Raw genomic sequence first — 144,179 nt, 5'->3', positions numbered from 1 at the left:
AAACTAGTGCTTGGTCAAAATAGACTGTATTATTGCTTTAAATGTAGTATTACTTTATATGTTCTACAGTAGTATGCTTTATATGTATTAGTGGTATTGCAGTAGTATTGCTTTATACGCTCCACATCTTCATTGCAACAGAGCAGAAAAAAAGTAATAATATCTCTTTACTAATGGGTAGTTGCCTCTGCATAAATACTTGATTTTTGATGGTAAAATATAACTTTTATCAGCAGTATTTCTTGACTGAGGAAATTGTGAATGGTAGATGTGCAATGTATACATTGCTGTAACTTTATTAGAAGATCATTAAAGCAGTGCAAACAAACCAAGTAAATTATATATTCCACAAATATCTTTTTTTTCTTGCATGGGTTCAGGTGTCCATTTCTATTCATATCATTCAGTGTTTCTCTAGCTATACTTAGTAGAGGCAATTATCTGTTCTCTGCTAATGACTGACACCAGAAATACAGAATAAATGTACAATTTTATATACTTTAGGAAAGCTACTGCAACTGCCTCAAACATCTATCTCTGAAGTAACCAAGAACCCTACAGACAAGAAACAAAAATTTAACACGGTGTATACAGATTCAAAAAGACATTCAACAAGATTTTCAAAAATTACACTGACAAGGGCAAGCAGGAAAACGCCTTGTGATATTACAGTTGTTAAAAAAAAAATAGGAGCAAATGCCAACGGCCCAAACTGCATGGTGTTCTGATCCAAAGTGTTCATCATATCCGAAATGACCACAAAAAGGTGTGACTCAGAAAGAGACATGGTGTGCTGCTGATGTGGTTATTCAGCATCATGAGGCTGAAAAAGAACCACAGAAAAGCCTCAGGAGATTGAGTGACTAAGTTCAAAAATATCAGAGGAAATCACTTTTATGTAAACAAATGTAAAATGACACATGAAAACACAATCCTAACTTTGCAAACAAATCGAATTACAGCCCCAACTTGGCTATTACTACTGAAGAGTTTTATAGATATAATACATGGTTACATAAAAATATCAACCCAAACATCAGATACCACTGCTGAATAAAGATTTTTTTAATAAAAGCTCAGGAAAATGTTATGAATTATTAGGAAATGAATACTGAAAAAGACAAAGTCATAATGTCACTGGGTAAAATCGATTATGAGCATTATGAATACCAAGACCACGACTGAAAGGACATTGCAGAAATGAAAAGGTAGACAGAAACCTAGCAAGGGTAATTTTAAACCACAAAGTGGCCTTCCTATAAGGAAGAGGTAAAATAGATTAGGGTTAATAAATCTGGTGAGTAGACAGCTGAGAATATAAGAGGTCAAGAAATCAAGGGTGGCATGAAAACGGTGAATAGAGAATCTGTACTAAAACATCTGGGAAACATCAAATGGTACTAGCAACAAAATCCACTGTAGATACAAATGTGTAAATCATTATGGTTTCTTTTCATCAGAAGAACAGCTGCAAGCTCTTAAATAATCTTAAACACTAGATGAGCAGTTTTTATGGTACTTGAATTTACTAGCAACACTTCGATGTTTGCCACTGACTGAATCTTCTTTATGCCCAGTGAGACACCTGAGAAACCTCAATCTCTTATTTGACAAATACATAAAACATTTGACATTTTTATGTTGCGACAAATAATAAGTCAGATGTCTAATCATTGAAGTCTACAAACCTAAATTCTCTTCCCAAAAATGGGTTGCCCTCAGTGAATGATGCCTGGTCTGTACTGTCCTCAAAACCATGACCATGCACTATTTCGGGGAGGGCTGACTGACAAGGACAAAAACCACTAATAATGCCACAGCACAGATAAACATAGGAGAGTGGTCAGGATCTGATGCTGTTCTCTTTACTAATACAGATGACAGATCATGACGGATGAAGCTGAAAACCAAGGATATGATGAATCTTCTCACAATCCCAAGGGAGTCTGTGACTGATCACTTGTTTCTTGTGACTCATGGGCCACTTGCTGCAGAACCTTTTTTAAAACTCACAGTACAGAGATGCTCTCTATTCTTATGGAGCACACATCTGTGAATAACCTGGGATGAGGACTGCAGAGGCATCATAGATACTTCTGTTATAAATTTGTGCCATATAGACATATATCGACACCCAAAGAATGATAGCAGAGATTCTGTGTAACCATTGTACAATCCAGAGCTGTGTGAATGATGTCACTGTGTTTGGAATACATCCTAAATCACATGAAAAATACTCATGGGCTGTAGTAAGCACAGTTGAACTTTGCCAGCTTTCATTTCAGGCAGGCAGAAATTTCTTTTTCATAAGACTTAGCACAGAATCATAAGCACATAACTGGAATGTGTCTCTGGGGGTTTCTAACCCAACTTTCCATTCAGCACTACAGGGTCAACCTGTAGCCCCAATAGGGCTTTGTCTATTTGAAATCTAGAAAGAGATTTCTCCATCTCCCCGACCTCAATCTCTAGTGCTGCACTACTAATGCAATAAAGAAGTTTTCTCCAGTCTCCACCCTGAACATCCCAGGCCACATTATGCTATATATGCACATTTATACATATATATATATATATATATATATACACACACCAGAGTGTATGGCAAAATAGAATAACATCAGACATATTTAACACCTTTTTTCTATCCTAGTATTCCTGTAAGAATTTTAGGATAGTTAATCCAAAAATAAACATTACTATAATGTGTGTTATAAATCAATCAGAATTTACTTATGCATGGGATTCTTCTTTAAATTAAGAAAACAATACTTCAACCTCAACATTCATCTTTTAAATACATAACCTGTTTTGGAATGAGTTTCTGTGGTTTATGCATGAAAATTGGCCTAACAAATACTAGTTTTATGAAAAATACTTATGCCGATGGCATGAGGAAATAGGGTAATTCTAATTTTCAAAAAAGTTTATTTTTGCCAAGTACATTTTGGGAAGTTCATATCAAGGAAAAGCTTTTGATTCCATCAGCACTTCATTATTTTTTTTTTTGTAAAACTGACTGCATATCAGAGCCAACACATTGCAGGTGAGATCAAAGATTACTAGACAAAACAAAATTTCATTTCATGAAAAGGCTTCATATTTAACATGCAAATGCAATATTTCACTGCTGAAATTTATCTCTCAACTAAAACATGAATAATCTTGAGATACAATGAAACAAATGCAAATACCAAAAGTAGAAGAAAACTGCCATGACTGGAGTTCAAACCCACAACAGTAATTTAAGATATTTTAGATTGTGTACCTTCCTGCATAAGTGTCTGCATTACTTTTATTCAATACTACTTGCAGTTTCAAGGTGTAGTTCCCAAGTTTCTGAAGATTTTCCACAGAATATATTAATCCAGCTCTACTACTGTCTTTTTAAACAAAGAATGAAACTACCACATAACCTGTGTGAAGTGGGATATTCTCAAACTGTACAAATTGCTAGTGTCCTTATGAGATATCAGATAGTTGTTCCCTGGCATGACAATGTGTGCTTCACCTAATTCAGACAGACAAAAGCTATTCATTGATATTGTGAGTATATTTGATTATACTGTATGAGGCTTTGACTACATTATCACACCGATAATTGGTTCCAGAAAATACCAAGGAACACATATGATGAAAGCTAGACTTGCTCTTTGCAGACCAGTCAAAGACCAGCATATTGTTTTCAGCAGGGAAGAAAACAGAAGAAGTTAAATACATAATCCATTCACTAGGAACTGGAAACTTTTCTGAAGAAAAAATAGTGCACAAAAGATCAGCAACGTACTGAAGCCAGGAAAAAAATTGAATACATCCCTGCAATTCAGAAGCCAAGCTTACCGACCATAAATCCGCAGTGAAATGCCTGGAAAACCACACAGCAGACTTTCAGCCTTGACAGTGCTTTCCCCTGATTCTGATGTTTCAGCATCAGCAAGCATAGGACACTGCTCCAATATTCTGGGTGTAAAATGGAGTCTCTCCCTTATCATTCGTCCAGACAGTACAAGTTTTATTCAGACTTCTCTCCCTATCAATATAGTCATGTCTGTAACATGCCCATCTTGTTGTATTTAAGTTGTGAAATAAGCTCTTGAGCTCTGTATTCTTCACTTCTCTCTAATTACAAAACGACCAGAAGCAGAAATCATAACAACTGCAGTCAAAACTCTCCAGGTTCTTACTGGAAAACCAAGTGGTCTCTTGCCCTGTCCTATGGGCTAGAAAGCCCTCCTGGCTGAACTGAGTTTTTCACGTCTGACTGACCAGTGCATACAGGCTGAAAGGAGGGGATGCACTGTGCTCCCTCCAGTGCCTTTACCTGTGATAATCTCACCAGGTAGGCCTCAGCCAACCCTGTCAGGAAGGCTGGAATTTCTCATTTTCCACAAAGTTCAGTTCTGTTTCTTTTGTTCATTCCATCACCTTGTTTGTCTTGCTGTATTCAGCAATGGGCCAGCATGGAAGTTAACTTCCTTTTCATCCCACTCAAAACCATTTTCTCAAAACCTACACAGCATTGCCTTCTTCTCCTTCACCCTGTGACATACCGAAGCTCATCTCTGACACTCCTGATTCCTTTAAAACCTGGTGTTACCATAGGATATTTATAATAATTAATTGCTATTGATTGTATTGATACAGGTGGTAGAAAAAGTTTTCTGCTTAGATTATGTTGCACTGTGAATTTTGCACTGAAATCAGTGGCCAAATTTCTATACATTCTTTACTCATTCACGCTTTTCCATACCAACAGTGGAAAGAGCTGTAGAAAGTAAAAGAAATTAAGAAGTGCCTAAAAGGTATCTTCTGGTGATGGCATTCCATCTTCAAAAAAACAGGTCACTTCTTAGACAGATTTTTGCAAATGAAGTGGCAGAAAAGATTGAGAACTTGTATAAATCTCCCAGTCTTACTATCAGGCTATGCTTATACAAAGTTCTGCTGAAAGCATTACTGAAAGTGTGTTAGTTATTCATACTCCCTTGACTGCACAGCTATTTCCTGGACTGCTGAATTTGCTCACAAACAGTGGTACCTTAAAGCCTAAGAATAAATACTAAATTCGAGAAACAAAATTAATTTTAACAGAATTAGATAAGAGCAATGCCTTTTTACAAAGCCTAAGAAGCACTAGCATGCCAATTTTACTGCCACTTTCTTCCCAAAGCAACTTTGCCTTGCATTGCCATTAACAAATCCAGATACTAAGTTCATTATAATGAATAAGTTAAAAGGAATTACATAGGTATTTAATTTCATGGGTCATAATTTCTAATATCACATTTCAAGAGATATAAATTCACTTTTTCTAACATATCATCATAGATATCTTCTACTATTTGTTTTGAACAGAACTAATTTAAAGGAACAGAATTAATCGTTTTAATAATGGTCTTCTAGATTTCTTTATGACAACCTACTTTGATTTTACAAAAGAGAAGGATAAAGATAGATGATAGCTAGGACAGGAAAGAGAAAGAAAGATAGAGAGAAAGAGAGAAAGAGAGAGAGAGAGAGAGAGAGAGAGAAAGAAACCCAAGAAGTCATCCCATTGCAAGTTGTTTCTTTTTCTTAAACTTCGAGAAAAAAAAAATCAGAGCTTACAAAATATTGATGTTACGCATTTTTTCCTTTTTTGTTTGTTTGTTTGTTTGTTTTTGTTCTCGTGAGGTTTTTTTGATTGGTCTTCCTCTCCTCCCTCCGCTCCCCTCCCGTCCTTTTTTGGGGTTGGTTTGTTTGTTTAGTTTTGGTTTTAAGAGCAAGACAGTTTTCCTGTTCTGTTTTGGACTCCTGCCAACCGAATCTGCAGTTTTTCTACCATTTATTTTGCTAATTCAACAATACCCAGTAGGTGGCCTCAGTGTATAATCTATTTCTTTACTCTTCTTGCTGTGATTCTGCCTTACTTTTCTCATCGCAACAATTTTATCTTAGTTGGAATCTCCTGTGTTTATCCCTTATTTTCCTCAGGGCTTAGAGAAACATTTTCTTTAGAGAATATGATCCTGACAGATCCTGACAGACGTATGAGTTGAAAAATACAGCAATCCTTAGAGTCTTCAGATCTGGATCTTTCAAAGAACTTCTGCTGAGTTTTGTGGTTCTCCCACATCTCCTGGATCTCCCGCATCTCCAGAACATAATCGACTTCTGAGAATCAGTCAGTCCCCAACTATGAACAAGAGTATCACCTACATATGTCATTCTAGGGGATAAAGATAGGAAATAGATAACAGATAAAGAAACGGAAGTTCTTTTGATACAAAAAGTGTGAAATGAATTCTTGACCTAATCAAAAATCTTAATTATCTTATTTATTGCATTTAAAAATTTAAGACATATTGAAATTCATGTATCTACCCTTTATCACAAAATAGGAAATACTGAGCTCTGCCAGTGGGGTTACTTCTATAACATTTTGAAAAGTTTCTGTATTCAGTCTGCATTGTTAGACAGTTAGACATCATGTAATACATACTGCTGACAAGACCAGTTGACATTTTCACTGGGACTTCTTACACTGAAAGAAGTGCCCACGCCTTTGTGAAAAATATTTATCCATTAAGTATCTTTGTCTATGATGGAGTCCCCAAATTTTCTGACCTGATTATTGTAGATAATTGATGTGTAAACTCAGTCTTTGACAATTGCCAGTAAGCCAATAAGACAGACAGTCTTATAGTTTCCTTACCATAATGAGGCCTGAAACCAATTTGGCGGGGATCAAGGAAATACGAAGCCTCCAAATATTTCCAGAATTGCCTCACTATAAACGTTTTCAAAAATGCAGATTGAAATGTCCTATAATAGATGTGCCTGTCTGCATCAAGAAGGAGATATTTTTAGATTTGTGTTAAGAGCTTCCTAAGAAGTTGATGACTGGTCCTATCTCACCCTAACACCACCTTGAGCTAAGCTTGTGACCTTTGTTGCCCAAAAATGTGACTCCAGTACTGCCCACACTTAAGGCTTCATTCATATGGGGCACTAAGGAAAATGTCTAGTCAAGACAAATAACCAGACGATGTACGTAAGCAAGACTTTATTACATTTTCATTTAGTGCAACTTAGCATATGTGCAGTAATTTATTTAATTTTAACATTCCAAAGTGTCCTAGTGCAGGCAAGCCTTGAGAAAACAACATTTGACAAAATGAAGACTTGGGTTTGCATTTGTTCCTTCCATAGCATGCTCTGCTACCATGGAGACAGACAGCTCTGTCACATCTAGTAATCTCATCTTCAAAGAAACAAAAACATTCTTGGTGAAAGAGCCTGCAAAGCTGTATTATTGGTCCTAAATGTGATCTTGCACCCTTCACTGAAATCCCACTTCATCACAAAAGAAAACAGAACTATTCTCTGCCACTCTTGTTTTCTTCTCATCTCTTTCTCTCAAGCTGTAATCAGAGCTCCCAAATTATTCCATGGGCAGCACTACTAATGGGCTCTGCACAACACCCTACATGTCCCAGCATCACAGCACCCCTGGTCCACTCTCTCATATCCCTTCCTAATCCTTCCAATTCTTCCCCATGAAGGCAGGACCCTACCACACCTTCAGTCAACCCTTGCATGCCTAGCTATTTGGTTAGGCACTGTTTGGAGGCTATTTGGTTCACAGCCTTGATGTCTCCTCTCCACAGCTCAGTCTCCTCTCCATGGCTGCTGCCTGTTTGGCTGGGGACTGAGAGCACCCTGTTCAGACAGCATTGGAGGACTGGCCAAGCATTGGCTGCCTCTGAGCAGGCAATGACTCAATTCTTCCTACATTTCTCACAGTTCAACTCTCTTCTCTCCTACAACTCTTCACAAAAAGTATGGAAATGTAACTTCTATGCCATTCTGCCAAATGTTCCTGAGGATATCACTGGCAGAGACATCTTGGTTAGTAATGTGTCATTGTGGTCAGAAATCAGGATCATGAGATGAGGGTCCTGGGGTCTCAACACATACTAAAAAACAAGTTTAACTCTGCTCCCCATGAAGGAACTTGACCTCATTCCACATTTCTTTGTCTATTAACAGAAACATGAAAGAGCCTATTTAAACTAAAATTCAGAAAGGTATTGGGAGTTTAAGACAATGATTGTACATTGGCATAGTGCTGTTCATTGTACATTGTACACTGACATTGTACATTGACATACTGACCATACAGAGTAGGTCTTGTAGCTCTCAAGAACACACTGAAATAAAGAAATTAAAATTACATTCAAGTGCTTGGGAAAAACTGTAGTTTGGGGGTATATTTGGAATACCAAACATAATTTTGAAGGAACTCCAGCTATTTTTAAGGAGAAAAGTGACACATGGAAGTTATTTTCATGTTAGCTGGAGAGACATCGAAGGAAATGCAAATTTAACCCTCAGACTGGGAAGGGCAAAACTGCAGCACATTCCCCTTTCATGAGATTTAAATAAATCTCTTCGCTACAGACAAATAAAGCTCTTACAAGCAAATCGCAGATCTCAGCTCTGCTCCTTCCAGAAACTGCTGCCAGAAAATCTTGACCTCTTATTTCTTTTAATCATGTGGTTAAACACGATTTGGGTGACTATAGCAATCACAAGCTCTTTGTTAACATACCAGTGCTGTGCATAAACTACTGAGGAGTCGATGACCCGGGCTCATCTCCACCCAAGACACTGATCTATCCTGATCAGCATAGTGATTTAACTGCTGCAATGCATTCACTATTTCAAGCAGATCTTGGTGTAAATTCACTAGGCTGAACATAAGAAGAGTCTCACCCTTTTGTTTTCAAAGAAAAATAATGAAGCTAATCTCACCATTATAAAGAGGCAACTCCAGGCACATCAGATAGCTCAGGTAACCCAGAACTCCTGAATCTCAAACTAAACTTACATTTATGGTGTGTCCAGCAATAGAAAATGTGAGATGGAAAGCAACAGCTTTTTACATACTTGCATTGCCACCCACAAGACTTCAATGGGAATTAAGGAGGGTGAGCTTGGAATGCTGTCTGACATAAAGCTGGTGTCTTCGGGGGAAAAGTGAGCAGGTAAGTGGCAAGGAGAAGGATGCCCCCAATATGCTGCAGGGATTCAGCAGTTAAGCCAAATTTTTTGTTTCTCTCACTGACCCCAACATATTTTAGCTATTCTGAAGTATAAGCATTTAGCCCTCTTCTCCTAAAGAGTGGTGAACTAAAGGGGAAGGCTAAGAGTAGGATCATACAGCAACCATGCACCATGTTCATTGACACTCTGACTTTTGAAGATAAGCAATAATGCATTAATATACATGCCAAAATCACTTAAATTCTGCTCTCTTTTAGCATCTGTAGTTTAATTAACATTTGTATATTTTGCCTGTGAAGGTATTGTTCTAGAATTGAGGCTCTGATACTCTGATATTCCACCTCATTGCAAAAATCTAAGCACATATTTACATGAGACATATTAAACCAAGCATCCTGCACAGCTGTGCAAACTTTTAGTCTTATGCCCAGAATCGACCCTGTTAAATTTCATAAACTCTTTATTTTGTTCTCAGCCACACTAACCCTGACACAAAATTATCCTTTCATAGGCCTACCATGCAGCCCCTACAACAACACATATGGACCCCCGTACATAAGCAGCCCTGACAAGAACACAGGAATTCACCACTGATACATGGTATAAAACTTGGCTCTGGCCATTCTGGATCACTTAGGGAATCTTGGGATCTCTCTTGTCTTCTTTTGATCATATAAATGAGGTGGATCATGGAATCATAAAATAGTTTGGGTTGGAAAGGGCTTTTAAAAGTCACCTAGTCCAACTCCCCTGCAATGAGCAGGGACATCTTCAGCTCGGTCAGATTCTCAGACCCCCATCCTATCTGAATGTTTCGAGGGACTGGGCATCCACCACCTCTCTGGGCAACCTGTTTCAGTGCTTCACCAACCACATTGTAAAATTTTTCTTCCTTATATCTACTCTGAATGTACCCTCCTTAATTTTAAAATTTTTGCACCTCTTTCTATCATAACAGGTCCTGCTAAGAAGTTTGTCCCCATCTATTTTACAAGTAAAAAAACTATTTTAAGTATTCAAAGTCTGCAGTAAGGTCTCCCTGGAACCTTCTATTCTCCAGGTTGAACAACTCCAACTCTCTCAGCCTTTCCCCATAGGAGAGGTGTGCCCTCCTACTAAACAACTTTGTGATCATCTATTGGAGAGGGTCCAGAAGGGAGCCTTCATCTCCCATCCTGTACTGAAGGATGAATCATCTCATGTCTAATTAACAGCTTTCTCAAGCTGTTCCAGCTAATCCCCTAACCCTCAATTCAGCATCATCTAAAGATGGGGACAGCATCAGGCAACTCCAACTGATTATCACCTGTTCAATGAGGAAGAGCTAAGGTTACATGAGTAGGTGCCTTGATTCCATACTCTGGTTTTCACAGATCAGAATGTTATTGAGCGGCAATCCTAAAACAGCATGAGATATTACAAAATAATTTTGACAATGTGGTAATATCTTTCTCTGCGGTGAAACCTGCAGGACTATTGAGCTAATGGCCAAGCTTTTTAAATCACAGGGTCAGCTACTTCTTCCTCACCCTTCTGTATGCAATCCTCTCTTCTGTCATGAGACCATCAGGTTCAGAAAAATTAAGACATGTCTCATGAGTCTTTGATGCAGCTGGCCCTGTTTTTCTGTTTAAGAGCTTATGGATGATGTTATAGTGAGACGTAAACTTAGTCACAAGCCTAACAGGCTTGCATTTTACCCATGCAAATTATTCTGTAGAGTACAAACAATGTATATTTTCTTTCCATAAAAAGAAATACTATTATGATTATTTATGATTTTAAAAAAATTGAAACTGATGTGGAATAGTGGAAAATAACATCCTGCAAAGATGGTGTTCATTTTAGTTACGACCTGAAATTATGCTATTAAGTGTTGCAAAACAGACAAAGCAAAACCCAAAGAGACATAGACAAATTTGGTAAGTTCATGAGGTTCATACTGATGATACAAAATTATCTTATCTATATGAAGCAACATACTGACTGTTTAAAATGTAAGGTGCCCTTTTGACTTCTTCCTATAGTGAGCTCCAGTTCATATTCGACTTTTGAGCCTTCTTATCTCTGATATCCATTCAACTCCAAATCTTTCAGGCCTTGAGAGACGGTCATCAACAACTGGAACTGTAGTGAGGTTAGGTAAGACTAACACAGCAGGATGACAATCGTTCCTGCTCCATTCCACATGCATGTAATTGCTCAAATATGAAAGCCCAGAACTTCCTTATTACAGTTGTCCTATTTTCCTTGATAATAAATTAAGGTGTCATTTTATTATGTATCAAATACCTTGCTGTGTACCTTTTACTGTGGTTGCTACAGGTCCTAAACAAATGAAGGAATGCTTCATAATATCTTCACAGGAGCTGGCAGGAAATACAAGAAGTTGTTCACAGGATTCAGTGAAGAAACAGGAGACACAAAATGAAGGTAGAAATTTGCTTCAAGGACTTTCTACAAAGGGACACCAGCGAAAAGAAGATTAGAACATTGAGAAAAATAATGGCTCCACTGGAAGGACTGATTAGTGTGGGCATTAGATCTGAGAACTAGGCACCACTGGTTTGAACTCAGCTGTTCAGGACAGTCAACTGTTGGCTCAACTGTTCAAGGAGTTGCATGCCCTCCATTGCATACGTTTTTTGCTTAAGATTTCATGGTCATAGAGATTTAGCAGTAATATTAAAATTACACACAGAGGGAATTTCTCGACACTAGCATAAATATATCTTTTTTAAAATGAGAATTTTTTGTGAATCATATTAACCTATTAAACCTGAAACCTCTGTACTGGACCAACTATTGATGATTGAGGAGAGATGGGAAGACTGATTCGGTGTTCAGAATTTGATTTTACTCAGGTTTTCCTAAAGCTTTTACACCATTTCAGGAAGGTTAATAATTTTCACAACAATAATTAGATCATACAAACAACTTATGCATTTTACAACATCTTTCTTGAAGGTGGGTTGATTGAATCTCTCCTCTTCCCGCAAGCAGGTTTAATCCCATCTTCTGTAACCTCAGAGCTCTGTTTGTTCTTGCCATGACATCCTGGTTATCAAACCAATCATGCTAATTAAGTCTGTCTTACTCTCTGTCTTGTGTATTCCCACAGACCAACCTTTGTACATGCAGTAGTCCACTAATTTCCAGAAACATCTAATGGCCATCACCTCTTCAAACATCCACTGCGTCTGAATTATGACACTCTGGAGGTTTTGGGGTTTTTTTAATTATAAGGCCATCAGGAAATAATGTTGAGTATTTTAAAATTTTCTATGAAGCATGTTAAATAATTCAGAGGAAAAATTAAAAAGATAATCTAGTTTCAAAGTGGTTGCAGTTCAATTTTCCACATGCAAAGCAAGTCTGCCAAACATGAAGGAAGTTTATAGGAATGTATATGAAATAAGCCCCAGCAGCTTTCTATCACTTTCTTACCGCTGTGATGGCAGGATAAATATCTGGCAGACAAAGAAACACACCTCTCTTTCTGTAAAAGAAACAAAACCAACCAAACAAGCGCCCAAACAAAACCAACAAGCCACTGAGTGAATTGTTCTTGAGCACTTTGCTTCCAAACCAAATTTCATTCACAATTCATTACATGAAGAAACAATTCTGTGGTAGTTAGATACAGCAAAAACAGAACTGATGAAAAGGTGGGCAAACAAACATCAGCAAACTGTGGTGACACACCTAAATATTGGAACATTCAGCAAGATGTAGAAACTATTTAAGTCAAACATTATTTGTATGGGTTTGGAAAGAGTTGTGCCTGTGGCCAAGATACTACCATAATTTCTTGTGAAACTTTGGACTTTACAGTAATCTTCCAGTAAGTTACAATGGGGAACTTAGTTCATAGCTGGCATTATTCAGGCCAGCACCTTCCCAGGGCCAAGGAAAAGAAGTCAAGGAGCACAGGTGTCAGTATAACACTGCTGCTCCCCACTAGCTCCATTTCTGTCCCATGCAGCAGAAACACTGCAGTCCTAACCTGTGTAAGCCTGGCTGGCAAAGCATGTTCCCATGTGCTTCACCATCCTGGCTTTGACTACTGTTGTTTTACCTCAGAGATGAGGCTTCTCTGAGGGAACAGCTGGTGTGTGCACCAGAGCTTCTCCTGGCCCTGCTTTCCAGACCTAACATAGAACAAAGAAAGAAACAGACCTATGGGTCATTAACAATGCATTCTCCATTCTTATATCCCTGATGCTTAAGAAGTTGTCTGGTTTTGCAGTATGGGGAACTGATCTGCTAGCAGCCTCTCATAATCTTCTACACATTTCTGTGTCCTGATAGTCAAGTGTCTGGGCAACTTCCTCTGTGGAAAGCCTTTCCTTACATTTCTGAGGTCAATAAGGAATGACTGAAACATATACACTATTTTAATGTTGCAACTTGCAAGTAAAGGATTGATTTTTAAGAATTAAAGAGATGAAATAAAACAAAATTGAAGAGAGTAGTTAAGAGTGGAAAGAATAAAACAGTGGTCAGCTGGCTAAGTAGGAAGCACTGTAGAGTTTTAGGAGTGTTGAAGTTAGTAATGAACAAAAAGGGAGTGGTGAGAAGAACTAAGAATCTGGCCATAAAAAGGTGTCTATGGCATACATCCAAATGCTGAAGAGGTGATATTTGGGAGACTGATAGGATTGCAACAGCGTAGTAAATACGGGTTGGCAAAGGTCCTCCTTTAGTGGCATTAGATAGGATTCTCCATAATGAGATACTGTGACCTGTTTCTGATCGCAAAAGAGTTGAGGAGAGCACACCACCACCAAAGGAAAGGCTGCGGGATAGACAAGGCAAGCCAGTATTTGTGGATGAGTTGAGCTTTTAGCATCACAGACACGCAGAAAAGAGACTCCAGACCCGGTGACGTGGAGAAGCAGGTCTGGCTGAAACACGGCCTGTAACACTGAAACCTGGCACAGCCAAACACGAGCACAGGGCAGAAACCCGCTGGCATCCAAGTGCCCAGGTGTGCTTCCCACCCATGGAAACGTCATCACAGGGGCACACCTAAGCTCCAGGCACAGAGGAAACACTTCGGGACCCACGTTGTTGTATCAGGTGCCGAGCTGCTCTCTCAGCCCTCGTTGCCCAAGCGCCACCATTGCGGCAATGGGCCCATCGCCCTGAGGGACGGCGCCGTGCTCCCCGCCCGCCCCTCCGATGGCGCAGGTGCCATTTTGTGGCACCAGGGGCCCAAATCGCTCCCGCAGCCCCCCCTCCAGGGCTGCCCCCCGGCCCCAAGAGGCTGCGAGCAGGGCCAGGGCAGGGCAGGGCGGGGACCCGCGCTCCAGCCCCGCGGGCCGCCCCCTCCGGCCCCAGCCCCAGCCCGGCCCGCACTACATTTCCCGGCAGCGCGGGGCGGGCCCGGCCGGGGCTGTGGGAGGGCCGTGCCTCCCCGCCCGGCTTTCCGGAGCGCCCGGAAGACAAGCGGTGTTGGGGTTTTTAATGTAGGTGCGAGCCGAAAGGGGAAAGCCTAAAAAAACCCATCACCGCTTCCTCAGTTCCCAGAGGGAGCGGTAACGGCAGCGCCCGTCAGTGCCGGGGGAGGCGGGTCCGGCCGGCCCCCGGGTGGTTCCAGGGGGGAAGCGGTTCCTTCTGCAGGGCTGTGGCACTTCAGAGGTCGGGCTTTAAAATGATTTATTTAGGTTATGGTTTCTGTAATCGCTTCGCAGGCATCCTGGAGACTAGCAGCTGCCGGGGGATGGTGGTGGCTCTGGGCTCGGGTGTTTGTGTGTGTTCATTCCAAATGCAAAGCCAGGCCCTGTGGGGCTGTGGCTGTTCACCGCTGTGCTGCTCAGGAGGAAACACCAGGAATCCGAGGTTGGCATCTGGGCCGTCTCTTTGGCCGTACCTTCCTGACCAATGTTTTGTTTCCCAGTGTTACGCCAGTCTATGAAGTTACATAAACATGCAAAACAAAACTGTATCCGCCAGTATTTGGGAGTACGCACTATCAAATGCAGACTTTGTGAAAATAAGAACAGAGTTTTTAAAGCTCAAGTTTGGTTTTGGTTGCTTCTAACTGAAAACTGGTGCCTGAGCTGGCCTGTGCATTTTCTTTGCTCAGAAAGTTGATAGATCACTGTTTTTCTTCAAGAACTATACGCGACCTGTCAATTAAAAGAATTAAAAAAAAAAAAAAAAGAAGTCCATGTTGGGCATGATGGGAAGATTTTTCCCACCTTCCTTACTGCCCTTCTCTTCCTAATATATTTTTCAATCTCAGTTTTTAGATTCTAGAAATTTTCCAATAAAACTACATGTCCCCCTATGGCATATTAAGCCCAGTGAGAAGAGGTTCAGTTTTTTTAGTTACTGTTGTTATATGTTGGGCATGATCCACAGATAACACAGTCTGTGGATCAAAGCTTAAAATGCAACAGGTAGGCAGATGTACGTTGTATACCAATTCAGTGGTACCTTCAATAATTAATAGTTCCTCTAATTGCACAGTATCAATGTTATGTGCCTATTCTGTAATGCCTACAAGGGCAGGTGAGAGAAAACCCCAAGACTTTAATTATAGGTGCATGACATGCTAACATGGACAAACCAAAAAGATACACCTTACATACAAAAGATCTTTTTCCTAAGGGAAAGATGACAGACATTATCCAGGGATCAAAAGGCATAAAAGCAGCATTTCCATAATTATTCAGAAGCTGCTGTAATGCACTAGAATTTCAATTCTATTTTCTCCATTTATCCATTGGGAACATTAAACACAAAACTGTTTTCTGTGGCTTAGGAAGTCCCTGACTGAATGTGTCCATGTGCACTGAAAGAGCACTTGTTTGCTTTCCCTGTTCTTGCACTGGTTGCCTAAGTACGTGCTGCTGGCTTCATGAGGAGTAAAATACAAGGTTAAATAGATGTTTTGACTAACACAGTGTGGCTGTTCTGCAATGAACAATGTCACTGCCAATGCTGTATAGGTATCAGTTGTGTCAGATCAGCTGTGTAATTTAGCTTTCTGAAATGAAACACTTCTTCCTTTAAACTGCTGCTCTGAGCAATAAGATAATTCTGCAAAGTCACTCTGCAAAGTGTTCAGTACTTACTACATAAATATATAGAAGACTGTTGAGTCTCTGAAATGGGATTTCTAGTAGGCAATCACTAAAAACACTGGGTTTAATTACCCTTGTTCTTGTGTATGTATTCATTTTATAATCAACCTGCATAAAGTAATTGCAATTTTCACCATGAAAGTCAGTCTGATTTCCAGGACTAGGAGCATAGACGGAAAGCACAGTTTCTTTTCTTCCATTTACACCTTGAGGATGAGAGTCAGTTGTTGTCACCTACTTGTTTATTGTGAGAAACTCTATAATCATTCTGTTCATCCACACCATTTGAGATGTTGTTATATTCCTCTATCACACCTCTCCCCTCTGAGTTCTCCCAAGCTGTTGAAATGTCTCTTAGGCAAAAGCTATTGCAGTGTGACAGCCTGTTCACTCTTTGGCATACCATCCAAGTTGTTCTAGATCTTTTCTGAAATAGGAGCAGAAAGCAGAGGAACTAGTTCTCACTTAGCATGAAGATGTGGGTGCATGATGGATTCATCGTGGTGTGATTATTGCTTTGGATTTTCTTATCCTTTCTTCCCTGAAAAACTGTTATGTCACTTTGTGTGTTATTCTGATTTACTTCCCAGTGCTTTCCAATCTCTTTTCCTTCTTCAGAGGCCATTGATTTGAGTTTAAAAAGCAAGCAATTTTCAGCCTGACAGATTTTGAAACAAAATCCAATGTAAAACTACTTGGTCTTGTGGTCTTGCTTTCTCCAAGACTAATTTTCAGGGAACAGGAACGAGGCTGAGGAAGATAATGCTGGTGGAACTCTCCTTCGACCACAGGGAATTCAATGGGCAACAATGAAGCATTTTAAAAATTACTTTATTTGGCTTTCAGCAATGGAATTAACATGTTACAGATTTCAAGTCTAATACAGGAAAATATTGCAGAAATTAAGTGAGCAATAGCGAGAAATGCAGACCTTTCAGAAAATGTAAGGGACTTACTTTATATTCAGATATATGAGAAGTGACACTGTGAGTGCTTAGATAATATCCTGCATTCAAATGGAACAAAAATGGGGGAAAAAGTTCCATCTCTGTAATGCTGACATGATTTCATAGGATTTCTGTGGGTCAGGTTCCACACTTAGCAACTGATGTCTTGGGGGAAAAAAAAATCCCAAAATCAAAATCTCCCATAGATACTCAAAGTCAGCTGTGGGGGAAAAAAGTTCTAATTTCTCCACTTCTAGTATAAAATACAGTGAAAGATAAAGGACTACAAAAGCAGTGATCAGTTTTTTCCTTAGGGGTAGCTGAGAGTAAAGGTCTGCTGGACAGCTTTCCTCTCAAACTTCCTTGAGACTTTTTTGTCATACCACTTTGTGCTGCTGTGGCATCACATGCATCAGCCTTTTGCACCAACCAACAGGATGCTCATTTTAATCCATCAACAGCCAGCTACAGGCATTACAGTCAGAGAGTGACATTTAGGTTTGAATCAAACTTGGGAAAGCAGAGGTGATTTAAGCTCTGGTCCCTCAAAAATCAGCTGGATCAGTCTGAAGGTAGCAGGGTTGAGGCTTTTTTGAAATAACCAGGGGAACCACACAGTGAAACCTTGTCCAAGCCAGTGCACCTGCCCAATGGTCACAAATTTATATGTTCCCTGAGAAAACAGTCTCACCAAAATGTTTATGTGTGGATTTCCTCTGTAGCTGAAGACCCTAATAACTTAGAAATTGTAGAGAAAAGGGCAAGTTAAAATCTAAAAGCAGAAGAGTGCTGTGATTTTGCATGTAGCAGAGACTCAAGGGTTAATGTCATTGCAGCTGGCAGCTAAGTATGATATCATGGACATAAAGGTTAGCATAAAAATATCAGCAATTTTTCCTTTCCTAGCATTTTTTTCCAGTTTGCAGGCCAACAATGCGGAGGAATGTATCAGCCTTTATTTTCTTCACAGACATTAGCAGCATTATCTCAGCTTTTGAGAAATACACAGCAAGCCAAAATCAACCATCACAAGACATGCAAGTATATTCTGGCACTCACAAAGTTTTACTGAGGGACAGAGGGTACTTTCTATCTTATTGAGAGGCCCTTACATGAGAACAGGCAAAAATCCTGATCCTTAATAGTCAGACCAGCTGATACTCTAGAAGGTGTGGTGCAGAGCTGGAAACTCCCATCCTCTTTAGGCCTATAAAAAACAAAGTAACAGAGGAGCAAAGGAGCAATTTTTTTTTCATGGTAGCTTACAGTGATACAGACATGGAATGAAGCTGAACACTCAGAGAATTAGTGGCCACACGTTACAGAGTGTATTAGAATATACTAGAAACACTGCACCTCACTCTCCCCAGGCTATTTAACATCTAAAACAAGACAAAAAGCAACAGAATTGGAAAAGAAGGAAAAGCAGAGAAATGAAGATTAGGTCTGGCACAGAACCATTATTCATTTCCTTCTCCCCCTACCATTTATCTTTACTTCTAGCCCCGACCTGCATGTAAGGCTGCCCTGGCTTTCCATCAGGCCACAGATATGCAAGTCCAGATAAGATATTCAAGACTGCCACACTTGGAGTCTTCCCTCCAGCACACAGAGGTTTCAGTTAGTTCTTTGGTTATACCCTGCTGTTTCCAGTCTGTGTTCTCCTCCAATCCCTACTTATTCCTGTACTAGAACACTCTCTCCAACCCACTGCTTTCCTATATATTCAATTAATAAATTAACACCTTGCTAACTTTTCTTTCTGTTAACTGGATATCAGCCTTGCTGCCTCATTTCCCCAACCTCCAACCTTTTTTTGCTGGTTTTGCTTTCCTGCTGTGTCTCTAATTTTTCTGTGTCAGAAACCTTGCATTACTCTTGATTAGACTCTTGGTCCCAAATGGTAGGAAACTGCCCCACTCTCTTTACTATTCAGCAAAAAGTATTAATTATTTTTTTTGTCCAACTTCTCCCTTTAAATCCATCCTGACAGCCTGTAAATCACAGATGAGGTTTTAGCTCAGACTCCTTCAGTAACTATTCACAAACTTTTTTTTTTTTTAATGAAGAAAGGAGAAAAATCTCACGTGGGACACTTCCCCCTGCAGTACAGGCAGGAACTCTAGAAAGTAAACATGCTAATAAGAACATACCGTGGGCACATAGGGGAGCATGCAAAAGCTCTGAGCAAACAGCCACACAGCAGCAGTCTCTTTGCAGCTGATCGTGGCAGCCCACTGATCATCTGTGTTTATTGTGCATCGAAGTTACAGCTTATACATTGGCAAGTAGAATCCTGGTGCAGGATCAGGAAACACGCTGCTAAACAAAGCTGATTTATAACAGCTCTTGGGCACATGCTTAATATTGGAGCATCTGCCGTAACATTTCTGCATCACACTGGGATGCACCCTTTTTCTTCATTCATCTCACTGTTCTGAATAAAGTGGGTTAACTCTGGAGGCAGATGGAAGCCCAGCCAATGCTGCCTGATTACCAGACTGACATAAGAGGCATTCCTGTATGGGTAAAGACCAGAATTTCACACCCTGTGTATAATATTACCTGTTGCCATGGCTGGAGGCAGGAGCAGCCATACCACACTTTCTTATGGCATGGGAGCCCCAGTTAAGGCAGTCTTGTTTTGCAAGCTTTCACTCCTCTTGCCACACATTCCTCTGTGCTGTGTGAACATACAAAAGATTTCATCACAGAGCTGGCCCATATCAACACATTCTCTTGTTCTGATGAGATTCACTGCCAAAAATGCTTGGAGAATTAAAAACAATCCATCAGGTCCTAACATTGTAAACACATCTTAACAGGCAGTGAACTATGGCACCTGAGCATTCAGTGCTAGTCATGGTGATACTTAATGCTAGCATATTCCTCTTCCAATGAGAATTTGTGCCTCTCCTAATGTTTGAGGAACACCAAAGCTGCTGGTTATATTTGCTGTGTATCTCATAAATACTTTGAACAGATGTTAATGCAGCACATCTCAGCCCCTCAGTCTCACTAAAGAGGACTTGGCACTTTTCCCCAGAATGAAATGGGCACCAGTGGGTAATAATTTGTCACTTTTATAATTCCCGTTTTTTCAAATCTGCTAGTAGAGGGAACTAGAATTCCATAAACCTCTGTTAGGTGGTAAATATCACTCAAATGAAATGCATATTATAAATGAAAATTCAGAATGTCACTTAGTCTTCTGTGTTCAGGATGGTAATCCTTCGTCTTGACTGGAATCTCCTTTGCCTCAACTGTTTTTCTTCTGCAGGAATAAAAAAGGAAATGTCAATTTTGAGGAACTCTGGCAAAGTGGTGTTTGCCCTGTTTCCTTCAGAGGCAACACAAGAGACATCTGACTTCTATGAGCAAGACACTAGGGTTTCTATGAAGACTCACCCCTCTCTAAGAAGCTGCAATGTGTGACTAAGGACAAATTTGTGCAGGCTGCAATTGCCGTACCTACAATTACTAAAGCAGCTGATACTGCCAAAGGAAACTTACCACAAAATTATAGAACGCACTGTGTTGGAAGGGACCCATCAGGATCATCAGGTCCAACTCTTGGCCCTGCACAGGACACTTCAAGGTCACACCATGTGCCTGACAGCACCGTCCAAACGCTTCTTGAGCTTGGTGCTGGGACCACTTCCCTGGGGTACCTGTTCCAGTGTTCAGCCACCGTCTGAGTGGAAAATCTTTTCCTGAGATCCAACCTAAACCTCTCCTGACTCAGACTGATACTGCTTTCTTGACTTGTGATGACAGTGAAGAGATCAGTACCTGCCCCTCTGCCCCTGCACTGCCCCTCCTGAAGATGTTGAAGAGCACAATGAGGTCATTTTAGAATTCTACAGTCAGCATTCAAAGCAGCAGAAGATCAGACTGTTTACAAGCATTTACACTATTCCATTTCCACAGCTGGGGCAAATAAGGGATAACTGATGCTTTAATATCAAAATAATTCTTGTAATTTGAGTGTTCTGATAGAAAAAAAAGAAATAGCTTTTACAAGAATATGGCTCCAACAGCATGACAGAATATTCTTGTTTGTTTTTTTTATTCTAAAGCAAGGATGACTATGCTAATTACCACAGAATTGATTTATCCAGCTTAGACCAACCTTAACTATCTATTTGGTTTATCCATGCATCTTGTGACACATCTATAATTAAGTGGTGGTGAAGTCAAGTGAAGGTAATAAAACATCCAGCACAGATTCACATGAAGCATAAACAGCATTCTAGTGTGCTCCTGGGTACACTGTTCCAGCAGAGGTGCCAATATCTACACAACAACAGATGCCAAGTGTTTTCCTGAAGGGTAAGTTAGGCCAAAATACCATACAGCCCTCAGTAAAAAAGGCTCCAGACTGGGAGTACACTTACATGGCATAAGTACTACAGACAAGCAGAAGTGACAGCACTCACCAAGATCCTCAGGCATGTTCTTATGACTTCAGTGACCTTGGGTTCCTCTGAAGACATCCAGTGGGATGTTACACAAAACAAACAACACCAGTCCTAATTCTACACTCTGGAATTCTGACAGCACTCATAAATCAGCCCAAAAGTAACATGTGGCAAGACGGAGGCATCCTCATCTGATATAACAAATTACAGTAGTTCCATTTCTAGACTAGAATCAACAGTAAGGAATGATTCCACTTGTGTCTTCTCTGACACAAGACTGTGAAAGATGCTAATCTGGCATTCTTAAAAATGGCTTCTCTGAAAACTAGTTTTAGTCATTCATAACATAGACTAGTAAAGTGAAGCTGTCTGGTGAATTTTGTTTCAGCAGGTTTTATTCAGCAAATTTCTTACATGTCCAAAGTCTTCATACAGGGTGGGAAAAGGGGATGTGTATCCCACCTTCTGGCCTCCACCTCCAATCACAAGGTCACTCTCCATGTTAAATGCTCTTAATTTCCAAGTATTAGTGCAAAGCATATATTTTTACATTTTTAAAATTGAGTAAATGGGGGAGAGGGGGGAGTTTACACTTTCTTTTTTTAAGTGACCCACTTTAAACAATACAATGCCTTGGCCCAACAAACAGCTCCGTCCTTTGAGCCTTTGGCCCAACCCCGGCCCCAGCGAGGAGCCCCCGGGGCTGAGCGTCCTCAGGGCCGCCGGGCCGGGCTCTGCTTCTTCCCGGGGGATCCCGGGCCGGGCTCTGCTTCTTCCCGGGGGATCCCGGGCCGGGCTCTGCTTCTTCCCGGGGGATCCCGGGCCGGGCTCTGCTTCCCGGGGGATCCTGGGCCGGGCTCTGCTTCCCGGGGGATCCCGGGGCTCTCCTCCTTCCCGGGGGGGATCCCAGGCTCTCCTTCCCGGGCCTTCTCCCCGCCCATCCGGTCTTCCGCAGGTGCCCTCCCGTGCCGGGCCGTGCCCTCCCGTGCCGCCCCCGGGCCGGGCCGGGTGCCCGATAAAGGCCGGGCCGCCCCGCCCCGCCCCGCTCTCTCCCGCTCCCTCCGCGCCGCTCTCTCCCGCTCGTCCCGGGGCCGGGAGGCGGAGGAGCCCTGCCCGTCCTCCGCGCCGGGAGGCGAAGGTTCCCCGGGGCTGGGGCGTTGTTGTGCCGGGGGACGGCTCGGGCTGTGCAGGTACCGGGGGGTCCGGGGGGATCCGGGGGCAGCCGGGCCCCGCGGGGAGCCGAGGGGCCCTGGGCCGGTCCCCGCAGCCCAGCGCTGCCCGGGGCTCTCCTCTGGGGCCGGGTGGGTTGGGAGGCGCGCTGTGCCAAAGGGAGAGTTGGATTGTCCGGCATCCTTCGGGGGTCAGGAATTTACTGCTACACTTGGGCAGCCTTGGCTCCAGGACTGCTGTGTTTTTGTGGGATCGCAGCTCTCCCGCTGCAGTGGGAAAGATTCATCCTGGCCACACGCTGTCCAGCTGACTGCGGGATCAGCCTGCAGTCAGTCCCTGGAGCAGCAGAGGAGGTGTCTCTATCCTGCCCTGCGGCTCGGGATGGGCCTTGGGCCTGTCAGGGCTGCGGGAGCCCCTCGGTGCTGAGCCATGGCACACGGACCTGCCAGCCTTGGCTGGCCGAGTCACCTGCACTGAAAATCTGTCTGATAAAGCTTTGTAGAGCGTCTGAGAGTTCTCTCTGTAGCATAAAAGCCCTCCACGCTTGTGTCTGCCTGGACATGGGCCTGCTAGAAAAAAATAGGAGGCATTGAAACTAATCGGAGATCTTACATGTTCCAAAGCCCCCCTTGGTTAATTCACCTTTGTAAATTCATCCCTGCTCACTTCAGTTGACAAGCCAAAATCGGCTCAGTGAGTAGCAAATTTCGTTGGTTATGTGTGGGTATGCTTGGTTACATAGCTGGGGTAATTAGCAATATTAGTGCATTGAGTGGGAATGGGGGCCCAGTCAAATCTGGGTTAGAGCAGAGATGTGTCCATGGGAATGAAGCATCTCATTGAAGGATGCAGAGCCTCCTGTGGTCTGTATGCACAAACAACTCTACTTCATTAAGCAAAAGTCATACTTTTAGACAGAAAGATCTAATGCACCTCTGACCTATACAAGCCTAATATTACAAATATTTTGCTTAAAGAATTACTGTCATAAATTTTAAACTGAGTTTAGGTCAAATTGGTATTGCCTCTGAAGGCAATTGCCTCATTGGCCCCTTTTCCATAGGGATTAACTTTAACAACCTTTTCTAAGCCAGAGATACCAGTCCCTTTCATGAAAGTGGAGAAGTTTATGTTAAGTGCATTAAATTAGTGCAATCAGGTTAAATTCAGCAACTGCAATAATTTTAAAGACTTGTTGCTTCTCTTTTAGGCTCAACAAAGAACTTGTGCTTCCAAAACTTTCCACCTTTTTTATGTACATGAAATTTAATAACATTTTTCCTTTATAACTCTGTTTTTGCTTAGAACCTTAATAGCTCTATAGATAAGGGAGCCTATTACAGGAAATGCCAATATTGACTCCAGAAAACTGTTCCAGGGCTCTTTTGATGTTTGTTTTGTTTCTTACTGGTGCTGCTGCCTCTGCACAGGTTTTGTCACACTTCAGTGAGAATGAAGAATAGAAAGTGCTCAATTGAAGGAATTCACCCCATGACTTTGCCAGAAAGAACTTGTGTTTCTACCCACTATGTCTTTGGCAAATGTTTTTCTGTTATCAGTAGAGTTTTAAGATGTCCCAATGTTTCTACCAGAAAACCTGCTGAAATAACTGATTCTACTCCAGCAGGGCCAGTTTCTTTTCCAGAGCCGCCGTTTCCCGTGTAAAAACCCTGAGAGTCGTGGTAACGTGTGTGTTCACATGCTGAATTTACTGAACTTTGCTCAGAGTAGCAGAGACCTGAGTGACTTATCTCCTGGCACTTGTCAAACACTATTACCTGTACACATAGATAGCAAATTAACTAAGAGATGTAATCAGACTGGGAATGTAATGTTGACGGTTGAAGTGTAACTGCCAGTGTGCTCTACCTTTAGCTGAGAAATGTTGTTTTAGGACACGAAAGAAAAATGAGAGACTCCAAATATTTCAGAAGGTAAAGAGCATAGAAAAAAGGCTTTTATTGTCTAATGTTTACTGCCTTTTATAAGGTATTGCGATAAAGACTTAACATGATTGGTGAATAGGAAGAACACCTCTCTAATCCCATTGTTTAAACTAGAGAAACAGCCTGGAGAGAAATTGTTTTGAGAAAGAATAGTTATTTGCCACAATTGTTTTGAGAAGAAACTTTCTTGAGTAATTTTCCCTTGGGAAAAGGTTAGCAGCTGCTAGCAGGATAATCTGTCAGACCCAGAAATATCAGGCCCACATCTCACCCTTTTCTGTTTAAAAAAAAAAAAAGAGAAAAAAGAAAAGGAAGCAAAAGCAATATTTGTTCCCCTTTCTGCAGGGCCCTTGCAGAAAGCAGAACAAGTGCAGCCCAAGAGGTTCCTTCAGGAAGCCGTCAAACAGAACCTCTCAGTCGGCCACTGACTTAGTGTGGTTGAGAGGTTTTTTGCACAAGCCGGTGAGGTAGAACCCAAGAAGAGCAAAATGTTCAGTGTCTGCTTGTAGAGGGACCATCCGAGTGGTCACCTGCATCTTCTGCATCTGGGTCATCACTTTAGGTTTATCCACTTGATGACCTTTGTTCTGGTCACGGTTTGAAGGTTGCCTGTTGGCTCGATACTGCCTTTGCCCTTGCAGGTCAGGACAACACACCTTGGAAGTGCCCAGCATACCCCAGTATCTGTGGGTACACATGCATACCCACAACCCAAATCAATAAGCTCATATGGGGCTTCCCACTGCTTGGTGACTAAATTCTGCACCCGAGCTTTTGCTCGAGGCTGATGTGTCTTGCCTGAAGCCTGCAACGAAAGGTGATGGTTCAAAATTACAGGATTATTTGAATCCTATGGCGCTGTAAGGTGATTGATTGTATACAAAGCTTTTGCCAATCCACTGTGCAGGGTTTCACCCTGCATTCCCCACTTTGGTTTTTCAAGAACCTGCTTTAAAGTACCATGAGCGCGTTCAATGATAGCTTGACCAGCTGGAGAACATGGAATACCTAATTTGTGTGAAACACCCCACAACTGCATGAACTGCTGCACCTTCTGTGAGGTGTAAGCAGGACCATTGTCAGTCTTTGCAGTAGAAGGTATGCCTAAAACAGCAAAGGCCTGCCTCCAGTGGGAAATGACATCACGAGTTTTTTCTTCAATATGAGCAGAGGCCCACACAGCAGAAGAGAAAGTGTCAGTAGACAAACAGACATATTTGAGTTGGCCAAATTCAGCAATCTGGGTGACATCTGTCTGCCAAATCTGCAAGGTCTCGAGGCCTCTGGGGTCTACCCCTGCTGGTAAAGGTGCAGCAAGCGCATGACAGTCATCACAAGAATTGACAATGTCACAAGCCTCAGTTGGGGTCAGCTGAAATTGTTTTTTCAAAGTGTGTGCCTTCTGATGAAAGAATTCATGCAATGCCTTGGCTTGCCTGAGTTTATCAGGCTGAGGTGCTGCTCACGCAGGGTGAGCCAGCTTGTCAGCCCTGGCATTACCTTCTGCTGTGAAACCTGGCAGATTGGTGTGACTTCTAACATGCAGAATGTAGTATGGATGAACTTGGGCCTGAATGGCACACCACAAAGTTTTCAGCAAATGAAACAAAGCAGCATTACTGACGTTTTTCAAAAGTGAATAACCCAATGGTTGGGCTATGTCTGCCACATGGATAAAATCTGTGACCAAATTGAAAGGTTCCTGGGAAAATCACTCAAATGCCATGACAGCAGCCCTCAATTCAAATATTGGGCTGAGCCAGTCTCATGACCTTCCAGCTCCTGCCATTCAGTTCCATCCTGCCAAGTAACAAGGGCATTGTTACTGTTCCTCCTGAACCCTAAGTAAAGATGGTGGGTCCTTGCACAGTCACGACTATTTTTGGGCCGCAATGAAAAATAGGTAATTTCGCCAGCTGCAGTAGCTTGTGGCTGGGCAGATGATGAGTGATCTGCTCTGAAAAGTTTTCTAGAGCACTTTGCAGAGAAACACTGTTTGCAAAGCTCCAGTCAAAGCTCCTGCTCTACCAGGAGTATGATCTTTGCGGGATCCGCTCCCGTCAGTTGCAAACACCGTTGCTGGCATTTGATTATCACGCAAGCAATTAATTCGAATAATGTGGATGCTGTCTTTTGTGGCTGATGGGGCAAAAAGACCCATTCCAAAATGTGCAAGGAATCAGACCATTTGTCACTCCATTGGCCAATGATGCCTGTAGGATGTACTTCTGGAGTGGTAAAGAAAACAGTGACAGCAACGGAGGGGTCAATTTGATAAACTTGGCAAGGAGAAACAGCTTGCTGAACCTCCTCCAGCATTCATCAAGGGTCAGTGTGCGAGGTGACTTCAAATCAGAGTCCTCCTTTAATAGATCAAACAGTGCAGACAGTTGTGTCGTGGTCAGTCCCAAATACAGACGTAACCAAGTAATGACACCCACCAATTTCTGTGCATCATTCAGTGTCTTAACAGAATGCACAAATTTCACCTCTTGGTGTTGAATTGCTCGTTCCAAAATTTTGACTCCCAAATACTTCCAAGGAGGTTGCTGTTGAACCTTCTCTGGAGCCACCTGCAGCCCATAAGAATGCAAAGCATCGAGCAGCTGAGGCTGTATCCTCAGCAGCCCATCCTGAGTGGATGCTGCCCACCAGAATATCATCCATATAATAATAGAAATGGGCATCAGGAAATTGCTTACAAACTCCAGACAAGGCCAGGGCCACATAGCATTGGCAAATGGCCGGAGAATTTTGCATGCCTTGCAGCAAGGCTCTCCATTGGTATCTCTGTGCAGGTTCAGCATTGTTAATTGCTGGTACTGTGAAGGCAAATTTCAGTTTATCATCTGGATGCAAAGGAATTGTAAAGAAACAATCCTTCAGATCAATGATGAGAACTGGCCAAGGTTGCAGTGTCCCCATGCTTTCCATCATGGCATTGACTTTCCAGAGGTCCTATAACAACCTCCATTTCCCAGATTTCTTTTTGATGCAAAAGACAGGAGTGTTCCAGGGACTGGTAGAAAACTCAGGATGACCCTGGTCCAATTGCTCCTGAACCAATTCTCAAAGGGTGACTAGTTTTTCTTCAGAGAGGGGCCACTGGTTCTCCCAGATGGGTTTGTCCACCAGCCACCGTAAAGGAGCGTAGGACACTGTGCGCCCTTTGTCACAGTGGCCCCCATCAAAAATCCGCCCAATCCGTATCCCCCAAGCCTCCAGTACGTCCTGCCCCCAGAGGTTGGCAATAGCTGCAGTGACATAAGGCTGAACCACAGCTGACTGTCCCTCTGAGCTTGTGATTAGCACAGGCTGCTGGCTCGCAAAGCATCCTGCTGTACCACCCAGTCCTGTGACGGGCTGCTCCACAGGATCCAGAGGCCACTGTGGAGGCCTCGCAGAAAAGGAGAGATGGTTATATCCGTGCCCATGTCAATCAGGCCTCGAAAGTGAATTTTGACAAGGTGGCACTGGGGAGGCACAGAGTACACAGCATTTCAGGACGTCTGTCAGACAGGATTGCAGTCCAGTGAACTTGAGGTTGCTCAGTAGATCGGAAGCAGCTGTCCCCTCAACACTGGTCCTCTGTACTAGAAACAGAAGACTTAAAAGGCACAAGTTGAGCAATGCAAGTGTTTTTGGGAATAGTGACGGGGGGTGGGTGTGGAAACCATGGCACAAATTTGTCCCATAAAATCCGCATCAATAAGTCTTAGATGCACAATGATAACCCTGAAGGGTGGCACTAGACCTCCCTAAAGGAAGGCACTTTTGCCCTCACCCAGGGGTCCAAAGGCATCCAGGGGAACTTTGTGTACCTTACAAGAGTCTAAGATGACTGTCACTGCCATGCAGACATCGACTCTGGCTGAGCCACAGGTGCTGGCTGCAAGCTGGCTAAGCAGGCCTGCATTGGCATGGGCACCTGGGGAAGTGCTCATGTCTGCACACGTTTCCCCTGAGTGCACGGCGTCCCATTTCCCAAACTTGGCAAAGGCTGACCATTGGCATGGAGTTTTGCCATACAAGCCTCTGCATGATGGCTTGGCTTTCCACACAGACCGCACAAAAACGAGGGAGTTTTTCCTTTCTGTTTTTGTTTTCCCTGCTTTTTGCTGGCTTGTGCATTCACCTGTTTCTGCTGTCCACCCTTCAGCCCTTTCCGAGATGACTGTAAAGCAGTAGCCAAGGCAGCCATCTTATAATCTGTGGTGCCTACATTGGCACAAGCTTGGACAATGTCTGGTACAGAAGGATCCCCAGGGAGGGCTTCAATAAGCTTCCTGCAGTCTGTATTGGAGTTGCTTTTTGCAAGCTGTTTGAGCAAGAGTGCTCTCAAATTTTCATCTTCCAGCTGCTTCTCCAAAGATGCAGAACAGAAAATTGCAAAAAAGGCTTTTCAACAAATGGCAGAAAAGGCTCTTTTGACCTTTGGACTATAGTCACAAATCTCTGTTTTGCAGCTGCCAATTCTATGACATGCCTGTTTTCTGGCACTGGTCCAGCATATGAGGGCTCCAGGTAGCCTGATAATCAGGGTTAGCAAAATTGCCTACACCTGTCAACTCATCAGTTCCAACCCCATGCCTGGGGTCCTGCGGGAACAATTGACTATTCTGTGCTGATACCCTATAGCCAGCTGCCTCCATTTAGCTTCGAAAACTTCAAGCTGGACAGGTTGAAACAACACCTGAGCCAGGTGTCTGATGTCATATGGCGCTAACACATCAACACTGATGATTCTAATCATCTGCATTACCTCAGAAGAACCCAGACCATATTTAGCCACCTTATCTGGAAGGTCCATCGCAGCCTTCCACGATATGATGTGATAAATATCAGGCTGTCCTGAACTAGGATTACTCTTAACTACAGGAAAAGCCTGGATACTTCCTTGCAAGGTGACATTATCCCTTTGGTCCAGCTCCATAGATGTCACGGGAGCAGGGACAGACATCTGGCTGGGGTCCACGTCCATAGCACCAGATACCATGTCCCCTCTGGCACCTGTAAAGCCAGGAAGACCACCTCCAGACCTTACAAGGTGGTCTACTATGTCCCAGTCCCCCATTTGCAAAGCTTTGCATTTCACTTGATCCCAAAACCGCCTGGCGTCCCTGGGGTGAACTGTAACCTGGCACAAAGGAAGCATCCAATGACCGCTCGAAGAGTGACCACCAGTTCGGGGTCCTCTGCTCTGACTGAGCACCTGCCCCAGGAGGGCTGTGTGGCAGCCTCACGCAGAGGTGAATACCGCAGGGACTGCAGACGTGGCAGTCCCGGGACCACTGGGTTGTGGGGTCGCGGCAGCAGCCGCAGGGCTGGGTGTGACACAAGTCAGCACAGACCACGCCTGCCGGCGTTCCCGCCGAGGGCACAGGCATGGGGGGATCTACAAACCGCAGCAGGATCCAGCGGGGGCTCCTGCAGCCACGGTGGCTCGAGGGTCAGCATGGAAACAGGGACCAACCCCTCCCTGATCCACATGGGGGAACGCTTTCTGGGGAGAAGAGGAAACAGTGCAGAAGTCCCAGACTTTGGACAAATCACAGAAATTGTTCCCTGTGATTCCGGCTCCACCGCTGACGGAGACTGAACCGCCAGCTTTCCATCCTCCTCTACCACGAGAAAAGCATGGAGAATGGATTGCTTCCCACTACCCCACAGCCCCCTGAGTGCAGAGTGGAGCAGCGTCCGCGGAGCATGGTGGGGAAGACTCCCGAAGGTCCTGAGCCCCTCGCACTCCTGCCAGCTGCCTGCAACCCGCTGCACAGGAGTCAAATCTCACATCGTGGCTTGGACCCACAATGGGAAGGACAAGCCAAGTGCAGAGCGCTAGGCTGGGCGGGAGGGAAGACACTCAAAGTTCAGAGTCCATCCCAGTCTCTAATGTTCCAATGTCCACAAGAACACGGTCCAAATCAGTCTCTGCCCCCTCCCTGCGGGCATTCAGAGGTCTCTTCCTCTGTCAAAATTTCAGAGTTGAAGTTCTCTCTGAAATTTCAGAGCAGCATGATGAATTTCTTCCAAGACACAATCAAACTTACCGCTTCTATATTTCCAGAGCACTGAGAATCCAACAGGCTGTCCCCTACTGACTTCCATAATTGTTTCAATATTGCTTTTTCAGCACTAGAGAAAAAAACAAGGTCCTTTCCCGAGAGATACAATGCTCTGGGAATGAGAGATACATGGCGTCTGGGAAGTCCACTGTGTGGCACTGTAAAATATCTTGCCACATTTCTTTTATCAATTTGTCAGCTGGAGCTAACATAGAAACGATCATTTTGCGTCTTGCTGGGGAATGTGTCCCAGCAATCAGAATTCATCTCCTTAGCGAAGGAGGAAAGCGATCAGGCAGAAGCCCCTGTGACCAAAATAACCGAAACCCTCTTTCTAGGGTCGGGGTAAGTACGGTACTTGTCCCGCAGCTGCAGGTCAGTCGGGGTCACCAGATGTTGCTGTAGGACTCGAAAGAAAGATGAAAGACTCCAAATATTTCAGAAAGCAAAGAGCATAGAAGAAAAGCTTTATTGTCTAATTCTTACTTTTATAAGGTGTTTCGATACAGACTTAATGTGATTGGTGAATAAGAATGACACCTCTCTAATCCCAATGGTTTAATTAGAGAAACAGCAAAACACCACCTGGAGAAAGATTGTTTGAGAAAGGATAGAGTTTGCCACGATTGTTTTGAGAAGAAGCTTTCTTGAGAAATTTTTCCTTGGGAAAAGGTTAGCAGCTGCTAGCAGGCTGAAATCTGACAGACCCAGAAATAATCAGGCCCACATAAGTTCTTTGATCAAACTATAACTTTGGATTTGTAATTGTCATGCATTCCCATTTACAATGCACAGTGGGCAGATTTCTATTAGTAGTAGTATGTATTTGTTTATTTATTTTAGATTTTTGTCCACATTCTTTCAGAACAGCAGAGAATGAAACCCATGGCATGGTGGGTGGGAAATTTCTAAAGCAGATGAGTGCAGGTGTGTCCTACTGCTGCAGAATGGCAAATGAAATGGAAGCCACCTGAAGATGAGACAGAAACAGGACAAATTGACTAGATATGCAGGTGTAAGCCTAGATTTTTTTGGTTTGGGTTTTTTGTTGTCGTTGTTGTTGTTGTTGTTGTTTTGTTTTTTGTTGTTTTTTTTTTTTAACAAGACACAAAAGCAGGCTAGAGAAGATATTTAGAATGGATCTGAAAATGTTTGGGCAATGTTGATGTTTGCATTTTCTCTATGGTTTACCCTGTCTGCTAAATGTTTTGGGTTTTTTATCAGGTACCTGAAGAAATACCCTGAAGATGAACTTCTTCCTGGAAACATTAAAAGTCATTGCACTTTTTATTTACTACTCACTGGAGTCCCTGGTGTTCTTGGTTGTTCCCAGACGGAAGAAGAATGTTAGTGGTGAAATTGTATTAATAACAGGAGCGGGAAGTGGCATTGGAAGACTCTTAGCTATAAAGTTTGCCAGCCTTGGAGCCACGGTGGTCCTGTGGGATATTAATCAAGAGGGGCTGAACTGCACAGTTAGACTGGCCAGAGAAAATGGGGCAGGAAGAGTACACTCTTACATCTGTGACTGTAGCAAAAGACAGGATGTCTACAGAGTAGCTGACCAGGTAAAGTGTCCTATTTGTGGCTTTGACACTATTCTAAGGTGAGTGCAAGCATGGATGTGAGATGCATGATTAAGTTTTCTAGTGGATTCAAAGCAAGAGATTAAAGTTAATTCATTCTGAATGTATTGTGCTTCCTATCTCTATCAAGAATTCTGGTTTTAGAGTTGACTTGTGTATGTCTATTCCTTAAAATCTAAAAAGAGCCAGGTCTCTTTTCCAGTGGCTCATTTTAACTGGGCAGCTTCTCATTGATTCATTCATTCATTCAGTTACTGAGCAGGCCCTTAATCGTGAAGTGCAGAAAATCAATTTATTGAAGCTAAAGGGGTATTTCAAGTTCTGGCAGCCTTTTACGAAAAGACCATACATTGTAAAAAGGATGAACTGCATAGGCAATTTTCAAATCATTCCTATGCTGTGAAGTGATTTTTGTAGATTTCTGTCAGCAGTTCAGCCACTGTCAGAGTGACTAATAATCCTCAGGCTGATCTGCATAGAAGAAAACACCCACCTAGCATTATTTCATAAATGGCCAGTCCTGCTGATGAGGTAGAATCATCCAATCTTATCAGTTACAAAACGACTTTAGAATTAGGTGGTGCTCGGTGCCACTGTTGGCTTCATGTGCCGTAGTGGACTTTGGTTTTTAGTGTTCAGCATCAGCCTTTGCAGGATATGACAGCATGGTTCCAGCTCCTTTTTCCCCTTCTGGTGATTCAGCTTCATGCTGACTTGGAGTTTTGCAAGACTACGGTGAACAAAATTCATGATGGCAGGGTAGGATATGTTGGAAAACTTTGCTCCCAATGAAACAGTCCTAAAGCCAAACTGAAATGTATGTGAATCCTTATCATGTGTTTCATCAGCCACACAGGGACACCATGAAATAGTTACTTTGGTAGGAAGAAAAGCCAACGGCTCTGCATGTATCAGGTTGTTGTTTCTTTCCTGTACCAGCAGGATGAAGGACAGCCCTTTGGCTATTAAAACCTAGAGCTTAAAACTGATTTCTGATGTCCCTATTCCAGAAGTACCCAACTCCTAAGGCTTAGTTACAAAAAATAGACAAGATTGGAGGAAGCTTCAGGAAGATGAGGAAGTTGAACTAGAATAAAAGAGAGGTGGTAAATTACTCTTTAATTTTTCACTGTTACACCAATTTCATTTTTCCCAGATAGCTCAGATCAATGACCTGTCCTTCAAATTCTCTATTAAATGTTTTCATTCTCCTTTGGAGAGCTGACACAATCTCTTGCTATCAGCTGGTCTACAGTTGTTCTCTCAGATGAGACTGTTCATGAATGTTCTCAGTCTGGAGCTAAAATGGAAACTCTACTTCCTCTTACTGGATTAAATATACAGGTATCATTTTTTAGCCAACTTAGTTTCTGGGGTAGAGTGTACCAGTTTCTAGTCCAGAATTCTCTTTAGCTTTAAGATGTGTTTCCTGTAGAAAAATACTTGTATTAGTTAAGCTTTCTGCTTTAAAGACTTTCCTGGAAGATTTGTCCTCGGAAACAGAGGTGCTGAAAGCAGAAGCTTCTGTGGGGCCGTTGGGCTCCACAAATCTGAAGAAAATCCATTAGAGAGCTCACCTTTAAAAAGATGAGACAGTGCAAGAACTGAGGCGTTTGGAGCCATGAGAAGCCTAAGTTCAACTTATTTAAATGTGTAATATATGTGTTTGTAAAGTTTTGATGTTAAAGAATGAAAAAGAATGGTTTGTATTTATTGCCCACTCTCTTGATGCTTTTTGTTGTAGGTTAAGAAAGAAGTTGGTGATGTCAGCATTCTAATCAACAATGCTGGTATTGTAATTGGGAAGAGATTTCTTGATTCTCCAGATCCACTTCTAGAAAAAACCATGGACGTGAACACAGTGGCACACTTCTGGGTAATACCTGGATTTTGCATATACCTACTAAGACATCCTTTTAACATGCTGTCAATGTTAATTTTGCTGTTTGCAATTGAGGAAGACATGCAAGGATATGGAGCTCTTTGGAAGTTCAGTCAGAAATTATACAAGAAATTACTTGTTTTGCTCTGGAGTCTGTAAAAGGAAAAAAAAAAAAAAAACGCTCAGGAGACTGGATCTTTTGGGAATCTCTAGGTGGGAGGCAGGTGGAAGCACTTCACATTTAGAAATTCTCCTAAGAACTCAAGTCTGGACTATCTGCTCCCTTCTGAGGCTAGTCATATGTTACAGCATGAAGCAGGCCCATGCTAATAGTTGCTGCCTCTAGTAACAGAGAAGTGTTCTGTTCTACTTCAGTTCTTCTCTTCTGTTAGTGTTCTAGTTGTCCTGTGGTTGTGATAATTTCAGTAAGAAACACCACATGTTCTGGTAACCCTCCTAACAGCAAATGCAGCTTTTGTCCAGAATGAGTAACCTGGTGTGCATTTTCTTCCTTTCAGTGAAGGCAGTGAAGCCAATATGGTGCTTCAGTCATAAAGAGTTGGGAAGAAAATATTCAGTCATGTTTCCAGTTTTTTTATCCCAAAAAGATTTAATGAATTTGATAGAAGGAAAACATGAAATTAAAGTCTTTGCCGTTTCACAGAATTTGCAGTGAGCACTTAATTCTCATTTGCAAGAGACTTCATGACTAGATGAAGCTCTGTATTTAGCTTTCATCAAGTTGCCCTCTGTCTTGGTAGCTCTGGTGGGGTGGGAACTCCCTACTTAAGTTGTTGAAGGTTAGATTCAAACAACATGCTCCACATACATACAGACATCCTCTCCATAATGGAAGGGGAAAGCTTCTTGAAACTGTTGGGAGAATTTCTCTAAAACCAGCAAAGACCTTCAAGATACTATGGCATGTAGCTTACTTAGTGAAATGTTACATTGCAACTCTGATTTACCTTGCAGACTTACAAAGCCTTCCTCCCAGCAATGGTTGCTGCTAACCATGGGCACTTGGTTAGCATAGCAAGCTGTGCAGGACTGTGTGGAGGCAATCAGCTTTCAGGTAGTGTATTAATGCTAATATTAATTGAGGTAATCCGTTTGATTTTAAACTCTGCAATCAATATCCATGGGAGAAAAAGAAAACCAAAGTGATTGTGGACTTTTGGATCTTTCTATACAGTTAAAGCAAGTTGTGAGACTTTGAAAAGAGCTGACCTGAAACAGACCATTCCTTTAGAGAACATTTTCCAGAAGCTCAGCAGTGCTGTGAAACAGGTTTTTCTGCCAAGGCAGAAGGATCTAGAAGCCATTTAGAACTCTGGAAACTGAGAACATCAATGTTGTTAAAGTTTACTTGCAGGTTTCTGATAGGGAAAAGACCACTTTAGATTTAGAGGGAGCTCAGAAGGCGTTTCTGGAACATGTGTACAAAGAGGGAGGAATAGGAAATAAGGTGACAGAGCAGCAAAAAGAATCTCACTCCAAGGGAGAGATAATAAATACAAACTGAGTTTCGCTTTAAAACCACTTCAGAGAGTCTTGACAACCTGAGTTTGTGGTGTAATAAGTGAGTGCATGGACTTAAAGATAAAATGGTATGAAAAAATAATTCCATTTACCATTGTTCATTCGAGAGTGGAAAAGAGGTAGCAGAGATGTCATGAGAAACCCTCTGTCTGCCAGTCTAGAACAAGAGTTGATTTAGGAGGGGAAAGAAAAGGAATGAATCACATCAAAAATGAATTTTAACCTGATTGTGAATACCATTCCTATTCTGATGTGAAGTGGTTTAGTATTGGACAGTAAAGTTTTAGTTGTAAATTTCAATATTTAACTGCAATTAACGTTTTATTTTACAGATTACTGTGCAAGTAAATTTGCAGCAATTGGTTTTGCAGAGTCAATTGATATGGAGATGAGAGTTCTGAGAAAGACTGGTGTTAAAACCACAATTGTGTGTCCTTTCTTCATAAACACAGGAATGTTTGATGGTGTTAAATCCAAGTGAGTAAACACTTGTGAGGTTTTTATGAAAGTTGCCTGTTACAACCCCCTATTTCCTTTATGAAAATCATGAGCCAGGCTTCTTTCTGCTTGTATTATTTTTAGGGCTTCAGATGGGTGTTAACAGTGCTATCCAGTGACTGGGCAACTCAGAAGGCCCAGGTACTTGAGTATTCATTGAAGCTGAAATGTGAAACATAATTGGTGTCCTTTCCTCTGCAGAAGCCAAATTTGTCCATTGGTCCAAAGCTCCATTTGTCCTCTCTGGTTTCTAAACCCCCATTCTCCTCCTGAAATTGATGGCAGAGCTTTGCTCAGTATATGTGTATAATGACAAAGTTTAGGAGCCCAATAAAAGTCTGGTGTCACTTAATATGAGGTCTCTGGTTTTGTCTTGGGAGAGGTCATACAGGGGGAAAATAACAATGTCCACTCACTCTAACATAAAGAAGATTCTGTTGTTCATAGGACTTGTGGCATTTATTTCTTTTTTTCATTGAATAACTGTAAATTTGAGACTTTTGTGAATAAAATGTGAATCAGAACGAATTTGTATTATAGCAATAAATATTTTCTTTTTTTCAGGTGGCCACATGTGCTTCCTTTTCTGGATCCAGAGTATGTGGCTGAGAGGATAATCAGTGCTGTTCGGCAGAACCAAGAAATGTTGATTATGCCACGCATTGTTTATATTTTATATTTTTTGAAAAGGTAAGTTATGTTTATTTTCCCCTCTCTCTTTTCTCTCTGTGCATGCTTAAAGTGTAAGAGGCTTCTACCTATTGATGTGAATTGTCATTAAGTTATGCACATTTTGGATGGAGTTTTTTTGTTTATTTGTTTCTATGGGTTCAGTCCACGCTTGGGCCACAGAACAATGACAGAAATGTCTAACTGTGCCTTGCTGACTCCATTGGGGTGGAGTTTTACTGGCAGCTGTAGAGACTGGGCCTGTTTCTCCACAACTGCATGTCAGAGAATTATTGGTTGGAAAAGACCTCCAGGATCACTGAGTCCAACTGTAAATCCATCTGGTGTCTTGCTCCAGCATTTGGGCACTTTTGACTCTGTTGCAAGCCAGGTTGGAGTACTGATCTATCTAATAACTCAGGCTGCCAAATGAATGGAAAGAATATTTTGAGAGGACCAGTGAGTCTATATTCTAAAGAGTATACTGCCTTTGCCAGTATTAGCCAGGTTAAACTAAGTCTGTGATAAAACTGCACAACTCTTCTGATGTCTGATTGTTCCCCTTTTATTTTCTTCCATGTCTCTGCCTTACAGCTTCCTACCTGTGAAAGCAACTGTTCTCCTTTTAGACTACTTTGGATGCCTTGATGTCATGAGTACCTTCAAAGGTCGACCAAAGAAGGAGTGAAAAAGCACAAAATTCAGAGACCAACAGTTCTAAAGTGGATGTTGTTAAAGGTGGTGGTGGGAAAAGTTTGCTTCACTAGCAGCTCTGAACTTTGGGTGGCTCATTTCTCTGGAGTAACAAGATTTTTAAGAGTTGCTTTTTAACTGGCTTCCAATCAACAGCTCTCATCTGAACTTTTTTGTGTTTTTTTTTTTTTCAGTCCAGCAAATTGTTTTCTTTTCCCCTCATTATGAAAATACATTAATTGAATTTAGTTGCTTTGATTTATAATGCCTTCAATGTGATCCTGCATCACAAGCCAGTAATTGGCAACTTTGGGGGAAAGAAAAGACCAAAAAGCACATGTATTTAGCAGGTAGCCAGGAAAAGTGCTTGTAGTGGATCCCACTTCTTGCTGCCATTCAGTGAACTATGAGGATGGGCTGTACTGCTGGTGCCATTGGCATTCCCTGGTAAGCTGAGGAATTCAAGAATTTCCTCAAACAACAGATTCTAATTCTTACAAATTAACGTTTTGTGAGATAAAAATATGCACTGTGTGGGTGAAAAAAGCAATTACATTTATTAATTATGGAGGTGTGATCTCTCACCTCGCAGATGACAATGGGTGTTGGGGCAGGGATAAGGAAGGATATGCAAATTAAGCATTTGTGCCACTAATCTACTTTGTGCCTAATTTATTTAAGAAGCTAATACCATGACTGAAATTTTGTAACAAAAATCTTTGTATCTTTTAAGTACAGTATTTTAAGAACTATTTTAAATTGTCACTTCCTAAGAAGAATAAATTTGTATTTATAAAGCATGAGACTGCCAGTATTTTAGTAGTTCATTGTCACTCTTTGCCATACCTTCCAAGTTGCTCTAGATCTTTTCAGAGATTTTCCCTGGAATCTCCGAATCCCCGGCTAAGACTCCATACCAGGAGTGGGGAGCTGCCCAGGCATGGAATGGACCCAGGGCAGGACCTTTGGGGTTGACAAGCCCAAGGTAACAGAGTGAGTCACGTCCAGGATCAGGCGAAAGAGAAGGAGGAGGCTCTCAGCGTGAGATTCCAGCCACAGGTTTATTGTAGCTGAAGGGTCCAGGGGGAGAGAGAGAACACAGGGGAAAAGGGTCTTTTGAGCAAGAGTGGAACAAGGGATGGGTACAATACAGTATCCAATACCCATCCAGGAGGGGAGGACCACAGGGAATGGTTTACAGGGTTATGACCAATGAGGGAATACAAGTGGAGGGTACAAAGCTTGGAGGAACCAACAGGGTGTTGAGGAGAGGAGAACTTTTGAGAACAGGGGGAAGGAATCAATCACTGATCCACAGGTGAAGAAGGGAACAAACCCGGGACACAACCAATCTTGAGGAACTGACAGGGAGGTCAGGGACAAACCATTGGGGAAGGTAAGCACCACAACAGGAGTAGAAAGCAGGGGAATTAGTTCTCACTTAGCATGAAGATGTAGGTGCATGATGGATTCATTGTGGTGTGATTATTGCTTTGGATTTTCTTATCCTTTCTTCCCTGAAAAACTGTTATGTCACTTTGTGTGTTACTCCGATACACTTCCCAGTGCTTTCCAATCTCTTTTCCTTCTTCAGAAGCCATTGATTTGGGTTTAAAAAGCAAGCAATTTTCAGCCTGACAGATTTGAAACAAAATCCAATGTAAAACTAGTTGGTCTTGCGGTCTTGCCTTCTCCAAGTGTAATTTTCAGGAACAGGAAGGAGGCTGAGGAAGATAATGCTGGTGGAACTCTCCTTTGACCACAGGGAATTCAATGGGCAACAATGAAGCATTTTAAAAATTACTTTATTTGGATTTCAGCAATGGAATTAACATGTTACAGATTTCAGGTCTAATACAGGAAAATATTGCAGAAATTAAGTGAGCAATAGCGAGAAATACAGACCTTTCAGAAAATGTAAGGGACTTACTTTATATTCAGATATATGAGAAGTGACACTGTGAGTGCTCAGATAATATCCTGCATTCAAATGGAACAAAAATGGGGGAAAAGTTCCATCTCTGTAATGCTGAGATGATTTCACAGGATTTCTATGGGTCAGGTTCCACACTTAGCAACTGATGTCTTGGGTGAAAAAAAATCCCAAAATCAAAATCTCCTATTGATACTCAAAGTCAGCTGTGGGAAAAAGTTCTAATTTCTTCACTTCCAGTATAAAATGCAGTGAAAGATAAAGGACTACAAAAGCAGTGATCAGTTTTTTCCTTAGGGGTAGCTGAGTGTAAAGGTCTGCTGGACAGCTTTCCTTTCCTCCCAAACTTCCTTGAGACTTTTCTGTCATCCCACTTTGTGCTGCTGTGGCATCACATGCATCAGCCTTTTGCACCAACCAACAGGATGCTCATTTTAATCCATCAACAGCCAGCTACAGGCATTACAGTCAGAGATAAAATGGGACAACAGTGAATTTTAAAATAAGAATCTTACATTTAATACTCAAAGATACAACAGTTGATTGTAGGGAAAATGTATTAAAAAATGCATTGGATACATTTCAAATGCATAGGCAAATAGATGTAATAAAATCATCAAAGCATAAATATAGCAATAAAATACAACAAAATATAGTACAACTTCGAAAAGAGTTGAGAATTGTCACTAGAAGAGCTGGACAGGATTTTCCCACCTGCTTTAGGATTTGAAGTGTCTTTTTCCTTATTCTCTCTAACTTTCTCAGCTACAGAGCACTGCATAGATGAACAGACTCATTAGTGCTCAAGACCTGAAAGCCCTGAATACAAATCCTCTCCCTACTTTAGATCAGAATTTCACATGAAGAAAACAGCAGTTTGCATGGCATGTTGTGTCATGTGTACCAAGTTTTATTCAGCAAGTTTCTTCCATGCCCAGAATCTTCATACAGGGTGGGAAAAGGGGATGTGTATCCCACCTTCTGGCCTCCACCTCCGATCACAAGGTCACTCTCAATGTTGAATGCTCTTAATTTCCAAGTATTAGTGCAAAGCATATATTTTAACATTTTTAAAATTGAGTAAAGGGGGGGGGAGGGGGGAGTTTACACTTTCTTGTTTTAAGTGACCCACTTTAAACAATACAAAGCACAAAAAGAAACCACAGCCAGTGTCACTGTTTGACTATCATGAGCCTCCTGCATGTACTGCTTTAATACATTAACACTGGAAAGCCGGGATATTAACCATCGTGATAACTATTTGCCAAGCAAATGCCTTCAGTCGTGTTTTTTCTGGTGGTGCTAAGCATTCTCTCATTGTACAGACTTTCCTTGAAGTTGTGAATGTTCAGCAACCTACAGTTTCAGAGTTCTGCTGCTTAGGGATGAGCATGTGGTTAGAAAAACCCTCCAACACTGCTGCCCTGAGGGACTCGTGCGTATGTAGCAGTAAATGAAAGGCATTTCACAGGATTAGCAAACCCAAGACTCCACGCTGGGTGCAGCCAGAACACATTTTTAAGCTCCAGTGTCGTTCATTCCGCCCAGGGAACCCCAAGCGCCCTGCAGGGTGACTGAGGCTCCCTGCGGGTGAAGCCCCTTCCCTGCAGTTCGGCTCCCCTCGGGCCGGGTCCCCCTGTGCCCCAACCGGGCCCGCGGTGCGGGGCTGGGCCGGGCTGATCCCCCTCGGCTCGGGAAATGCCTGTTTGTAAACACAAACACACTAAAAACACCAAACCCCACCGCCCCAACAAACAACAGGCACCCGGGGAAAGTGCGGGGACGGCCGGGAGTTGTCCCGAGGCCTTGGGCAACAAACAGCTCCGTCCTTCGAGCCTTTGGCCCAACCCCGGCCCCAGCGAGGAGCCCCCGGGGCTGAGCGTCCTCAGGGCCGCCGGGCCGGGCTCTGCTTCTTCCCGGGGGATCCCGGGGCTCTCCTCCTTCCCGGGGGGGATCCCAGGCTCTCCTTCCCGGGCCTTCTCCCCGCCCATCCCGGTCTTCCGCAGGTGCCCTCCCGTGCCGGGCCGTGCCCTCCCGTGCCGCCCCCGGGCCGGGCCGGGCCCCGCTCAAGGCCGGGCCGGGTGCCCGATAAAGGCCGGGCCGGGTGCCCGATAAAGGCCGCGCCGCCCCGCCCCGCCCCGCTCTCTCCCGCTCCCTCCGCGCCGCTCTCTCCCGCTCGTCCCGGGGCCGGGAGGCGGAGGAGCCCTGCCCGTCCTCCGCGCCGGGAGGCGAAGGTTCCCCGGGGCTGGGGCGTTGTTGTGCCGGGAGACAGCTACCGGGGCTGTGCAGGTACCGGGGGATCCGGGGGCAGCCGGGCGCTTCCCCTTTTCCATTGGGATTGACTTTAACAGCCTTTTCAAAGCCAGAGATACCAGTCCCCTTTCGTGCAAGTGGAGAAGTTTATGTTAAGTGCTTTAATTTAATTCAATCAAGTTAAATTCGGCAACTGCAATAATTTTAAAGACTTGTTGCTTCTCTTTTAGGCTCAACAAAGAACTTGTGCTTCCAAAACTTTCCACCTTTTTTATGTACATGAAATTTAATAACATTTTTCCTTTATAACTCTGTTTTTGCTTAGAACCTTAATAGCTCTATAGATAAGGGAGCCTATTACAGGAAATGCCAATATTGACTCCAGAAAACTGTTCCAGGGCTCTTTTGATGTTTGTTTTGTTTCTTACTGGTGCTGCTGCCTCTGCACAGGTTTTGTCACACTTTAGTGAGAATGAAGAATAGAAAGTGCTCAATCGAAGGAATTCACCCCATGACTTTGCCAGAAAGAACTTGTGTTTCTACCCACTATGTCTTTGGCAAATGTTTTTCTGTTATCAGTAGAGTTTTAAGATGTCCCAATGTTTCTACCAGAAAACCTGCTGAAATAACTGATTCTACTCCAGCAGGGCCAGTTTCTTTTCCAGAGCCGCCGTTTCCCGTGTAAAAACCCTGAGAGTCGTGGTAACGTGTGTGTTCACATGCTGAATTTACTGAACTTTGCTCAGAGTAGCAGAGACCTGAGTGACTTATCTCCTGGCACTTGTCAAACGCTATTACCTGTACACATCGGTAGCAGAGTTGACTAAGAGTTGTAATCAGACTGCGCGTGTAATTCTAGAAGTTAAAGTGTTAATGCCTTACACTTACACACAGTGTGTTATTGCCTTACACCTAAACACAGTGTGATCTACTTTTAGCTGAGAAAGTAGGTGTTATTGCTTCATAATGTTATTAGTCAAGGATTAAAACCTGTTCTGACCAAGGATGGATTTTATTGCACAGCTTTTCTATACTGGGAAATAAAATAACATTCCTCCAAGGACTTAAAGGCTGTTGGTGTCAGCATTACTGGGATGTGCACAGGTTGTGAGGATAAACATGTACCTGAGGTGCTGTGAGTCAAGCCTATGACATTTGCTTAATGCAGAAACTCAACAGCTTTGCAGTGCATCCTTAAAGAGCTGTGTCCAACTGCAAAAGCAGGCTCTCCTCCATAAAGGTAGTGCAGGTAGCTGAAAAGTCAGTAGTGACAGGCAGGTATTTATTTACCTGGTGTGCTTTGGAGATTTATACGCATTTTGTCATCTGAAGCTCCTTATGCTCATGTTTTTTCAGCACTTGGGACTCAAAAGCAGGCTAGAGAAGATATTTAGAATGGATCTGAAAATGTTCGGGCAATGTTGATGTTTACATTTTCTCTATGGTTTATCCTATCTGGTAAATGTTTTGGGTTTTTTATCAGGTGTCTGAAGAAATACCCTGAAGATGAACTTCTTCCTGGAAACATTAAAAGTCATTGCCCTTTTTACTTACTACTCACTGGAGTCCCTGGTGTTCTTGGTTGTTCCCAGACGGAAGAAGAATGTTAGTGGTGAAATTGTATTAATAACAGGAGCGGGAAGTGGCATTGGAAGACTCTTAGCTATAAAGTTTGCCAGCCTTGGAGCCACGGTGGTCCTGTGGGATATTAATCAAGAGGGGCTGAACTGCACAGTTAGACTGGCCAGAGAAAATGGGGCAGGAAGAGTACACTCTTACATCTGTGACTGTAGCAAAAGACAGGATGTCTACAGAGTAGCTGACCAGGTAAAGTGTCCTATTTGTGGCTTTGACACTATTCTAAGGTGAGTGCAAGTGTGGATGTGAGATGCATGATTAAGTTTTCTAGTGGATTCAAAGCAAGAGATTAAAGTTAATTCATTCTGAATGTATTGTGCCTCCTATCTCTATCAAGAATTCTGGTTTTAGAGTTGACTTGTGTATGTCTATTCCTTAAAAACTAAAAAGAGCCAGGTCTCTTTTCCAGTGGCTCATTTTAACTGGGCAGCTTCTCATTCATTCATTCAGTTACTGAGCAGGCCCTTAATCATGATCTGTGGAAAATCAATTTATTGAAGCTAAAGGGGTATTTCAAGTTCTGGCAGCCTTTTACCAAAAGACCATACACTGTAAAAAGGATGAACTGCATAGGCAATTTTCAAATCATTCCTTTGCTGTGAAGTGATTTTTGCAGACTTGGTTTATCTGAATTAATAAATGTATTTGAATGTCTTAAATATTTCTTTCTTTCATTTCTGAAGAGCTTTGTAAAGATAGCATGTGGTTAGATCATTTGGGCAGACTAGCAGTACTGCCAAAACCTAAACTTGTTAAACAGTTTCAAGTGGAAGGCCCTGTTCTTATTTGCTTCAAATTTGCTAAACTTAACTATTGAACTAAAACGTTCCCACAGTGAGTGTTTCCTGGGGATGAATTAAAAAAAAAAAAAAAAAAAAAAAAAAAAATCAGCTGTCTTGAAGACCATCTGTTGGCTGAAATAATGTTTTGGTGCTCTTGAAGAAGCTCTGGCCTTCTGTCTTTTTCTGTCTGTGCAAAACTGACTATGACAGGCTTTCTGAAATGTGAAGCTTGTGCATGAATTGCAGCTTGTTAGAGGCTGGTGCTGCTGGTTTTGTATTCCAGTAATGCTGAACAGCCTTGGTCCCCCTTGCAGCTCTGTTACACCAGCTGAGCTGGACATCTGCTGTCCCTGCAGAGAAGTTGCACATCTCTGCACAGGCCTGTGGCTGTACTTCCTGCTCAACTGGGAGAACTGGAGGAGGAGTATTGTGAAGGATACTGGAATGGGGCAGATGAAAATTAACCTTTAGTTTTGAGGACTTGAATTGAGACCAGCTCTCTGGGCCCATGGAGAAAGACAGTGGCTGAGCCATGGTGGCCAAATGTGAGGAAGGGCTCAGGGTGTAGATCTGTGGGATGTGGGTTCAGGAGGATGCAAACAGAGCTGGGCAGGAACAAAGAAGTCATAGTAGGGTCCAGTGCACGGTCCCTCACTTAGAACCTTGTCTCAGCAGTTCAGCCACTGTCAGAGTGACTAATAATCCTCATGCTGATCTGCATAGGAGAAAACACCGTACTAGCATTATTTCAGAAATGGCATGTCCTGCTATGATGTAGAATCATCCAGTCTTATCCTTTGCAGGATATGACAGCAAGGTTCCAGGTGCTTTTTCTCCTTCTGGTGATTCAGCTTCATGTTGACTTGGAGTTTTGCAAGACTACAGTGAACAAAATTCATGATGGCAGGGCAGGATATGTTGGAAAACTTTGCTCCCAATGAAACAGTCCTAAAGCCAAACTGAAATGTATGTGAATCTTTATTATGTGTTTCATCAGCCACACAGAGACACCATGAAAAAGTTACTTTGGTAGGAAGAAAAGCCAACGGCTCTGCATGTATCAGCTTGTTGTTTCTTTCCTGTACCAGCAGGATGAAGGACAGCCCTTTGGCTATTAAAACCTAGAGCTTAAAACTGATTTCTGATGTCCCTGTTCCAGAAGTACCCAACTCCTAAGGCTTAGTTACAAAAAATAGACAAGATTGGAGGAAGTTTCAGGAAGATGAGGAAGTTGAACTAGAATAAAAGAGAGGCGATAAATTACTCTTTAATTTTTCACTGTTACATCAATTTCATTTTTCCCAGATAGCTCAGATCAATGACCTGTCCTTCAAATTCTCTATTAAATGTTTTCATTCTCCTTTGGAGAGCTGACACAATCTCTTGCTATCAGCTGGCCTACAGTTGTTCTCTCAGATGAGACTGTTCATGAATGTTCTCAGTCTGGAGCTAAAATGGAAACTCTACTTCCTCTTACTGGATTAAATATACAGGTATCATTTTTTAGCCAACTTAGTTTCTGGGGTAGAGTGTACCAGTTTCTAGTCCAGAATTCTCTTTAGCTTTAAGATGTGTTTCCTGTAGAAAAATACTTGTTGTATTAGTTAAGCTTTCTGCTTTAAAGACTTTCCTGGAAGATTTGTCCTCGGAAACAGAGGTGCTGAAAGCAGAAGCTTCTGTGGGGCCGTTGGGCTCCACAAATCTGAGGAAAATCCATTAAAGAGCTCACCTTTAAAAAGATGAGACAGTGCAAGAACTGAGGCATTTGGAGCCATGAGAAGCCTAAGTTCAACTTATTTAAATGTGTAATATATTTGTTTGTAAAGTTTTGATGTTAAAGAATGAAAAAGGATGGTTTGTATTTATTGCCCACTCTCTTGATGCTTTTTGTTGTAGGTTAAGAAAGAAGTTGGCGATGTCAGCATTCTAATCAACAATGCTGGTATTGTAATTGGGAAGAGATTTCTTGATTCTCCAGATTCACTCTTAGAAAAAACCATGGACGTGAACACAGTGGCACACTTCTGGGTAATACCTGGATTTTGCATATACCTACTAAGACATCCTTTTAACATGCTGTCAATGTTAATTTTTCTTTTTGCAATTGAGGGTGACATGCAAGGATATAGAGCTGTTTGGAAGTTCAGTCAGAAATTATACAAGAAATTACTTGTTTTGCTCTGGAGTCTGTAAAAGTAAAAAAAAAAAAAAAAAAAAAAAAGCTCAGAAGAGTGGATCCTTTGGGAATCTCTAGGTGGGAGGCAGGTGGAAGCACTTTACATTTAGAAGTTCTCCTAAGAACTGAAGTCTGGACTATCTGCTCCCTTCTGAGGCTAGTCATATGTAATAGTGTGAAGCAGGCCCATGCTAATAGTTGCTGCCTCTACTGACAGAGAAGTTGTTGTGGTTTGAAAGCAAAATGAATGAGAGGCTCCAAGTCAGAGATATAATTTAATAAGAAGAAAGGTAAAAAGGTTGAAGTAAAATAAAATAAATACAATAAGACAAAGGATCACTGACAGAGTCAGAATACAACCTGAGCAGGATGGTGGAAGCAGTCCAAGTGAGGTGCTCTTCCTGAAGCAGTGATCCTGTAGAAAGGTCTGGTAGCTCTGCTCCTCTGGGAATCCAGTGGATAAGTGCTACTTGCTCTGTCCCACATACCAGCTTATATCCAGGTGAGAATGCTTGGCTCCTCCCCCTGGGCAGAGCATCTCACAATACCATGAGAAGTGTGAAATGAGTCCTTGATGGCCCATTAACAGAGATAACCCCTGGAGGGAGTTACCTGTGACTCATGGGTCATTAGCAGAAGACACCCCAAAGGCGTTAATGGGCCATTAGCAGAAAAGGCAGGGGGCTTGGGAAAACACTAGCCCACGTGGTTTCAACAGTTCATAAAGATGGTGATAGAATAAATACTTTGTGTACATCCTACACTGCAACCCAGGACAGAGAAGTGTTCTATTCTGCTTCAGTTCTTCTCTTCTGTTAGTGTTCTAGTTGTCCTGTGGTTGTGATAATTTCAGTAAGAAACACCACATGTTCTGGTAACCCTCCTAACAGCAAGTGCAGCTTTTGTCCAGAATGAGTAACCTGGTGTGCATTTTCTTCCTTTCAGTGAAGGCAGTGAAGCCAATATGGTGCTTCAGTCATAAAGAGTTGGGAAGAAAATATTCAGTCATGTTTTCAGTTTATTTATCCCAAAAAGATTTAATGAATTTAATAGAAGGAAAACATGAAATTAAAGTCTTTGCCGTTTCACAGAATTTGCAGTGAGCACCTAATTCTCATTTGCAAGAAACTTCATGACTAGATGAAGCTCTATATTTAGCTTTCATCAAGTTACCCTCTGTTTTGGTAGCTCTGGTGGAGTGGGAACTCCCTACTTAAGTTGTTGAAGGTAAGATTCAAACAACATGCTCCACATACATACAGACATCCTCTCCATAATGGAAGGGGAAAGCTTCTTTAAACTGTTGGGAGAATTTCTCTAAAACCAACAAAGACCTTCAAAATGCTATGGCATGTAGCTTACTTAGTGAAATGTTACATTGCAACTCTGATTTACCTTGCAGACTTACAAAGCCTTCCTCCCAGCAATGGTTGCTGCTAACCATGGGCACTTGGTTAGCATAGCAAGCTGTGCAGGAATCTTTGGAGGCAGTCAGGCTGCAGGTATTGTATAAAAGCTAATATTAATTGAGGTAAATAGTTTGACTTTAAACTCTGCAATCAATATCCATGGGAGAAAAAGAAAACCAAAGTGATTTTGGACTTCTGGATCTTTCTATACAGTTAAAGCAAGTCATGAGACTTTGAAAAGAGCTGACCTGAAACAGACCATTCCTTTACAGAATATTTCTCAGATGCTCAGCAGTGCTGTGAGACAGGTTTTTCTGCCAAGGCAGAAGGATCTAGAAACCATCTAGAACTTTGGAAACTGAGAACATCAATGTTGTTAAAGTTTACTTGCAGGTTTCTGATAGGGAAAAGACCACTTTAGATTTAGAGGGAGCTCAGAAGGCATTTCTGGAACATGTGTACAAAGGGGGAGGAATAGGAAATAAGGTGACAGACCAGTAAAAGAAATCTCACTCCAAGGCAGAGATCATAAGTACAAACTGAGTTTCGCTTTAAAACCACTTCAGAGAGTCTTGACAATGTGAGTTTGTGGTGTAATAAGTGAGTGCATGGACTTAAAGATAAAATGGTATGAAAAAATAGTTTCATTTACCATTGTTCATTCGAGAGTGGAAAAGAGGTAGCAGAGATGTCATGAGAAACCCTCTGTCTGCCAGTCTAGAACAAGAGTTGATTTAGGAGAGGAAAGAAAAGGAATGAATCACATCAAAAGTGAATTTTAACCTGATTGTGAAAACCATTCCTATTCTGATGTGGAGTGGTTTAGTATTGGACAGTAAAGTTTTAGTTGTAAATATCAATATTTAACTGCAATTAACATTTTATTTTACAGACTACTGTGCAAGTAAATTTGCAGCAATTGGTTTTGCAGAGTCAATTGATATGGAGATGAGAGTTCTGAGAAAGACTGGTGTTAAAACCACAATTGTGTGTCCTTTCTTCATAAACACAGGAATGTTTGATGGTGTTAAATCCAAGTGAGTAAACACTTGTGAGGTTTTTATGAAAGTTGCCTGTTACAACCCCCTATTTCCTGTATGAAAATCATGAGCCAGGCTTCTTTCTGCTTGCATTATTTTTAGGGCTTCAGATGGGTGTTAACAGTGCTATCCAGTGACTGGGCAACTCAGAAGGCCCAGGTACTTGAGTATTCATTGAAGCTGAAATGTGAAACATAATTGGTGTCCTTTCCTCTGCAGAAGCCAAATTTGTCCATTGGTCCAAAGCTCCATTTGTCCTCTCTGGTTTCTAAACCCCCATTCTCCTCCTGAAATTGATGGCAGAGCTTTGCTCTGTATACGTGTATAATGACAAAGTTTAGGAGCCCAATGAAAGTCTGGTGTCTCTTAAAATGAGGTCTCTGGTTTTGTCTTGGGAGAGGTCATACAGGGGGAAAATAGCAATGTCCACTCTCTCTAACACAAAGAAGATTCTGTTGTTCATAGGACTTGTGGCATTTATTTCTTTTTTTCATTGAATAACTGTAAATTTGAGACTTTTGTGAATAAAATGTGAATCCAAAGCAATTTGTATTATAGCAATAAATATTTTCTTTTTTTTCAGGTGGCCACATGTGCTTCCTTTTCTGGATCCAGAGTATGTGGCTGAGAGGATAATCAGTGCTGTTCGTCAGAACCAAGAAATGTTGATGACACCACGCACCGCTTATTTTTTTGTCTTTTTGAAAAGGTAAGTTATGTTTCTTTTCCCATCTCTCTTTTCTCTCTGGGGATGCGTCAAGTACACAAGAGGCTTATACTTATTGATGTAATTGCTATCACAGAAATGTGGTGGGATGACTCACATAGTTGGATCACTGCACTGGATGGCTACAAGCTCTTCCAAAGAGACAGGAAAGGGAGAAGGGTTGGAGGGGTTGCCCTTTATATCAGGAAGGCTTTTGTTCCCATATATTTTATGACTAGTGATGATGAAGTTGAATGCCTATGGGTAAAAATTAAGGAGAAGGCCAGTAAGGCTGACATCCTGTTGGGAGTCTGTATCGTCCACCCAACCAGGAAGAAGAGGTGGACAACTTATTCTATAAGCAGCTGGAGAATGTTTCAGGAGCACCAGCTGCTGTTCTTGTTGGTGACTTTAACCCACCAGACATCTGCTGGGAACTTAATACAGCAGAAAGGAGGCAGTCCAAGAAGTTTTTAGAGTGTATTGAGGACAACTTCTTGTTGCTGTGAGTGAGCCCACTAGGGGAGGGACTATGTTAGACCTGTTTTTTACAAATTGAGATGGGCTGGTAGGACGTGTGGTAGTTGGCGGCCACTTGGGGCATAGTGATCATGAAATTGTAGAGTTCTCAATATTTGGTGAAATTAGGAGGAGCATCAACAAGACTTTTATACTGGACTTTCAGAGGGCAGACTTTGACCTATTCAGGAGGCTTTGCCAGAGAGTTCCTTGGGAAGTAGTTTTTAAAAACAAAGTAGTCCGGGAAAGTTAGGAATGCTTTAAAACAAAGGTCTTGAGGGCACAGGAGCAGACTGTCCCTGTGTGCAGAAAGATAAGTCAACAAGGCGAGTGTCCAGTCTGGATGGGTAACAAGATTTTGAAAGAACTTAGGAATAAAAAAAAGTTGGTATCATCTCTGGAAGGGGGGTCAGGTCTCTCAGGAAGCATTTAGGGCGGTTGCTAGGGCATGTAGAAAGAAAATCAGGGAGGCCAAAGCTCAATTCAAACTTAATTTGGCAACTTCTGTAAAGGATAATAAAAAACTTTTTTACAAATATGTTAATGGTAAAAGGAAGGATGAGAGCAACCTTTGTTATGTATTGAGTGCAGGAGGTAACTTAGTAACTGCAGATGATGAGAAGGCAGAAGTGCTTAACACCTTTTTTGTTTCAGTCTTTATTGGGAAGATGGCTTGTCCTCAGGATAATTGTCATACTGGGTTGGTGGATGGTGTCAGGGAGCAGAATGGTCCCTGTTATCCAGGAGGAGGCAGTCAGAGAAGTGTTGAGCTGCTTGAATGTCCATAAATCTATGGGCTCAGATGAGCTCCATCCCAGGGTGATGAGGGAGTTGGCAGATGAGCTTGTGAAGCTGCTCTTCATCATTTACCAACAAACTTGGCTCACTGGTGAAGTTCCAGATGATTGGAAACTGGCCAATGTGATTCCAATTCATAAAAAGGGTAGAAAGGAGGATCTGTATAGGCCAGTTAGCCTGACCTCAGTACCAGGTAAGATAATGGAGCAGTTTATACTGGGAGCTGTTATGCACCAGTTACAGGATGGCCAGGGTATCAGACCCAGCCAGCACGGGTTTAGAAGCAGCAGGTCATCTTTAAACAACCTGGTCTCCTTTTATGACCAGGTAACCTGCCTGGTGGATGCAGGAAAGGCTGTAGAAGTTGTCAATTTGGACTTCAACAAGGCCTTTGACACTGTCTCCCACAGCACACTCCTGGCAAAGCTGGCAGCCCGGGGCTTGGACAGGAGCACTCTTTGCTGGGTTAGGAACTGGCTGGGCCCAGAGAGTGATGGTGAACTGTGCTGTATCCAGCTGGGGACAGTCACCAGTGGTGTCCCTCAGGAGTCTGTGCTGGGGCCAGCTCTGTTCAATATTTTTATTGATGACATGGATGAGGGTATTGAATCTTTCCTTAGTAAATTTGCAGATAACACAAAGCTGGGAGCATGTGTTGGTCTGTTGGAAGGTGGGAGGGCTCTGAAGAGAGACCTGGAATAATTGGATGGATGGGTGGCATGCAGTAGGATGAAGTTTAACGAGTCCAAATATTGAGTCCTGCACTTTGGCCACAATAACCCCCTGCAATGTTATAGGCTGGGGCTGGTGTGGCTGGACAGTGCCCAGGCAGAAAGGGACCTGGGGGTGACAGCAGCTGAACAGGAGCCAGCTGTGTGCCCTGGTGGCCAAGAGGGCCAATGGTATCCTGGCCTGGATCAGGAATGGTGCGGCCAGCAGGAGCAGGGAGCTCATTCTTCCCCTGTCCTGGGCACTGGTGAGGGCACACCTGGAGTGCTGGGTCCAGTTCTGGGCCTCAGTTTAGGGAGGACGTTGAGACACTTGAGCACGTCCAGAGGAGGCAACGAGGCTGGTGAGGGGCTTGGGACACAAACCCTGTGAGGAACCACTGAGGGAGCTGGGGGTGTTTGGCCTGGAGAAAAGGAGACTCAGAGGTGACCTTATCACTCTACAACTCCCTGAAAGGTGGTTGCAGTCAGGTGAGGATTGGTCTCTTTCTTCAGGCAGCAACTGACAGAATGAGAGGACACAGACTTAAGCTGTGCCAAGGGAAATATAGGTTGGATATTAGGAAAAAGTTACAGAAAGGGTAATAAAGTATTGGAATTGTCTACCTGGGGAGGTGGTGGATTAACCATCTAGGGATGTGTTTAAGAAAAGACTGGATGTGTCACTTCGTGCCATGGTTTAGTTGAGGTTAGGTTAGACTTGTTGATCTTGGAGATCTCTTCCAACCAAGTGATTCTGTGATTCTGTGATGAGAATTTTCATTAAGTTATGAACATTTTGGATGGGTTTTTTTTGTTTGTTTCTTTCTACGGGTTCAGTCTGTGCTTGAGCCACAGAACAATGACAGAAATGTCTAACTGTGCCTTGCTGACTCCATTGGGGTGGAGTTTTACTGGCAGCTGTAGAGACTGGGCCTGCTTCTCCACAACTGCATGTCAGAGAATTATTGGTTGGAAAAGACCTCCAGGATCACTGAGTTCAACTGTAAATCCATCTGGTGTCTTGCTCCAGCATTTGGGCACTTTTGACTCTGTTGCAAGCCAGGTTGGAGTACTGATCTATCTAATAACTCAGGCTGCCAAATGAATGGAAAGAATATTTTGAGAGGACCAGTGAGTCTATATTCTAAGGAATATACTGTCTTTGCCAGTATTAGGCAGGTTAAACTAAGTCTGTGATAAAACTGCACAACTCTTCTGATGTCTGATTGTTCCCCTTTTATTTTCTTCCATGTCTCTGCCTTACAGCTTCCTACCTGTGAAAGCAACTGTTCTCATTTTAGACTACTTTGGATGCCTTGATGTCATGAGTACCTTCAAAGGTCGACCAAAGAAGGAGTGAAAAAGCACAAAATTCAGAGACCAGCAGTTCTAAAGTGGATGTTGTTAAAGGTGGTGGTGGGAAAAGTTTGCTTCACTAGCAGCTCTGAACTTTGGGTGGCTCATTTCTCTGGAGTAACAAGATTTTTAAGAGTTGCTTTTTAACTGGCTTCCAATCAACAGCTCTCATCTGAACTTTTTTGGTTTTTTTTTTTTAGTCCAGCAAATTGTTTTCTTTTCCCCTCATTATGAAAATACATTAATTGAATTTAGTTGCTTTGATTTATAATGCCTTAAATGTGATCCTGCATCACAAGCCCGTAATTGGCAATTTGGGGGAAGAAAAGACCAAAAAGCACATGTATTTAGCCAGGAAAAGTGCTTGTAGTGGATCCGACTTCTTGCTGCCATTCAGTGAACCAGGAGGATGGGCTGTACTGCTGGTGCCATTGGCATTCCCTGGTAAGCTGAGGAATTCAAGAATTTCCTCAAACAACAGGTTCTAATTCTTACAAATGAAAGTTTTGTGAGATAAAAATATGCACTGTGTGGGTGAAAAAAGCAATTACATTTATTAATTATGGAGGTGTGATCTCTCAACTCACAGATGACAATGGGTGTTGGGGCAGGGACAGGGAAGGATATGCAAATTAAGCTGCTAATCAACTTTGTGCCTAATTTATTTAAGAAGCTAATACCATGACTGAAATTTTGTAACAAAAATCTTTGCATCTTTTAAGTACAGTATTTTAAGAACTATTTTAAATTATCACTTCCTAAGAAGAATAAATTTGTATTTATAAAGCATGAGACTGCCAGTCTAGGTGGGCTTTTCAATCTCTTGCCAACAGAGACAATGAACTACTAAAAGCAAAGATGTTGTGTTGTATAATAGGAATTTCTGTTGGGATTATTTCAGAAAGGAATTATATTGATGGAAATGAATGGTATCATTACAGCCATCTTTTGAGTAACAGCGTGATGTGGAATTCTCTGAGTTGGGTGACAGGTTGCCTGGTGTCCACAGAGACTTGTTTTACTTTCCCTTTAGTCTTAGGACTGTCCATTTATTTTGAGTATATGTGGAGGAGGCATTATCCTTTTTGACAATGGATGCTTAGAAAGCTACCTTGACTTTTTGTAATTCGAAACAAGAAAAAGGAAGCTCATGTGTATGTCACTTCTGTACATGCTAAGTCCACTTCATGACGTAGTTCTCTGCTAGCAATTGAAACAGTATGGAGAAAAGGGGTCTTTTATAATGGGGAGACTTTTTTTTTCTTTAAATGATGGCCTAGAAACTACCTTCATTTCCCTTGTCTATACAAATACTAAGGTTTATTAGCAGAGAAAGGACTACATAGAACTACTTTACTACTGATGAGCAAGAAACACTGAGTAAAACAAGTGTGTTAAAACTCACCTCCCCTTTATGATGTATTGATGAGAGCTAGAATTCAGACTGATTTGTTTCAATCTCCTTTTGGATCTTCAGCTTTTCTTCCTCGAAAGTTTTACTCATTTTTCAGTACATCTCAGGAAACAGAAGTTAACCAAGTTAAAAAGAGATTGTCTCAATGTGCAGTCCATACGCGCATTGCACATTTCACAAATTCTACCACTAATAACTATGTGGTGTATCTGTGTCTTCAGCCTCCTCACCTTTTTATATTAACAGAGCATACTTTTCCCTTCTGGCTATGAAATACTAAATATGCAGAGTTCTGGAGCATAGGGGAAAAGTGAGCTATGCATATGAACACTATTGAGTATCAAACTCCAGTTCTAGAGAGAGCAAGTAGCTTTTCATTTTTAGTATCTTTGTGAACACATTCTGCTGAGTAAAATTAGAAGAAGTGAGTCTGGCAGTGGGATTTGAGGATTCTCATCAGGTTCATGTTTGTCACAGCTCTAGGAGGATTTTACCTGATAATCTGTGCCAAATAAATACATCTCCAAGGGATTTTACACAGAATCAGTGGAAAAGACCGGTGCTCAGTTAAGTTTTGTATATCTCTAAGGTTGGAAACTGCAACCTCTCTTGGTAACCTGTTCTAGTGTTTGTTCACACTCTGTTTAAAAACAAATAAATGAAAATTATATGTAAATTGAACATTTTTCATGTACTTTTTTTCATGTCCTTTCAGAGGATACCACTAAGAGTCTGAGTTTGTGTTGTACAGCTTCCTTTTAGGTACTTACACACATTGGGGCTGAACCTTTTCTTGAGACTAAGCAATCCCAGAAATCTCAACCTCTCCTTGTATGGCAGGTGCTCCAGTATCTTAATTATCTTTGCAGCCCTTTACTGGACTCACTGAGTATATGCAAAAACTAGTTATGGGTATATTCGTATCTCTTAGAGACCAAGTTCTGTACTAGACTGAGCATGCATAATATACAGGGTTTCACTGGAACATCTCTGCTTGCTAGCTGTCCTAGTAGGAGCACACAACTGCTTTTATATAAATGTGCTGCTACCACATGGAATATTGTGGTCACTGGTAAATTACAGCATGTGCCTCGAGGATAACAGCCTGTCCTGTGGTGGTTTTTATCTCCCCAATCTCCTTTGATGGCATGACAGATGTGGAGTTGTATCCTGGAGGTCAAACAGCACACATAATTCCCCTGTGTTCAGGAGGTTGCATGGAGCAAGTGTTTGGATCTTCAACAGAAATATAAATGTCTTGAGATGAAAGGTGGCTGACTTCCAGCATAACAATGATCTTGATTGATTACTTTCCGGATGCCAAAAAAGAGTCTTTCCTTCTGCTCTCAGCAAGAAAACTCATGGAAGGATACTGTGACACTCAAACAAGAAGATAAAACTTGAAAAGGAAGAGCATTTCAGTTGTGACAACATAACATCTGACTGCTGGATGGTATACCAGGCAGATCCCATGAAAGAATGGTTGGTTTCATGGCCATTGCTTTAAATTTAAATAGTCTCTCCCTAAAAATGACTGTCCCAAATTTGATTGGTGTGGTTGCATTGGCCTAATGATCATGGTTATGGTGATTCAAAGGCAATCCATGGTGTTTTATTGCCTGCTATATTTCTTTTCTGTGTGAGATCATATTCCTGTGGTAGCAGAAATCTTGCTGACCCCTAATGCTTAAAAACATGGAGAACATAGTGCCAAGAAAAATTAACTTGATTAAATCTTCTGAACAATATTGAGAAGGAAAACAAACAAAAACCAGCAGCTGAGATACAAGTTCCATTATTATTTTTCTGAATTTGGAATTCATACTCAGGAGCTACGTGCACCTGCTTGGAATCTGGTGTTCATGGTGGTCTTGTTTCATTTTAGGAAGGAGCCAAGCAGGTACCTCTTCTCTGCTAACGTTCCTAGGGGCAGTTGATCTTCCAAAGACACCGGTGTGGACTGCATACTTTGCTAAGCAGCTGTTTAAAGCCATAGGCTTTGTAAAATAAGCATTTTAACAAAATAGCTTATCTTTTACTGACTTTTTCTTTGCTGTGACAATCAAGAGAAATAGGTTTGGATCCACAGTTATCAGATATTCTAGGAAAATGCAAGATTACTGTCACTCAGGTGACATTTAAAAACATCTTATCAATGCTTCAGTAGGTGGTGGAGCACTACAAGCAGGGACTTTTGTCCACTCACCGTATGACACGCTTTCTTCTCTAGTCTTAAGTGTCTCCAGCTTGCTCAGAGATTATTGCAAGGTGATATATGATATCTGAGGAATGTGTTGAGTACATGGTCTTTAGTGATTGCTCTCCAGAAATGGGAATTCTTGTTGGAAGGTTAACGTGGAAGGTCTTCTCTGTATTAATTCTAGAAAACACACTTTGCGTTATTTATTGTCTACATATTGCTGGCATGTTAATGATTAACCCTGAAAATTCACACAATCACTAGGCACAGCTAATAAAGTTACAAAACTGATTTGAATCATGCTACAGCTATTGCAGAATGTCCTGCCTGTGTTTTGGGGAGCTTCTAACAAATTAAGAGAGAGCCATCAATTCCAAGTAATAACATCTGTCAAGGGTGTTGTATCCACAAGGAGCAAATACCATCAGAATAGCCAGGTGAGGTGCCTGTTTGAAGTATTCCTTCAACAAGTATGTAATTTCTACCCTCTGGTATTTAGTCAGTCTTTAACAGATGATGGGAGTAATTGACAAGGTGCCTAGTTGAATTTTCTGTGTTAAAATTTCCTAAAAAAATGGAATAGTGAGTAAATTCCACCAAAAAGAAAATAAAAATACTTGAAGCAGTTAGAGCCTGCTGTAGTAATTATCTCCACTGGCAGCAAGAGGCAGAAATCTGTTTCCAGCCTTGCTTCTGAGCCAAAGACTTGGAAGCAGCTATGAAACTAGTTTATTCAACCTTTATTTTTTCCACATTGACAATGAAATATCTGACTGCCCTCTTTCATGCTTTTAGATCCAGATAATTTTATCTGCAATGACATTTATAACAACATTTTAGGGATTATGGATTGGTCCTTGGCATTCAGATAATTGAAAAAACAAAGTATCATTGCATTTAATTTGTGTGTGATTGTAACTCTGCCCATCTACATGGGTCAGGTTTTCAGCTACAATCAAAGGGGAGAGGAGAGAGCACTTAAACAATCACTTCACATTGAAGAAATAATGTCCTGACATCTGCTTTTTCTGAGATTTGGAAAGAGGCAGCTACATTTGTTGGAAAAGAACTACAGTATCCAAAGCAGAAAGCCCCCTCAGAAAAGACTAGAGGAAGGATACAAAAAACAGAGAAACTTTAATTCACCAGTTCAATTGGGAGTCCACTAAATATGTGGAGAGTGCAAGAAAAGAGGGGAGGATGATATTGGTGACATTGTTGATGTGTAATTAGTTGATATATAGTCTCCTTGTATCAGAAGACTTCCTTTTGGTCCACAGGATTCTTGAAGGCTGGATCAGTTTCTACTGTTCTAGAGAATTTCCTGACTTAAAACAGGTAAGTTTGCATTGTGCCTCACAAACAAAGTATTTTGTAAAAAGGATAAGCACTTTGGAAGAGTGGAATATAGGATATATATATATAAAAACATACATGAATACATATATATATATATATTCACACTTCAGTTATACATATAACGTATATGTATAAGTATAATGTTTAGATTTTGTTTTGATTCTGCATGCAGAGGTATTAAGAGACAGACAGGAAGGTTTCCAAGCCTATCCCCTTTTAAAAGTATTTTAAAGTAGTTTTTGCAATTTAGTATATTGTAGCAAGTTTGAGATTTACATCTGAAGCCAGGTAGTGACTTGTCTGTCAGATTAAATAATGTCTTACCACAAGCATTTTATGGGGTAGCATTCTGACTGCTAGGAATCTGGATTAAGGAGACTATGGCATGTTCACAGCATTTATTTTTATTCAGCCAGCCACAAGCCTAGCCTTTTTAACATTATTTTTCAGAACATGGCACAGAAACAATGGATTTTTCACATCCACAGGAAGAGCTGTTGCATTATTTCCATTGTGAAGGCCTGTCCTGTATTATTCTCTTTTATATATATACTTTTTTTGTTTTGTTGTATTACACCAGAAAAAACCACAAAGACATACCAGGAATATCTATCCATGTTCTCCACCTGAGTTATAGATGGATTTGTTCGGTTTTTTGGTTTTTTTTTTCTTTTTAATAGTGTTGTCTTAAAATCCAGAAAGTAGCAGTGGAAGTCCAAGGAGATCAAACAAACAAGCTAAGGGATAAATTCAGAGTTCACACTAATTCTTTGTCTAAGGATTTTGAAGGAGATAGAATAGAGCAATAAATTATGCCTTTATAACCAAATACAAATACTCATAACTATGAAGCACATGATCTTGCCACTTTGAAATCCAGGAAGTCACCCCAGGGATATCTACAATGTCCATTCTTACATTCCTGCATGTAAACCATTAGAGCTTCTGTGGTGGCTAATGAAGTTCAGGACTCATTAGGGCTTCATGCCTGTGTATTCCATTAAACCTGTTTTGGGAGACATTCTGCCACAGGACTGGTCTCCAGATTTTATACACCTACTAATATGTTTAGGGATATTTTCACATCAATAGATGCATTAATCTTTTAAACTGTAACCCAAATATAATCTGAATAAAGGATGATTTGAATTGAGGGATTTAGAAAATGCGGTAACTAAAATAGTCTTTTCCAGAGACTGGGGTCAAAGAATGCTAAAACGTTGTGTTCGTTCCTAAATGGGGAAGTATCCTTTTTCTTTCTCCACTGTAAGCAGGCAAGAATTTTTTTACTTTTTTTGGGATGCATTGATAATATCTTTTAATTAGGGGCAGAATGGCGCTGCATCTTTCATCAAGCAAATAGTCAGGGCACTGCGTCAGTAGTGACTTAGTAGCACTTCAAGATTTCTGGAAATTCCTTGGCTTTCATCCTATTGCCACTCCCTAGCTGGACTGGAACGAGACTTGGATGGAAAATTTTAAGAACCTTTGTATTTTGCCTGCATAGAGAAAGGACTGCTATAAATTAACTGCTGTTACCTTGGATATTTTTAGAGATTAGCAAAATGGATTGATTGTAACTGGACTGTGGTCTCTTAAAGTAATTGTCTCTTAACAAAAGTAATTGTCCTAGAAGAAAAAGAGAAATACCTATAAGAGAAATACCTATAAACACACACAAATATATGTTATGCTTAACTTTAGATTGCAGTTAATGGTAAATAGTTAGCTTCAGTAGTATGGAGACTTCTAACACTAAAGTGGCTAATGGTTTGAAAAGGAATTGAGGTAGAAAGACAAAACAAATGCAATCACAGTCAGTACAATGCTGATAATAATTGTTTGTATTTAAGATTAGTGTATGCTGTCATGCAGCTAAGCACACACAGTTTAGCAATGGCTTTTCACTGAGGCTGGACTGGGATTAGAGTAGGCAGCACTTGGAGAAGTGTGTGCACTCTTGCATTTACTTTTCTGCAGATATATGGATATTTACATTCTGCATGAGGTGATGTTTTGGATCACTAGCTCTGTGTCTAAGAACCTCAAATAACACCAAGTCCAAGTCAGCTATTCCAGACAATGGGATATTTTTCAATATTACTAATGTGGAATACTCACAAGAAAATACATGAAGGAATGTCTTCGAGAAAATCCCCAATCTGTTTTTCAAACAATATGTTTATCATAAGACTAGTTTGAAGGATTATTGAGAGATTATATGAGCAAACCTGGCTTATATAGGGATTCTGCCACATCCTTAGATCTTCCCCCACAAAAATGTTAATAACATCACACTTGTTCCAAAAATAAGAATTGATAGAAATAGACTTGTTCATTTACCTTGGTCTACCAGGTGATGAACCCTCTGGCTTTGCCACAATGAGAAGTTACACAGATCCGTAACTTCGAATAATCCTTTTTGGCTCTGTTTTCTCCACCCTACATGACATTAACCATCATTGTGCAACCATTGGTTTGCAAGAGGGTTTTGGCTCAGAAGATGGTGACAAAGGTGATGATAAGAAATATCTGCTGGGAAAGGGTGACCTGGCTAACCAGCTAAACAGGAGCCAAGACACTGCTGCTCTCCACATGTTGGTTCTTCCTTAGGGCCACAAGAGAGGCTTGAGGATGATGTCCTCACAATGTCTGCTCATCAGCAGGGGCAGTTGGTGCTACTCTTGCTGAGAACAGGCAGCTGGCATAGACACTACTACTATACACTGTACACTACTACTACCTGCACAGGCTGGGGCAGAGTGGCTGGAAAGCAGCCTGGTGGAAAACAACCTGGAGGTGCTGGGCAAGCATCCAAACACAAGCCAGCATGTGCCCAGGTGGCCAAGAAGGCCAGTGGCATCCTGGCCTGTGTCAGCAACAGTGTGGCCAGCAGGAGCAGGGCAGTGATTGTCTCCTGTAGTCAGCACTGGTGAGGCCATGAGTCCTGTGTTCAGGCCATCCTGTGTTCAGGTCTCAGCCCCTCAGATCAGGAGGGACATTTTGGTTCTGGAGCATTTCCAGAAAAAGGCAATAAAGCTGGTGAAGGGTCTGGAGCACAAGTCTGATGAGGAGTGGCTGAGGGAGCTGGAGTTGTTTAGCCAGGAGAAAAGGAGGCTCAGGTGGGGTGCTATCGCTCTCTGCAATTGCCTGAAAGGAGGGACTTGGCCTCTTCTCCCAGGTAACAAATAACAGGATGAGAGCACACAGCCTTAAGCTGTGACAGGGGAGGTTCAGGCTGAACATCAAGAGGAACTTTTTCATAGAAAGGGTTGTTAAGCATTGTAATGGAATTGTAATGCCCAGGGAGGCGCTGGAGTCACCATCCCTGCCAGTGTTTAAGGAAAAATTGGATGTGACAGTGCCATGGTCTAGTTGACATGGTGGTGCTGGGTCATAGGTTGGACTCGATGACCTCAGAGGTCTTTTCTAAGCTGAAAGATTCTGTGATTCTTTGACTATTAAGGTGAAGAAGATACCAAGACTGAATAAAACAGTCAAAAAGGCACATTGATCACGTAAGTTAAAAATTACTGTAGTAATTGGTTTGTATCTCTCCAACAGTCTTTGTTTGTAAAAGACATTTAGACTTGCCACATAGTGACAATAAGTGTTCCATCTTTTTCTCCCTAGCAGCTGGCTGGACATGTAGGGATGTAAATCCTGGCAAAGTTTTTCATGTGGTTTTTAGTTTTCCTTCTGTCTTTCTCCACTACCACCAATCCAGAAAACAGTAATTTGAAATAGCTAGATTTCAGAAGGATTTTCTAGACCTCATATATTTTTTCTGGAACAATTTCCCTCGTTGGAATATTCCCTTACTTTTCAAGTCACCAACAGGAAAACAGCAAAACATCCCTTACAAGCATTTCTCCAGTTACATTGTACATTCACCAGCTGATTGTCTCTTAAGACAGCTTTTGAGCAACGCCTGTGAAAAGCCCTGTCATGAGTAAGCAGTTGCTCAAGAAAGTTTTTTAGCAAACAAGATCTCTACTGGTGTTTTTGAAATCACAATCTGTGCAACCTATAATAGCAGCAAATCAAGATGTGCAGTCACAAAAATTCCTCCCAGCTGCAGAAGACTATTCTCTTGCCAGTCTGCCTTGACAGTTCACTGTTGCTTGAGGGGCTGCAGCCAAGCCAGCACTTTCAGCACTTCAGCAGGTGATTCACCAGCAGCTGAGTCATCCCTGTCCAACACTAGCACATGCAAAATCCAGGGAGGGGTGGAGGGCTGAGGAAGGGAAGCACAACAAACCTTACTCCACTAATTCATGCCATCTGGGAATGACAGCCCATAGGCCTGCAGCTTTGTTTGCGAAACATTGTTTACAATTTTTATTATGAAGTCCATAGGGAAGGAGACAATTTTATTTAACAGTTCATCATCATTACACAAACCGTTGTTCTGGGTTTAGCTTCAGAAAACAGGAAGCAATACTCATGATTAGTTAGTCAGATCTTTTTTTGCAGGCTTTTGTTGTTAAACAATTAGACGGGAAAATGGAATTAAATCCACTGACATGCAACTGGAGTCTTTTGGTATTAGAGGTCTCTCTGGTGAGCCACAGAGGATGTGAACTGTTGCAGTCTTGACTGCTCACTTTGGTTGGTGGTAACCCAGGCTTACATGGGAGGTCACTTGCTAAAATGTCCATAACTGAACAGAAGGGCAGCAATCACAAATGGTTATCCGTAAGCAGATGCTGCTTTGTGCCCACGGCTCACATGTCCCAATGCTTGCACAGTCACTTTGTTTAAGTGTGAAGTTATGTAAGACCAGTCACTACCCACGCAGAAGCTCTTCCCTTGAAGTTGCTTTGTTAGCAAATGTGAGCAATCCAGTGAAGGACCCAGCAAGTGTAAAACCTAGTGGGAGGCTGAAGATGAGCTGTCCCTAGGCAAAGGGTAAAAGGAGCAGGGTCTCTTCATTTGACAATTGTGAGCTGTTAGACAGCTCAGGCCTTCAATTTATCTCACTTCACGTTTTTTCTACTAATCATGGGCACCACTACAAAAAAAAAAAAAAAAAAAAAAAAAACAAACCCACAAAAAAAAACCAAAACCAAAAACAAAACAAACAAACAAAAAAAACCTAGTAATAATTATTTGTTCTGCAATGAACAATTAAAACACCAAACTTTGCAACATAAAGGTACACAGTTGATTATTCATTAATACACAGTGCAGAAAAACCAAATTCACAGACTGTGTAATGCTTTAGAACACTTATCTGCAGTCAAAATAAGTCTCAATAATCACTTTGATCTGTAGTTTCCACAGAACAGGAGCACCTACTGCACTTCCACCCTGACCATGCAGCCTGGGTTGAAAACAATTTCTGCCATCAAGGGTAGAGATGAATAAAGTGGACACACTTGTCATCTCAAAGGCAAACTTTGTGTTTACCTCGGGACAAGAAAACTGGACTAGAACTAGCCTCCAGCTTCCCAGAAAAGCTGTTTCTCTAAGAGAACATGAGCAGAGGCAAAATATTCCCATGTCTCCTCTTTTTGCACCAAGTTCTCCAGATGCAAGGAGGGACTTGAATTTAGTATGTGGTGCAACTTCTTGAGGAGCTTGGATGAAGGTGTAAGAACATGAGGAATGTGATATAAACAGTTAAAGGTCAGAATTTAAGATGTATCAAATGGTTGGGCATTTCCACACCACAAGTATAGCCGGAGACATACTAGACATAGAGGGCCAACAGCCATGGGGAAGAAACACTGCATAAAATCACTGATTTCCATTGTGAAAAAGCTTGTCTGAAACTCATGTCTGGGCAGGGGTCTATGACTACAAGAGTCCTGTGGGATGCCATAGGTCTACAACAAATAAGGCACAGGCTGCACTGTGCCCCATCCATGTGCTCTAATAAAACATATCATCATCAGTGATTCTGCTCCAGAATTGGCCATCTGCTGAGTGGGGAACTTCAATACTACAGGTGGATATGAACTTGTAAGTTATTCAAAAGAGTAATGTATCTATGGCCTAGGTCTCCATTTTGTAAAAAAATCCAGATTTTACAATGGCAATAAAATCCCTCTCCTAGAGAATTTTTTAAACAAAAAACATATTTATTTTATTTCATACTAAAACAAATCTGCAAATACTCTCAAATATTCTTTTTTCCATTCTCTCTCTGCTTGCTTGAATTATCCTCACAAATGATACTTAGCTTAATAACATTCAAATATTTTAAACAGGTTTTAAAGACAGGAAAAATTACATTTGTAGATTTGTAGTTTTGAGAGCAAAAATGTGAGGATGGGTTCATAAAAGGGCAAACATGCACATGATCACAGACATACAATAAACATTGATGTGTAAATGCCTACTTAGTTTTAGACTGGTTTCCTCTCAGGTTTGGAGGGGGATCATTTAATTTTTCTTTTGGTGAGGTTTTTTGGGTGTTTTGTTAGCAGAATGAAGCCTAGAAGTTTGAACAATTAAACTATTGCCATAGGTACAAACTACCTGTCTTGATAATAGGGTTAGAGATGGCCAATTTGGAAATGCCATTAGCTGCCATTATTTGCAATTTTTTTTCAGCCTAGCTGGTAGAATATGGTCTTTGTGAAGAATTTAGAAGCTCTTCTTTGGCTTGTGGTTAATTAAATCTTAGCTGTCCTCCACCTCAGGGCAAAACTCAAGGTGGGTGCATAAGAAGCACCAAGCTACTGCCAAACACTTTTTTTTTTCTCTCTCAAGAATTAGGGACTTTTAGTACCTGAGGAATAAAGGTACCAGTAATATTATCTGCATAAATACCACATTTCTTTAAGAAACGTATAGGAGGAAAACTTTGTTTATATTATATTTATATTATGCCCTGCTGTTTCTGGGTAGGTATCACTCTCCCAGTGTCAAACAGAGGTTACTAGATTGCCAGAATGACAATTTCATAGCTTCTTAAGAAGGCAGGTCCTTATCGTGGCTTTTCTCAGAGTAAGGGATCCAAAAGCCCTGTGTTTCACCACTTTATTACTTCTACCCTTGCTACTACAGCATATGCTGACTACTGCAATGTTAGGTAGGGTCTCTTGTGACATTACATGAAATAATCTGGCACATCAATATTAGATGTCACTACTTCAGCTATTGGAATAGGGGGTTGAGATGGGAAAGGCTACAACCTTCGTTTTGTTTCTTTGAATAAATAATTTTAAGGTCATTTGGATAAATACTGTGGGAGTCAACACCATCCGTGAGCTACCTGACAGGTTCCCTATTAGGCAAAATCCAAAGCACATGATCTCTAATCCAAGATCCAGTGTGAAGAAAAACATATCCCAAATACCACACACATCTTCCAGTAGAGAAGATACAGGGAGGCAACTTCTGGCAAAAGAAAATTTCCTTTTTCCTACAATCATCTCTCTTTGGAGAAACTTAATTATAAAACATGGCCAACTTCTGTGGTACTTGCGGATACAGAGAGAGAACTTCTTGTCCAGAGATGTTGAAATCTGTATTCAATATAGCCTTTTGAAAGAACTCTGCATATGCCAACACATTCACTACCCACAAAAGGTTTAATGCTTGTAAATGTAGCACTGTGAATGGTTCCCCTTGTTAGAAACCCCAGAAATTACTGTGGGACTGGAAGCAAGAGTCCTAAGATGTCTTCTGGTGTTCTGACAATTACCTACTTCAGCCTCTCTTGTGTTTATCGCTGATGAAATGAAAAGCAGCAAACAGGCTACCAAACAGCTCAGCTTTCTTTGGTTTTCACGTCAAGTGGATTTTTTTGGGATGGGTTGTGTAGCACAGTGTCAATCCCTTCCTTAAGGACCCAGAGGAGGAGCATCTCTGCAGCAAGCACCACTATGCTCCTACCAGAGCCACCCTCTTCCAGCAGGAAACCTTCCAAAACCCCCATGCCTTCCCCTCACAAACACTGCCTGAACCAGAGAGCTTTGTAAGCACCAAATTATACTGCACTAATAAACAAAAATTTCCTGGCAAAGTACTTGATTTGGCTCCATCTAGTTTGATGAAAAGAGGTTTATTAAGGCAATTTCCTTACCTAAGATTTGCTGAATACGTTCCTGCAATGTCACATATCAAATGTCCTTCTAAAGGCATGCAAGTACATCTGTGAACCTGTGTCAGATACATCTCATCAATGGTATTAATCCCTTACTGAATAGCAAATATTTTTTCTCTTGGGTTGGTGCAGAATCTAGCAATTGTGAAAGCTGAACTGGAAATAAATCATGAGGAAAAGCTTGCCCAAAGAATCAATCTATATGAGGAAACAAATTCTAGATCCAAGAAAGGATGTGAACAGAAACAAATTAATCAATTAACATTTTAAGTTAGCAAATTGCTCTGATTTTAGAAATGGTGTCAGCTTCTTGGGGCTTTACAGAGGCAAATTGGCAGCAATAATCAGCAACAAATGACCTCACCAGCACAATCAAAAATGACCAGCCTGCATTTCCAAGCCTGTACAGAACTGGGCTATATGTACCCATTTGTGTCAGAGAATGAGATTGCCCTGACTCAAGGAGCAGCTGCCTGTTTGCTAACATTCAGCTTTATAGCAGCTTTTCTGGCAGGCTTATCTCCTGCAGCTGCCAGGATGGAGGAGAAAGATACTGATGCTTTCTACCAACTCCTGGCTGGAAATTTTCCTACACCACAGAAAACCAAAGCATTTTGTGAACTCTTCTTGTCTCACAGTGACAAGAACAAGAACAGAAGTGTTACTTATCATAATTGATTATCAAGATTTTGAACATTAAAATTTAAAGGACAGGAACCTTAAAACTGCTTTTGATGCAGATGTAGGTAAAGACCTACCAGTGAGCATTTTCAGTGGTTTTCTGCTCCTCGTACAAGTATGTTTGCAGCACCCAAGTGCAGCGATCACATCTACAACAAAATAGATGGGCACACCATAAAGACTAGACTGCTAAGCTGAAGGTGCTAGGAGACCATAGTTCCTTCTAGATTCTATCTACTTCTAGCTACTTACCACCTCATGAAGTACAGCAGGGAGAAAACAGTCCAGGAAATTCCTGGAGGGTGGAAAAAAACTTCCTAACACAGTTGATGAGGGAGCCAAATAGGGAAGACATTCTAGTTGTTTGTTCCAGAAAAGGACTGTTGGAAACCATCTGGGGCATGCAATCATGAAATGAGTTTTTGATTCTCAGAGAAGGGAGCAGGTGGAGGGGTAGAAGTGAGATGTGTCCAGCAGAACTGCCACATTGGACATCCAGTGGACAGACTTTGGGCTGTTTAGGAGCCTGGTTGATAGGACTGCCTTGGAAGCAGTCCTGAAGGGCAAACAAGTCCAGGACAGCTAGACATTCTTCAAGAAGGGTCTAGAGCACAAGTTTATGAGAAGCAGCTAAGGGAACTGGGGTTATTTAGCCTGCAGAAAAGGAGGCTCAGTGGGGGAACCTCATTGCTCTCTGCAACAGCCTGAAAGCAGCTTATAATAAGGCAAGAGTCAGTCTATTCTCCCAAGTAACAAGCAACAGTACAAGAGGAAAAGCCCTCATGTTTTGCCAGGGTAATTTTAGATTGAAGACTTGGAAAATTTTCTTCACCAAAAGGGTTGTCAACCATTGGAAGAGGCTGCCCAGAGGAATGGTGGAGTCACCATTCCTGGAGCTATTGGAAAGACATGCAGACGTGGTGCTCAGGGACAGGGTTTGGTGGTGGACTGGGTAATGGCCGAGAAACAGTTGGACTCAGTCTTACAGGTCTGAGTTTAAGAATCACAGTCCTTGTGTGCTCACAGCTCTGAATAGCTAAGCCCTTTTTTCAAACACAGAAAGCCTCTTCTGAGAGTTGTGACTTCAGCATTTGCTTCCTGTATTTTGCTGCTTACTCAAACACCCTACATTGATTGTCCCTTCCAGCCCAGGGATACAAGGGTGACTGCAGCTCCACAGAGAGGTGCTCACAGGTCCAGCTGGGCTGAACAGCAATGGTCATCCCCTTTTCCCTTGCTATTTGGCAGCTGGATACATGCGCCGGGGTAGAGGTTTGTATTAGCACTGATGCTAGTGATCACACAGAGGCACCTGCTGGTGGCCAGGAGAAGGGACATGAAATGGCAGTTGCTGAAGGGAATGACTGTAAAGATGACCATTCAAGCAACACCTCGCAGAAAATAAATTTCCTTCTGTTCATCTATACCCTAGCAGACTTCAGTCAATCCCCAAGGCTGATGAAACATTTTTTCCATAAATCCCAGCAGTGCTGAGGTATGAACAAACAGTCCCGTCAGCACTGTAAGCACCAAAATGCAAAGTTAGAACATGAAGCGCCAGAGACTTCTAGGATTGAAGTTTCTGTCATCCATAGGCTTTTGATGTCTAAACACCACAACATCCAACAGGTGTAGAATCCTCAAGGCCTGTTGCTCATTTTCAGTCTGAGAGTCAAACGGGTTTTTCCAACATCTTGAACTGTCACCATTAAGTTAAAGAACCACTTTAGTTTGCCTGTCACATAGATGAACACCAGAACACAGCATTTCTGTGTTTATCAGTAACATCCATTCAAATCCATTCAGCATTAGGAAAAATAGAGCCAAAAAGTACTTGAAACTGATATTGCAGGATATGGTAAATTCATAGTGTACCCCCTACCTAAGGATTTGTCCTGTGAGCTTCATTCCATCATTTTTAACTTATGGATTGAAGCAAGCACTGTATGACTGACATATTCCAATGCAGCAACTTAATTCAATACCACTATTTAATACGAGAAAATGCCACCCTATGTGTAGTACGCAATCACATTCACAGATCACTTCAACAGCTGCATGCAACTCTGCAGACAAGAACTACACAGGGATCCATGTTTCAGGGAAACAAAAATTTGAGATCCACATATGACACAGTAACAAAATATTACCAGCAAGGCTATTTCCATAAAAATACTACAAAAAAAATTTTTTTGGCAAAACAATTGCAATCTTTTATCATCAGTTAAAAGTGTTTAGATTCTTGAAAGTCAGCTGATGGCTCCTATTTCTATTCGTGTATATTTTTCTTAAGAGCTGTGAATTGCTTTAAGAAATGAGGTATTGACTGAATATACTATCTTGAGCAAAATCTTTTTTGTCATTATACAACACCTTGTTAAAATTGTTTTCCATTTTGACAGACACTAGCTCAATTTTGTTCTATGCAGAATTCTGTCGTGTTCTGCCAGTCACTTGGTATCAGGAAGTGTTTGCAGTGCATAGCAGTTGATTGAAGTAAAAACAGGTAAAGACATAGCTCAAGGGTAGTGGGACTTCTAAGAGCAGTTTAAGACTTTTAATGATTGAGGATTTTCAGAACCATTCTTCCAAAAAATGATTTTGAGATAGGAGTCAAGGTAGAAACCTGAATGATAGAGAAAAATTACTTATTCACAATCTGATGGTTTGAGTTACTACATATCATATGTCATAAAACAATTAAGTTTAAATGATCCACTGCATTTAGTTAGTAAAAATGCAGTACTTCCCTCCTCTTCATATCAAATAAGATGCAATAATAATGAAAACATTCAGAAGTAGTCTGCTTGTTTTACTTTTTACTACTTTAATACTTACAGAACTATTTCTTTCCATTGCCTCAGATTCTTCCAAGAAAACAAAAGCCTGCAACGTTGTACTGTTTTTTCACACAATAATTACTTCTTTCATGGCTATTCTGGAAGACCAACTTTTAAGATGTAGATACTTTTAACCTGAGTTAAGGGCTGTCTCCAAATGCATTAGAGCAGCATAACATTTTGTAATCAAAATTCATCTTATCTGTTCTGCAAAAGTTTTACCAAAAGCTCATCTATGCACATGTTCATGATCACTTAAGTGCAAAAGTTTCATTACAAGACCATGAAAGAGACTCTGAACAGCAGCAGATGCAGCTCCCTGCATTTCAAAAGCTTCAGCTAAAGCCAAAGAAATTTTCAGGATTCTAGAGCTAGGCAACTTGGACTCAATGATCTTTGTGGGTCTCTTCCAAATCAGCATACTCTGCAATTCGGTGAACTTCCTTTGAACATCTTCAAGGGCAGAGACTTATCCCAACTGCAGCAGCAGAAAACTCTGAGCGAGACAAGGCCTTGCACTGTGTGGTAACAGAAAAAAATGAGAGGGCAAAAATGTACAGACAGGAACCAGGATATTCACCTAGACCTGGGAAAAAGCCTACAGCTGCTGCTCAGTGCCTAGTTGTGATCAAATACCCACACTAAAAAAAATAAAAATCTATCAAGGACCATATTCTAAGGCTTCCCAGGCTGCACTGAAATCTCCTATTTCTCAGCAATGATTTAGACTTCTGTCCTCCTTTTCTCTTTATAGTGTAGAGACAGGACCAATCTTCCTTTTCTATTGGATGAATTCTGCTATCTCTGTGGGAAGAGACCAAAAATGCTTGAAAGAGCCAGTAGTGGGTGGAGTGCTTCTGTTTTCAGTCTGTTGTACAACAGCACCATCCAGCTGTCAAACAAAAAAATTATCGGACATTAATGCCACTATCCAGATTTGGTCCTTGTATCACGAGCAAAATGAGTAACTACACATATTAAAAAACCCAAAAACAGAACCCAGCTCACAGATCCCTTCCTGCTTCTTAATTAATTATATTGATCCACTGTGTTATGCTTTCTGGGTTAACATACAAGAGTGTGCTTTAGGGAAATTATGAATTCAGCCCAGGTTTTTTTCATCCAGCAAGAGTGGCAGCCTACAGCTTACCTCTGTTTCAGTGAAGTGTGGAATGTAAGCTCTCAGGTATGAGGAAAAGACCATTATCTTTGGCTCCCAACCAAAGGTAGTTAATCACACTACAAAAATTAATGGAAAAATCTCAACTCTTAAGAGCTTATGTTTTAGCTATCACACTTCACCACTCAAGCTTCAGTAGCAAAAGCAAGAGCAGCAACCTCAAGTGAGGAATAAAAATAATAAAAACTCGAGTAACAGATCACTCTTGAGAGACATTACAACATGAGGAAGAAAACTCCTTGCTCTCCCAAGATTTTGCATAAACTTCTGTTACTTAACAGTAAGGCATATGCAATGGAAATAAATGGCATTCCCTACAACACATGACTGATTAACTGAATTAAATCTACAAGGTCACTGCTTAAATTGCCCTCAGTTCCACACTGGACTAATTTTTGTTGTAACATCCATAGGAGGCTTACGATTTGCGTGCATTGATGATCAGAAGTCTAACGTTAGACTACAGTTCCTGCATTACACGTGCCTTAGCCCACCCTATAATCCAACATTCTGGCATTGATACCTGAAAGCAGTAATGCATCTCCTTTTCTGATTTTTTGAAGACTGGTACTAGTTCTTTACAAAAACTTCACAAAGCAGCACAGGGTTCTTACCAATGCCAAAAATAAGCCAGACATTCTTTAAAAAAAAACAATGCTAGTCAAGCAAATATTTTCACAAAAAAATCCACCTTGTAAGTACAGCAGTTAACCTAAGAGAAAGAGCACTTCTACATGCAAAATGAACCTGAAAGGAAATCCTAGGATAAATGAGGTAACTTTAAGGAACTTGAGCTTATACAAAGAAGAATGGGCATAAGCACATCAAGAACGAGATGTTTTTCCTGCATATATTTAAAATATACTGTAGATTTTAACATAAGCCCAGAATTTAAGAGCACAGCAACAGAGAAATGGCAAGCACTAGAATAGTAGCTAAAGCCACAGGAGCAAAGAACATGTCCAAAGATACAGCAGAGGTGGCAAATGATAAGCCTGTGCCAAGTAGGAGAGAAGGTGCCCTTAGACAAGCAAGGCAGCAAAGGCAGAAGAGTCTGAAGAGACACAGCCCTAAGGAAGAGGACAATAGCTCCCCAAAGTCTGCAGATAAACAAGAAGATCAAAGAGGCATGGTTAATGAGGAAGTATTATGACTAAGTTTAATAAAAGCAAGAAGTTCTCTCACTATGAAAGAGAACAGAGAACACTCGACCTTCAAAAGGAGCTGTAGTAGAAAGTCCAGCTCCACACACAGGGGAACAAAACCAACCAAAGACGACAAAAACAACAAAAAAAATCCACAACAAAAAGAGGAAAATGTCAAAGTTTGCACTTTGAGTGAAGAGAAAGTAATTTGAAATAAAGAATCTTATGATCTTGATGGAAGAAAATACATTTTCCTTGCCAGGAACTGACAAGAGAACTTGTGACATGCTTGAAGGCTGCACAGCTTTGCTTGGAGAATTGTATACTCAAAAGGCATAGAGTTACACATTCACTCCAACAGAGAGGGTAGGATCAATCCATTTCAAAACTCAGATGTAGATGGAGGAGAAAGGAGGAAAAGCAGATTTTGTGGAGTTACTAGTCAAATCAAACAACAAGGAAGCAGCATAAAAATCACAGCAAGCATAGAAATAGGCCCACAGTGGAAAGAAACAAGACAAGCCAGACAGGAGAAACAGAAAGCCACAAAGTCTTTCCAAAACAGTCTAAATAGAGAGACAACACTTTTACACCATCCTTCATGAGGTCAGCCAGAGTTCTGCCAAGTTGATCCCAAGTAAGAACTAAAGGATTTCGCATGGAACCTGAGCTCATGACAGTAGTTTGTCATATTCCATCCATATCACAGGATACAAGCTTTTAAGCCAGGACACCAGAAGGTAAAACCCACTGTTTTCACTAGAAAACAGCCTGTTTACATTTATTAGTTGCTTAATTTAGCTAAAGAATCAACCTTATTTAAGATTAGAGTACCTGTTTAAACTCAGCTTTGTAATCTTGTATGAGTAAGCATTTCCAAACCCCAGGTTTCAGCTGTCCAGAGTCTTAGATGGTCTATAGTTAAACCTGCCATGTCACTCAGAGGATCTGTTTACATGTCTGCAAGTCCTCCCTGCCTGCCACCAAAGTATCTATTTACTATCCACAGAAATTACCATTCAACTCAGACCTGAGGAGCTCAGTTTTATCTTCACCAGTCTCTCTAACCTTCTAACTCGCACAGCTTGCAGATCTGATTTACTGCAAGCTTCTGCTGTCACTGACAAGTGCAGTGGCAGACCTAATGACAAGCTTGTTGGATTTAGGAATTTAGTTCATGAACAGTCTTATTTAAACTGGAGACACAGAATGCAACACATGTGAAAATAGTGATAAACATCACTATTGAACAGAACAGCTGAGTGCAAGAAATATGTTGCATGTACCAGCTTCTCAACCTGCTCCAGCTGAACTTAGAACCACACTGCAATGCTTACCAACCCCATCTTTTCTAACAGATTTTCTGCAAGCCCCATTAATTTTGTATTTAGCATTTCACAGCAAGGTAGTTTCTACACAAGTTACATTGATACCCGTATCTTCCAATAAAAAGAGGCCAAGTTCCTATGACAGGAAGCATGAATAAACCCAGGAAGTTCTATTCCAGAAAGCTCACACATTCCAAAATTTAAGATATCTTTTTAATCCAAGATACGGCAACTGTAAAATCCAGTTCATAAAATGGTAACTCGCTGCTGCTGAGTCTTCATATGTACAGTGACAACAGTAAATCAAATTTAGGTTTGTAGTCAGTAGGGCTTCCCCGTGGATTCCAAGATTTTCTTTCTTTCTTCTGCTGAGGGCATCTCTGGTCTCACACCACTTCTCTTCCTTTGCATCATAATTTCATGCTGAAAGTAGAACAAAGTGACCATGAGAACAGATTTCGCGAAGTTTCTTCTCCTGAGATATGAATGAACAAGATTCTTTAACAGAAAAATGCTTTATATATCAAGACCCAGGTACTCTAAGCCTGATTAGCTGATAACTAAATGTACTAGTAGTTAGCTCAAGATACCTGATAGTTTATCTGCTTCAGAAGGCAGTGCAATCAGTATTCCCATTACTCTATGCCAGACTAATGCACAATTCTCTGCAAATAGATTTTTTTTGTAATTCTCACAAGTACTTAAAGGGTAAAACCTCTTTACTACAATAGTGTAAGGAAAGGAAACAGCAGAAAACAGGCTAGCAGCACATAGTTCCTTATAATACTTCTCTACCACCAAATAAGCTTTATATTAGATTAAAGTAAACAAAATCCAAGCCAGAGGGAAAGCCAGATAATCTCACCTTGACTCAGAACTTTGTCATTGCATTTGTTTAAAAGAGAACTTATGAGAAATATGTGACTCAAGTTCAGAGGAAAGCATCAGGTACTGCAAGAACACTGACTCACAATCTAAGAGTAAATTCAGAACAATCAAGTGAAGTGCTTTGATGTGCATGTGCTGAAGTCTTCCAGCAACTCACACTCAGACTACCTGGGCTGGTAAGTTACCATAAAAACGTCATTAGCTGAGTTTGAAGGGTTCAGAAAGCAGCATGTCAGAAGCAATGTACATAAAGCAAAGCAAGGAGTTAAATTTAGAAAGTCTACTGTGCTTACCCAGAATGTTCTGCAGTTTTTGTACTTCAAAAAATAATCAGTACACAGATCCTTGTTATAGTTGTTGTCATTCATACATTTTGTAGTGGCATCTGTTTCCTTTAATAGGGGAAAGTATACTTCAGAGCTGAGGGAAGTTACTGTACTCAGTGTTTAAATATTTCAACAAGTCCCAGAATATCTATGAAGATAGGAGTGGGCTCTTCAGATGAAAGAGCACTATTAAAGTGAGCAAAAGAACACCTATTACAAAGGATCATCAGTACTTCCAAGCTGTGATTTCATTTGGAGATAACACAGAATAGTACTCTTCAGACAGTTAAGTACAGAGTCCACAGAATACTTGTTTACAATGGTGCTTGGTGTAACTCACAAAAGACTTTTAAAAAATAACCAAGCTTGTCTAACCAGGATTTCAGGCTCTGTTTTCAGGGACAGAAAATTTAAGAGACTGCTATCAGTTGTATTACTCCTATTTATGCGGAATTACTTGTTATTTCATGCTTATTATAATGGATGCATTTCAGCCCTTCTCATCTTCAGACTCTTAAGAAACTTTTAATGCAAAGTGCTATAATGCAAGCGTGCTATCCACAAGACAGTCTTCTAGCAAGTGCATTATTTCACATTGAAATGTACAGACAGAAATCTCAATTTGATCATCTTACCGCTACACATGGATTTGTGTCGTGATCTCTGAGCTTTCTGGCATGCCTGGACATTCTAGACAGACACTCGTACCTTGGCGAGAAGGGGAAAATAAACAGGTTCAGTATCTACTTTTAACAGTAACTCAGGATTAACTCTGAATTTCAGGACGTTACAAAGGCTTTCTAGTAACACACAGTTTAGTTATCTTAAAACAAACAAACAAACCCCCAACTCCTTTTGCGAAGTGTTATTTCAAAAGCAGTAACCACAAGACAACACTGGCAAGTTTAGCCCATCACCAAGACTGCTCACTCCGTGATGAATTCTTGCAGAGAATGGAGCCACTGCAGCAGCCCTCACACCAGCCTGTGTGTCATGGAGGAAGTGACCATGTGTAGGGGAAACAGCTCCATAGAAGCTGTTCACAGCCAGCACATTGTAGACATTTCAATTAATAGTGTGTGGGAGGAATGTACAAGTAAACTTTTCCAGATTCGTTCCTACTCCTTAGCTGGATCACATCTGCATCTTCACTGAGCTTTCCCAGGTACAACTAGTGCCCAACTATCTCCTGCGTTGCTGTATCAAATATTTAACAGAAAAGGAACTGGTTTCACCGCAAGGTGGGACCAGACCCACTTACGCTGCGTATGACAGCTTGAATCACATTTTTTTACCATTTAGTAGTTTGACACTGACTCCAGCAGCTATAAGCTTGAGGGACAGAGTTCAGTGCCAAGAATCTACACAGATCCAAGATGATGACATCAAGATGAACAGCAGACCTTCTTTCCCTTTAGAGCTTCCTATACATTGCCTCTGGCACACATATGGCGATACAGGTATGTATTCCAAACAAATACTAAATGTAACAAAAAACAAATTAATGTTGACCAGATGACTGCTTGGATCAATACAATCAGAAACACAGGACAGAGGGAGCAAATTAAGGTACTGCTAATGAAGGACACAGCTTAATCTAGTTGGTTTTTTTTACTTTCTCAAAAAACATTTATGCTAATTCTTAACTAAGACCTGTTTCTGAGTGCATTAGGGAATGATAAATGCAAGTCTGCAGAAGAAAGCCTAAATTGCTTGATACCAGATTAAACAAAAAATTCAAATGCTGCTCTTTGTAGCTCAGAAAACCACATTTTAGATGGGCTTCTTCTTTGGGTAAGAGTAAACTATTCCCAGCAAACAAGCCTTAGGTTTTACAAGCTGCACATGTCTACTTTCCTGGAGTACTCTTTGCTTTCCATATGGTCATCTTCTGCAAATGGGCCTTTTAATTAACAGCACGGGGGGGAGGAATGCTTTCACTTTTCTTTGAGAGCTATCCAGTGCTTAAGTTAATTTCACAAGCTAGACAAATGTTCTTTTTTTTTTGGTGGGTGTTAAGTACATTTTTGATCAAGCACTTCCAACTTAAATGGAAACACAAGCAGGTATACCAGCTTCACCACAAACTTCATGCAAGGAGGAGGGAAGGGAGAAGTAGGAAGCAAAAGCAGCATACCACAATGCTTCACCTAAGTCACCACAACAGATACAAGGTTTTCAGATGTTTGCATGTGTCTGTGCTGTAACTCTACATTTCAGTTCTATTCCCACCTAAGCAGACATGCCTCAAGTTGTACAGTCAGTCTGATTTCAGACTTTTTCTCTGAAAGAATACTTGGGAGTCATAGGATATGCTGTCATAATCAGCGTTCCTTATACAAATTGCACTTGACACTTTCAGTTTGATTACCCATCAGAGCCTGCAACCATGCCCGTTCTAAGGAACAACGCACACAATCCATTAAACACCTGCCTAACGAACAAGCAGATGAGGTTCTAATGAAGATGCACAGCTCAGAGCAGGCAAATGCTTAAACTTCCTTAGTACTACCCAAAAGGTCTGCTACTACTGCGCGTGTTCCTCTCTCCGAAGCACTTCAGACTGGAAACACTATCAGCTGGAAGGGCAGGCGGGTCACGCCGAACGCTGCTCTGTGCCCGAATGAGCAGTTGGGCAGGAAGCGAGCTTCCCCCTCCTCCCAGGTCTGCACATGGACGGGCTTCCCTTCCTGCTTTCAGATTACAGGTCAGAGCCCAGCCACAACCCAAGGCTTGTCTATTCCACGGTTCTTAATTATGCTTTAACACATTAACAGTTGTAAACTGTACCACAGAGAACCAGGGCTGTTGCTGGCACTCTTTAACCCTGGGGCTTTTTCAGTTCATAAACCATCAGGGCACTTTCCTACAGGCTGCCGCCCATTGAAAAAAACGTTCGGTCTGCTTTAGACGCACACGTATAGACATAAATTCGCTAATTACGCGGCAATACAGACCAGGTCATTAAACCTCGGAACGGCGGAGAAAAGGCCGTACTAAAACCCTACGGACGGCTTTCTGGGCTGCTGAGGCGGGAGGAGGCACCGGCGGGCCCTGACGCTCAGCGCCGCCTTTCCCGACCCGGCCTCCCGGAGGGCTGGGGCCGTCCAGGTGCGGAGGGGAGGCCCGGGCCCCGCTCGGTCTCCGCTCTCCGCCCGCGGGGAGCGACCGAAGGCGCCCGGCCGCCCCTTCCCCGCCCCGGGCCGCTCCCCGCCGCCTCCCCCGGGCACCACCTGCCGCCGGGCCCCAGCGGGGCTGCCCCGGCCCGCCAAGGCCGAGGCCGAGCGAGGCTTCCCTCCGCCGGCCGGGAGGGAGGGGAAGGGAACGCGGCGGCGGCACTCACCTCCGTCCCCGGCCGTGTCCGCGGGAGCCCGGGGCGGGAAGGGGCGCAGCCCGTCTCCAATTCGAAAGACGTCAGCGGCTCGGGCAGCGCGCTTAAGTACGGGCGCAGCCTACCCCGCTCCCGGCCCCGCGGCTCCCCCCGGCCCCGCGCCGCCGCCGCCCACGCCCCGGCGGCTCTGAGTGGCACGGCCGGGCCGCCAATGGCGGCGGCGCGGGGCCCGCCCGGGCCGTGAGCGGCGCCTCCTTCCACCAACGGGGCGGGCGGCGCGGGCGGCAGGCGCCGGCGGCGGGGCGCGGCCGCGGCCCTGACTGACTGGGGGAGGCGTCCAACCCGCGGTGCGTGTGGGCGGCGGGCGGTGTGGGCGCGGCGTGTGCGGCAGGCTGGGCTGCACCGCAGCGCATACACTACAATGGCTGCTGGAAAGACGGGAAAGCAAACAATTTCCAGGCCCGCCGCGTCCAGCCCGAAATATGGGGAAAAAATTACAGAAAAATCGGAGAACACTGTAAAGGGTGGAAACGGGGCGCAGAGGGGATGCTGAGGCTCCCGCGGTGAGTCTGCTGCGGGTTTGGGGGGCAGGCGCCGGGGTTTAGCAGGGAAATATCAGGGTTATTTAAATTATGAAGGGGGAGGAGGAGAAGGAGGGGGGAAAGGAGAGAGGAGCGGCGAGCGGCGAGGAAAAGTTTGTGTTAACCATCCCTGCCTTCCATCCCTCTCCCCCGTCTCCCGCAGCCCCCCGGGGGGGGAAAACCACGGGAGGGGAGGCCAGCCGGCGGTGCGCCCCCCCCACCCCACCCCCCTTCCCCTCCCTCGGAGGGAGAAAGAGATGATTTTGAGAAAAAACCCTCTCTCAGGAGTTTCCTGCACTCCTCCCCTCCCTCCCCGCCTGCCCGCGGCGCTCTGTGGGTCCGCGAGGAGCGGGCGCTGCCCGGGCCGGGGGCGGCCGGAGGGCCGGGGGTGCCCCCTCGGAGCCGCCGGGCCGGGCCGGGCCGGGCCGGAGCCGCGGGCAGGGGCAGGGGCAGAGCGGCCGCCCCCTCCCCTCTCGCCTCTGCGGAGCCTGTGCTGTGAATGCAGTGACAGCGGCGAGAGCGGCGAGAGAGAGCGAGCGGAAGACATTAGAGACCGCGGTTGCCGAAAAATGAGGGAAAAAATTAATATAAATTCACCCGCCGCGTCAAACCGGGCAAATTTCGCACAGAAATTTCCCCCGTGGACCCGGCTACCCGTGGGGTGATCCCCGGGCCCGGCGGCCGCGGCTTTGGGGGGATCCCGAGTGACTTTGGGGAACTCGACCCCCCTTTCCCGTCGTTTTTTTGGACAAAAGTTTTTTTTTTCGTAATAAAGAAACGAATTTGCCTGCTCTCCCCCTCGGAGTAGCCCGGGAGCTTTTCCCTTCCCCATCGGTGTGTGTTTAGAGAAAAGTGTGAAGGCAAGTAAGTGCTGAGTCGCGTTGCATTGGGGAGGGGGGTTTGCTAACTGAAAGCAGGAGAGATCCGGAGAGAGAGAGAGAGAGAGCAGGGACAGCTTGTTGTCAGTATCATAAACAACCAAAATGGAGGGAGAACTGAGGCATATAACAAAATAAAAATCAGAAAAAAATGCCAAAAAATACCTAAAAATCGGGGCTGCTCCCCCTTTTCTTCCTCAAGGTAACAGAATAAAACCCGTGTCTTCCCGAGACCGTTTTAAGGTTTCAGGGAGCAAGGAGTTAATATTTATTATTTTTTTTTTGTTGATGAATTCTTTGGAAAGGCAAAAGCCTCTTATAACTCGCCACCGACAATGAGAAAACGTGAAAATCCCTTTCAGGACAGAGAGGTAGGGGGAGATGATGGTGCAGAAAGTGTATAACTTGGGGGTAATGTGGAGTGATCCTAGATAAGATAAATGCTGTATGTGGTGCCTTATAGCTTCCTTTTTTAATGCTTTTTTTGGTGTGTGCGTGTGTTTGGGGGATTTGGGGAGATGGGGGCTCCTTTCTTTTCCTCTCTCTTTTTCTTTCCTTTTTTTTTCTTTTTTTTTTTTTTTTTTTCTTTTTTTTTTTTTTTTTTTCTTTCTTTTTTTTTTTTTTTTCGGACCGGAATGTAATGCTTTTGTAGTGTCACTTTCCTGATCTAATTAGGATGTGTGAAGCAAAGAGTAAACCTTTCCGGTTTATAAAGTGCATTTTCGTTGCCTTTGGATTTCAGATTTTCTTGGTGGCTCCCTCCTGTACTTTAAACTGGATCCTTGAGAGTGGTGTGGGGTTGAGCTGGTGCTCCATAGGGAGAGCAGAGAGGGCTCAGGGGCAGGGCACCTCTTCTGCGAGTGTTTGCTGACTTCCCTGGCACCTCCAGTTCACCTGTTTGTCTCCTACAAAGAATGTATTCTGCACTCTCCTCGTTTTATTTATATGAAATAATGATGCCTCATCTCGCCTCACGTTGAAGTTAATGCGAAAGTGCTGCTGATGTTGGTTCCACGTGGGATCAGGGACATAGCAGGGCATTTTAAAGAGACAGCTTCTCTTTTCCTAAGGTTATCATCACCTCTGCAGCACCTCTGCCTCTAGCAGAGGGGTGCTTCGTTGTTGTTTTTTTTAATGGAAAGATATCAAATCGGCCCTAGTCTGGTAAATTAAGGAAGGATAACAGGGGGAAACGTGCAGAACTGTTGGTTTCGGAGCAATTCTTTTGTGTGTAGCAGGTCTTCAGGGGAGTTTTCTTGGTGTGTTAATTAAAATGCCGTGTTTTGGAGAGTGGTTTTTGGAATGTACGTTGCAGAAATGAAATAGTCTCAGGTTGTTTGATATTAAGATCTAGTGCTATTCTGCTAGCTGTGAGTTCTGTGGGAGGAGATGAAGTCCCTGTGTGTAGGGCAATTTCACAGACATTTTGTGAAAGTTGTGAAGTGTGTTATTTTTACTTTGAATACATTCAGTTTTGTTGGGAACACATGAGTTTGTTCAAAAGCTTATTCTATACCTAAATCTCCTAAACCATCCCCAAAGGTTTTGAAAATAGTGAAGAATAACTACAGGTTTTAATTGGCCAAAGTAGGGGCTCTTTATAAGTACACCTTAGCTGTGTAGTTATAACATCACTGGGAAGAATTGCCTCTGGCTTTATTTAAAGAAAGAAAAGTCATCCTAACTGGGCTCTAGTGTCATGTATATGTGTGCATGTGGGTATGCATGCATGCTTTTAGCATGGATTCTGGCTGATACTGTTTTTTTCTTAATTTTTAACTTGCAAATATTTAACTGTGATGATCTGAAATGCTCTGCTTGTCCCTGTTATCTCCTATGTATTTTAATTTTAAATATCCTATTTTAAAAATTAGCATCACCTCTTAACATGGCAATTTGATACCTTTATGAGGAGTTGCGATGTTTCCTTTACACTTGCTTTGTTTTTGGAGTCTTTACATTTAGTTCTAGATTGAAAATTGAATACAGGTATGTGGTTCTTGAGAGGGAAGATGGGGTACTGAACTTGGAGGGAGACTATTGCAGCACATGTTTTCTGTGAATTTGTGGAAGTTGAGTATGAGTTGTGATAGCCCTCTGTGTTGAATAGCATGTGCTTGCAAATGATCTGTACCCTTTCTGCAAGTGTGACCAAAGAAACTTGTTGCCTAGGATAGCCTTGTGGTTAAAGATTTGGGAAGAAATCTTAAAGTTTTCCAGTGACTCACAGTTGTGAAAATTAAATCACATTAAGTACTCTTAGGTTAGAAAAAGGGGTCATTAAGGAAGAAAGATTAATCATTTTGTATAAAGGAATGATATTGAGTGTTTTTCCAAAACTGCCTTTTATGGTTTAGGGATCTCTTTTATAGTTAGTAAGAATTGAGACTTAAAAGTTCCTTTCTGAATCTTTCTTAAACTGATCTATTATTTTTATTGACTGAAGTAACATTACCCTGGAATGCATAGAAATTTGATAAATTAATAGCAGTTCACCATATGTTGGTAGTTTTAATGTACCAGGGTGGATGGACAGATGGTAGTGGATGTGCAGAACTAACTTAAATAAACTAGTTAATGCTATTGAGAACTCTTCAAATGCTGTGTCTGTGACCATCAGTGTGAAGTGCTTAACATGTGTACTACATTTTTACCTAATTTGGAGCTTTTTAATCAATTATATTTTAATGCTGAAAATAGGTATAGACACTGGTAATAACAATGTGAAAAAAAGCACTGTTGTGGAGTAGCTTTCTTGATTTACAGCTATATGTTACAAAGTAAATTTGGTGTATCCAATCACAGCACAAAATTCAGGATTTAGGGTGGAGAAAGTGGAAAGGGTGTTCTTTCAGAATTTGATACTCTTTTAAACTGGGCTTAATTTTAAGGTATAATCCAGATGGAGGAGATAATAGCAGAAAAAAAGTTGTTTAGGATTATTTTTTTTACAAACTTACTCTTGTAGAAAACACAATTCTTTCTAGAGTGATGAAGTGTGTTTTGGTTTTTTTTTAAATAAAAATACAAAGTAACTTTCAAAGCCTCCTTAGTTCTAAGAGTTAAGATAATCTTCTGTATTATTTATTGGTCTGATTCCATACATGATACAGTTTGTTTTTTTCAAGATTTTCTAAAATTAAAACACCTGAGGAAACAAATAGTATGAGCTGTTGTTGGTAAAGTTATCCTGCTTTTTCTGGGTAAACTGGAGAGGTGTAAATGTATTAAAATCCTTCTTAGGGACTTACCAATCCTATTCAATAATGTTTAAAAATTAATAACTACAGTACTCTACAACAGTACAAGAAAATACAGGAATCTAAAGTGAAATGCATTCAACTTTCCTTGAATGCTTAGCTCAAATGTGTCTCTTGGTGTGTGCTTTTAATTTAATAATTACACTGAAAAATCAGTTTTCAATGTAGGACTTTAGAGATTTAAATTAAGAAACCTTTAAAAATTTTGTACAATTCTAAAAGGCACTGCACACAAAGTGCAGCCACTTCTAATGGTTGTCCATCTCTGCAGCTGGTTAGTCAAAATGGTGCCCTAAAGTCTCCTCCTTTCAGGGGAGCATATGTTTTAAAATTAATGGGTAAAAGAGAACACTACTCATGTTCTAAATAAACCAGTGTTTATAATTGTTCAAGGTTATTTTGTAAAATAGATGTTTTTACTTCAGAGTCTAAAACATATTTTTTTTAAATTTTCTGTCTATAATCCCTTATGTTGTTAAAACCAGTTTTTGTGAACAAATACTTTTTGGAGGGGCTCTTGAACAAATTTATATGTTTACCAAGCAGAAATATTCTGGGAAACATGAAACCTGGTCAAGTACTTAGACTATTCTCAAATCAGTATAGACTTAAAAGGAGCTAGCAGTGACCACCACTGAAGTGATAGAGAATGTACTTTCAAGGAGTTATTTTCCAAATATCTGCTATTAGTGAGAATTTAGCTTTTGAAAGAAATGTGCAGTATTTATTCACTGAACTGCTAAGCATCTTTAACTAATTACCAAACGTTTAGGTAGCCTTAAAAAGCTATTTAAAAATAATTCAAATATTAGAACAAATTAAATTTGTATTGATCAAATATAAAATGTTTAAATTTCTGAAGCATAGGGGTGGTTTTTTTGCAGTTACCTGGGCATTTTGCTAATAGACAATTGTGTATTTTTCCTCTAATCAAAAAAACTCCCCCATCTAGAATTTAATTCAATTTATATTGATTTTTAAATTGTGTGATCTTGTAACTTGAATGTGAAACATTGATTAACTCTCAATATAATCACTTACACAGATGCTTTTTATTTTTTTTAGTTGTCAAGGAATATAGTGAGCATTTATCTGAAATTGTATAGATTGCAGTTACTAATGCCTTTTACATAAACAGTTGTCCACCAAATATCAAATGCAAAAGATCCTAATTGTATGCAAGTTTAGAAAACCTAATATTAAACAGAACTGGTCACCATTACTGCAGATTCAGTTTTATTTTTATTTAGTTTGTGTTGTTAAAGTGTTTTCTAGCTTCATCTGTATCAGTGTTCACCTGTTACTGACTCATCTTTGGACAAATAGCAGACATTAGTAGAACCAGAGGGAGTTTTTTGACTTTAGGAAAGGTACAGCATGCTTTTAAAGTAGTTGTGTGCTAACAGTTCTAAAGGATGGGGCCTTCTCATAGGATGTATTAAAATTTTTAATGTTTAAATGGACCCTGCATGTCTAGCAAACGGTTACTGTGGGATCATGGCATTAAAATTAACCACCATCCATGTCAGGGGTTTGAGATGACTGTGTAAGTACATACTTGACAGCGAAGAGTTGGAAAAGGTACATAGTTATTCTCAGGTTAAAGGAATAAATCAGTTTATATTATAGCCTTCTCTGTAGCCACCTTCTCTCCCCTTCCTGGTTCATTGTCTGTCCAGAGTGTAGAGATACCTTGTCAAATACATTAAAATACATGGCCAGAGTGATGGGCTATTCTATTCATGACCAACCCTGGTGGTTTTTATAGACTTACAGTGTGGCACAGAAAATAAAATGTGGCCCAGTGGGTATTTGTTTAGAGGAAGGGAAAGAGAGAACAGGTCTGAACTATTATAAAACCAAAAAGCGAGATGAAAACGAATGCAGATTAGTGTGGCTATAATGCATACAACAGTAACTCAAAACTCTGAAGTAAAATAGCTCAAATCAGATTTGAGAAAGTCAAGTGGGAGTCAGAAAAGTAAAACCTAAGAATTGCCATCAGATGCAATTAAGAAATAACTATGTAAAGGAACTTGGAAAAATGCAAAAAGTGTCTGTTACAGTAAACTGAATTGCTCTAATCTTCTTTTGCACTTAATGTGCTAAATTCCTCTCTCAAGGAAAATATCCCTAGAAATCAGATTAGAAAGTGTTTAAAGGGAATTATTTGTCAAAGTTGTTTTTTCACTTAAGTTAGGATAACTAATAATAATCTCTTCCATATTGCTGTAATAATACTTTATTTGATACAATTTAGCCATACAGATTGCATGCAGATTTACTAATGTATTGTGCAGGTAATTTACCAGTAGCTTGACACTGTGTATCTCTAACCCTAAAAGCTTTTCTTTATGGTTGTGAGTCACATCAGATCTGGCAATCTGCAGGTGTAAAGTATCTCTTATGAAATAAGATGTAGATTGCTGATTCTGCCTTATGCACATTTACTGTGAATTGCCAAATAACCAAAAAGGAGGGAGGGTGTCAGAAAACTTAGCTTCCCTCTTGGTGTATTGAGTATGTTCTTGTGTCCTATGGGGTGCCAGATTTGCTAGTGCATGAGTTTTCTAAAAACCCCTGCAAATGATCTGATTCTGAATTAATGAGATCTCACTATTCTCTGTGTTTGAACAGCAGAAAAACCCTGTGCACGCAAATCAGATTTTACTGTCTCAAGTGCTTGTCACTTCTAATAAAACTGTTTACTGTGTGGTGTATGTATTTATCATCAATGTTATATTTATATGTGGGATAGATAAAGACATGCACACATTTTAAGGAGACATTTAGGGACAATATCATGTCTTTTGAATCAGTTGTGGTATAGGAATATTTTTTTAAAGAGATCTTTTTGAAGGAAAGGCAGAAAGAGAGATTCTGGCAGCTTGCTATTAAATTTCAATCAAGCCAGTATAGTTAGTAATAAAACATTTACAAGTTTGTAAATGTTAAGTTTCTTCAAACTCTTACTGTCACGTGTGGAATTTTCATTTATACTATTTTGCATTTACTGCAGCTGCCTACATGCAAGGCTTAGTAATACTGCATTTATCACATGCAAGTATAGATAAAATATAAATATATAAAAGTAGAAATTGCCTGCAGCTGTTCTTATGTTTTCATAAGATGATACACTACAAAGGTGTAAATTTATGGTGTTGGCTACCTGCTATCAGTTACTGGTGCTCTTCTCCTCACAAGTACTTTAAGAAGAGTAATAAACTAAAATAAAACAAATAAAAAATAGTCTCAGTTTTGTGTTCTGTTTAAAAGCTAAACACAATATTGTTCAAGCTTATTTTGTTCACTGGAAGTTACTGTGGTCAATATGTATATAATTTGTTTCACCTAGGACACTAGGAAACTAGCTCAGAGAAGAGTTTAGACATAAATGCCAATTATTTAAATCTTTAGGCTTTTTTTTTTTATCTGTGATTTGAAGTTTTCTTTTATTCTTTTGAATACTAGGATTGTGCTCAGATTAAACCACTCCTAATTATGCCCCAGCACAAACATATCGCTTATGGCTATATTTTAATCAGTTTCAGAAAAAGTAATAAAAATATTATTGCATCTGTCAAAGGATGGTGTTGCTACATGCTATTTTAAATGGTGTTTAAGTACAGTTATAAGCATACCAGTACAATGAAATCAGCTCTATTCCTAAACAACAAAGTTACATTATTTTTTACTTAAAAAGTTAACCAAGAATCCTAATATGTTAATTATCCTAATTGTTCAGGCTGGTTTTAGTATGTGTTGAAATTGCTTTAAAAAGTATATGTGAAATATTTATATCAAATTTGTTTAATTTCTCATTACTTGTAAAATGTAATGTTTTCCCAGTTATAATTTTAAAGGGTTTTTTTGTCTTAGCTGCCTGAGTGTATCCTTTTCTTTTGGATACACTCTTTTCTGAACCCAGCACTTCTTTAACTTGTTTAAAATTATTTTGTTCTCTCAGAATTAATTTGTGTCCTTTTAAGTTTAGCTATTGATAATTTTTGTACTACAAAAATTGTGCCAAGGAATTATTATGAAATTAACTTGAGCTGGTGATGTAGAAAAATTGAGTGCAGGGTAACACAAGAAACATAATCATGATGGTGTTTGGGTGATGGGAACAGTCCCAAACTGGATGAATATTAAACTAATCTATGAGGAAAAGATGTCAGGTCTTGTAGCATTAGTCAAATACATGCTATCACTGTTTCTTGTAAGAAATACTCAAACACACTCCTAGTATCAATTGTTATAGAAGGCAAACAGAAATATAGATTATGCTTTCACAAATGTTAAACTGTGAAATAAGTTTCTTGGGGAAAAAATTTGTTTTAGATGTCTCCCCTGTAGTGTGTTATTTCACCTTTGAAAACTTGGCCACTTCAGAATATTTGAGAACAAGTAAGTTAAGTCCATCTTGAAAAATACATTTCAGTTTCTTGTACAGTTTTTATCTATGCATCATGTAAAAAAACTTCTTGCTCTTCATCATACTTTAATATTTGTACTGAAAGGAAAGTGCATTTAAGCAGTTTTTAACTGCATTGATTGCTTGGCAATTTGATTGAAGTAGAAAGATACTTTAGTTTGGGGGGGTTCAATATGTGTTATTATTTTCAGTTTTTCTGTAGTTTGACTAACAAAACAACTGAACATAAAAGAGACTGGCTCTTTCTTCAGTCCTCAAGTGGGAAGACAGGTGTGGTCAAAAAGGTGCTCTGGTGACTTAAATCCCTGCCCCTCAGTCCTCTCAAAATGTTTAAATCATATGAATTTGTGATATCAGTCATGTTGCAACCTTGAAACTGATAATATGTTTAGTTATCTTGAAATGAACTCCATAATTCTTTGTTAGCAGATTAAATTTCTTAAAGGTTTTGTCTGAATTAGAACTTGAGTATTGTGCTGCTTGTTCCATTTTTCATCAGGAACCAAGCAATAATAAGTCTCTCAATTCTGAGCAAAGCCTTGAAGATTTAATTGATGCTCTAAACGTCCCCTATTCTTGTCATACTTTTAGGTGTTAAACTGTAGTTGAAGGTCAAATAATCCCTTCTGCTAAGCATCTGAATTTCATATAAATGAGGTAGTTTGGTATTTATATGTACTTCTAGCATGCAAGTTTCATGTAGGCAGCTTAACAAAAAATGCTAAAATGCAGGCTGAAATTAGCTGTCAGGTTGCAAGTGCTTTGTAACTGTCCTGTGAAGTACACTTAAATCCCATTTCTTACCTTAGGATTGTAAGACTCATAGTTTGAAGAAGAAAGAGCTTTAACTAATTTGTTCATTCTTCCTTCCCAAATATATATAAAATTTGTCACCATTTTAGCTGACAACAGCCTCCGGAGAGAGACTTTTTGTAAGGGTGTGTAGTGATAAGACAAGGACTAAAACTGACAGAAGGAAGGTTTGGATTTGACATTAGGAAGAAATTCTTTTCTGTGATGGTGGTGAGGCACCAGAACAGGTTGCCGAGAGTAGCTCTGGGTGTCTCATCCCTGGAAGTGTTCCAAGCCAGGTTTGGTGGGGCTTTGAGTAACCTGCTCTTGTGAAAGGTGTCCTTGCCCAGGAAACTGGATGATCTTTAGGGTACCTTCCAACTCAAACCATTTTACGATTCTATAATATATCCAAACTTTTTGTGACTTAGGCCTTAGTAGGAAGGGTATGAGGTTTCCTGGACAAAGATAATATTGCCCTTGTGAATTAATTTATTAATTGAGTGTTACTTAGCAACTTTGTAATTTTGTGATTTTGTGTTTGGGGGCACATCTGAGAGAGAATGTAGTCAAAATTACTTCACTCCCTGTCCATGGCAGAGTTCTGACCCAAAGAGTACGTGTTATGTCTTCTTGTTTGAGTATTTTTAGACTGGTTGCATGGGGGTAAAAAAATTAATCCTTTTTTTTAACCTCTACTTTTTGCATTTGTCACTTGTTTAGGAAGTTTGTTTCTTGATTTTTTTTTTTTTTTTTTTTTAGTATGTTGCAATGGCTGGCAAAGTTATTGAATGATCTGAACTATAGAATTTCTAAGTGGAAGAGGGAGATGTTTTTCCCGTCTGATCTTGACCAGATTATTTGAAAGTTTCCTTTTCTTTTCAACAATGCTTTGCTAAAAATGAAAACAAATTAAATTCAACAAACAGTTAGTAAAAATGCATGGCCCAGGTTCCTCTTGCAAAGATTATTAGAATCTAGTTGGATGCTAACAATTCCTTTCGCTGTGAACCTTCGAGATATGAAGCTTCTATTTCGTGCTTTCCAAACGTCACCATTTCCATGTACCACATTCTAGGTAGGTCATTAGTAAATGTATAGTAGTAACTGTATGGTCAGTAATGCCAACATAATAAACCCATCTCAGAGTGGGAGATCTGTGTTAAAACTGAAGTGCTTCTCTGGCAGCAAGTGGTATTTCCCCATGACCTTTTATTTTTTCAATATTGTATCAAGCATTTGAGATTGTTTCAGGTGGCAGTCATTGAAAGGAGGGGTGGTCTTTCAGGCTGGCAAGAAGCAAGCCGTTCAGGGTTTTTTCTAGTAAGTTAAAACCAGTATTTTTGTAGTTTCATTCAGAAGCTGGTGGTCACTGAGAGTATATCATGGAACAGTAGAGTCATGTGCTTCTCGGCAGGGGATGCTGCTTAATGATGGAACTACAGTGTCCTGAATGTGGAAGGAGCAGACCAGCAGTTAAGGTTTTGTTGCTTTCTTAAGTGTCAACAGGGAACTGCTTAATTCTGGCTTTTATAAATAAATTAATTATTTGGAATAAGATGCTTCCTTGGCTTACTGGCATTTTAGTTTTTTCCTGCGGTATCAGAAATGGACACTTCAGGATGATTTTATAAACCCATCAGCTTGAAAGGGCAATTAATGTAACCACAAATGAAGTTAAAATGTTCAAAATATTTGAAATATTAAAACCTTAAACTGTCTCGAAAGCAAAGAAAAATAACTACTGTAGTAATCTGGTGATATTTTTCAGTGAAGTAAATAATACTTACGTGTCGTGAGAGATTCATTTAGCAATAGCTTGGGTCCCTCAATAAGAGAATGTTGGTATATTAATATACTTGTTAATATAATACACAACGTACATAATTTAGAAGAATGTGTTTTTTGATAACAAAACCATCATAACTCGATCAAAGAAAAAAATTACATTTTGTCTAAATACATCCATAACCTAAATATACCTAGGTATTCAGAACCTTCCATGATGGTCTCTGGAAGCTGTACAAACACAAAGCTCTTTTGCTACATTTGGATAGTGCACGATAAAGTGCTTTCTAAGGTTAGTGAGTGTTGGTTTGAGGGGTTTGAGTTCAGAATTAAAAGTGATACATAGAAAAGTGGTAATGTACTGACTTAGTAGCACAAAGTATTTTAGTCCAATGTCGAAAGTACATATTATAAAACCTGTACGTGGGTGTTACATGGCTCTGGAGTTGACTCTCTAGAAATATGGAAATTACCTAGGAAAACAAGTATTTTGTTTTGATAGAACTACAGTTTCCCTCTGATGGATTTGCCTTTAATTGAATTCCGCTTTGTGATTTTTTTTTCCTTATTATTTGCTCAAAATTGTGCTCATGCTTTTTCCTCAAAAAAAAAAAAAAAAAAAAAAAAAGAATTGGATTCCTGCTGTGATTATTATGCATAACATCCCTGACTCAGCAGATCAAAAGTTATGTTTACTGAAAAACAGAATTAACATTTTGTAATTTTTTTAAGAACACATAAAAATAGCTGTGTCAAAAGAGATTATGTTTTTAACATGCTAATCCACTAAGCCATCATACATCACTCTGTAGGCAATGTTTTTATTCTAAGCAGCTACCTCTTACAAGAGCCCATCTGAGAGATTTCAGGATAGCCCAGAAATAAACCCATGAAGTAGAGCTCTTAAGGAGAGAAACATCCTCAACAGAATGCGTAATACCTTCATTATCAAATTGCAGATTTTTTTCCAAGAATTGTCAGCACGTTTTGGCCTCCTCTAAGGAGTTCTGGCTATTGGGGACAAATTGATGATTAAAACTGGCATATGCAAAATGTTTTTTGCAGTGGGAGGGGGTAGTAATTCCTAATTTTGATGGAGAATATTATGTTGTGATAACCAAATACCTGAATAGAATGCTTTACTGATTAGGGAAAAGACAAAGGAGTATGAGAATTTCTGCCAGCTGGATTGGAGAGTCTGAAATTCATCTGGATTAGTTGTTTCAATTGCTAATCTTGCCCCATATTCCTCTGCCACTTTGTTTTCTGAAGCTGTCTTTTCAATGTTTGTAATTGTATACTGTTGCTGAGTAAAGAGTCACACAGACGTGGGAAACGGCCGTACTGACTTGGCAGAAAACTCTGTAAAGTGCAAAAAATGCAGCAGAAAAATAGAGCTGTCTTATCTTTTGACTTCAGAAATCTTAAATGTTGCTTCTAAGAACAGTATGTGTGATAATCTGATATCTACCTATAAGTCAACTGGCTCTGTGTACACCAATGACTAGGATTTTTTAGGTAATGAATACCAATACGAGGGATTTGTTTGTATTTAGTTGAATTACTGTACAAAATTTGCTGAAACAGCAGAGCAGTAACCATTTTCATTTATTTTTAAAATGCTAATTCGGAACAGTACAACATGAGTGAAAAGTTTAATTAGTTGTTACTATGTGATACTCTATTCTGGCTAGTTATGGAAGTCTATTTAATGTTATCTGACAGATTAGAATATTTAACTTGAAAATGTGCTACTGCCTGACTGGCAAGTTGGGACTTTGCCTACTGTGATTTCCTGCTGGCAAGAAGTCTGTTTTAAGGCAAGCTTGGCTGTACTTGAACCTAACAGAGTTAGCTAAGGTTTGATACGCTGCCTTCTTCTTTAGGCCCACTGAAACATCTTTTGGAATTTGTGCCAGCGTGGTTTTGGACTGTAGGATGTGCAATGTGTGTAGAATAACAGTAGAATGTAGAAGCGTGTTTCATACAATGTAAGACTCCTCAGATTTGGTGGCATTAGCCCTGTACCTTGAAGTGATTCTGTGGGGATTTTGTTACCCTGGTAGGCAGTAAACACGTATGGCCAGAGCACAATACATTGTGGCTTTGGTCACATCCCTATATAACCATCTGCAAAGAGCAGTTCTGTAATGAGACACAGGGAGAATATGGGAAAGAAAGTGTTATGTGATGCAGAGAAAAATGAAACATCATCAGGCCTACGCTGGTGATGTAGCCGTAGTCCAAAGAACTGTCTCCTCACTGTGCTTTCCTGAAAGGCACTGCACCTAACAGCATGAGATAGTACTTCCTACTTAACACTTAGGGATTATATTAGTAAATAAAGTATTTCCCACAAGGAGTTGTATGTATTACTAGACCGAGGTGCTGCATGGAAGCAACTATGCCAGTTTTTATGTAAATTGTTTTTAAATAGACTGTTGAATATGATGTGTTCCAAACAGTCACAGTTTAAAATACTGATAAGGAAGGAATTGTTGTTAAGTGTTTTGTTCTGAAGCTGTATACTGAATTGTCCTGGCAGACAGAGTTCTTCATTCTTCCAGGGCTGGATTTTCACTGAACAATTAGATGGAGTTACCTACATTTGAACTGATTGCTGAAGTTAGCCCAACAGGCGTGAGAGCAGTAAAACTGAAAATTGATACATAAATCACTTTGTAGAGCTGGGTTGTTAACTGCATTAGTAAAAAATATGGTTTTGACTCACCGATTTAAATATGAAAAACCTCAAAACAAACACCTAGAGACTTTTGTATGTACTTAGGATAGGGTATTACTCAATTTGCATGTATGACCAGTGCAGAAACAGAGAATGTCTCTAAATTCAGCAAGTGGCGTGTGTTGCTCTAAAGGCAGCAAGTGACTCATGTGACTGTCTTAGCAGCTGGGCAGCAAGATTAGAGAGCTACTATATACACATTCCCTTACTGAGGGGTCCAAACTATTGCTAAATGAAGTTGTATTACTGCCAGAAAGTGAATAACAGGCATAAAAAAATACAATAAATAAGTGTGTCATCAGGTTAGTGCAGTAGTTATTTCAGACAGTTGTTAAAGAGAAGGAAAAAAAACCCCGAACGCAACTTTTCCAAGATTCATATTTAAAAGATTGTTGTCCTTTTTTCAGGCTCAAACTTCATACGGGATTACATGTGAAGTGTCCCTGACAATTTAGAGATTTGGAAAAGTCATTTTGAAATGGCTGTTTCTGACACTGCAAGGAAAGAAAAAAAAAAAAGAATGTTAGTGAGTGAAGAATCTTATTCCAAAGAACTCATTTATTTGTAAAAGTACTAAAAATATGCTTGTATCACGAAGTATTTTGATTTGAACTGAAATTGGCAAAGTATGTAGTTCTTGGTCACTTGCTAATTTGAAGACTTATTCATGATGTTATTCCTCATGTATTTCCTAATTGTAAGAACTTGTGAAGTTTGTTCCAAATTGTCTTTAAGTTTTCCTGGCATGCCAGTATGGATTAGTGGAATATGTATTCTTTTTATTTTTTCTGATGTTTCCCTAATCTAATTTTGGGTTTTTTTTGCTCAGATACTTGCTTTTCTTAAGAGAGTTGCTAAGCATTTTTGAATGCTTTGCTCTTTATACATAATGTGTTTACAGTTACACATTGGATTTCAACTATAATTTATGGATTTAAACTGAAAACTGTCACCCTGTCAAACTTATCTTCAGGATTAACCCTCGGGAGAACTCCTTTGAGTCTTGAGGACCAGAGGACTGTTGCAATCGAGTAAATTGATACAGAAATCAAGAAGATGTAAATATGAAGCTCCTTAGTGCTATTTTTAGTGTCAACTTTCAGACTATAATTATGTTTTAAAGATGAGAATGTATTTACTGAAGAGGAGCTTTTATATTTAAAAAGCCAAATCAGACAAGAAGTTGAGCTCATGATAAATTCCGTATAGTAAAAGAGGACCAGAAGAATGTGTGTTCCTAATTATCATCACTGTGTCCCTGTGTCCTCAACAAGGTTAAACTGGGTGTTTTTTACTTTGCTTCATGTTTTCTGGATTTCTGCTTTCTCTATTTTTCTGTCTAGCAATGACTTATTTCTCATCTTGTTACTCTTTCTTATTTATTCCAAGCTTCTGCAGCTTTCCTCAACAATGATTTTCAGTTATATCTCAAAGAAAAAGTGGGAGACAGCATAAAATAAGATTGCCCAGAGTAGTCAGTGCGTCTGAAAACTACCTTCTCCAGGTGGACCATCATTTTTATACTTCCAAACACCTTCATCTGACCTTTTTATTTTTGCACATTAGGATTTCTTTATAATCAAGTCTCTTATTGTTTAGCATTTTGAAATCTTTGATTTATAGGAAAACTTCAGTTTGGGTTTTGTTTTTGATTCATTCTTTCTGAATGTTTCATTACTACTTTTTTAACGTACCGTTTTTCTGTATCAGATTTCTTTCCTATTCTGCTTTCATTTTTCACTTCCAAATTACTCATCAGTTGCAAAAGAAAAATGTTTCTGCACTGCTTTCTCTGATGGTGGTCTGTGGCATAGGTTCACTAGGAAACAGGAAAGTTTGTGTACTGACAAGTAGTTTATAGATAAAGCACTAGCAGATTGTGACCAAGGGTGTACATACTTAGAAAATATATCGATCCTCTGACTACTTGAATGCTTCAGTGGATTCTTGCATGCTGTTCTTAACACATTCCTTGAGATGAACCATCTGAAATATCCATCTGCCAGCAGGGTTTCAGCTCCTGGGTCTCGCTGCCCTGTATTGTGTGCCACAGCAGCTTCTCCGGCTCGGACTTCCTATCCTCCGCCCCTCCCAAGGGAAGAACTCTGCCATACTGCAGTTTTGTTGAGCTCTTATCCTTTCTTCTGCAGCGTGCTTTGTTTTGTTAGAGCACCTTTGCACAGCTGGAAGAATTATATAAAATAAACAGCTGCCCTGAGAGGATTTTTGCATGAACTTGGACTTGGCTTATTGTTTGTACCTTTCAGAATTACAGCCGAAATTTCTTAGCCGCAAGTCTGTGCTGCTCCGCTGAACTGAAGAGGGAAGTATCTTCTCATGGATTCTAAGGAGGAAAATTCTTAATCTACCTCTAACCAAAAATACAGTATTATTTTAAATAAATTTGGTATTCAAATGTCCAAGGAGAAACAGCTGAACAAGATTAGACAAAAATATCTTGTATTTGTATGAGATTGCCTCTTTTAAGCAGCCATGCTTTAAGAAAAGAATAGGAAAAATTCTTTCTTGATATAGTTCTCTTCCCCCTGCTCTGACATGCCGTTCCATTCTTAGGATTGGGAATTATCCTGGTGTTTGCTTCTTAGGGCTGTTAGAAAATCATGGATATTTTGAAGAAAGTTGAGATGATGTTTCTGATGCTATTTGTATCCTTCCGGTGAGGGTTTTGCAGTATCAACTTGTGGTAGTGTGTGCCACCTGCCCAATATGCTTTTCTTTGGCAGGAAGGCCTACAAATAAGAAGAAAAAAATGGTTTTGGGGAAGTTAGGTTTGGGGTGTTTGGTTTGGTTTTTTGGTGGAATTTTTTTTTGTGAATTTTTTGTTTGTTTTTGTTTGGGTTTTTTGTTTGTTTTTTTGTGGTGGGTGTTTGTTTGTTTGTTTGGGGTTTTTTGTTTTTGTTTTTGTGGTTTTTTTTGTGGGGGGGGTTTTTTGGTGTTTTTTTTTAAAGCCTCAACCTGTGCTCTCTGACAGAATTTCTTAGGGCTAGAGTTGCAGTCTCACCTCTTTGCTAGCACTGGCAGGGGGGCTGACAAGTTGTCTGGAAGCTGTAAGTTGATCAGAAGTGACTCTTCAGCTCTTCAGTTTCAGATGTGATCGTGGTATTTGATTCTCTTAAGAGCTGACGAGCTTCCTGATGAAGAGAGCAAATTTTAGTAGCTACCTTTGGAAAGCGAGAAATCTTGGTTCTGGTGTTGGAGAGAGCAAGCCTTCTGGGGCAAGCTGAAAACTTGGGAAAACATGGGAAGGTTTGGAGCCTAGATAACTGAAACACTCTTCTCCAGTAGCTATAGATACTGTGGTCTTTCACAGGAGAGCAGTGGACAGGAAGAATGTTTGTTTCCAAGCACCGGTGACCGGAGAAGAATAAATAAAACTAAAGGAGGCTTTAGGAGTTGTGTTGCTTTGTTAATGTCTTAAAAAAAAAAAATAGCATCCATTTTTAGGATTCAGTATACTAGAGGCTGAAAAGGAAAACACAGCAAGCATCTGTCCTTCCCCTGACAAGCTAACAGTGCTGTGTGAAAGAGGAGAACTGAGACATATGGAAAGGAAAGGGAAAAAAGCAGTTAAAAGTACTTGCGGTTACATGTGTGCACACTGTTTAATTTTGTGTGTTAATTGAACAATGTGGCACAACAGTGTCTCTCAAAGCCAAATTATGTTCCTCTCAGTCCATCACCATGGGCACTCCTATGCTATCCTGTTTTTTCAGGCCATGGATCATTGAAACCAAATACCCAGGGGGGTGCTGGTTCTCAGAGCAGTATGTATCTCACAGATGGGAGTTCACAAGCCAGTTTTCTGCCTGGAAACTTATACATGGATCTTGACAATGGAACATATTTATACAGAGTTCTGGTATGCTCTCTAGCACAGTTGATGTTTTGCTTCAGGCTCTGGATACTTTGAGAAAACCTGCCCTACAGCCATAGTCCCTGCCCTGGTGAAATGCTGAGCTGCTTGTGTGTTGTTTCTGACTCCTGTGATGGAGAGACACCCCTTGCCCAACCTGCATCATGATACTTATACTGTAAAGCACCCTGATTCCAAAGGGGGAGAGTCTGCAGTGCATGCACAGGATAATATGCAGTGAGAATAAAGTAAATTACTCTTCTGCATTTTTTTTCTCTAGTTGTTTATTTAAGAATCAAATTTCTGTGGAATTTTTGGAAGAACCTGTTCTGAGATTACTAGGCAGAGCTTTTCAAAACCATTGTCTTCATAATCTGTTTAGAATGCAGCTTTCACTGCCTTTCACTTCAGCTTCAGGCACTAAGTATTTCTGCAAATCACTCCTTTTAGACACATGCCAAGGACTGGGAAAATTAATGACCTTCTCTGTAGCATTTAGTTTAAATGACACAGAGATCTCTAGTAGAATCTGAGACCTCTAGGACAGCGTTCAATTATCTGACTCAAAACATTGATTTCTGAGTTACTAATGGGATCGTGGAATAAGTAATTAAGTGGAATAAGTAATTAAAAAACTGGCTGAATTTGGGTAGAGTTCACAGGAATGACAGCCATGACTATACCACTGTCCCTGCCTAATTTCAAGTTTCCACCTCAAAGGAAGGTGTTCAAAGGAAAAGGAAAAGTGTGCCAGAACTTTTTGACACAGACAAAACTTTTTTTTCTATTAACCTTTATGTTTTTGAAATGCGTTGTTTTGAATGAATAAAAACTGAAGAAACAAAACAGGGAGGCAGACGCTAATTTGTAAAATTTCAGTCCAAACAATGGCAGTTTGGAAAAGTTGTAGGTTGGCTTAAAAATAGAGGAGTTTATCATATAATGGCAAGTGTTTGGCAGCATAGTGAAATGTGATCCCACTCATTTTGCAAATAGTCAAATATACTGAATTTGAGTTCACATTTGTACTTACTAACAGCAGCATTGTGTAAATTAACAGAGGAATTCTCCTGCTTTGAGATCAAGGGTGGCTAGAGAACTGTTACAGCAGGGCTTCGCAGCCTGAACAAGGACTGACATGACAGTACTTTCATTTAACCTGATAAATACTGATCAAATTTTATGCTTGCATCTTCTGTGCATATTAAAACCTGGTGTTCTGTTTCTGGCACTGGCAAAACCAAAGTTGTGATGAAAAGTTAGAGGAGTAGGGATGATGCTCCCAGAGTATTCTCCTGATCTTCAGTAATCCACTTGTCAAAGGCTTCCTGAGCTAAACATGATGAGTTTGTATTTACTAGCCTTTACTGAACTTTTTCCATAACTTTTTCATGTGACCTTTTGAGCTTTTGTAAAAGGTCTAAACACACTGTTGCAAGGAGTTAAACTGCAGAAATCTTTGAAAAGCAGGGGCATTGCCTTCTCAAACCTGCGTACTTTCGTTTCATTTCACATCTCCAGCTCTTTCATTGGAAGAACTGCCAGTCTGTTCAGCTTTCTCTCTCTCCAGCCACTTCAGTTGAGATGTACTTGTATAATCTTCATTTTTATCTCCCTTTTCTGCATGTGTATTGATTTTTCCAGAAACTCCACTTGCTTCTTGGAGCTTGACGTCTTTTTCTAGATTATGTTGCTTCTTCACTGATATGTTTTTTTGTTCATGTGTCATCTTACCCATACCCCAGTTGTTCATTGAAGTTTATGCTTTCTTGCCTGGTGTAGATGTTAAGCTTACTGTAGTACTTCACTGCTTATTGGGAATTAATTGTTAGGAATCAGACAGGCAGCAATCTGTGGTGTGTGTGTCTCCTCAATACAGTACAACAGCTACATAGCATGCTAAAAATACAGGACAAGGTGAAGAATGAAAAAAGTAGTGAAACAGTTTCCATGCAAGGAAGGCCTAAGTTGGCTTAGGGTTTTCAGCTCTGTTGGAGACTACAAAAGGGAGAGTAAAGAAAATAGAGATTTCATATCACAGAATGATAAAAGAACCATGAGTGATATTGATGGGATAAAGGGTGAGCAAAATCATCAGCTAAGAAGAAAGATAAATAGTGGGAAATGGGCTCAGTACAAGCTAATAGGAAGCTGTTGTTAATAAAATGTGAAATTAAGCTGTGGCACCCCTTGCCATGGGATGTTGTCAGTACAAAAGATTACATGGGCATGAGAGAGGGCTGCCAAAATAGTGGGAAGGGGGGGTATTAAATCTGTCTAGATCTCTAAGTCCCTAAATCACAAGTGGTGATACTTCCTCAAAATACTGTGCACTTGTCTTCCTCATGATCTGCTGTTGACTTTTCCTGGAGCAAGACTGCTGGGCTGATGGACTTTTGCTCTGGCCTACAAGGACCACGGTTGTGTTGCAATGAGTATTCAGGGACCCCGAACCGGAACAAATCACCCAGAACTGGAACAAATCACCCTGGCTGAGCCAGATGCCTCGCTGTCACAGAAACCATGTCTGTCTCTGTGAACCTATATAGAGCCACTTGCAAACTAGTGAAGTTTTTTCCATGTAAACTTAAAGCCAGTGTTTTGTTGTTTAGAAAGCCTTTTAATTTCCAGCCTAAACTTATTTTTATAAGCTTATACTTACACTTCTTTGTTCCAGCCCTACTGACTTTCTCTTTGGTTTACTTATTAAGAACTTCAGTCTTTTTTTTCTTCCTTTGGCCAGATGTTTTGTTGCACTATCCCAGATAATTTTTTTGTGAATATGTATTACCAGATATATACATGATGTTCCCAGCAAGATCTTGGTAGTCCACTATAGTAGCATCTTTATGTCCCTTCCTTCACTGAAAATACAGCTGCTTTTTTTTGAAACATTATATTTTATTTCTTCTGAACCAGCTCTCTTTAGTGACTTTTACTAGCTGCTTATAGGAGGGTTATACACAAATTTTTTCCTTCTCTGCTGCTTCCAACTAACAGTTCATCACTTCTCAGCAGAAACCACTGTCTCTTAAGCATGTTACTCTCTACTTTGTTGTTCCTTTTCATCCTGTTTCTGTCCTTAAGAGTTGTTACCATTTTTCTTTTGTGTTCTGCACTGTACTTCTGCAACCTCCTAGTTTCGTATTTTCTGCATATTTTTGTGGCGCTCACTTAAAGGCATAAAAAAATTCTGAACGAAAGTGTTGAATCAAAAAAAGACTAAAGACCAGTCTTGGCAGAAATCCATAACTAACATCCTTCCATTTTTTTCTGAAAGAAATCTGTTGTCATCTCCTCTTGATCTGCTGCTTTTCCTGTCATGCTATTCTTGAACTAATGCCTCTCTTCTCAGCTCAACAAATTACTGCTCAGGTGGTAGCTTAGATTCCTTATTGAGTGAGACTAGAAGAGTTGTGCTTCTTTTGTATAAAGACTATTTGTAGTGTTGAAGAAAAGCTGGGTGTTTGACATGGTTCAGCTTTTAAAAATCATGTGGCATTTTGTTTGATTTTTTTCTTTACCTTCATGTTTCCATTCTTTCATTGAAAATGTGCTCCAAGCAAGAGGCCATGCTATCATTGTTAGCTGTATGTCCAGATAACTTTTCTCCACCTTTCTCAATATTGAAATGAGGCAAAAAGTGTGTATTTGGATTTGATGCTGTTGTGAGATGGTTTCATCTCATCACAGCCTTGCTTCCTGTTAAATCAGAAGATAGTATTTCAATATGAAAGGTAAGATTATAGAAGTGTGGTAGATGCTTTTTTTTAAAATTCACCTTTCAGAAGGTCCCGTGTTGGTCTCTGTGGTTGACAGCCATCTGTGGGGTAGAGGTAAATTTCTACATTACTTTCACTCTAATAGGAGTAGTGAGTTCAAACAGTTGTCCAGTGCTCTCTCTGTTGTGATTGTAGATGTTTGGCAGACTTAGATCACACCAATTTTGTTCAAGGAGATCTCTGCACTGCCAATAATAGTATGAACTTGGTCATTTAGCACCTTTTGTCACCTCTGCTGAGGTAAGAGCATCTCAGAGTGCCATGATACTCCATTAGTGATACTCGGCTCTGCTCAGTCTGTTCTGTCCAGTTGGTTCCTCTTGGATGTTGGATCTGCAAGAGAGAGCTGGTGCCAAATTCCCATGTTCAGCAGGGTTGTGAAATTGCTGCTGTTCCTGACTCTGAATGGCTTCTGAGTACAGTTAGTACCAAGAGACCACAGGATGCTCTTGGGGCTAGAGATGTGGGAATCCCAAACTCCTCATCCCTGTTCCTGAGGTGGCTCTTCTCTCCCTCCTCTTAGGCTGGCACAAAACCACTCCAAAGACTTAGACGACATGGAAATGGTTGGAATTTTTCTGTAGGGTTAATTTGACTGTTTTAGCTCTCTACAGTTAACTTGAATGTTTTAGGTCTCTGGCCTGGCACAGAGTGTGGAAAGGAAAGGAAAAAGGAAGAGAAGGGGAAGGAGGAAGAAGCACTGAATTGTTTTAGTGTGGAGGCATGATGAAAATAACTAAGTTCTGGGCAGACTAACAGAGTGCTGACGTGTGCTGTCTTCAACGTGACAGCTGGACAGATGTGCCCATCTCCAATCCCCAATCCCAAGGCATTAGCCAAGATGCTGTGCCAGAGCTGTTACCCCTGCCTCTGAGCTGCTCGTGGAAAAGCTCAGCTGCTTTGCTGTGTGGTCTGGCTTCCAGCAAGGAGGTGGCTTGTGTCTGGCTAGCTTGGCATGTTGGGTGGGCATGGTTGTCTCTGCCTATGGTTGGTACCCAGTAAACAAGGTGCTTGCTTAGGTGGGGTTACTTAAGTCTGGAGATGGCTGCCTTGCCTTTGGGATTGGATCCAGAGATGAGAAGGTAACTGCTGAAGTTGCTTGCCAAGGCAGCTATGAAATCTGATGACAGATGAGGCCTTGAGGTTAACTAACAGCAATTATCTTTACTGTAGCTGTATCTATTCTGAGTGATTTTTCAGGGGGTTGTTTTGTGTAGAGTTTTGTTTTGTTTTGAAAAGTTGATGCCTCACAGTTCTGGTTTGTGTGTAATTCAGGGGAAATACCAGCCTTCATCTTGGCCTTTTGGGTATAAACCTCAAAGTTGTGGTGACAAATAGAGTAGCTATGAGAAATTAAAATGTAAATGTTTGATACATTCTTGTATTTTCATTTGGGAAAGGCTCCTCCAAAAGCACCCCCCTGCTTTGGTAAGGAAGTAAGTGATTTCAGAAAGAAACATGTTGAAATCATCAGGCCATTCACTGTACATGTTTTGGTAGTGAGTCTTTTTTTCTTAGCCATTCATTTGCATAACCCTGGCTCTTTTTGACCGTTTTGTACCCTTTTCTTTAGCAGATGTTTCCCCCCCAGCACTAGTCATGGTGGTAGCTTGTGCAAGGTGGCGGGACTGGGTGAGTTTGGGGAGATGGATGGAAGCTACAAGTCATAAATAAGTGTATTGTGTGTGGTTGATGATATGCAGCAAGTGTGGTTTAGTAAGATGACCTTGCAGCTCTTCCTGCAGAACGGGATGCACACCTTCCTTTAGTCTGGCATATTTCTGCAAGATGATAGGAGTCAGGAAAGAAATGTAATTTCTACAGCCAAGTTTCTGTGTGTTACTTTTTCATGTGTTTTTACTGATAGAAGGCATGGGTGGGTGCCCTGCTGTCAGACTGTATTACCCAGAGTTAGCTGGTCATGAATCCGTGCTTCATGTTCAGAGATACTGCTTTTTTTCTTAAAGATTGCTCATGTGGGCAGTTACAAACACTGATGGAATGAGCATGAGTCTCCACATCTCCCTTTCCTCTGTCTGGTACTCAGATTTCAGTAAGTAGGGCATTTGCAGTTTGAAATTTGTAATTGTAACATTATCTGTCAGAAGTAAAGGAAAAAAACCCCGCTAAAATAAGTAGCGTAGAACACACTAGATCTGCTTCAGATAAAGCTGACCATTATCGTGTGCTATTAAACCAAGTGTTTTAAAGGATTAGTGATACTATATTTGAAGAGATTGGTTAGTGGTAGGAAATAAGGCTGCCAGTGAAATCTTTATTCTAGAGTCCAAATGCAAAGATCTCTTAAAATTTATCCAGTTGTTTAGCTGTTCCTAACAGAGGGTTCATAGATCACAGAAACAAGGGCAGTATGAAATTTCATACTCAATTGTCACCTGCTTTTTTAAAAAAATAGTCGTATTCCATCATTTCTGAAGACAACAGTTACTACTTTTTGCTGTCAACATATGCCCCAGTGTGTTTACACTTGTGTGTATCCTAAACTGTTTTGATTTTTGTTTTGTTATTTTTATTTTTAGCAGTAGAAGCCCTTACAGACTCCAAAGGATTTCATTGGCTTTCTTTCTAGCCACTTTTTCCTGAGAAAAAGTGACCATACCAATGATGTGAAAAATCCTGTCTGCAGCATTGCCTTGCGATTCATTAACACTGCTGCTTTGCCTCTGCTTGGCTTTGTTTCACTTTTTAGGCTCCCTCCTCTTCACAGGAATCCCTGGTTTGGGGATTTTTTTTACCAACTTGTCATCTGCCACATAAAGGGGCGGATGAAGGAAAAAGATTATTTTCTTATAACTGTTTTATTAAGAGAGCTTTGTTGTTCCTAATCCACTATAATTTGTCTTGGTTTCCTCTTCCTTAATCTCATTTTGCCCCGATTTCCAAACCTCCTCACCTTCATGCTGATGACTCCTCCCTCCCTCCCTTATCTTTGGGTTTAGACGAAGCTGAGAGGCGTGGTTAGATGCCAGAAGCACTCAGTTATTATTTACACAGGGAGACTTCATCCTGTCTGACAAGCATACTATTCGTAGCCTTGAGGGATATACCTGAAGGGCACTGAGTTTCCATGCAGAATTTAAGTAGTTTAGATTATGTATACATATTTGTTGTGACTTGGCGGGTATCCCAGTGCCCGAGGTCTTAAAACATATACTTTGCTATACTCGAGGCAAGTTCAACTGCATGTTTCAAAAGATGTTCTGGGGAGATGGGAGGTGCTGTTTGGAGTCCACAAAGGTGTTATCCTCTTTAGATCTGGTACAACACAGCAATTCTGACTACTGTTCTGTCTAGTCCTGTATTTTGTCTTGATATTAGGTGCTATCAGATTCCTCGAGGGGTAGTATAACCATAAGATACAGAGGAGATCCTCTCTTATTTAACCCTCTGCTGGTTTGTTTTTTGTCCTGGAAAAAGAGGGTTGCTATTATTTTTTCCTGAAGCCCTCTTGAAATCATATTATAATTTTGGATGGTCCAGTTGTAAATCTTGTCTAACTGTATGCAGCCTTCTGGCAGTTAATCTCACAAGCTAACGCTTTGCTGTTAAAAAACAAGTTCTGGTGTTTATTCATTTAAAATTTGCTATGCTGTGGCTTTATTTAGTGGCTCTGTCATAAGAACAGATGAAACCTGTTACTCCGAATCTGAAGAAGTTACTCCATTGCCAATAATTTTAATAATTTTATCTTGCTATCTTGTTAAAAAAAAAAAAAAAAAAAAAAAAACCACAAAGATACAAACATAAAAATGCAGCCCCAAAATTCAGGTGCTGTGGATATGCTGGAGGGAGCTGTGAAGTTAAAACAGCTGTATTTTATGAAATTCTGTTTGGTATGGCACTTTTCCTTATAAGGACCAATGACCAATTGTTTTGATTATTTAGAAGGAAAAAATTCCATGAGAACTGTTACTGAAAATGACTAACTTGGCATTTGTGATCTGTCGCTCTCTTACAACATTTGATGCAATACTGAATTCAAGATAGCTGAAACATCCAGTTAGCTGCTCAGCGCTTCAGCTGTTCCTATGTGACCTATTAATTTCATTTTCTTGTAAATTGCTAATGATGTTTGCAAATAAATACTCCTCCTTTTTGTAGCCTGTCTTCTTTATATCCAGGCCTTGTAAATAAAGAACAGCCTGTGCATCTGATAGAAATCTACAAGACTCGGTTTGCGATGCACAGTGACCTACAGGCTTTGGCAGCAAGGAGCTGAAGTGATTCTTTGGGTTTTGCCACCAGAGCAGGGAAGTCTTGGAAAGAGGAGTGCGGCTCTGCAGCTGCTCACGGGCAGTCGAGGCTCTGAGAGACCACGGTGGTTAGGGCTGCACTTTAGAAATTAGGGATGCATGGGTCATGTTGCAAGAGGAGGGAAAACTTGACAGAGAGGTAGGCTGGATTTGGTTAAGTAGTTTTGTTTCTTCCTTTAAGCAAAAACTGGAAGTTGATAAAAATGTGTAAGCTGATATGCCTTAGGTATGAGCTGATTTGTTGTCAAAATTGCACAGGGGGATGTGAAAGAGATGGGACCAAGATTTAGCAGATCTGAAATGAACATACCCGTCTGACCCATTCCTTTGGTGTTTCAGTGGCTTACGGAAGATACTTGAACACAGTAGTTAAAATCCGTTTATCTATTAGAGTAGTCTCTTCAGGTAGAGGAATAACACATTGCGGGGATTTTTTCTTTTTTTCTTATTCTTTTTTTTTTTCTTTTTCTTTTTTTCTTTTTGTTTCTTTTGTTTCTTTTTTCCTTTTCTCTTTTTCTTTTTTTACATTATCATATTCTTCCTGTATGCTGAAAAAGATTTTTGTCTAACAAACAGAAAGTGCATGCAAAATTCACCGCATTTTCCGTTCTTTACTTCTATTTTCCTTTTGTAAGTATGGAAACATAGGATTCACTCAAGCAGACAATAGGTAAGATTGTCCCTTTGTGAAGTTTAAAATGGATGAAGTGAGAAAGAATTTCTAGGCAGATGATTACTGAGAAATAATTAACAAATCCAATTCACTATGCCTTAGTGCACAGTAGGATGTTACCTTGAATACAGTGCAGTTCCTCTTACAGCATCATGTGTCTGTGCTGAACAGAATTCTCGATGTTGCATCACAACGGACTACTTACTGTAGTAAATGCTTGTTGTAGTGAGCTGGCTTCCACTCCAGGTTTCTTTGGGTTGATCATTATAATGCACTGGAATTTTTATTTCTTCCTACCTGGCTCACTACCCATGTCCTGCTTTACTCCAGGATCATTCTGAGTAGAGGTAGATGATCCATACATGTTGGCAGGTAGGCAAGAGTGCTGCTTTTTGTGGTGGAGGCTGCAAGAAAGTTGGTTATAATAATCAATTCATTTTGAAGAGTCTGCCAAGGCTCTGTGACTGAGCCTACTCGGTTATGAATTGTTATGGGATGGACAGGTACAGGTCACTGCCCACATAAATGAAAGAGAGAAAACACACCTGGACCTGGCCTTGGGAATGAATCAGCACAAGGGACCACAAAGGATATAGCAGAAGACAAAGAAACTCAACAAGATTCTTGATCAGTGCCCTCATACATGCTCAGTGGTGTGATTTTGCAAGTGACATTGCCACCGAATCCAGGAGTGAATTGTTTTTCTTCTCTCAGATGGTGCACAGTGCCACAACAGAGGCCTGAGGTAAATGGGTTTAAAAAAAAAACCCAAAAACAAGCAAAAAAAAGTCAGTAGCCTCACCTATACCATAGTGTCCTCCTGGCCTGGGTCTGCTGCAAAGCACTGTCTCCTCAGCTGTGAACAATACCCAAGAAACGGCTACAGGATCCTGTGGAGGCTGGAGGAGGAAACCGATCCAGTAAGTATTGCATGCCCAATTGCACAGTAACTTCACAGGAGGGTTTAAACTACCTTTCTGGAGCATCACTCCATCTCTCAGGTGGCAGCCTTTCCTTTGCCATCTAATTTAGCCATTCTCAAACTTATGTCAGACTCCTGTTTTATTTATTTTCTGTGGGCTCCTATTCCACACAGATGTGCTGTCACTCACTGGCCACCTCTAAACTTCTGCACTCCAGCTATTGTCCCCTCCACGCTTTCATTTCTCTTACTCTCTCATCCAGAGTATCAGCCTTTACTGTCAGTATTTCCTGCCCCTCTCCCTGGTCTTTGCTCAGCTAGCCTTGCCTATTTACCAGTCCAGATGTACTGAGGGGATTCTCAGAAACTTTACTATATCAGCTCCCTGATACACCTCCCATGTCTTCTCCTTCCCCTTGTTCTCTGTGTAAAAGACAGATTTCATGAGGAGTAGCATCAAGTTATTTTAGCCACCCAGTTATCCTCACTGTCCAAATCTTTGTAACTCTGTCCTGTACCTACCTTGTCCTATTTGGAAAGCCTGGAGATCTCCAGAAGGAGAGTGCTGACCCTGCTCTTGGTGTTGATGTCACCGTGGAGCTCACTGCCTGCTCCCTGCCTTGGGAGCCTTGAGGCTGTGGGGAGGGCGGGAAGCAGCCCAGTGCAGTTAGACACAGCAAGGAGCTGCCTGTCCTTCAGCTGAGCTGAAGCCATGGCATGGCTCACCTCCATGCTTCCTGGAGCTCTGCTCCTCATGTTGGGTGCAAGGGGAGATAGTTTAAAGGCTGGAGGGAGCCACGTGTTTTGGGGGTGTGCAGAGACATAGAGAATGGATGGTGGTGTATGGGATTGCTTCCTGTTGCTGCTGCCTACACCTCTGCTGTGTGATATCCTTCAGCTTAGCAAGTGTTGGTTTGCCTTCCTCCTCCCAGTCAGTGACTGTCACATCTGTGCTGCTGACTCATGTTTTGTAGTTTGTCCAGTCCCTGACTCCACAATTGCAAGAGCTCTTGATCACCCTTTTTGATGTTTTTGATGAAATGTCATCTTCTCATCAGTCTTTTTTAAAGCCTTAATGATATATTTCTTTGCTGTGCCAAGTCCCAGACATGATTCACACTTTTCTGCCTCCTTTCTCTACTGATTTGATCTCTCATTTTCTCCTCGCTAATCACAGCCTTCTCCAGCTTTGGTTATGCTGCCCCCCTGCTCCAGACCTTAGTCATGCTCAGAGTGTTTATTCATCCTAGAGCAATCTCAAATACAAAGCTGTGCTGTTGCAGAGTTTCGTTACTGTGCTCAATCTTCACTCAGGGTGAAGTACACAAAGAATTTTGAACTGTATTGCTGTTCTAAATCTTCTGTGTAGTAGAACAAGCTTGTGTAGATCTAAAAGCTGCAACAGAAATTTCTTCCCTTTGCGGTGTATTTTACAGTAATTTTCAAGGGCCATAAAAAGAGTGACAATAGTGTGTAAGAGGGAGGTTTGACACAAAAAGTGGAAGTAAAGGAGATGTCAGGGTCTTGGGTTTGGGTTGGTTTTTTCCCCTCTGAGGAAATGCTCCTCTAACACTCCTGCTTGAAGCTTTTTGGTAGGTAACCTTGCAGTGCATTATCACAGTTTGCCTGTTGTCTTTATAAATGGGGTCCTTAAATCTCCCAGGAATTTCTTAGGGAGTGCTGTCCTTCAGCATAAGGACAGCTTGTTTCCCATGTATGCAGTTAAATATGTAATGTATATTTGTTTTTTCTTTAAAAACAAAACAAACAAAAACCCAACAAACAACCAAAAGCAGAACCCTTTATATTCAAATTTCCTATCCAACAGTTTCAAAAGCATTTCAAATTTTGAAACAATAGCAACCAACTTACCCCATTACATATCTCAGAAAAACCTACAACAGCTTATGTCATATGTGGAAGTGATTTGGAAAGCATCTTGCAGTTTTGAAGGGCACACGGTGAAAAGAAAAACTGGGAGAAAAGAATCATGAGGGAAGAAACTAGTTAGCAGTATTAAAATAGACTTTGTAATGAGTGGGGTGACTAGTAATATCTTTATTTTTTTCTGGTTTCTCTTAGCACATAAAAAAGATGGAGCCCATATGAACAGGGGAATTAGTAGTGAAAATATAGCCATCAGATTTCAGAAGTTAAGCAAAAGGTGGATCTGAACCTTGAAATTGTCAGCTCAGCAAAGGCAGTGGTGGAAGGGGGGGTTTCCTGGAGAACCCCCAGAAGATTGTGATGGATTATGCTTTTCTGGAAGGGGACAAGAAACAGGCAGTACAAAGGTGCTAAACCCGAACAGTTCTAACAAAACACTGGTCAAGCATTTTATCTCCAACACCCTGCAAAACGTAGGAGGTATTTCAGATTGAGATGCTATGTCAGTTGTGCTGAAATGTTTCCTGACTACTCTGATTCTTGCGTATACCATCTAGAGGAGCACTCTGTGCAAGACTTGATTTTTTTTTAAGGTCATTATTTTTCACTGAAAAATATTTGCCATCAGCTGAATCAGTAAATAAATTCATTTGTCTAAACACCTGTCTGAAAAACTAATTGAATGCGCAACTATTGTAAAATTCATCTCTTCACAACTTTTTAAAAATAAAATTAAACATACCTTTTTGATTGCAAATTTTTTGCTAGCCTAGAGCTACTTTCCCACAGGAGCTCAAGCATCTTTTTGGAGAGCACTTTAGAGGAAGACATTCTCTGGGATTCACAAAAGCATCTCTATTTCATGTTTCCATCTGCCCTCCAGGATTTTTTCCTATAACGTGCATGAAACATTGATGCATACCATACAGTCATAAGACTATTTTTATTCCATCTTTTTTGTCACCATCTTCCTTCCACCTTTCTGGAAGCCTGCCTACTAGCAGTGTGCAGCTGTTCAAGGCTAAGTCTTGCATGTGTTTTTCTCACATCACTTAATGTAGGCTTGAAATCAGGGAAGCAGAGTCTGAGTTGCTTTAAGAAAAGAGAGGAGCTTGTAAGAAGCCTGGTGTCTTAGACTGTGGAGAAAAAAAATTAAATTTCAGAACATGGGGGTCTTTCATCGTAGATCACCCAGTATTGTTGAATGCTTACTGTGGTAAACTGTGTCCAGCAAGACTGAGAAAGTTTTAAGCCAGTGTGTTTGCAGGTGGAGCTGGGAAAGAGTCGGGCAATGCATGTGCATTTACAACCTGCTTCTGTGACAGAAGCAGCAGGGAACCCTATCCCTGTCCCTTGACACGATGTGGAGAAAGCTCGTGCTACTGTCAGCCTTCCTGACTTGGTTGTCCTGCCAATAACAAGATGATTACCTTGTAATTTAATGGTGAAGTTGTTTGGTGACCACATTGTTACAACATTTCATCAGGCTGACAGGAGCTCCCAAAGTGGTTTTCTGTTGATGCAGCTCCAGGACAAAATTTCTGTGGACTGCTGGCAGATTCTGGCTTTGCTGCCTGAAACTGATCCAGTCGTTGCTGTGGGTCACCTGAATCCAAATATTGTCATCCAGGTGGCTATTCTGGATACTAACTGCCTGCCTTATCTCCCACTGCAGCGTTCAGTTGTGTAGCTCTAAATTATGCATGACTGCTTTTAGCTGTTCACTAATCTGGCATCAAATCTCAGAATTCTTACGCATTGAGGTGTGCATCCCAAATTGCATTGCACGGCATCGCAGTGCTCTGGAGCAGAATACTCAACATGCCAAATGGGAAATGGGAACAAATGAGGAGCTATGTACCTATCTCATTCACAAGGATGCTCCTGTAGCAACAGGGCTCGTGGAGGGCTTGTGGGAGCTCTGAGAAGTCACTCTAGTCAGAGTAAGCTGTTTAGGTGTGTGCTAACAGCATTGCACAAAGCTGGTACATGAACAGAGTCAGAAATACATTTGGTGTCTGTGCTGTGCAGCTTCAGAAAGGCTCACTGGCTACAGCTTTGAGGGATTTGCTTTGGTATTACCTTAAGTATTCTGCATTATTAGTTAACCTTCCCTAAGGCTTTTGTGTTTTAGCTTGTAAGGTCATTGATACCATCATCCAGCATCACGGTCGTAACAGTAGTAGCAAAAGCAATCATTGCTAAATGTAACACGTTCTATTTACTGTAAAGCTACAATATGTGAAGTATTTTCTTTTCAGATAGAACAGCAGTTCCTTTACTTCAGGTTCTATTGGAAGTGACTGCTTGGAAATTGATCACTCTTTCTTACTTGTTGCCTTTCTTTGAGGGCTGGAATAAGAGGCAGAGGAAACAGGACAACCAGGATCATCAGCATTTTAGTTGGAAGAGTTCCAATAAATAATATGGTTTAAAAAAATCCAAGGTTACAAAAAAAGTGATGTTAAACTCTGTCACAGCTTTTGCCCCCAAGCAATGTTGTTTTGGCAGTGTGACTCAGGGCAGGACTGGACTTCTGCTACAGGCTTTGCACTACTGCATGGTTGCCACCTATAGCCAGGATGGTGTGTTATGTAGTGGGGAGATTACCCTGTCTCTCAGTCACTTTATCTCTGTCCTGCATGAGTTGTCTTTTTTTTTCCCAAATTGATCTTCCCAACCATCTAGTGCAGCATCATGAGGGAAGTTAGCTCCTGTGAAAGGCCTTGTCCAAGCACAGTCCTTGCAGTTTTATGAAGTATTGAGATTTTTTTCAAACTCCAGCTTGCCCCTCTTATTTGAGCTTGTGTTAACTAGCAGGACTAGAGCACCAGAAACCCTTTTACTTGCATGATAGCTGAAACTGTTAAAAACATCTTTAGTTATGATTTGTTAGGTGACTGTCTCAAAAAGCAAAACTTGTAACACCTATCCAATGTATTTATGCTCCACAAGCTAATTACATTGCTAAATGGTACATGCTCAAATATTTAGGTTCAGAAAAATCTTCTGAAATGCAAGTATGGAAAATCATGGTTTTGAGGGTAGTCTGGGCCAGGCAGGCCTGTACTGGACAAATCTGAAATCTGTATTTGGTTGGTAGATGCTGTAATAAAGCATAGAATTGGTGGCCAACTGCATAGGAGTGATGATGTGAGAAGAGTCAAAGAAGCGTTGTGAGGAAGTCCTGTCCTGGGGAATTGGAGTCCTTGGGAGGCATCAACAAGAAGCAAAGATATTCCTATTCAAAAATAAAAGTGAACTTTATTAAAAACACTTTTTAAGGAAACTTAGATGATGTAAGAGGGGAGGTCTTTGCACAATTAAATTACAGTTTAAGAGGTACAATCAAAGGGTAGAAGTTCTCAGTTAAAGGATGGTCCCAGTTAAGTTCCACAGAGATCTGTGGAACGTACTCGTGAATGGTATCAGTAAGGGCATGAGCAGCTGGATGAAGAAGAGAGCTAGCTGTGAAGAACAATGTAAGGACATTAAACTGCTGAGAACTGTGCAACAAAATGGGCAATAAGATTCCATGTGGATAAATTATGATGATAGCTAAGAAGGATAAGTGGGCAGAACAATCTCCATTATATATTAGATTGTGAGTTTGAGCTGAGTATTACCATTGAGCAGTAAGATTTAGGAATTGTAATTGGTGATCCTGTGAGATCATGAACTCCTTGGTCACCAAAACACAGTCCAAATATTAGAGTAAAAATGTACAGAATAAATTTTGAAAATGTCATTACAAGAGTGTGTGTTTGAGTTGCCTCCAGGTGCGTATTTCTGGAGCCTTCAAAGGTTTACTGGAACTGGAAGAAGCTTAGAGAAGGTCAGTAATGATGATGAGCTACATGGAGTGGCTTCCTTTAAAGAACATTTCTGTAAATTGGGACCGTGGTCTCTGGGAAAGGAATTAATTGAGGGCAATGTTGTGGACATCTTCAGAAGAAGGAAGATGAAGACTAACCACTGCCTTTCAAAACAAAAGCATGCACAGTTAGGAGGGAAGGCAGATTCAGGGCCTTCAAAAAGAAGAGGTTCTCCATTAAATTGGCAGTGGAGAGACCTGTGGGATGACTTGTCAAACATATGTTGTAGATATTATAAAAAATTACATAGTTTCCATGAGAATTGTGGACTATTGCTTGGAAGGGTGTTGGGCTCAAAGTTGCTAAACAGAAACCACATATGGTTCAGAAATTCCTCGCCATCAAAGGAGGGAGTGGTCTGAGGAGAATCAGAGAAATATCACACATTGGTGACCTGTTCTGTACTTTTGGCTGTTACTGAAGATAGATGATATTACTGGCCTAGATGTACTGTCTGCACACTCACACTTATTTTAATGTGTCTTGTGACAAAAGAAAATACTTTTCCTTAAAAAATAGCAGATTAGTTCCTGACCATATTAGAGTATAATCTCATGCACCTTTAGGTTGTGTTTGTGCTTGCATGTGCATCTACAGGATTTGCTTTTGTATTGTATTATAAAAATAGTATGGGCCTATATGCAGATTAAATAGTAACCGAAGTTTGTTTTCACAAAAGCATCATCACTTTAAAAACGGGTGCAGATTGTTCTTGAGGAGGAGGGGTGGTGATGGTGGTGGTGATGTGATTCCAAAACACATGAAAACACTTCAGCAGGTTTTAAAAATTCTAGCAAGTAATTACACTAACAGTGTTATTTGTATCACAGTCTCTCCAAAGTTTTTGGAAAAACATCTATGCAGTGCTATAGAGATTCTTAAAAATTCCATAAAACCACAATCATCAGATGGGTTAACTCTAGGCAGCTCTTGTTTCCTTTAATTTAGTATATAACCAGGAATCCTTTGGAACATTTAGTAACCAAAACTGAGCTCTCAAGATTTAAAGTGGACCTAAGTAATCTGAAACATGGAAAGCCCACAAAGAGATGCTGAATGGTATTGTGATTTTTTTTTCTTTTTTTTTCTTTTTTTTTTTTTTGCTATAAATTACAGACTATTAGGTCATGCTAAAATAAACATTAGTAAGTTCATGTTCTACTTTTCCAGAAACTTAAGGGGAAAGAAAAAGGCAGCATGATAGAATTTTTCTTCTGTATTCTGAAAAAAAAAAAAGTTATGTAATGCTCTTTCTAGTGTAGCATATTATAAGAATGAGTTACTTTCTAAAATTAAAAAGCTGGTTGTCCAAATTTCATGACTGTAGTACAGCTCTCAGAATTGCATAGAATTATGACCATGAAAAAAACCATATTAAACTTAACAGTCATATCTATATAAATACCTATATTTTGTATGATGGTTACTGTCCCACAGGAATCTAGTGGGTATTTTCCTCCAAGTGCTTGCTTTATTAATGAATAAAAGATATGTATATTTAACAGATGTTTACTACTGAAATCTGTATTTTTACTGCCCACAAGAAATGAAATGTGTTTAATAATTTTAGTGCATTTATTTCCATTGCTACCCAAATTTCATACTGGTTTGAAGAGATTGGGATTTTTTTTTCTGCTCAACTGCCTGCAGTTTCTGTAGGTTTCTCTGTTTTGTAGATGTTAGAAAAAACTTAAACAAACAAACAAAAAAACCCCAAACCAGCAAAGCCTTAAATAAAATCTAGTATTAATGAATCTTGTATTTTTCTATCTTCTATATTATATTCTTTGCAGCATAATCATAATTCTGCACACAGTAGATATTAGTAATGTGCTTGTCACTAACAGCAGATTACAATGGTTGCCTGCTTTTAGTTTCAGTGGTTATGTTATTTCATTGTGTTCTAGATGTTAGGCTGTTTCCCTGAGGGGTGAACTCTTATGTGTTATTATCTCTAAGTCATTCTTATGTTTATATCTAAGATCGCTGGAGAGATATTTTCGCTGTTTTGCCCACATTATTCCATTTTCCTGCAGCAGCTTTCGCAGGCAGTTCTCCTGCTGCATGCCTGGATTTGGTGGTGCGTTCCTGCAGCCTGTGCATGCTCTCGCTCCTGTCCTACCATGCTCCCTCAGCCACCCCTCTACAACTGTAGGCTAGAGCTTGAATCCTTGGAGCAGGATTTCCCTGAATTGAGCTGTGTGCTATAAGCGGGTCCTGAAGTTCAAGATAATATAAATACAGCCTTGTGTATATTTTTTAAAAACCCACACAGCAAAACTGTCTGTTCTTTTGTGATTAGTTTGCGTATGTGTGCGTGCTCCCTTTACATGAAGCACCACTGTACCATAGAGCCAGTGCTTACATCTTTGAATAGTTACTTGCAGTAACTGTTGTCTGAAAATGCAGAAGGCCAAGTGGCATCACCCACCTCTCAATGCCATCTTGTCCCACTGGGGTCTCAGTGTTGGACCCCAGTCTTTTCATGTTTATCTGTCAGCTTATGAGAAGAAGAGCTGTAAAACCCTGGCTGATTCCCAGCTGCTCTCAGGTAGGGTACCCGCCAGCTCTCCCCTCTCACTGCCTGCCATACAAAAGGCCAAAGTGCCAGAGACAGGGCTCTGGGGGCCGAGATCTGTCCCTCCTGCCATTTGGCAGTGCCTTATTTTTAGACAGTTGTGCCAGGTGTCTGTACATGTTGCTTGCTGTTCAATCTCTTCCAAATTACACAAAAAACCAGACAGAAAATTAAATTCCACTTTGTGAAAGTGCAGGTGTGAGCCTCTCCTGGCCTAGTCAGACTTCATGGCCAAGTTCACTTTCTGGTTGCCTCACCCTAGCAGTGCCCATTCTTCCTTCTTTCTGTCCTCCAGCATCAATGCCTCAGCTTGAGTTTCCAGATGTAGAACCACAGAAGGACCTTCATTGCCCCTTCCCCCTCCACCTGTATTCAGCCAAGAACAAATGGGGGAGGATCAACATCTTCCTACCAAAGTCAGGATTCTCTTTCTAAATGTGGGCAAAGGTGAGTAGGCTCCCTCAGCTGTCTCTTTTAAAAAGTGACATGCTGTTCAAATAAATGCAGATCAAATGGCCTGCCAAGCACAAGCAGGGATGTAGATCCTGAATCAGTCAGATGACTTGATTTTAATTCAGCTTGGAGAAAGGCACCCCTAAAGTCATCAATGCCCCCACATCTTTGCATGGTTTTTTTCTTACCTGCTTGACTGTTCCATTGGGATCAGCTTCTCCATCTGAGATCTTCCCTTATGGAAAGTTAGTTCTCTCTGAGAGGGTCCTCGGAAAGCCACAGGTGGCAAGCTGAATCTTCTGCTCCCTGCAGCTACTCTGAGTTGAAGCTTCTCCTGCAAAAAATCCAGTGTTTTTCTACAGAGCCAGTCAGACCTCCTGCTCTCTCTCGGAGGCCTGTACAGGTGTGCAGTAGGCACGTTGATCCTTGTTGATCCAGGAAGGGTGTCTGAGCCTTGCAGGGCTGCAGGTCCCAGCATGCTGTCCTGGAGCAATGCAGGCACTTTGCCACTTCTGCCCTCAGCCCCTTCCATCAGCTATATCAGCATGAGGATTCAATCTGCTCCCCCACAAAATGGAACTGCCTAGTGAGAGGCTTATGTGTAAGCCCCCAGCTCAGGGAAAGCCAGAGAAGGGTACATGGTTGCCTTAATGTGGGTTAGATTCCTTCATTTTCAGGAGGTCTAGCAGCATTTTTGCCATTTTAAGAGCCCCAAGTGGAGGGGATGAAGTTTGTAGTTGGATTCATAGAATAGTTTGAGTTGGAAGTACCAGCCCTCATGCCATGGGCAGGGAGACCTTCCACTAGACCAGGTTGTTCAAAGCTCCATCCAACCTGTCCCCTTGAACCCTTCTGGGATGGGGCATCCACAGCTTCTCTGGGCAACTTCCAGTAACTGCCTCTCTACAAACAGAGGTGCTGTCTCACAGTCATTTTGGCTATTCTGAGCCACAGTGAGTGGCTACATCAGCTGTCTCTTGCTCATGATTTCACCAACTCCGCTCCCCCAGCTATTGCTCCAACAGAGTAGATTTCACTTGTCAGTACTTTTTAATCAGGTGGCTGCTTGTCAGTGCTTTTTAGGCTGTTAGTCACCTGGTACAGAAAAGAGGAAAAATCATTACTTACGCTACGATAATGCTGGCTCCTCCAGGTACATGGGCAATAGAGGCACCAAAAGTCTCTATTGTCCTTTACTCTGAGTGGGTCTTTATTGTTGGTAAACCTGAGAGAGAGTGGACTGGGGCATCCTGAGATTAGTTTGCTCCATTACCACCCTGAGCAGCAGCAGCTCCTTGCTTTCTTGGGTTGCATTTGTTCATCCTCTTTCTTCCTCAACTAGGATGTCAGTCGGTGTTTCAGCTTTCCAAACCTCACACCACAATTCCAGCTAGGATGTCTACTCTTGCCCATGTATTTCTCTCCCATGCCCCTGCTGCCATTTATCAATCACAGCAAACCTTGCTGGCTCAAGTCACGTCAGCACCTAAACCCCTGAGGTGGGAGCACAGTTTGGGAGCAGCAGGAGAGAGGGAGGTTGCCACTTGCCAAAGCAGTGTGTTGATGGCAGTGGCATGTGTGATTGGATTTGTGCCGCAGTGTGAGTGAGGAGCAGAGGTGGGAGCTGCCACTGCTGCTGGCTGTGCTAGGTGGGGCAGTGGTAAGTGTGGCACTGCTGGGGAGTCCTTGACTTGTGTGGAGCTGGGAGGGTTCACAGGCACAGCCTGGATGGACATAACTGACTTCAGAGGACTTGGTCCTGTCCGTGTGAGTACGTGCTCACCTGGGATCTGTGCAGACAGCACTTCTTAAAGAATCACGGTTTCCCTAGGGTAAGTAAACACTTTCCATTTTGTTTCCTTAAATATTTAAAACCCACAATGACTCTAATGCTATTAACTCCTTACTGAGTTCTCCTGTTATTATGATTCTAATATTTCTAGGACCCTTCCTTTGGCTTAAAACTGATTGATTTCAGGAATTGAAACTAAATTTGCCGTTTTATATAAAAGGCAAAATGACAAATACTGTATTCTCAGTACTGTGTTCTCATTATGGCTTTTTTATTTTGAAAGAAAATAACCATGGAACTGTTGTTTTCCTTTAGTGTGCTTGAACCCTCTTAAGTATGCAATGCAAGTTAGGAGGAGGATTATTGGTTATATTTTTGTATTGTCTTCATTATCCTTTTAGTTGAGATAGCAAATGTTTTAAAATATTTTCAAGTGTAACTATTTTATCAGATTTTCAGATAGGAATTGTGAATTTGGAAAAAAGGAAGTGTTATTCTTTCTAATAATAAAAGGGATTTGATTTTTTTTTTTAATTTATATTTTATATTACTTATCTTCCACATAAGGGTTTTGGGGCACTTTTTTTTGGTTGAAATTCAAATATTATCTAATCTGGAATTGTCAGGGTGTTTGGAGACTTAGCAAAATCAGTGCTTCACAAATTCTGGAAGATATGGTAAATTGTAAGAATTCTAAGAATTCTGACAGAGAAGTCATGTTTTGTTACTAGCACCCAAGTGGGCTTTGGGCACACGCATGGGACAATGCATTTTGCAGTGTGATGCTTCTCTGCTTCATGTGGAGAATACTTTGAACTTAGTTGCTCATTGAAAAATCTTCCAACCTCATCTAGGTGAAAAGCTTAATAACACTATGACTATAAGCAGTTACAAGGAGAACAGTACATCTTTGTTCAGTATTATGCCTCAGACATTTTCTGACACCAAAAGGTTCTGAGAAGAGTGGTCTGGAAATCAGTATTATAATGGACAACTTTTGTCTTCTGTGCATAAGGAAAGATCTTTTATCCAATAGCATGTTTATTGTTGCAAAGCATAGGAATTATTTTATCTTTTCACTTAATCCTGTCAAATGGAGTAAATGTTTTCATTATTCATACAAATGTAGCCCCTTCTGTGTGTATGTTGTTGAGCTCTTTATGTAGTAATGGCCCTGTAGAAATTGAGATCCCACTAATTGTAGGTGTAGCATTGTCCTCACCTGGATCCACTGCATTGTGATTTTGCTGTATTCATAAGGTAATGAATGAATGGGAATAACTGAGTGTCCTCCTTCATTCTCCTCAGCATTTTAGCTACATCTTATGTTTGTCTTGTTTATTAACTTGTTCCAGTTGCTTCATTTCCCCCTGGTTCCATAGTTCTTCCATGTCTCTAGTGGCCTGTCTCTGAGGGCATCTGCTTTTTGCTAGTGGCTTTAGATGTGTGGTGAGCACTGAGGACTATAAACATTTAAGAGAAAATATTAAATGCCACTGAGAGGACTATAATATTTTAACAGGATTTGTTGGGGTCTTTTCTCCAAAGAGGAAATAGTCTGTAAATGCAAATAGTGAAGGAGCTAAGTCCATGAGGACTTAGTCCATTACATCTATGTGTCTGTCTTAAATATTGTCTGCTTAACAATAGTAGTACGTTAGTAGAAACATCTGGGGAATGAAACTCTTCCTTTGTGACACTGGAAGATGTTGAGATGGACGTTGCAGGGGAATGGATTTATAAGGGTCTTGCTGAGAGAGGAGGTAAGGAGTCATCAGTGTTTTCTCCCTTAAACCAGGTGATTTGGGGACCCCAAAAAGTGAAGGTGAGGCTTGTGCTCATTGAAAACAGAACTTTTTCTTTGAGTACTGGAGATGTTTCTGTCTCCTGCCTGTATGTATAAAGCCCCACATAAATGTTCCTCAGCCATCAGAGAGCTTCAGTTGGTTGCTCTGAGACACTTCTGACATTAATAGATGTTTAGGGACACCTGTTTGCTCACATTCATGCTCACCAACAGAGGATGCTGTGCAGAGCTGAATTTGGTATCAAAAGAAAGAATGATTTCTGGAATGCATGGGAAGCCAGAAGGGAAAATGTTTTGTGTAGGGGGAAATGTTACATTGCGAAAGGGCTCCTGCCAAACAGCTTCAGCCTGCTGTGGGGTATGAGCACTGTATAGGGCTTTGCCCTTACAGATCTGGAAGAATTGGACAGGATAAACCTCCCCATTACAATGAGGCACTGAACATGTTTTCTGTGTATACCTGTGTCACCCAGGAGGCCTTCTAGCAAGAAAAGGAAGACTTGCTGCAAATTTGCAAAAGGATGATGGCAGGGGAAAGGGAGATATAAGGGAAATTCCAAAAAGGCCCTCTCAGTTTGCTCAGGCATACCTAGACTTGCCCTGCTTTGGGATTTACCTGTAGCATGTTCATCATTAAGAGGTTTTATTATTTTTTTTAAATTAATTTTATTTTCCTTTGCAGGTCACCCTTTAAGCTGCTATTTCCTGTATAATTAAGCAGAATGAAGGCATTAGGTTCTAGTAAAGTTGGGCCTAATCCAGAATCTTCTCTTATTCAGTCCTTTCTGAGTAAGAAACTCAAGTCTGGGCCCAGCATTTCACATGTTTTGCTGTTACATCTAAATTATTTGTGGTCTGTGGATTTTTATTTTTATTTTTTAACTTTATGAAAACTTCTTTGCTTTTGTCTAATTTTATCTCTTTATGTGTCACTGTCCAGCATAGCATTAGTTGAAATTATGTAAGTATACTGCAAATTGAAGTGCAAAATTGCTACTGATAATGCAAGAATGATTCCTGCAGTTTATAATTAACAGTACAGTATATAATGTTCTGTGCATGGGTTGGATCTGTCCCTTTTAACTTTTCCTTTCCGATTCTTTCCAATCCCTGGTCTTGCCGCATCACAGCCTTTATGAATGCACTGGTTTCGCTGGAGTCTAGTCCATTGTTCCTTTTGTTTTTCAGACCAGTAAAAATGGGAAGTACTGGATTCTGGTTTCCTCCAAGAAGAGTCAGCGGGACTGGTTAAGACCAAAATCTGAGGACTTTAGTGGGCAAACATCAGGTGTGCATTGAACAGAGGCTGTTTTAATCCTGTTTTAAGTATATGCTTCTTTAAAAATAGTATTATATATAAGCTTTTGTGTAACGTGTTTGTTATATTTGATATAACATATCAAATTATATAATATAATTATTATTATTATATAATTATATCATATAATTATTCATCCTGCAGTTGTGAAAGCACCAGTAAGAATGTGGATTTTAAGTGATAATATGTTGAGACACAAGCAGGCAATATTACTCGTAAAATTCTTTCAGCTGGTCTTTGGAAAATTTAATATTTGAGGATCAGTGGTTTTTTAAAGTTTTATCTCCATTGCTCAGTCTATATATCCACACCCAAAAAGACGAAAAAAAAAGTGGTTATTTGCTATTCAGAGATCAATACTGACATTCTTAATTGCCTCACTTATTGAGAAGTGGTACAGAGATAATAGTGCATACATGTTTTTTAATAAAACACTGTCATTGTCAAAGATTGGATCGACACTATATTTGTTTTAATGATGCATTTTTAAGGACACTTAAACACAGTTCAAAGTCAGCTTAATTAGTTTTGATGGTAGAGGAACAAAACCCAAATTCTTTATCCCTGTGAATATTGTGACTGCTACAGTAGCTAGGTTCCCTGAAGTCTTGGGCAAGATAACAGTAATGGTATATTGGCCTGAATATAGGATGGTCTCCAGCCTGAGGTGTGATCTTTGCACTGAGAAAAGGAGTGAGAAGTTGTCCTAATTTGTTAAGCCTAATATGCTGTTTCATAACAAAGGTTGCTTCTGACATCACATCACATTCTGCAGAGCACCCTTTTGCATGGCCTCATATTCTGCATCTCCCCAGATTGATGCATGTTCAGTTCCTCCCCACCCACCCCAGTGATACCAGCTCACCCCTATCCTCATGTCCTTAGATATTCCCAATGCCTATGCAGCACTCCCTGAGCCTCCCTAGCCCTACACCCCCATCCTGGTTGTGTCCAGTCTCCCTCCCTGTGGTGGCTCATCCTCCTTCCCTGTTCCTTTCCTGCTCCTTTCCTGCTGTCCCCGCTTCTCTTGTCACTGTCTGGGCACAGAGTCCACTTGCTGCTCAGCTCTGGACCCAGCATGGCTGAAGTAGCGCCACTGTCGTGGAGCAGAGTGTGGAGGCTGTTCTCTTGCCTTTTCTGCTAATCCTGCCTGCCCTGTCTCAGGCTAGGTATGGGTTTGGCAGAGGGGCCAGAGGGGCTGGATCCCTTGTACCCCGTTGGGGCTGTAAGTGTGCCCTGGCCATGCAGTGAGGGCTGTGACTGCTGTGCTCTCAGTTCTGTGTGGTGGGTCTCATGCAGGTGCCTGTGTGGTATAAAAGTATCCTGTGCAAGTGTAGGTCAGGTTGAATTTTTTTTCTCCCCCCTGAACTTCATTTGTCAGGAGAGATTAGACTAAAACAAAATTTCATTCTACATTCAGGCCAATATGTATTGAAGACCACTGTGCTCATTAACAGAAGAACAGAATTATTTTATTACTGGATTCTGAATAAAGCCTATATTAAAAAAAAACAACACAACCTTTCAGTCAACAGATATATCACAACTTTGATTTGAATCAGATTCTCCTTTTGATTACATTGATGACTTCATTCAAGTCTTTGGAACTGGTCTTCATTTGCTTTTACTGAAGAAAAGTATTGCTTGTAGGTCTCCAAACAGTGGTTCCTTATGAACTAGAATTAGTAAACTAGAATGTTGATTACGAGACAGAAAATAAAATTAAACTAATATTTTGAAGACCGGTGCATTTTCCCTCGTGTGGAATTGATGTCTCCAGGCTTCATCCACGAGTGGGAATGAATTTGAGACAAATCTGAAATCAAGAGAATCTTTAAAGAAAGCCTTTTCTGTCACTAGGTATCTTTAAAAGAAATTAGTGTTTCCTTATAAAATTTAGGGGAATAAGGTGGTCCTGCGAAACTGCTTGTTTAAAGGAGGTAGCATAGTTTAACCCATCATTCAAGGACTTCAGGGTTAAAAGGAAGCAGATTTCCATCTTGGTGTGCCAGTACTTCTCTCTGCCTTTAAAGACAAGGGAAAATGGGGAGGAGGGAGGAAAAGGCTTAGACAACAACATACTCTGTATATGCATTGCAAATGGAGGTCTCAGTCTGAGGCTTTCTTAAAATGCAGGTATTAAAGAGGCACTTCCCCTTCTTCCTCTCCCTGCTTCTCCTGTCCTGCCATGCATTGAGGAAAACCCAGGCTTTCCTTCCTCCTTGCTTTCTTCCAGGACTATGCTGGGGCACTTGCAATGACCGTGTAGTTTTCCCCCCGGCACACCTGGGCGCTGCTCTCCACTCCTCTCTGGAGCAGTTGTCTCCCTCCATCTCTGCTGAGCCTCAGCAGGGCTGAGAGGAGAGCTAAGGCCGGAGCTCCCTTCCAGCTCCCCGGCCTCATTCACTGCCAGCAGGGAAGAGCCCGGTTTGTTTTCCAGGGAGGTGGAGTTGGGCTGGAGCAGCTGCAGCCTGGTGGTGCCTGCCCGGCTCCAGCTGCCCATCTCCACCTGTCCCAGCAGCTGCGGCTTTCCCAGCCCTGCTGCCGGGGCTGTGGCGCTGTCCGGCCCCTGCCCCGCCCCGGTGCCGCCCAGCCCGGCCGCCTTTTGTGCAGCTGCCCCGGCTGGGACCGGAGGGGACAGCAGCTGCCAGCCACAACACCGGGGCTGGGGGTGGGTGGTGGTGCTTTCAAGGGAGGAAGGCTAAATTTTGAGGCTTTCCAGCCCTCCCAAATGCTTGCATTCAGTGCTGTCCTGCTGTCCTCCTTGTCCCCGCTGCTGCAGACCTCATGCTCCACCCTTGCCACTATGGGTAGCACAGGATTTTGGTATCTATAGTAGCAGTTGTGCTCCAAGGATGAAGCGAAGCTGTCAGCAACCGCTGACAAAGGAGCGCTGTTGAGTGCCCTGTGATGGCAGGTGCCCAGTTGCCACTATATGATACCAGATGACGAATTTAAAGTTTCTCACGCACAAGTCAGACACAAGGATCACGTCATGCACCTCCTGACAGTGAAAGCCTCTGCTTTAGTTCACATTTTACTATGCCACAGGGGCAGGACTTGGAGCCTCCATCCTGAGCTAACCCGAGTCTGAATGTTTACAGCGTTCACGTCTCACAGGGTAGCCTGAGGAAGCTGGCGGTCTCCAGCACTGTGCTGATAAAACCCTTATCTGTCTAATCTAACTCTAATCCATGAGACTTCTGTCATTCATAGACCAAGTCTCTGTTAGCAGGATATGAGGTTTACAGGAGAATTTCACCTGGTGTTAGGCATCCCTGACAGCTCATGCGTTTTGCTAGACTAGATGCATAGGTGTGCAGTAATCATGGGGAAGGAGGTATATCCAAAAGGGAACCCGAGCTTTGCCCTCCATAGTGTCAGCATGGGTACTGCCACATTTTGTGCAGGTTTTCAAACATTTTGAGGCTTACAGACTTTCACTTTGATAGTTGTGTGTGTGTCTGTGTGTGTGCATGTGTGCATGGGGATGTCTGTGCAAAACAGGCGCGGCGGTAATTCCTTTGAAATTGGAAGCTGCCAAAAAGTGCTTGGGTAGGTAGGCTCTTTGCCTGATAACTCCCTTAATCTGACAGAAACTTTGCTGTTCTCCATCAGTGCTTGAGGGGAAGGTTGTGAGGTGTGATTTCAGGGCATATGTGGATCTGTTCATCCTGAGCAATGCGTTTTAAGAGTTGCAGCAAATAGTATAAAGAAAAACCTGTAGGTATTACATTAGACCAGCTGAACCTAACTTTATTTTTAAGTTTTATTCAGAAGCATCACATAGCAAGTAAACTTCAAAATCTAAGTTTAGTTACAAACTAGTTGTTTCTTATTTTTTTTTTCCAGTCCCCTTTTGCTTTCTTTTACGACCACATGAAACTTGAGAAGCCATCTAAAGCTAAATCATTTAGTGGAGTTGGGCAATTCCCAAGTGTCCAACAAGAAGGCCTGGTTTAGGCTGCGATGGCCACTGTCATTCCTGGTGATTTGTCAGAAGTAAGAGATACCCAGAAAGTCCCTTCAGGGAAACGTAAGCGTGGTGAAACCAAACCAAGAAAAAACTTTCCTTGCCAACTGTGTGACAAGGCCTTTAACAGTGTTGAGAAATTAAAGGTTCACTCATACTCTCACACAGGAGAGAGGCCCTACAAGTGCACACAACAAGACTGCACCAAGGCCTTTGTTTCTAAGTACAAATTACTAAGGTATTAAACTCTATTTATCTTTCAGATTATATTATCTATTTTATGTTGGCCGTGTTAAGCCGTGTAAAAGTATATATTTCTGTACGCCTTCAGCTGATTGCAGAGAGGATGTGTTAATTAAAGTAGCCATTGGATTGTTTCTAGAATTCTAAATTACCTAAGTTTGCAAGCTAATGTCTTTGATTTTGTTTCTTAATTTGTTTTCTGCTTTTGTTTTCTGTTTGTTTTTGTTTTGTTTTGTTTTGTTTTTAATGAGCGTAGAATTTTCATTTGTATAAGGAATTGTCACAAGAAAAAGAGTTTGGACTGAAAGGTCTTTGGCTATGGACTTTTACACAAGTACTTTCATACTTGCCCATATACCCCTGTTACAGTAGCTAAAACCCACCAAAACTAAAGTGTCAATTTAAGAGAAATGGCTCGCGTTTTGCTATATTTAAATTTGTCAAACTGTCTTTGTAGTGTCATGCTTTCAGTTAAAAGGTTCTGTTGCAAAGCAGCCCTTAGTGTAGTATTTAGCTGCCATTAAAAAATGAGCACGTGTGTTTTTTGATCAAAATAATTACTTACAGAATATATCTGTGTTTAAAGGCATATGGCTACTCATTCTCCTGAGAAAACCCACAAGTGTAATTATTGTGAGAAAATGTTTCACCGAAAAGATCACCTAAAGAATCACCTACATACACACAATCCCAACAAAGAGGCCTTTAAGTGTGAAGAATGTGGAAAGAACTACAATACCAAGCTTGGGTTCAAACGTCACCTGGCTTTGCATGCTGCAACAAGTGGTGACCTCACCTGTAAGGTATGTTTGCAGACTTTTGAAAGCACAGGAGTGCTGCTGGAGCACCTAAAAACTCATGCAGGCAAGTCATCGGGTGGAGTGAAGGAGAAAAAGCACCAGTGTGAACACTGTGACCGTCGGTTCTACACCCGAAAGGATGTCCGCAGACACATGGTAGTGCACACTGGAAGAAAGGACTTCCTCTGTCAGTACTGTGCACAGAGATTTGGGCGGAAGGATCACCTCACGCGCCACATGAAGAAAAGTCACAACCAAGAACTTTTGAAGGTCAAAACAGAGCCAATGGACCTTCTAGATCCCTTTACCTGCAATGTTTCTGTGCCTATTAAAGATGAGCTGCTTCCAGTGATGTCTTTACCTTCCAGTGAACTGACATCAAAGCCATTTACAAACACTTTGCAATTAAATCTCTACAACACTCAGATTCAGTCCATGCAGAGTTCTGCATCTGCACACCAAATGGTTGCCACATCGTTACCATTGGGAATGCCTTGTCCAATAGATATGGAGTCTGTCCACACTTCTCACCAGCTATCGTTGAAATATCCGCTCGGTACTACCTCATACTCAGTTTCTATGCCTGAAAAAGAACAGCCATTGAAAGGGGAAATTGAAAGTTACTTAATGGAGTTGCAAAGTGGTATACCTTCTTCATCCCAGGATTCTCAAGCATCTTCATCAAAACTAGGGCTGGATCCACAAGTAGGGCCACTAGATGATGGGTCTGGGGAAGTTTCCCTTTCCAAGGGCTCCGTTCCTATTAGCGAACCTCTAAACGCCCCATCATTGGACTTTTCTCAGCTGTTCAACTTCATACCTGTAAATGGCCCTCCCTATAATCCTTCTGTTTCAGTGGGAAACCTCGGGATGAGTTATACGCAAGAGGAGGCACATTCTTCTATGACTCAACTTCCACCACAAACCCAGGATCCACAAGATCCTAGCAATAGTATAGGCCTTGGGTCTCTGCACTCATTGTCAGCAGCTTTCACGAGCAGTCTAAGCACAACCACCACCCTACCACGATTTCATCAAGCTTTCCAATAGGATGTACAAAGCTGGCTTGTTAACTGTCTATTTGTAGAAATGCCTTAGGTGACCATTTTTAACTTAGTGCCTACTATAAGACATTATAAATTCTCTGCTTTTGTACAGTACCAATCTCATGAAGCCAGTAAGAAATTTAAATTAACTTTTTTTAATGTTTTGAAAGTGTTTATTCTCAGCTGTGTTTACTTTGGTTTGTTGTTTTTTTTAAACAGTCTCATTGTATTGTTTTCATTTTCACTGCCAATTTACACATTTAAAATGTTCAGTAGAAAGTCATCCCAAGCAAACTCGCAACACTCATCCTGTTTTTAAAACTTTTTCAACCATACCAGCTATTCTGTTTTATCGATGTCAGTGGTAGAACTGCCACTTTTACCTTTTAATATATTTTACTCTTTGCAAATAATCCATTTAAAATATGTATCACAAAGATTCCTGAGATTTGGGAAAAATATTCTCCAGTCTGTTTCCAAACAAATCCTCTTCCCAAATGGTGACACATCTGACCTGTTCTATAATGACAAATCTAAATTTTTAAAATAAATATAGAATTCAGATTTTTCTGAAAACTTGTGTGTGTATATATAGGAGTGCATATATACACATGTACATATATATAGCATTTTGACTTGTATTGAAGTCATTATAAAAGTTGTTAAGAATTTTGCCATTTTCTGGCTTAAATTTTGGTGGCCTGTTATGGATAACAAAAAAAAAATAATAGTGTAATTCTCTAAAATTAGGGCTGAACAGAATTTCGACAGAGAATCTCTGCTTGCCTAAATGACAGATGTTTCAAGTTGAATTTGAAACTGTTGTTGTGCTTTCGTGACTCTGGTATAGGGAAACAGGCAAAATTAATGGCTGATCTTGAAATATAAAAGTGTTGTAATGTAGTAATGCAGAATATTTTGTCGCAGTTTTTGTTTTAATTCTTAACTTGCTCTTTTTTCTCTTTAGTAGCATAGAAAGAGTACTGCATAGGAACCTTCCAGTAGTGTGTTCACATCTGTAGGCATCAGCCTTCTCCCCGCTGCCACCGCCAAAGGGTGGATCAAGTCCAGCCGGAAAGTGTGTACCTATTTTCAGTTCAAAACTAGTGTGCAGTCAGAAAGTGAATGTAAATTTGCAACTACCAGTTTGTTTTGTTTTTATTGGAGTGATCTTTTCAGTTGTGTTACATGGTGTGTTATGTCCTCCTAAGCAACAAGTTAGATGTTAATCACACTTTCTACACCTGGGTACTTGGTTAGGGACTTTTTGCCCATTGCCAAGATTTAAAGACAGGACTCTTAGGAGTGAAGTAAAAGCATATTGCTTACACCACTTTTACCTAATGCAATATATTCTATTCCCCGACCCCTAATAACCAAAAGAGGAAAAAAAAAAACCTAAAAAAACAACCAACCCTGTGATGCATAAAAGCAAACTAGATTTGCTGTAATTCAACAATAACATTATTTTCCTTGTCATTTTTGTACAAGGAATTAAAAAATGGAAAATCGAGTTCATTAGTATTTCTCAAACAATAATGAGGATTCATACAAGGTTTTAAGTGGTTAAACTAAATATACTTCACAGAAACAAAAGTTGCTCCCATTTAAGGAGCTCATGCTCCACATGTTTTATCAGTAGCTCCTACTGGTTTTTTTTAATGTTAGGAGCAATATGCAGGTGTAGTTTTACTATTTTATACATATGTGTATTTAAATTTTATTACTGAAAAATAACATTTTTATAAATGTGTTTGTGTTCCAAAGGCATTAAAATAAGGATTTATTAATAAGGAAAATACCTTTTGAAATTCTGCAGACTACTCCTAGATTTTGGGTTTAGGAGCACGTTATTTCAAAGTGGGCGTTTAGCTCTGCTCCACGACTGCTTCCTCTGGTTTCTGTGAAACAGATTGCTTGCTTACTTACATCTTTAGTTGAATGATTTGTTCAATATTGCTTTTTTTCCATTCACCTTTCTAAAGGAAAGAAAAAGATGAACAGAGCACAAGCTGAATGCAACCGAATGTAACTCTAGTTTATATGAATGACCGTAACGCATCTAAGAAAAACTGGGGTTTATTCTCAATCCTTTTAATCTGAAATGAAGATAAATGGATTTAATTCCTCCGGTGGGTTATGTCCCATGTGGAGCCGAGCATCTGCAACTCTCCCTGTAGCAGAGGAGAGCTGTGAGTGCTTGGCATCCTGCAGCTGGCCCAGCAGTGCGGCCGGGCAGCGCTGCCCTCCCTGGGCAACCTCTGGCACACAAAGTTCGAGTCTGGAGCCACTTGTTATCTGCCCCAGCTGCCAAAAGGCTTCATAGAAAACAAAACCCACAGACGCTTTGCCAACACCCATTTCTTAGTGCGTAGCCAGAACCCTTACTACTTTGTTCGTGCCTTAGCTTCCTGAAAAGGAACTGACATTTCACTTGCAGTTAGATGTACATTTCACTTGAGAAATAGAGACCTCAGACAAGATATTGAACCTCATTCAGTCAGGGTTTCAGTGGGTGCCTGCACCCAGAGTGTTTGCAGCTGAACTAGGATGTAGGGTAACATGGAAGCAGACTGACCCTTTAAGCAATACCAACATCACCAGAGTGCTTTTGAGCATTGCTTAGGCGGAGTCAATATTGGCCACTACTAAACCATCAGTTTTAAACCCTGTTTTCTTGATTTCCCATGGATTCTTGGTGGGAGGGGGGAGGGCTGGCTGATCATGCACCACTCTTTGTGCAACTTCTACACTTCTAGTAAGGTTGTTTTGTTGTTGTTGTTGGTTTTTTTTTAATATATATATTTTTGTGTACTTGTTGCTTGTGCTTTATTTAGTAGTAAATTGTGGAATAGAGTGATTTATTGTTAATTTGGCAGTAGCGGTTTTTAAAAACCATATACTGACTGAAACATGAGCCAGAGCTGATTGCTTTATTAAGCTAATAATGAATGTTAAGAGTACATATTTTCAGGATCATTTGCCTAGTGAGCTAAACTTGTATTATAGGCCAATATTTTTTAAAATAAAGCTTGGTCAACCTCTATGTTACACATATTACAAGATATAGCACTTTCAAAAAGAAAACCTAAACCTTTTAAGAAAATTTCGTACAGGTTATGCTTTTTATTATAAAACCTTTTATTATAATTTGTTTCAAGTGCCATTAGATTACATATATGTAGGCCTTTGGTATAATGCTTTGTGTACAAAATGGTAGACATTGTAATTTTAAACAGGTACATTTTTACAGTGTTTTCTTATCAATTTGCTATATTGCACAGAACCAGTGTGTCTTTCTTAAGGGTTTTACAATGGTTTTTACTAGGTTTACATGTTTCAAACTACACTGTCTTCTACTGCCATTTTGAATACCAGTCACAAACAATTAGGAGTTTGTCCTCACCGTTTGCAAACTGTGTCTTCTGGAGTTCTTGATGGTAAACTGTCAAAAATATTTAACATGCAGTATTTGATGCAGAATTTTTTTTAATCACATCTTATCATCGCTATGCTGCTGTCTGAAGTTAACTTTGGGCCTGATCCTGCATCCATAAATGGGGATCCTGCATCCTTTGTTATGTCTGTCTCATACACTGGTTTAGCAGCTTCTCCTGTATTCTTCTCAGTCTATAGATAAGCCTCTGAAATATATGTACTTATCTGGTATGTAGTAAACCATTATAGGCTTAGCTGCCCGTCCTGCTTCCCCCCAGTGTACAGTTTAAATCACAGCTTACTTAGCATCATGCTCAACTTAAAAGTAATGCCACAGTAGTTCAAAATGTAGGGGTAGTCCCAAAGCTTTTATGCAATAAGGGTGTCTTACTTTTGTTGGAAGGCAGTGTCTTTTGATAACAGTTATCTAGCCCTGGAAGTGACACAGAACTATTGCTAATCATATGTAAACACTTTTCAGTATAAGCTTCAGTGGTACAGTTGAACCAGAGTGAATGTTTATCTCCTCAGAAACACTCCTGCAATATTGTTATATTGGATCATGCTGCTAATGTAACTTGGGATACAACTCCTCTCATGGTGCTACAAACCTCCCTGTCTCATTCAGATGTATTTTTACCCATAGAAAAAAAAAGGACTATACTAGACCTATAGTTGTATGATATATTTTTATACTGTGACTTAATTTGTCATTAATGAACTTTGTGCAACACCACAATGTATTCATATGCACTTGCAAAAGTAAAATTTTGGACATGCAAATTTAAACGCAGACAAGCCCAGCTCTTGTTCACAAAAATAGGTGACTGCTAGTTAATGTTAAATGTGGGCTTTTTATATGGTGTGGAGTGAAGAACATACTATATGTTACTAAAAGCCTTAGACAAAAACTGGGAAGAGTATATTGGTGAATGATGTCACACCCAAACCTGACTCAGATTGCTGAAATTATATTTTTAGCTAGTGGAAAAATCATTTGGACTTGTATGCTAAAATGTTTCTAATGATAAAAGTTTTGAGTTGAAAAAAATAGAGAAAAAAAAAAAAAAAGAACACAGAAAACCCTGCATTCCAGACTGAATTTGTATATGTTTCTTGCATTTAAAATTTGCTATCCTGTGATATGGGAAATTGAGTTGCTTATCATGTATATGTACTTTAAAATGTATTCACAAACTACTGTTGTATTTGTATAAAATATAGACAAAAAGATTGCATATATATTTTTGTGTATAAGCTCTGTAAAATAGCAATCACGTTATGAAGCTGCAGCAGAACTTCATTTTAAACATTCACATCCAAAGAAACAGACTATTTATTGTCCACATACCCTGATTATAAAATATACCTTGCTGCTATTAAACAATAGTGCTGCAGCTTCTTGTGGCCTACAGTGTTATGTTTGCTGTACAAAAATATGTGAACTCCACAAAATATATCAATAAAATTACAGAATGGTTTTAGTTAATGAATAACTTATGCCTGGCATTTCAATAGATAATCTTGATCTGCATGTTTGGGATTGCAAGAAGAAATTACAGGGTACATCCAGTTCTGCTGGGTGTAGTTTGCAAAGGCATAACTGTCTTTATAATTTATGACTGGTAAAATGTCAGTTTTTCAGAAAATCTTAAGGCATAAATATCTGTGTTTCATGATTTCACCAAGGAACAAATGGGATGATGTTACTGTGTCTGTGACAAGACAGCTCTGAACTGAAGGAAGCAATTGAGTTTGCCATCAAATTGCACTTTGAAACACGGAGACACTGGAAGGTAAGTATGGGGTATCCATAGTGGAATCATTCCTTTGGGGCACATAGGTGAGTGATTTCCCATCATTTCAGATTAATGCAAGTCTCATACATCGTTTGTCATAGTTTGCAGGACAAACTTTAAAGGCGTGGCATGTGCTGGACACAGTATGTGGGATGCCTCTCTGCAGTATTTCCAGGAGAAACTCACTTGCTTTGATGCCACAGATGTCTGTCTGGCCGTGGCACTGACTTCTGAAGAAGCCAGGCTAATGCTTGGGGAAGAGGTGCCTCGCAGCCAGACAAGCAGCCTGCACACAACTGCAGAAAGTTACCGCTGCTCATTCCACACAGGTGTTCCCTAGCATAGACTGCTTACCAGAAAAGTAGAAGACTAGCATTTTGCATTTCATTGCTTTTCAGAACATACTTTGTTAACGTCTTTAGCTCTGTCTGTGTTTGCCTGCTTCTGAGTTCCTCTCTTTCCCAAATCTTGGCTTTTTAGGTTCCTTGCTCTAACCCAGTTGGAGAAATGATTGTTAAGAGAGAGTTGTTGGCTTTCACCTTCTCCACATGCAGACATCTTTCCTTTCTTGTGATCCCTACCCCATTCCTCTGAGCTGACTTATCACTTCTGTGCCACAGGTTTCTAACTTGAGAGGGTTGGCCTTGTTATATTGAGAGTCAAAAGCTCAACACATGCTCTGTGATATGAAATACTCGGCAAAACAATTTGTAACCACCCACAAACACATACCCCCCCCAACCCCCCCCCCCAACCCCTCGAGAGAAAACCACCCCATTCACTGTGTTGCTGTCCTAGTTGGTCTCACCCACTGTTACTGATTTAACATGTCCTCCTAAGCAGATAGTCTCTAGAAATTCCATCAGCCTCTGCAATACTTAGAATGGGATTGCACAGATGACATCTGTGTTTCATACAGAGATCTCTTGATTCAGTCCCTCCAGAATTTCCTTGTTAAATTCAAAGCCACAGATGTCTTCCTTCTCTCTCTCCTGTAACCACCTCTTTCCAAAACTTGCATAAGACAGTACAGCAGAAAAGTTCTGTTGTATCCTCTATACCTGTTCTCACTGTCCTCCAGGAGTGGAAGAGGAAGGCTATTCTGGTTTTCTCCTTCACTTTCGCTCGTTCTTTACACCATTTTTTCCTTTCCACATACAAGCACCCCTTAGGATGAAAACTTTTTCGACAGAGAAATCCAGAACTGATGAGGAGCTTCTATGGATGAACAAGAACTGAGCAGCTACATGCTGTTGGCTTCCCTGCTTTGCAAATCAAAACATTCTATAAAATCGGGTAGAAATTAAGTTTTCTAAAGTGGCAGCTGCTGTAGTTCACACAGCAAGGATTGGCAATCATGAATAGGCAGCAAGTGGGACAGCAGGATAAACTGCTACAAAATTTTGTCAGTACTTAATAGTTTGAGAAGTATATTGAAAGATTAACTCGTGCTTATCAGTGTGAGCTGGCGCCTTTAGCAAATAAACAGCAACACTGTATTTCTATTTTGAACAACACTGGAGATAATGATGTTGAAAATGACAGACCCCAGCAGCAGTGTGAAGGTTCAAGTTCCTGCTCATGTGCTATATTCCAAGTAATTCAGTATGAACTTTCTCTGCTCCTAATAAAGGTGTAACAGCTTGCCTGGTGTTTTCATTTTTCTAGAATTTTATTTATTTATTTATTGTAATGGTCTGCATGTCCCCAAGTAATGAACATTTTCAGAGAAATAAGTATTTATAAAAAATATAATGAACAATTCTGTTCTTCATTTGTCATCACAGCCTTGTCTCATTTGGGGATATTTGTATCACAAGATCACCAGCTACAAAGCTAGTTTGCCTCAGAGGGGACTGAAGAGACATCAGCTGTCAGCTGAGCATGCTAAAAGCAGGCCTATGGTACTGGCTGAGCTGGAAATCATTTGAATTGATCCCTTGATAGTTTACCCTGTTTAGTGGAGCTGATTCTCACTGTTGCACTGAACTGCCATGTACAAAGAAGAATGGTTTAGTGTCACTTTGATATGTCAGATCTCTGCTTGATGTGTGTTAAGTAGTGCGGAAAACCTGAAGAGTCACAGTTTCTAGAAATCAGTACCTTGCTTAAATTCTGGTGAATGTTTGTGTGCACATGTATGCATGTATGCATAGGAAAGTAATCCAGGCTGGAAAATTTGATAAATTAGTTTTGGCTTTTTCTTTTTTTTTTTTCATTTTGGTTTCCTCCAAAATGTTTAAGTCTAAAGTGTTTGTGTTTTACAAGTCCAAGGGGAATCATATCATCTGTTAAGGTATCCCCAAGTTAACACAGTGTGTGGTTTCCCAGGCAAGCTAGAAGGGCTTCTTCCAGTTACTTGGTTAATCTATGAGAGACAGCAGTTTATCTAAAGGGTGCACAGACTCCAGTGAGAAAGGTGTTTGTCAGCTTGTCCTTGCGTAGTCCTAGATACAATTTCAGCAGAAAAGTTCTATAGGCTGTGCCTCTGAAATTAGGCTCAATTCTGGCTTACTGGCTTTTGTGTTGAATTGTTACACATATGGTCATGGGTAAATCCTTAAAGTTCCTTCACAAGTACTTATATTGAAAATAAAAATAACATACACGTTTTGTATGGTTTAGGGGCATGCCATAAGTGAACAACATCTGAGCTGTAACATAAGACTATCAAATATCAAACATTCATGACAAATAAACAGAGACTAAGGCCCCAAACTTTCTGAAGTCTCACCTGAAAATTGTCTCCTTTTATTTTGTCAAGTGTTTGACTCCTTACACCAGTGAAGTATTACAAGGTTGCCCTATAGTTTATATGCTCTGTTCATAGCTTGGGCTGAATTCAGCGGTATTTTTACAAGAAGCTTCTGCTTACTCACTGAAAGCCCTGCAATAATTTGCTTGAATTGTATGTCCCATTTTAATGTTGGGCTTGAAACTCTTCAATTTAAGGCAACCTCTGAGAATTTGCTACCCCCCACCAGAGTACCCAGGCCATGACTTCAGAGCCACCAAGTTTAGCTGATTCTCTTGCCTCCTCCCCTCTACAACTCTCCAAAGGGGCGATGTTTGCAGGAAGCCACCACATTTGCTATGGTGGTATATTTAATATACATCACAGAGCTGGATGTCATCTGTGCAAATGGGATTAAGTTTCTGGGAGACACTCTCCCCTTTATGCATCAGTCGAGGCATCAGCATTAAATCCAAGTATGTGGCAAAGCAGCAGCCTCCCAGCACTAGTCTTAGCACTAACATTACCCCCCTAGGTCCTTTGCTGTAGGTGATTAATTTTTCTCGTTAAGCATTGAAGCTGTTTCCTAGCCCTTAAGCTACAAGTCTTAAATTCCACCACTATATTTGGCATCTCCCTGTGACCCAGCAAAGTCAGCTTTGCTCCAGGGGCAAGACTGCAAAACTTGGACAGTTTGGCTGAAAATACTGCATAAGGTGTCTGCCTTGTGACAGCAGCCAACCTGCCAGGATAGGTATCTGTCTTTGCATGCCCAGAAAATGCTGCTGTGGGTGAGAGCCTGTAGTTTACATTTCATTGTCTTTATCCCTAAGTTTGGATTCTTGTAGCTTGTCACAAGGTGCTCTTTTGAAATTGTGGTATAAATCTACAGAGTGGGTCTCAGATTCTTATCCCTGGTCCACCTTCGTCACTGAGATCCCTGTAAATTAGCTGTGAAACCTCACCTGCCTTTCCCGTGCCTCCAGTTAAAACCTCGGTGCATTCAGGTAAGGAGAGCCTTTGCTTCATGCTCTTGAACACATGGAGTAACCTTAGTGTGAAGGAAAAAAAGCATCAAACAGCTGTTTGGCAATGTGTGTTTGAAACTTGATCTTATTATTTATAAACTAGGGTTTAACCTTTTAAAATGTTTATTATTATTATGTCTCAGCAGTAAAACAGCATCACAGTTCTTGCAGATGTATTTTATCTTGCATTCGGGTTTACCTTTCCCTGCTTTAATGAAAACTTGCTTGTATTTGTGGTTCCAAGGTGTCATTTGTCTCACCAAAACAGCCAAACTCTGAAACATGAACTGGATTCTTTTCTGGCTTGTTCTTGTAGGGGAAAAAAAGAAAAAGAAGAAGAAGAAAAAAAAGTGGTTAATAGTGGCCTATCTTCAGAGCAAGCCTCTGTAGGGACTGGCTCCAGACAATGCTATCACTTACACCTGTGCAATTGATCATATCAGAATCCCTTTGAGGCAACTCTGAATATCATTTGAAGTCTATGAGGTGTGCCCAGAAGCAATACTTGGACTATGAAACTCTGTGTATGAGGAGAATGTAGATTCATCATCAAATCCTAAACTGAGATCAGAGGGACTAACAGTAAAAGGTGAAAAAAGAAAACTCTTGGTTTCAAATAGAGAAGAAAACCTCTCAGAAGTCACTGAGCCGCAGGCTATGGAATTGTCTTGCTTTGAGTAGGACTGAAATTTAAGTACTGGAGAGCTACATTTGGCTCCTTTAGCAAGGTTACAAAGTAACCTAGTAGAAGCACAATGCTACCTCTGTATTGTAGGGCAGTTCTTAGAAGCCTCTGGATAGCCAAGCCTTCAAGGGATTTTTACATGGTACAACCACCAAATGTACAAAGAAATAAAGTAATCATTGAGGAGACGTATATAACTATACACTCCTAAACTGGAAGTCAGTTCCGATCCCAAGCCCTGTCCTTCTCCTGTTTTAGACAAAACTGACTATTAATCACAAGAGTGATGCACCTTGATGAAAACAAAGCTGGTGTTTGGTACATGCCTTGTGTTGTGCTGGGTTATATCAATGCCAGCCCTTTAAAGCCCTTGGTATAGAGGCTAACTTCTCTGTCCACTGACCAAAAAACCAGCAGTAGTAACTAAGAACAATGGCAAACAAAGAGTTTCTATATTCCTGGTATGCAAGTGAAATATAAATGGGGGAACTGAGTGAGATTCTATTCCTTCTCATCCAGAAATACAGGCTAAGTTGAGTGCAGCATTGGATGCACAGGTATGTTTTACTTGCAGAAATACAGCACACAAGCTTGGAACAAGCCCATTGCTGCTGCAGTTTATTGTAGCTGTGACATGTGTGGCACATTGCAGCCAACGGGACGCAGACTCTGTGCTTCCCTCGTGTCACTTGTTAAAGATCTTACTGCATTCTGTACTGATGACTTCTGGCTCCTACAGCTTCCTTTTCCCTCCTGGAAAAGGCAGTGCAATTGGAATAGTGTGGTTGAGGATGCTGAGGGTTTCCCTGGGGAAGGAAGGGTGGCCAGGAGGGAAGGGGCAGAGTGTCCCCAGCAGCCCTGCTCCCCTCTGCAGGTGACTCACCAGCGGCTCACCCCAGCCTGCGGTAATGCTGGAGCTAAACAGAGCTGTGAAGCTTAGCACGGGTGTCCTACAGTGATTGTAGCTCCTGGGAAGTCACTGGGCCACATCACCAATGGGTTACAGGAAAATAATGTTCATTAAGAGTAAAAGCCTGCTTGCATTTAAATCACATTTAATCGTGTTCACATTGAAAGACTCTGGATGTTCCCTTGCTTTGATCCTCAGCTGTAAGATTGAACAGGACAGTAAGTTACATTGAGGCACTTTACATCCCAAAGAATGCCCCTCTTCCTGTTCAAAAATTCAGTGTATTCCCCAAAACCAATACAACGTCACCCATGGCAGGGCAAACCAGAAAGATTTCTGACAGAAAAGGGTAACAAGAAAATTAACTGAAACAGTAACAAAATGGTAGCTGACAGATGTGGATATGGAGTTTGGAAATAATAATATGGAAGATCTGATATATCTTTTTGAATGCAATTTCAATCAAAGAAATTTAGAAACAGCCTTAATCCTGAATATTTTATAAGCATATGATTTTATTGCTGTTTTATAGCATTCAGAATCATCAGATAGGCTGCTATAATTTTCAGCTTAACAGGTCTATGCTCAGTCATCCACACATCCTTCTACCTGTGCCTCTCCACACCCAGCTTTCCCTTTGAACTTCACTGCCAGCATAATCTGGTGAAAACAGGTTTGGAGAATTCAGAGCAGAAATATCTTTCTGGTGCTTTTATTTCCTATATGGCACAGAAGCCAAATGAAGAATTGGAGCCCTACTAGCACTTGAAAAACAGGCATAAATATCTTTTCTTTCTCTTATGTAGCTTCACCCACTTTCTGCAGCTTTTAATTTCCATCACAGCTCAGCTGCCTAGAGGACATTGTCTGCAAAGATTGGAGATGAAGACTTCTACACATAAGCTTAACATCATAATGCTGCTCAAGAAAGGAAAGTTAATACCTGTTGTCTTCATGGCTTATTTCACTGTGTATTTAAAACCACACCAAGGATCCTCTGGTCCTCCCCTGCCCCCAAAACGTCCCTGTTTAACTGATGATGAGAAATGCCTCAAAGCAGGGGTAGCAGTAGGGTATTACTTTGCTGGCTCATGCTGTATAATGGAAAGCTCACAGGGCGTGGTAGCACCTGACAGGTCCAGGAGCCTCTTGCACTGCCAGAGTTCTTTCTAGTCTGGGAGGGGCCAGGAAAGAGGAGCCTTGTGTTGTCAGGCAGTCCCCTCTGCAGGAACTGTCCCACCCACGGCCCTGACCCTTGTGAGGTCTCTTGGCCTCCCTTAGTCTTTGTGCTCTCACTTGCCAACAAGTCCTATTAGTACCTGTTTATCTGGATCTTCCTTAGCCTGTTTCACTGTACCAGATGATAACCCAAATCCTTCATTCTCATTCATCTGTGGTCCAAGTTTGCTTTCCTGTGAATTGCTGCAGCAAATTTCTCCTGACTAAAGCTCAATGCTGGGGAAGATTGCCATCATTGATTCACAGAGAAGTGATGTCTTTGAGACCCTCTGGTGAGCTGATCTAGAGTTCAGGGAGGGTCAGAAAATGATTTGGGGACGTGAGGTTTGTGTGTTAAGGTGGACAACTGAATCCATCTCAAGGCAGAGAACAATCCAGTTCTGCTTGCATATGGTCTGGGTACCCTTGAAACCCCACCTCAGCAGCCTGTGCTGCATTTTGCTCATCCAGAGGACAAAACAAAAACAAAAACAAAACAAAACAAAACAAAACAAAACAAAAAAAAAAAAAAAAAAAAAAAAAAACCAAAAAAAAAAAAAAAAAAAAGTGAAAACACCAGGAAACCCCTGCTGGAACTGCCTGCAGAGTCAGTGCTGCCCAGAGATAAACCCTGGAGAAAGAGGCACTGTCAGTCTGAAGTCCCATAGCAGAAGCCATACTGAAAAATCTGACATTCAAAGGAAGGTTCTGAAGAGTAAGGAGGCAGGAAATGGCTTGCAAGTTTTCCAAGATATTTGTCAATATGTACAGAAAGACACTGGAATATTCAAAAATCCTTAACTGTGTAGGTCCCACAAGAGTGCTCTGCTATCTGGGCAGTACAGCAGGTACCAAACGCTATGGCAGTGAGCATAAGCACTGCAAATATGTGAGAAGGTCAAAATTCAAAAAAGCCCTTTAATAACCACATGGACTACTAATACAAAATTATGTGTCTTTGATTTCTGCCAGAACAGCTCTGTAAATTCAGCAATAATTTTTCTAAGAAGGATCCAGAAATAAAATACACACCTGTCCTACTGCATAGGGTGTGATGGGAAGATGACTAAATATGTGTAATTCTAGTTGCTGTATCCAAAGGATGATACAGAACAATCATTTTTATTTATGCTGCTATTAAGGCTGTGGTCTTACATAGGTAAAGCTGACCACCCAAACCAGTCCCCTTATCCCAGTCCCAGTTTAAGTGGTAGGTACCTACAAATGCACTTTTATATTTATGCCTGACATAGGGTCATCAAATGTTAGCACTCACCACTTCAGCTGCTTCCACTGGCAAAGACTTGGAGCTGTTTAATGCACCTGATGCTGATCATTCCTGCCTGGAGCCATGGTGAATTGCATTCACCAGTCACTGCTTTATTTACTCCTGGGGCATTTTGCTAGAGGCATTAAATGGTCAGAACATATTTCTTTTTCTTTTGGGATTAGAAATGATGTGAAATACTTATGAGTTAATGATTTTTGAGCTTTAAATCCGTTTGCCTTGACTTTCTAGAGACTTGCTTCAAGGCTGAAGAAGAATGTTTCCAGGTGAACCTGATTTGGTTCTGACAGTTGTGACAGATGCAGTTCATTTGGGGGAGGGTGGGAAAATGGCAAAGGAAGGATAAAAGGCTTTGGAAGCCACTTTAGAGTCCTTTCTATCAGGGAAGTTTTCTAGTTTTCTGTCTTGGTAGCTGCCTGTTGTTTTCTCCTTCATAGTATGCCATCACCTATTCCTCTGAATTGTTTTCTTTCTTTTGAGTATTCCCCCTCTGCACATTTGCGCCCCTGCAGCAGCCCTTTAGTTATCCCTGGCAAAGACAGCAAAAGCTTTTTGGGGGCAGCTTCCTCAGCCAGGACTCGTCGCTTGCCTCCACGCCTGTCCTGGTACTCCATTGACTGGGAGCAGCTCTGCCTCCTGAAGCCCTTAGGATCTGGGGGCTTTGGCTCTGTCTACAAGGCTACCTACCATGGTGCAACAGTGGCTGTGAAGCAGGTGAAGAAGAGCAGCAAGAACCGGCTGGCATCGAGGCAGAGCTTCTGGGCTGAGCTGAACGTGGCCCAGCTCCAGCATGACAATGTGGTACGTGTGGTGGCTGCCAGCACCTGTGCCCCAGCCAGCCAGAACAGCCTGGGCACCATCATCATGGAGTATGTGGGTAACATCACTCTGCACCATGCGATTTATGGCACTGGGGATGCGTGGGCACAGGGGGAGGACAGTGAAGGAGGATGTGGAAGGAAGGCTCTGAGCATGGGAGAGGCTGTGTGCTATTCTTGTGACATCATGACAGGTTTAGCCTTTCTGCACTCACGGGACATCGTGCACTTGGACCTGAAGCCCGCAAATGTTTTCATCACCGAGCAGGGAGTGTGCAAGATCGGAGACTTTGGGTGCTCCCAGAAACTGGAGAAGGGCTTGTCCCAGAGCGCCCACGTTTGCCAGCAAGGGGGCACGTACACGCACCGCGCCCCCGAGCTCCTCAAGGGGGAGCGGGTCACGGCCAAAGCAGACATCTACTCGTTCGCCATCACCCTGTGGCAGATGCTGATGCGGGAGCAGCCGTACCTGGGCGAGCGGCAGTACGTGCTCTATGCCGTGGTCGCCTACAACCTGCGCCCCTCGCTGGCCGCCGAGCTGTTCCACCAGTCCCCGGCGGGGCAGACCCTGCACAGCATCATCAGCTGCTGCTGGAAGGCCAATGTAGAGGAGCGTCTGCGGGCAGACCAGCTGCTTCCCAGCCTCAGGGCCCTCAAGCAGAGCCTCTAGGAAAACTCAGGACTCTTTGAATGCCTTTTGTCGACTTTTCCTTCACCCTACCTCTGAACATAATTGATTTTAGCCCCTGTGTGGTCTAAAGGCTTTGTTGCTGTTTTTTCTATACTTGAGAAAAGAAGAATTCAAACTGTTTTGATATAAGAAAATAAAAATAAAGAGATTTAATGATACTGTGAGGTTTTACCTTGGAAGGGGATAGAGGAAAAGACGAAGATGCTGGCATACATGACTTTTTCTGGTTGATGTGTGCTGTCTTGCTCACTAGGAAATGTGATCTGCAGAAAAATCGTTGGTTGTAAGTGAAGTAAAAAATAAGGGTCTGCTCTTGGAAGGTTATTTATACATAATACCTTTTGGTATTTTTAAAATGTCAGATATGAGTAGTTCTTGACACCAGCTAGGGTAGTGCATTTGAGCTTTTCCTCTTCATTTACCAAGGAATGAGTATGTATCACAAATCAATGAATGTGGAAAAATAAAGATTGTCAGTGGTCTATTTAACTTTTTCTTAGATGTACTTAATTTCAGTATGTATGCTGCTTCTGATATGGAAAGTGTGAACTATTCACATAGTCCTTGAAATAACGAACCTTTTTGTCAGTCTAAGGCTACTAAGAGTAAGAAAATGCATTAACAACCTGTCCTTTTTATAAGACTTCCCTGCTATCAGATGTAGTAGTAGCAACTTGCTAGTTGGAATATTGTAAATTTTGAAGTATTAAAAGAACATTTTGTGGAGAATAGAGTTTTTTGAAAAGAGGGAAAAAGAATGGTAAAGGGAGGATTGTTTGTGCTTCATAACACATGGTTCAGTATTGGAGAAGATACTGGAAACACTGAAAAGGAAGTTTGCTTACAGCAGTAATAATGTTCCTCTGCTGGTGCTCAAAGCATATACTGTTGAACTATCCTCTGCACTGCTTATGTCTTATCTGCTATCTTTCCTAATCTGGTTGTAGTGTGTCTGGGAAAGGAAGTGCTGTAGGCAACGCTGAAGACAAAAAGCTCTGCTCCCTGACTTATCAGAACTGATAATTGTACATCTGAACCCTTATCTGGAGCTGCCTGCTGTAGCTGATACTCCCATTCTACTCAAAGCCTCTGCTTCTTTTTAAGACAGGAGAAAGAGTGATGTTTCAGTCAAATTGTTTTTCTTCTTTACCCTTCCTCCCCCTTGCTTCCATTCTGGAAAAAAAAAAAATCCCAAAGGAATTGAGCCAGTTTCCTGATTTCTGACACACATCTGTTCTTAGCCCCGTGAAATCCTGGAAATGAGCAACTATGTGAATTTGAGATGATTCTGTAGGTCTTTATGGTATTTGGGTTGGTAATTGAAATTAATGGTTTATAAAGCATATCTAAGCTTAACTATTTCTTGGTCTTCTTGTCCTCCTTTAGTGGAAATAGAAAATGCTGGCTGGAATCAAAAACCCTGAAGTAAATTCTGGAAAAAGTTTCCTGTCTTTCTCTGTCAAAATACTTATGCTATAGAACTTTTTTTTTTTTTTTTTTCTTTTTTTTGTGTGAGTGTTGTATAACTTATTGAATAAAGAAGTTGTTTTATAGATGTTATCATAATAAGTCAATTACCTTTTGAAATGATTAGCTGAGGGCATGCAAGATAAAATTTTAGATAAAGCCATTGACATGCCTCACTTTAACATCAAGCCTTAAATAAAAATGTTTCTGCAGCTTTCAAAAGAATAAAAAAATGGAATTAATTTCCTTTAGTAGTTCCTAAATGGTTGTGTTGTATTTATTTTGCCAGTCTAGGAAGCTTGCTGCTTATACTGCTAGAAACCTGTGATTTTTTGCCTAATGATACTTTAGCATCAACAAGTGCTACTTGAGCCTCTGTGAAAAATCAAGCACCCTTCAAATTCTCTGTTGTACTTGACAGAAGGATGCTGAATGGCCAAGAACTACTCTTGAAGTATAATCAGCTCTGCAGATGTTTCTGTCAATTTATGGGGTTCTCTTTTGATAGTGTGAGAGAGAACTCTGCACAGCACTCGAGATGTAGGCACACTATACTCTGCTGTCGTAATGATGGTCTCTTTTTTTATTAACTTCAAAGGTTTGTTTTGTTTTTTTGATTGCTAATGAGCTCTGAGTTAATACTAATCAAGAAATATCTCAAGCCTAACAGGTTGGAATCCTTGGTTCTATGTGATAATTTTGCCTGTTTGCCTCACTTTACACCCATATACCTTGAATTTCTTTCTTCCAGTTTGTAGTTGCCCCTTGCAATTAAGTAACTCCACCATCAGTAAATTTGTGTATATTCTGGTCCCCCTCTCACACTTAATTTGTGCTGGGATGTGCTGGGCAGCAGAGGTTCCCCTGAAACAGCAGTGGGCACTTTCTCCTGCTGAGAGAACTGACAGTTTTACTACCTGTGCCCATTTTTTGACTTATCCAGCCCTGGGTTTTCTCTCCTATATGGCACTGCTTAGTAACTTTAAAAAGTTTGTAGTGAAGGATTTTTCCTAAGGGAACATATCAATCAGTGCCTTATCTACATGCTGTTAGTGCTCCTAAAGAATTCCAATACAATCCAACACAACTGTGAAGGGCAATTATTCCAGTATTGGCTCCTTCTAAACAAATCACATCTATGTATCTGTTATTTCCTTTAATATAGAATCTGCTAATGTATCTTATACAGATGCCACTCACAGAATTAGGAAATTTATTTTTCAAAAACTTCCATGGGAAGTCTTTTTTTTTTTTTTTTTTTTTTTTTTTTTTTTTTAAGTCTTTCTGTTTTTCATTATTTATTTTTAAAGACTTCCCCAGGATATGATCCCGGACAGAAGGGCCAACAGCACCTGGCTGATTTTCAGGGATTGCCTTCTCCAAGCTCAAGATTGGTCTGTTCCCATGAGCAGGAAATCAGGTAAAGGTGACAGGATGCCTCCAAGAATAATCAAGGAGCTCCTGATTAAACTCAAACATAAATAATAAACATGCAAGTGTTGAGAGACTAGTGTGGTGTCTGAAGCAAGGAAGATTTACTATTAGTAAAGAAGGATCAGGCTAGGGAACACTGAAACAAAAAAGATCTACAGAAATTCATAGGCCCTGATAGGATCCATTCACAAATGCTGAGGGAGCTTGCCAATGTCATTGCCAGGCAACTCTTGCCTATCTTTGGAAGGTCGTGGTGTCCAGGAGAGAACTGAGGTCTGAGAGAAAACAAATATAACTCCTTTCTGCAGGATGGCCTAGAAGGAGTATCTGGAAAACTTAAAGCCAGTCAATTTCATCTAAATCCCTGGAAAACTGATGGAACAAATAACTCTGGAAATCATTGGTAAACATATGAAGGACAAAAAGGTGCTTGGGAGTAATCATCAGGGATTTATGAAGGGGAAATCATGCTTGACCAACTTAGTAGCCTTTTGCTATGAGATTACTGGCTGCTGAAGGGCAGTGGTGGTTGCCCACCTTGACCTTAGGGAGGTTTTTAGCACTGTTTGCCATTACATCCTCATAGAGAAACTGATGAAGTATTGACTAAATAGTGGAAGCTTCTGGGCTCAAGGGGTTGTGATCAGTGACATGAAGTCCATGGGAGACCGGTCATTAGTGGTGTATCCCAGAGATGGGCACTGGGCCCCGTGCAGGCTTATGTTTCCATTAAAGGCTTGGATGATGGGATGGGGCACACTCTGCAAGTTTGCAGATGATTCAGAACTAGATGGAGTAGTCGCTGTCTTGGATTACAGATATCGACTGGTGTCAGACAGACATTACCAGGGTGGAAATGTCTGCTGATGGCACCCAGGGAGCTGCAGTATCTGGTGAGTGGTGCTGGATAACCCCGCGCGGGGCCAAGCGGTTGGACAGGAGCTCTGCAGGAAGGACCTGGAGCTGCTGGCAGACACCAAGTTGAACATGAGCAAGCGATGCACCCTTGCGGCAAAGGCGGCCAACAGCATCTGGGGTGCGCTCCAAAGCCTGCTGCCAGCTCTTCCAGAGCGCTGCTAGACGAGATCGTTCCCCGGAGTTCACTCAGCCCCGGTGAGACACATCTGGGGCAGGACTCTGCCGGAACAAGAAAGTGACGGATGTACTGGACCAGGAGTGCAGCAAAGGGCCATTAAGTTGATCACAGGATTGGAACCTCAGCATATGAAAAAACTGAGATGGGACCGTTCAGTCTGGAAAAAG

At 41.0% G+C, this 144,179-nt stretch overlaps 4 protein-coding genes across 8 annotated transcripts; 3 read left to right on the top strand and 1 right to left on the bottom strand.

Annotated features, from left to right (window-relative positions):
- Positions 1-22,552: 22,552 nt before the first annotated feature.
- Positions 22,553-54,951, top strand: LOC310920850 (epidermal retinol dehydrogenase 2-like). 4 transcript variants are annotated; one of them, XM_083880901.1, is made up of 7 exons: positions 22,553-22,700; positions 43,231-43,574; positions 46,064-46,195; positions 47,746-47,845; positions 48,645-48,789; positions 49,376-49,501; positions 52,792-54,951. In XM_083880901.1, exons 2-7 carry the CDS (start codon positions 43,254-43,256, stop codon positions 52,883-52,885), a joined length of 918 nt encoding a protein of 305 aa, XP_083737027.1. In that variant the 5' UTR covers positions 22,553-22,700; positions 43,231-43,253; the 3' UTR covers positions 52,886-54,951. The 4 variants fall into 4 exon arrangements, with proteins under 4 accessions (XP_083737027.1, XP_083737026.1, XP_083737029.1 ...); XM_083880900.1 differs by lacking the exons at positions 43,231-43,574; positions 46,064-46,195; positions 47,746-47,845; ... (1 more) ...; positions 49,376-49,501; positions 52,792-54,951 and adding exons at positions 31,916-32,259; positions 34,022-34,153; positions 35,135-35,234; ... (1 more) ...; positions 36,764-36,889; positions 37,463-38,368 and having other exon boundaries at positions 22,568-22,700; XM_083880903.1 differs by lacking the exon at positions 22,553-22,700 and adding an exon at positions 30,914-31,704.
- Positions 54,952-68,720: 13,769 nt separating this feature from the next.
- Positions 68,721-77,794, bottom strand: CHCHD7 (coiled-coil-helix-coiled-coil-helix domain containing 7). The gene is made up of 4 exons (XM_083878651.1): positions 77,645-77,794; positions 74,937-75,009; positions 74,269-74,367; positions 68,721-73,510 (listed from the first exon to the last, which is right to left on the bottom strand). Exons 2-4 carry the CDS (start codon positions 74,988-74,990, stop codon positions 73,409-73,411), a joined length of 255 nt encoding a protein of 84 aa, XP_083734777.1. The 5' UTR covers positions 74,991-75,009; positions 77,645-77,794; the 3' UTR covers positions 68,721-73,408.
- Positions 77,795-78,028: 234 nt separating this feature from the next.
- On the top strand, positions 78,029-129,946 carry PLAG1 (PLAG1 zinc finger). 2 transcript variants are annotated; one of them, XM_083861745.1, is made up of 4 exons: positions 78,029-78,195; positions 119,215-119,314; positions 123,197-123,555; positions 124,147-129,946. In XM_083861745.1, exons 3-4 carry the CDS (start codon positions 123,314-123,316, stop codon positions 125,408-125,410), a joined length of 1,506 nt encoding a protein of 501 aa, XP_083717871.1. In that variant the 5' UTR covers positions 78,029-78,195; positions 119,215-119,314; positions 123,197-123,313; the 3' UTR covers positions 125,411-129,946. The 2 variants fall into 2 exon arrangements, with proteins under 2 accessions (XP_083717871.1, XP_083717872.1); XM_083861746.1 differs by lacking the exon at positions 123,197-123,555.
- An 8,998-nt stretch (positions 129,947-138,944) lies between these two features.
- On the top strand, positions 138,945-140,263 carry MOS (MOS proto-oncogene, serine/threonine kinase; the record flags this gene model as incomplete). Its single annotated transcript, XM_083873149.1, has 1 exon — positions 138,945-140,263. The coding sequence occupies one exon, from the start codon at positions 138,945-138,947 to the stop codon at positions 139,992-139,994; it is 1,050 nt and encodes a 349-aa protein (XP_083729275.1). The 3' UTR covers positions 139,995-140,263.
- Between the last annotated feature and the right edge of the window lie 3,916 nt (positions 140,264-144,179).

The sequence above is a fragment of the Zosterops lateralis genome, assembly GCF_965231275.1.
Source record: "Zosterops lateralis genome assembly, chromosome: 1".
Classification (NCBI taxonomy): Eukaryota; Metazoa; Chordata; class Aves; order Passeriformes; family Zosteropidae; genus Zosterops; species Zosterops lateralis.
The sequence above is the reverse complement of the archived record's forward strand: the minus strand, read 5'-3'. Positions and strand labels throughout refer to the sequence as shown.

Excerpts from the sequence above, each read along its gene's own strand:
- PLAG1 (XM_083861745.1), top strand. The coding sequence starts at position 123,314 with ATGGCCACTGTCATTCCTGGTGATTTGTCAGAAGTAAGAGATACCCAG. Across the intron at positions 123,556-124,146 it reads TCTAAGTACAAATTACTAAG|GCATATGGCTACTCATTCTC; the intron begins GTATTAAACTCT and ends CTGTGTTTAAAG.
- LOC310920850 (XM_083880901.1), top strand. The coding sequence starts at position 43,254 with ATGAACTTCTTCCTGGAAACATTAAAAGTCATTGCCCTTTTTACTTAC. Across the intron at positions 48,790-49,375 it reads TTTGATGGTGTTAAATCCAA|GTGGCCACATGTGCTTCCTT; the intron begins GTGAGTAAACAC and ends CTTTTTTTTCAG. Across the intron at positions 49,502-52,791 it reads TTTTTTGTCTTTTTGAAAAG|CTTCCTACCTGTGAAAGCAA; the intron begins GTAAGTTATGTT and ends TCTGCCTTACAG.
- CHCHD7 (XM_083878651.1), bottom strand. The coding sequence starts at position 74,990 with ATGTCCAGGCATGCCAGAAAGCTCAGAGATCACGACACAAATCCATGT. Across the intron at positions 74,368-74,936 it reads ACACAAATCCATGTGTAGCG|GAAACAGATGCCACTACAAA; the intron begins GTAAGATGATCA and ends CCCCTATTAAAG. Across the intron at positions 73,511-74,268 it reads AAAACTGCAGAACATTCTGG|CATGAAATTATGATGCAAAG; the intron begins GTAAGCACAGTA and ends TTCTACTTTCAG.